Source organism: Mustelus asterias, chromosome 6 (assembly GCF_964213995.1).
Source record: "Mustelus asterias chromosome 6, sMusAst1.hap1.1, whole genome shotgun sequence".
Lineage (NCBI taxonomy): Eukaryota > Metazoa > Chordata > Chondrichthyes > Carcharhiniformes > Triakidae > Mustelus > Mustelus asterias.
Genome location: NC_135806.1, coordinates 119216362 through 119360540, shown reverse-complemented (window position 1 = coordinate 119360540; position 144179 = coordinate 119216362). Strand labels below are relative to the sequence as shown.

Below are 144179 nucleotides of genomic sequence, written 5' to 3'. Positions count from 1 at the left end.
CTGTACTGAAATAGCTTGGCTAGGGCGCAGCAAGTCCTGGAGCTCAAGTCCTCAGCCGTTTCTTGATATTTTGATATGAAATTATTCAAATTACTGGAAGACTGATAACTGTGATGATGGAGATGTCAAGAGGAGGTAGAGATGGATCATCCACTCAGCACTTCTGGCTGCAAATTATTCAGCCTTATCTTTTGCTCTGCTGTCCTGCTGGGCTTTCCTCAACATTGAGGATGGGGATATTTGTGGAGTCTCCTCCTCCAGTCGTCATTCAATTGTCCACCATCATCATGACTGGATGTGGCAGGACTGCAGAGCTTTGTTCTAATCGATTGGTTATAGGATTGTTTAGCTCTGTCGCATGCTTCATCTGCTGTAGCTTCACCAGGTTGACACCTCATTTTTAGGGATGCCTGGTGTTGCTCCTGGCTTGCTCTCCTGTATTCTTCATTGAGCCAGGGATGATCCCTGTCTTGATGGTACTGGTAGAGCGGGGGATATGCCAGGCTGTGAGGTTACAGATTGTGGTTGAGTACAATCCTGCTGACTCTATTGGCTCACAGAGCCTTAGAGATGTGAATTTCTAAAGTTGTTAGATCTGCTCCAAAGCTATCCCATTGAAGATGGTGGTAGAACCACACAACACAATGGAGGGTATCCTCAATGTGAAGACAGGACTTTGTCTCCACAAGCTCTATGCAGAGAACACTTCTACCAATGCTATCATGGACAGATGCATTTGTGACAGCTAGATTGGTGAGGAGGAGGTAAAGTAGGTGTTTCCTTCTTGTTGGTTCTCTCATCAACTGCCAAAGACCCAGTTTAGCAGTTATATCCTTTAGGAATTGGCCAGCTAGATATGAGGTGGTACTACCGAGCCACTCTTGGTGATGGATATTGACATCCCCCACCCAGAGTACATTCTGTGCCATTTCCACCCTCAGTGCTTCCTCAAGTGGTGTTCAACATGAAGGAGCACTGATTCATCAGCTGAGGGGCAACGGTAAGTAGTAACCAACAGGAGGTATCCTTGCCCTATTTGATGTGGTGTCATGAGACTTCATAGAGCCTGGAATCAAAGTTGAGGATTCCCAGGAAACTTCCTCCTGACTGTATACCACTGTGCTGTCCACTTCTGCTGGGTCTGCTCTGCTATTGGGACAGGACGTACCAAGGGATGGCAATGGTGGTGTTTGGGAGATTTTCTGTAAGGTATAAATCTGTGAGTATAATTATATCAGGCTTGACTGGTCAATGGGACAGCTCACCTAATTTTGACGCAAGCTCCAGACATAGGGGTGGCACGGTGCCTCACAGCAGCCAGGACCCTGGTTCAATTCCAGCCTCGGGTGACTGTGTGGAGTTTGCACATTCTCTCTATGTCTGCGTGGGTTTCCTCCGGGTGCTCCAGTTTCCTCCCACGGTCCAAATATGTGCAGGTTTCGTTAATTGGCCATGATAAATTGCCTCTTAGTGTCAGGAGGATTAGGAGGGTAAATATGTGGGGTTACGGGGATAGGATATGACCTGGGTGGGATTGTTGTCGATGCTGGCTTGATGAGCCAAATGGCTTCCTTCTGCACTGCAGATTTTATGATTCTATGATTAGTAAGGAAGACTTGATAGTATTGGGTGTGCCATTGTGATTTCTAGTGCTAGGTTGATGCCATAAGGTCTGTCTGGTTTCATTATCTTTTTAGACTTTGTAGTGGTTTGATATAACTGAGTGGCTTGCTAGACCATTTCAGAGGACAGTTAAGAATCAACCACATTGCTGTTTGGCTGAAGTTATAGGTAGACCAGGCAAGGATGGCAGATTTTGTCCCCTAAAGAATATTAGTGAACCAGATGGGATTTTACCACAATCAACAATGGTGGCATGGTCACCATTACTGAGACTCGCTTTTAGTTCCAGATTTATTATAAATTCCACCAGCTGCCATTATGATATTTGAATCCGTATGCCCATCACATTAGCCTGGGTTTCTATTATTCGTCCTGTGATATTACTACCAGGCTGCCGCTTCCACTGCCTCCCCCTTGATATACAATAGGAGGTAGATGGTGGTCTTTCGGTATTCGAGGAACAATTTCAGTCACATGATCACCGACCATTGATACACTTAACTTGTGGCCAACTCCAGATTTCCTTTGTCATACTGCAAATCTGGAGACAGAGATTAGGATCATTGATATTGTGTTTTCGAAGCGTTGAATAATGGCAGGTATGAGTTCCACAAAGGACTGCAGTTGAGGCACTTCCTCTTAAGGGAGAGATCCCCACTCATTATGATTCAATTCAGAACTTTTTGGAAACTTGATAGTCTGTGTTAAAGTTGCAAAGATCACCCTTGGCAACCATCTTAACAATTCATCAGTGTCAATTTTCAAATAAGTAAAGGCAGTTCCAGAAGCTTCCAAACAAGCACAGTACCTGTTTAAAGTAATGAATATGACATGCCTTTTTCTGGGCATGAATGGTTCCAGGGCTGTGGAATTTTAGCCACAAAGTTAGTTGGAGAAGCTGGGGTTGTATTTCTTGTAGCAAAGGAGAATAAGGGGAAATTTAATTTGTACAAGATAATGACAGGTTTAGATAGAGTAGATGAACGAATGATATCCCCATTCGCTGATTGTAGTTGCACTAGGGAACACAAATTCAAGGTTTTGGGCAAGAGATGCAGGAGGTAATGCGAGGAAGAACAGTTTTGTGCAGTGAGTGACAAAGACCTGGAACTCCCTGGCTACAAGAGTAGTGAATTTCCAAAAAGAAATTGGATGGGCATTTGAGGGAAAGTGTACTAAGTCCTCGGAGGCAGAATTCCCTTCACCAAAATCCCTTCATTTACAAGTCTGACAACAGCATACAGAGTGTTTTCCGTTAACAGTCTACACTAGGAGTTCCAGAGAAACTGACACTCCTGATTAAGTACAAAGCAAGAAGCTCCCTGATTGGCCCCTCAATTTGGCCCTCAGTCAGGGAGTTCATATTCTAACAGGCCCACCTCAATTGCTGACTAAAGTCATTACAGAAAGATACTTGCAGAACTCTGAGGTTAGAGTGGGGAAATGGACCTAACTGGATTGTTCAACAGGGAAGCAGGTGTGGAGATATAGTCATGGAAGTGGGGGAGGTGAGATGGCATAGCTGTTTAGAGGATGAGGAGAAGGGATGAGAGCTTAAAGAAAAATAGGAGTGATCAGCTTCCATCTACTGCTGCAGCCAAGATATCTGGAGCTATTGGATAGTATTTATCCAAACAATGATCCACAGTTATCTGTTAAATGACTGGAAAGATTGTCACCATCACAGGTTCAGTACAGCAATACTTCAAGCTTTCAGGATATTCTATATTGACAGAGGAGAGGAGATGTTGGCCAATAAGAACTAAATGGCAGCTTTGTGACGAGTTCTAGCACCTCCAAGCTTTATCTCCTCCCCTTGAGCATGTTCTGCTAGTCAATCAGATCATGACTAATCTGAACCTCAACTGCATATTGCTGCCTTTGATCCTTTTCCCTTTGTAACTTTACCCAACAGGAATCTAGCAAGTTCAATCTTGACATTTCAATTGGCCCAGTCTTATGGGGGATGAGTGTCTCTGATGTCCGCCACTTTTGTGTGAAAACTGTTTCCTGATTTCACTCCTGAAGGGCCTATCTTTAATTTTAAGATTGTTCTGGATCTGGATTACCCCAGTGGAGGAAATGAACTCTACTCTGGGACACAGATTTAGTTTAGTCATGGAAAAGAACAAAGACCAAGAGTAAATGCTTTAAGTTGAGGTAAAGCCAATTTTACTAAACTGAGATGCGATATGGCAAAAGTGAACTGGAAGCAGTTTCTTGAGGGTTAATCAGTGACCAAGCAGTAGGAGGCATTCAAGGAGGTACTAGAAAAGGTAGCACGGTGGCACAGTGGTTAGCACTGCTACCTCACAGCGCTAGGGGCCTGGGTTCAGTTCCCGGCTTGAGTCACTATATGTGTGGAGTTTGCATGTTCTCCCCGTGTCTGCGTGGGTTTCCTCCGGGTGCTCCAGTTTCCTCCCACGTTCTGAAAGATGTGCTGGTTAGGTGGTATTGACCCGAACAGGCACCAGACTATGGTGACTGTAACTTAATTGCAGTGTTAATGTAAGCCTTACTTGAAATTAATAAAAAAACATTTAACTTTATAAAAGGTCATAACAAAAATTTCCCCAACAAAGAAAAAGGGTGAGGCTCCAAAATCTAGACCCCCTGAATGTTAAAGAGGATAGAGAGTAGAATAAGGCAAACAAAAGGGGAAGCTTGATGCATATACCAAGAGCTTAATACAACAGTGAAATTTAAAATATTATAAAAGCAAAGTGAAGGCTTGAAATAATATTGGCAAGTAACATCAAAGAAAAGCCAAAGATATTTTATAAATACATAAAGCAGCTGGCATCACTGTGATGCGTCGGTGAGGTTGAGAGCTGATTCGATAACATATTTACAGATGTGGTCACACCACAGCATAAACATTTGCAAGGAAAGAGGGAATGGTGATCACCAGACAGTCAAAAAGGAACAAGCAGGTAGTGCAGGAGCTCCCTGTATGCATCCCATTTTCCAAACAGTTGTGGATACTGGCAAGATTGATGGTTCATTTGGGGAGTGTAGCCAGAACCAAGTCCATGGCACAACGGTGCTCAATTGGACAGGAAGGTACAAAGAGGAGTGGAAGAGCAATAGTGATAGATAATTTGATAGTTAGGGGGATAGATAAGCATTTCTGTGGAGGCAGACATGAATTCAGAATGGTCTATTGCCTCCCTAGTATCAGAGTCCAGGATGTCACTGAACAGGGAATAAAAGGGGCCAGCATGGATATGAAATTGATAAAGTAGCAGGAAACAGAGAAATAGTGGTGACCAGATTTATTTTCCATAGGTCCCATCTGGATTGGAAAATAGTAAATTAACTCCATTAGTCAAAAAAGGAGGGAGAAAAAGCCTGATCGATAGGTTCTTGATTAATAAGGGGATCAAGGGTTATGGGGGGAAGGCAGGAGATTGGGGATGAGAATCATATCAGCCATGATTGAATGGTAGAGCAGACTCGATGGGCCAAATGGCCTAATTCTGCTCCTATGTCTTATGGTGTCTTATGGCACAGGCTTGGAGGGCCGAAGGGCCTGTTTCCTGTGCTGTACTGTTCTTTGTTCTTTGTTATGGAAACTAAAGGTCAATTAGCCTAAAATATGTCTGAGGGAAAATGCTAGGATCTATTATTGAGGAAGTTATAGGCAGGGCACTTGGAAAATGTTAATGCAATCAGACAGAATCAACATGATTTTGTGAAAGGAAATTATGTTTGACTAATTTATTGGAATTCTTTGAGAAATTAACAATCAATATGGATAAAGGGGAACCTGTGGATGTGATTTACTTGGATGTACTTGTATTGGTTAGCTAACATGAAACAGAGTAGGGAAAAGGGTCATTTTCATACTGTCCAAATGTAATGAATGAAGTGCCACAGGGGTCAGAGATCGGTCCTCAGCTATTTAAAATCTACATCAATGATTTGGATGAAGGGATGGAATGTACAATTGTTAAATTTGCTGATGACACGAGTAAGTTGTGAGATTTTAAGGCTAAGTTAGATAGATTCTATACTGACAAGGGAGTCAAAGCATATAGGAGATGAAAGTGGTGGCCACAATCAGATCAGCCATGATCTTGTCAAATGGTAGAACAGACTGCAAGGGCTGAATACCTTCTCTTGCTCTTGATTCATATGTTTGTTATGTTCAGAGCGGAGGAGCTGTATATCAGTGTTCCCCAGTTTAGCGTTACCTGCAAATTTTGAAATTGTTCCCTATACACCAAGTCTAGGTTATTAATAGGGATTTAAGATGATTTGCAAAAGAAGTAATGACAGCATGAGGGAGTGGTTAGAATGCGGAATGCTCTTTGTTGGGGAGACTGATTCAATCAAGGCCTTCTAAAGAAAACTGGATAACTATAGAAGCATAGAAAAGTTACGGCACAGGAAGAGGCCATACAGCCCATTTTGGCTGCGCCCACCAAAAGAGAGAGAAAAGAAGCTAGCCATTCATTTTAAACCCCTTTACCAGGGCCTGGTCTAACCTTGCAGTTTACAACACTTCAGATACAGATCCAGGTACCCGATAAATGAGTTTCTGCCTCAACCACCAATTTAAGCAGTGACTTCCAGATGCATGTCACCCTCTGGGTGAAAAAGCTTTTCCTCATGCCCCCTCTAATCATTCTACTAATCACTTTAAATTCAAGCCCCTGGTAATTGATGCCTCTGTTAGCAGAAACAAGTCTTCCCTTCTGGGCTCCTCATAGTTTTGTACACCTCAATTAGGTCATCCCTTAGCCTCCTCTGTTAGGATTTCATAGCATTGCTGCAGTGTGGAAGGAGGCCCTTCGGCCCATTGAGTCCTCGCCAATTCTTTGACAGAGCATCTAACCCAGGCCCTATCCCCGTAACCCCACATATTTATTCCGTTAATTCCCTAATTTACACATGTTGGGACACTAAGGGGAAATTTAGCATGGCCAATCAATTTAACCTGCCCATCTTTGGACTGTGTGAGGAAACCGGAGCACCTGGTGGAATCCCACACAGTCATGGGGAGAACATGCAACGTCTGCACAGACAGTGACCCAAGGCAGGAATTGAACCCAGTTTCCTGGCATTGTGAGACAGCAGTACTAAACACTGTGCCATCAGACCATCCTATGTTGTTCTCAGGAAAAGAAGCCTAAACTGCCCAGTTTCTCTTCAGAGCTATAATTTTCAAGCTCTGGCAACATTCTTGTAAATCTCTTCTGTACTCTCTCCTTCCTGACCAGAACTATACACAACACTCCACCTGTGGCCTAACCAGCATTTTATACAGCTCCAACATTATATTCCTGCTTTTGTATTCAATACTTCATCCAATAAAGGAAAGTGTTCCATGTGCCTTCTTTACCACTTTATCCACTTGCCCTGTTGCCTTCATCCCTAGGTCTCTTACTTCCTTAACTCCTCTCAATAAGCTCCCATTTATTAACTATTCCCTTGCTTTGTTTGCCCTCCCTAAATGCATTACCACTTTTCCAGAATGAATTCCATTTGCTACTTCTCTTCCACTCAACCAAATCATTGATATAATTCTGGAGTTGACAGATATCTTCTTCACTATCAACTACACAGCCAATTTATGTGTCAGGGATATGGGGGTAGGGCCTAGGTGGGATTGCGGTTGGTGCAGACTCGATGGGCTGAATGGCCTCTTTCTGCACTGTAGGGTTCTATGATTCTATGATCTGCAACTTTCCCAATCATGCCTCCCACATTTAAGTCCAAATCATTAATATACACAACAAACAGCACGGGCCTCAACACTGAACTCTGTGAAATGCCGCTGAAAGCTGCCTTCCATTTGCAAAAACATCCATCGGCCATTACCCTTTGCTTCCTGTCACTGAGCCAATTTTGAATCCAACTCGTCACTTTCTCCTGTATCCCATGGCATTTCACTTTTCTGACCAGTCTGTCATGTGGGACCTTACTAAATGCCTTACTAAAATGCATGTAGACAACATCCACTGCACTACCCTCATCAATCCTCCATGTTACTTCCTCAAAGTAATTTTCCTAAACAAAACCATGCTGACTACCCCTGATCAATCCATGCCTATCTAAGTGACAGTTTATCCAGTCTCTCAGAATTGTTTCCAATAATTTGCCCACCACTGAAGCCAGACTGACTGGCCTATAATTTACTGTCCTATCCGTTGCACCCTTTTAAAATAATGATACTACATTTACAGACCTTCAATCCTCTAGTACCTCTCCTGTATCTGAAGAAGAAACATTGGCAGGGCTACAGGGTAAAGGCAGAGGAGTGAAAATAGGTGAGTTGCTCTTGTAGAGAGCTGGCACAGACACAATGGGCTGAATGGCCTCCTTCTGTGCTGCAACTCTTCCTTTGGGCATTTTCAGAAGTTGCAGCTGAATGAATGAATCGGGAGAAAGAATAACATCAAAATGTGGCACTAGCTCAGAGTTTCAGTGGGGGCATAAGCCCCTCCTTCCCCTACTTTCACTATACACCTCATTCTTATGATTTTGAAAGTAGCCTCTACGAACAGAACTCAGGTCTGAAATTGCAGCATCCATCCCAAATATAGCAGTAAAGAAGGCAAATTATATGTTGGCCTTCATAGTGAGAGGATTTGAGTATAGAAATAGGGATGTTTTACTGCAGTTGCACAGGGCATTGATGAGGCCACACCTGGAGTATTGCATGCAGTTTGCATGTCCTTATCTGAGGAAAGACGTCCTTGCCATAGAGGGAGTACAGCAAATGTTTACCAGGCTGATTCCTGGGATGGCAAGACTGTCATCTGAGGAGAGATTAGGCCAGTTAGGATTATATTCATTGGAGTTTAGAAGAGTGAGAGGGGATTTCATAGAACCTTATAAAATTCTAACAGGATTAGACAGGGTAGATTCAGAAAGAATGTTCCTGATGGTGGGGGAGTCCAGAACTCGGGGTCATAGTTTGAGAATAAGGGGTAAACCTTTTAGGACTGAGATGAGGAGAAATTTCTTCACACAGAGAGTGATGAATATATTGAATTCATTACCACAGAATGTTGTTGAGGCCAAAATGTTGTGTGATTTCAAGAAGAAATTAGATGTAGCTCTTGGGACTAAAGGGATCAGGGATATGGTGGGAAGGTGGGATCAGGGTATTGAATTTGATGATTAGCTATGATCAAAATGAATGGCGGAGCAGGCTCAAAGGGCCAAATGGCTTACTCTTCCTTCTATTTTCTGTGTTTCTATGTTTATCCCCAGTGCACTTACTCCTTCATGCTCTGTGACAGCTTCTCCTGACAGCAGTATTTCACTTTTCCTGGCTGCCACGCCATCAAAGCCATTTCCAGGTTTGGGTGAACTTCTGGCAAGCAAAAATAAACTTTACTTTTTACATGGTTACTGAAACCCCTTTAACTGCTGTAGCAGTGCTGGGATTTCCACTCCTAACTGAACAAGCTCCTAGGCCAGACCTGGAGCTTGGTGACAATATATAATTAAGGTTGATCTTAGAAGATTCAGTGGACTGCGTAATGATCGGGTTAGGGACCAGTAACTCTTTGTTTAACGTAGACAAAGTTTGAAATCCTAGTTACTTACGAAGAGAATAAAGACACAAGATTCCATGGTTTTTAAACAAACAAAATAAATTTTACGATACAAAGTCAGAAAAGTAAAACAATTTCCAATATCTATCTTATATTCTGGCAACATTCAGAATTAACATGAGGTACATGTGAACGAACAGGCAACCTGTGATCAAACACACCACACTGCACAATAAACGGCAGATGCAACCAAGACTGATCCCGTGCATTTCTTAGCAACCCATCCAAACATCAGTGTCTTGTGTGAGTTGCACAATCTAGCAAAAACTCTGTCGCCTTCAGGAGGGATTTCAAGTCTTCACTTTCGAAGGTCCTTGAATTACCTCAAACAGCTGCTCTGACTGCCCCAATGACTGTTCACCTCCAGATAGTTCAACCTCATCTTCTGAGCTATGTTCCACTGGCTTTGTGAGGCTAGACTCCAGCACCGACTCACAAGTACAACTCATACGAAGATATGAACTGGGAGCAGGAGTTGGCCACCTGGCCTCTTGAACTTGCTCCGCCATTCAATAAGTTCATGCCGATCTGATCGTAACCTTAACTTCACATTCCTACTTACCCCCAATAACCTTTCACCCCCTTGTTTTGCAAGACCCTATCCACCATGGCCTTAAAATATTTAAGACATTGCTTCCAACACCTTTTGAGGAAGAAAGTTCCAAAGACTCAAAACCCTCAGAGAAAATATTTCTTTTCATCTCTGTCCTAAATGGGCGACCTCTTATTTTCAAACAATTGCTCCTAGTTCTAGATTCTCCTAAAAGAGAAAACATCTGCACACCTCCCCTGTCAACACCCCCCAGAATCTTAGGTATTTCAGTCAAGTCACCTCTTACTCTTCTAAACTCAAGCAGATACAAGCCTAGCCTATTCAACATTTCCTCAGAAGAAAATCCGCCCAATCCAGGTATTAGTTTAGTAAATATTTCCTGAATTGTTTCCAAAGCATTTAAATCTTTTTTCAATAAGGAAACCAACACTGTACACAATACTTCAGATGTGCTCTCACCAATGTCCTGTATAATTGAAATGATGCATCTCTACTTTTGTATTCAACACTCCTCACAATAAATGAGAAACATTCTATTTGCTTTCCTAATTACTTGCTGTACCTGCATATTATTCTTTTGTGATGCATGCTTTAGGACACCAGATCCCTCTGCATCTCAGAGCTCTGCAATCACTCCAGCTCATTAGACACACCGAGCAGGACACCGCAGTACTAATATGGTTCCCTTTGCCCCAGTGACTCACAGCATGGAGTCACCAACCTTTCACTGCCTTTTCAGCTCTCCATTGCATCTCATGAGCCCTCACTATTAGGAGCCTGTCACCTGTAACATTTTCACTGCTTTGAGCCTCTTATTCTGCCTCCTCCCGCAAAGGTTTCTCTTCCTGATGATTCCTACCAGTGTTCTCCTCTTGAAGTCGCCTTCCCGGGTGCTCTCTCTCTCTCTCTCTCTCTCCCTCTCACTCTCAATTCTCACCCTGGGTCCCCACTCTACCCTCGGCTCCCCTTGTTATGGCACCAAACTGGATCCTGTGATTGTTTTCACACCATGCAGGCACATTACTGATATCCCAAATGGAAACCCTTTAACTGCAAAAACAAGCCAGAACAGGGCATGCATGGCGGTTATGCTGTCATGCTCCATACATGTTCTGGAACTCTTGGGCCTGCCAGGAAATGGAATCCTTGACTTCCACCCAGAACAAGGTTCTTAACAGCTGGTTGTGCATTGTTCACATGAGAGAGAGAGAGAGAGAGAGAGCAGGATATCATTCCCACTCAAACATTGCAGGAAATGAAAATCCTGCCTTACACTGAGACAAGCAGATAGTCATCAAATCTAGTGATTAAACTGAGGAACATGCAAGAAAAACGATCTCAAACAATATCAGCAAATCCTAAAAATTCTATATAGAATCATTGAACATAGAACCCTGACAGTGCAGAAGGAGGCCATTCGGCCCATCGAGCCTGCACCAACAACAATCCCAACTGGGTCCTATCCCCTTAACCCCACATATTTACCCTTCCAATCTTCTTACAATCTTGTAGTCCTGTTTGGTAAACAGCAGAGAATCCTATATTTATTGTTGCACTCAGAACAGTCTTCCATTATTCCAGATCAACAAAGATAATGCTGAAGATAATCATCTATATTATAGAATCTACTCTTCAAAATATTGGAGAGATAGGGCTGAGCACTCAGTCCTCCAAAACATTATGACTAAATATTACTGCTGGTGTGTTATTCAGACATTCTGAGCCTCTAGGTTGCTCTGGAGACTTGGACAACATCTCAAGGCATCTCAAAACACTGGAAATACCACCAGCAATGCAGTACAAGATCACCCAAATCCAGTGGCATGGAAGACGATCAAACAGCAGGCCCCTTTTCCAAGCCAACTTGCCCAAACCTAAGGTGCCAATCACTCAAAATCAGCTCCACTGGGCAGAACTTGAATGTTTGATTCCCAAAGAACTGCTTCACTCTGAACTTGGTCAAAATATCCACTGACGTAAGTGATTACGTGGCCTGTGACAAACCAAAATAGAGAAGGTTCACTTGGGAAGGCACCAAATACATTAAGTTTAAAGTTTATTTATTTGTGTCACAAGTAGGCTTACATTAACACTGTAATGAAGTCACTGTGAAACTCCCCTAGTCGCCACATTCCAGCACCTGTTCGGGTACACTGAGGGAGAATTTAGCACGGCCAATGCACCTAACCTGCACATCTTTGGACTGTGGGAGGAAACCGGAGCAACCACCGTGCCATCCATGAACTTCGTCAGGAGAAGTTGAGGTGTCAGAGAGAGCACACAAACCTCCAAATACCTCATCTAGCTGATACCCTATACAACAATACAGCACAAATAAAAGCTATTTGGCCCATTTAACCTGTACTAGCTCTTCACCTGGAGCTGTTTCTTCTTTGCCCATTTCTTTGCCCTTTCCTCATATTATTCTTGGTTTGCAAATGTTTATCTAATTCCCGTTCAACTATGTCATAGTTACTCCCTCGATGGCCTTTGCTTTAAAGCACTCATTACAAATGAACAGCATTGTGGCACAGTGGTTAGCATGCTGCCTCACAGCACCGGGGACCCGTGTTCAATTCCCAGCTTTGTTCTCTGTGTGGAGTTCACACATTTTCCTTATGTCTGCGTGGGATTCCTCCAGGTGCTCTGATTTCCTCCCACAGTCCAAAGATGTGTGGGTTTGGTCAATTGCTCATGCTAAATTGCCCCTTAGCATCTCAAAATGTGTAAGTTAGGGGAATTAGCCATATCAAATTGTGTAGGGTTATAGGGATAGGGCGAGGGGAGAGGGCCTGGATAAGATACTCTGTCGGGGAGTTGATGCAGACTTGATAGGCCAAATTGCCTCTTCTGCACTGCGGGGATTCTATACAAAATGCCCACTTTGTGAAAAAAAATTCTCAAATCCTCCTTTCTTTTGTAAGTGATAACCCTGAGTTTTTGATTCCTTCAATTCATCATCCTACTGGACAAGTTGGTACGAACCTGGCTACATTTATATAGTTACTTTTTCCTCAGTGCAAAGTGGTTTTGTGTGAGCATCCTAACAAAAAAGTCAGTACATGGACAAGACGACTACCAGGGATATTAAAGAAAGAAATTACATTTAGATAAAACTACTCAATGAAGGGTAAGTGATCGGGCCGGGCCATCTCTCCAGCTCTTGTTTTGACAGCACCATCAATGTGAGTATGGTTTCCATATTTCATTCAAAGATGGCATCTTCATCAGTGCAGTAACCCTTCAGAATTGTGCTGACTTTCCAATGTATGTAGTGTACTCGAGAACAGAGTACAAAACCGAGGCACAAAAGGAGATATTAGGGAAGGTAGCTAAGAGAATGGTCAATGTAGTAGATTTCAAGGAGCCTCTGAATAAAGGAGAGTGGTAGCAAGGAGGAGAGGTTTGAGGAGGGAAATCCAGAGCTTAGGGCCTAGAATGCTGAAGATGTGGTCACCAACAGTGGAGCAAAGAGCATCAGGAATGTGCAAAAGGCCAGAATTGGAAGAGTACAGAGATTTCAGATGGTTGTAGGTTGAAGATGACTATAGAGTACATGGCAATGGACAGATTTGAAAATGGATGGGAATTTTAAAATCAAGGTGTTGCCAGACCAGGGGCCAATGTAGTCAGTAAGCACAGGGGGGCATGGGTAAACGGGACTTAATGCAACAGAGTTTTGGATGAGTGCAAATTCACAGAGTGCAAGGTTTGAAGATTGGCCAGAAGAACTTTGGAATAGTTGTATTTGTAGAAAACATCAGCATGGATGAGGGCTTTGGCAGCAAATGAGCTAAGACATAGACAGAGAGACATATATTAGAGAGGAGTAAAGAGGTAATATTGGTGCTGGAATGGTATGGGATTGGAAGCTCAGGATCAAATAGGACAGCAAAGTTGCAAACAACTTAGCTCAGCCTTAGATGGTGAGGGATGGAATCAGTCCCAAGGAATTAAATTCCTGGTGTAGGCCAAAAACAACAGCATTTGTCTTTCCAATAATTAATTGGAGGAAATTTCTACTCATCCAATATCAGATATGGGAGAAGCAATGTGACAAGTTAGAGGCAATGGAAAGGTTGAGAGACGTGGTGGCAAAGTAGAACTGGGTGTGTTTCCAGATGATGTTGCTTAGAGGCAGTGCGCAGACAAATAGGAGAAGCCAGTCAAAGGTAATGGTGTGGGAAATTATCATACAACCATCACCTCCTAGTGGAAAAATCACCTCATCTCCTCTCTAATCCTTCAGCCAATTACTTTAAACCTAGGCTCCCTTATCAGCCTCACTAATAAGGGAAATAGGTCCTTTCAATCCATACTATCTAGTATAACACCCTCACCATTGAATCAAAAGGTTGTATGTTCACACTGCGCTCCTGAGACTTGAGAACATGGTAGGGCTGACATTTCAATGCAGTAGAACATAGAACATAGAACAGTACAGCACAGAACAGGCCCTTCAGCCCACGATGTTGTGCCGAGCTTTATCTGAAACCAAGATCAAGCTATCCCACTCCCTATCATCCTGGTGTGCTCCATGCGCCTATCCAATAACCGCTTAAATGTTCCTAAAGTGTCTGACTCCACTATCACTGCAGGCAGTCCATTTCACACCCCAACCACTCTCTGCGTAAAGAACCTACCTCTGATATCCTTCCTGTATCTCCCACCACGAACCCTATAGTTATGCCCCCTTGTAATAGCTCCATCCACCCGAGGAAATAGTCTTTGAACGTTCACTCTATCTATCCCCTTCATCATTTTATAAACCTCTATTAAGTCTCTATTAAGCAGTGAAGTCGAAGACCTCCTAAAGGAGTTGGTGCAAAATCCTGGACTGAACTTGAAGTTAAAAGTGGAATGGAAGCTTTGCATAAACGTTTCATTTGGAAAACTTGGTTTGGACAGCTTGGGTCACTGGCTGTGCAGAATCTGCACGTTCTCCTCATGTCTGTATGGGTTTCCTCCGGGCGCTCCGGTTTCCCCCCACAGCCCGAAAGACGTGCTGGTTAGGTGCATTGGCCATGCTAAATTCTCCCTCAGTGTACCTGAACAGGTGCCAGAGTGTGGCAATTAAGGGATTTTCACAGTAACTTCATTGCAGTGTTAATGTAAGCCTACTTGTGACACCAATAAATAAACTTTGGAATAACCCAACTTTTCATGTGTAATAAATGTTTTCCCTTGTTGTTAAAACTAATTAACGGTCCTGTGACTCTCTTCCTTCACATTTTGTACAAAAACGGTTACGGTCTTTTGAGCCCGGGTGCCATTCCAGGGTCTTTCCATCCAGTTTTAACATCAACTGGGCATAACATAACTCGCAGCAAAGATTTATCCCAGTGAGAAAGAAAGACTCTTTGAGAAGGACTCACCATCTGTGGGTGGATAGGGAAGTTAAGGATTGTATCAAATGGAAAGAGGTACTGTACAAATCTGCAAAGATTAGTGGTAGGCCAGAAGATTGGCCAGATTCAAAGACTCAGGAAAGAATGACTTAAAAAAAAGAAAGAAGTGTATGAGAGAAAGCTAATTAGTAAAGGAACAAAAAAGATGCTAAGTGTTTCTACAAGTATTTAAATAGGAAAAGAGTAATTAAAACTAGCGTTTGTCCTCTGGAGAGACAGAGCGAGTCTGGGGAATTCAGGGAAAACAAAGAAATGGCAGAGGCATTGAACGGGTATTTTGTGTCTATCTTCACTGTAGAAGACTTAGAAAAATTCCCAAAGATAATTGAAAATCCAGAGGTGAAGAAGAGGGAGGAAGTTAAGAGGGAGGAAGGAAATAAAGGAGAGTATTAAAATAAAATCAGATGCGTACAGAGTGGCCAAAAATAGTGGAGAATTAGTGGATTGGGAAAGCTTTAAAGAAAAACAAAGAACGACTAAGAAAGCGATTAAGAAAGGAAAGATAGATTATGAAACTAAACTAGCTCAAAATATAAAAAATGATAGTAAAAGTTTTTACAAGTATATAAAAAGGAATAGAGTGGCTAGAGTGAATGTTGGACCCTTGGAAGATGAGAGGGGGGATTTAATAGTGGAAAACGAGGAGATGGCTGAGACTTTAAATAAGTTCTTTGTGTCGGTCTTCACGGTGGAAGACACAAATAGTTTGCCGAATATTAGAGATCGAGAGTTGGTGAGAGGGGAGGTCCTTAATACAATTACTGTTACTAAGGAGGTGGTGCTTGGTAGACTAATAGGACTGAAGGTAGACAAGTCCCCGGGCCCGGATGGAATGCATCCCAGGGTACTGAAAGAAATGGCTGAGGTAATAGCAGATGCGTTAGTAGTAATTTATCAAAATTCGCTGGACTCTGGGGTAGTGCCGGCTGACTGTACTGGGGAAGTGCTCATTCTTCTTCATATCTGAGTATATTAGCCAATCAATATCCAACACATTGCCTTAAACCACTAGGTATTTAAAACCCATCAACAGAATCTATTAGATACGAACAGATTCCGCACCCCCCCTTTTTTTATTGGTTTTCTCCTGTGGCCTAGTGGGGTACAGGTCACTGAGCTAATAAGCAATAAACCGAAGGGGTTCCAGGTTCCAATCTCACCACAGTACATATTGGAATTTGAAATTTGAACTAAAACCTCCCCCCACCATTTTCATTAAATTGATGTGCAAACAAAGCCTATTCATAAGAAAAGATACAAAATAATAATGCATGTTCTATACGTTATCTTATTCCATAATCAATCTTTAACATGCTGCACATTGCCATATCTTGAAAGCAAAAAAGTTAAAATTAATAATTCATTATAGCACAAGGTGTCTCGCTTCAAGGACAACCAACAATTTAACTGGAAAAGCAGTTATTTTTGTGAAGCAATCTGAACTGCATTGACCCATTTTATTTTGGACATCTCCTTTCTTTCCAACATCACTCCTATACTTTTGAGATCAAATCTTAACCTCTTTTCCTTAACATTCTTTGTCAAATGGATATTGTTCCAGAGTGAACAATTACCTATGTAGCATTCTATAGGCAAATATTTCCCTGATTGCACCTTATATAGGAGTTCCTTTAACATACTCGATAAGCACAAAGTCATATCTGTCACTTCTATCAGAGCAAGTGTCTCCACGGTTAGGGCGCTTTTAACTATTCTCTTTATTGTTTTTCAATTCCCAGTCTAATGGACAACATTTATCATTTCTTCCTACTAAAAACATAATGAATCCTGCTGTACTCGAATAACCATCAAGAAGGTTAATGTGTGAGAGATCTCTAAAGATGACTAATTTTATCCCTTCTGGATCATCCAGGTCTGGATACCTCAGCGTACATTCTTCTAAACTTAATTTTTACAATTTTTTTTAGCACTCCCCCAACAGTAACATATTTCAGCACAGTGCTCAGTTCTAATACATTGTAGCACATGTCCAGTCTAGTCTGTGTGCATGTCCAGTTTATTTGCCCATTTAAACTTCTTTATTGATCTGCTTCTTACTTGATTGTAGTCTTCCCTTAGTGAAGATCTGGACTAATTTATCAGGATCCTTTTAACAGTCTCTGGGTAAGAGTGTTGATTCAGGATTATTCACAACTTAGTCTGACTAATAGAACAAAGAACAAAGAAAATTACAGCACAGGAACAGACCCTTCGGCCCTCCAAGCCTGCCCCGACCATGCTGCCCGACTTAACTAAAACCCCCTACCCTTCCGGGGACCATTTCCCTCTATTTCCATCCTATTCATGTATTTGTCAAGACGTCCCATAAGTCACTATTGTATCCACTTCCATTATCTTCCCCGGCAACGAGTTCCAAGCACCCACTACTCTCTGTGTAAAAGATCTGCCTCGTATATCTCCTTTAAACCTTGCCCCTCGCACCTTAAACCTGTGCCCTCTAGTAATTGACTCTTCAATCCTGGGAATAAGCTTCTGACTATCCACTCTGTCCATGCCTCTCATAATCTTGTAGACTTCTATCAGGTCGCCCCTCAACCTCCATTGTTCCAGTGAGAACAAACCAAGTTTCTCCAACCTCTCCTCATAACTAATGTCCTCCATACCAGGCAACATCCTGGTAAATCTTTTCTGTATCCTCTCCAAAGCCTCCACATCCTTCTGGTAGTGTGGCAACCAGAATTGAACACGATATTCCAAGTGCGGCCTAACTAAGGTTCTATAAAGCAGCAACATGACTTGCCAATTTTTAAACTCAATGCCTCAGCCAATGAAGGTAAGCATGCCGTATGCCTTCTTGACTACCCTCTCCACCTGCATTGCCACTTTCAGTGACCTGTGTACCTGTATACCCAGATCGCTTTGCCTATCAATACTCTTAAAGATTCTGCCATTTACTGTATATTTCCTATCTGTATTAGACCTTCCAAAATGCATTACCTCACATTTGTCCGGATTAAACTCCATCTGCCATCTCTCTGCCCAAGTCTCCAACCGATCTATATCCTGCTGTATCCTCTGATGGTCCTCATCGCTATCCGCAAATCCACCAACCTTTGTGTCGTCCGCAAACTTATTAATCAAACCAGTTACATTTTCCTCCAAATCATTTATCACTTGTCACAGCCCTCCATTCAGAAACGCACCCTTCCACTGCTATCCTCTGTCTTCTTTGACCGAGCCAGTTTTATATCCACCTTGCCAGCTCACCTCTGATCTCATGCGACTTCACCTTCTGCACCAATCTACCATGAGGGACCTTGTCAAAGGCCTTACTGAAGTCCATGTAGACAACATCCACTGCCCTACCCTCATCAATCATCTTCGTCACTTCCTCGAAAAACTTGATCGAGTTCGTGAGACACGACCACCCCTTCACAAAATCATGTTGCCTCTCACTAATACGTCCACTTATTTCCAAGTGGGAATAAATCCTGTCTCGAAGACTCAATGTCCAACCAACGTACTTAAAGATTCAAGAAGCCTGACTTCCAATTTTGAATTCCGTTATAATTTTATTGATTGCAAATTCCCCAAATGCCACAGATTTCCCACCCCACCCCCCCAATAAGAAATAATCTATGTGCATTAAGAAAGTTCTTGCTCATTTTCCTTCATAGTACCAATATAGCATTGCTAGATTTGCTTTAGCAGAAGGCAACCGGCTTTTGGTCGGATAGATCAGACTGGAAAATACTATGTCGCTACGAGATCTCTTGTCCCTATCTACTACTACTCCTGTGACTAGACTTCCTATCATGATTTCCTGATATTTTTCTTGATCACCACTAGGCCCACTGCCTGAACTTATACTACATTTCCTGGCTTTCCACATTTGTACTTCCTTCTGCCAATCCATAGAGCTGTTAGCCTATCCTGTCCATTCAGCCAGTTTTTGTATTTTCCCCACTGCCTTTCCTGTTCTTCCTATGTGCTGGCTTCCCTCTACTCATTAGCTCCTTCTGGCTCAAATGCTACCTCAGTTCCAACTTTCTGTAGTTGATCTTTGAGATAAATGGCTCTATTCTGATCTTCACTATCACTTGAATACTCTCAGTTAGCCCATTATCTGACACAATCTGCTGTCTGTACAGGTCTGGCATATTATGCGTGTGTTAAGTACATGGTGCATCTTCAGTTTCTGTCATCTGTTCTGGTTCCATCAATTTGCAGTCAGTGCCAGTGAGCCATGTGGGACGTACTCTAACAGGTTGGTTGCCATGTTGCACGGTTATCGCTTTGCCATCAGTGCCTATAGTTTTTCCTGGGCCTCTCCATTCTTTCTGTCCTTCTCTTTTACAATAAACCATCTTCCCAGGCTTAAGTTCATTTTGGACGGCGTGATTCAATTTTTCAAAGCTCTCCCGATTTCATCTGAAACCTTCAGCTTAATAAATGCTCTCCTCCCCTACATGTGTGGCATTAAAATGTTCTGCAAAAATAGTAGTCTCCTCTAAAGCCAGGGAATGGTCGCACATTATTGAAAGTAACTTCAGATTCCTGCCATAAACTAACTGATAGGCTGTAGTCCCCCAACCATCTGAAGCATATTTTTTGCATATGCTGCCCACATTAGATTTACAATTTGGTTGGTCAGCTAAAATTTTTTGCGCATTTTGTCAATCATGGCATGATTTTTCTCACATATGCCACTGCTAAAAGGACTGTCTGCTGCTGTGTGCATTGCTACAATACTCACATTTTCAAACATGCTCCTGAATTCATCACTGGAAAATACTCCTCCATTATCTGTAAAGAGTTTAGCTGGTGCTCCCAGCCTGTTCCTATCCATCTTTCCATCGATAATTACTTCTTTGTTCGTCACTATAAAATGATTGTTACCAAACTAAAGCTAATCGTTACATCCACAAAATGTAGGAGATAATTTTTTAAATCCCACACTTTGAAGTTCATCACTACACTTTTATCAACTTATCTCGCCAATGGAAGACTTACAAAGAACAAAGAACAGTACAGCCCAGGAAACAGGCCCTTCGGCCCTCCAAGCCTGTGCCACTCCTTGGTCCAACTAGACCAATCGTTTGTATCCCTCCATTCCCAGGCTGCTCATGTGACTATCCAGGTAAGTCTTAAATGATGTCAGCGTGCCTGCCTCCACCACCCTACTTGGCAGCGCATTCCAGGCCCCCACCACCCTCTGTGTAAAAAACATCCCTCTGATATCTGAGTTATACTTCGCCCCTCTCAGCTTGAGCCCGTGACCCCTCGTGATCGTCACCTCCGACCTGGGAAAAAGCTTCCCACTGTTCACCCTATCTATCCCCTTCATAATCCTGTACACCTCTATTAGATCTCCCCTCATTCTCCGTCTTTCCAGGGAAGTCCACCAACTTGTTCATGATGGTGTTCTCCTGTACGTTTTACAAATATTACATTTGTCACTAATATCCTTGAAAAGTATAGAGTATTCTTTGCATCCTTTAACAGAATCTTCAAATGTGCAAATTTCAATGTAGTTTAACAATAATTTGCTTCTTCTCCCTTAAGTCCTTGCCAGCAGCTGGCATTAATACCTCTTTAACATTCTGTCTCGAGATGATAGGCATTAAAGTAATACATAGAAAATAGAAGAAGGAGTAGCCCATTCGGCCCTTCAAGCCTCCGCTATTCATTTTGATCATGGCTGATCATCAAATTCAATATCCTGATCCCACCAACCTCCATATCCCTTGATCCCTTTAGCATCAAGAGCTATATCTAATTTCTACTTCATGATAATGTCCCAACTTTGCAAATTACAAATCTACAGATCATAGAAGAAATCATAGAAACCCTACAGTGCAGAAGGAGGCCATTCGGCCCATCGAGTCTGCACCGACCACAATCCCACCCAGGCCCTACCCCCACATATTTACCCACTAATCCCTCTAACCTACGCATCTCAGGACTCTAAGGGGCAATTTTTAACCTGGCCAATCAACCTAACCCGCACATCTTTGGACTGTGGGAGGAAACCGGAGCACCCGGAGGAAACCCACGCAGACACGAGGAGAATGTGCAAACTCCACACAGACAGTGACCCGAGCCGGGAACCGAACCAGGGACCCTGGAGCTGTGAAGCAGCAGTGCTAACCACTGTGCTACCGTGCCGCCCCAAAACATTTGCTTTATCATGTCCAACTTCATTGGAGCCTTTTTCATTGAAAGCCTATTGAAAGATATTTTGCTCGATGCCACATGACATCACTACTAATAAATGGCTTCACCCGATATTTACCCTGGAATTACTATTGCTTTCAGTGATTGTATACACATTAACTAGAACCGCACAATTGAACGAATCAGTGACTAGGATACTCATTACCAGACTGAAGCTTCTGACGACCAATATGATTCCTTCTGATTGGTGAGTTACATCCTCCTTGCCTTCAATGCCATGTGTTGTTTCAAAACCCTGCTTTTCATTTTGGGCAATTCAATGAATGATGATACCTAGAAACGCGCCTGTAGTACCTGCTTATGATCCCTTGGTTATTCCCAGGATTCATTCTCCTTCTATAGTTGCCCAACTCTCACTGCCTGTTTTCGCACCCAAAAGAGTCTCTGTCCTTGTACTTTTTATTTCAAAAAGACGTTTGGTCCCCTATATTCGAACAGTCTTGAAATGTTGCTAGCATTGTATCCTCCATCCTTGGCATCACTGCTGAAGAGCCCATTTGTACCATAAAAGCGACAGGAAATTAATGCTTTCCCAGAATTCTTTTTTCAGCTTCGGAAATTTGATCCAAAAACGTTTCTCTCTCTTTGAATCTAATTCTGGTTAAAATCAAGAGCCTATCCATGTTTGACATCCTAGCACAGTCTAGTAATTTAAAAGCAAGTGTTGGATTAGGAATTTCCAGTAGAATCACAGCAATCTCATATATGGTCTGTTAAACTCCATGATCAATTTTTCTATGGAAGAATCACCATTTTTTGAAATATAGCAAAGTCTGGCCAAGTCGCATAAACATTCAATACCTCATCTTTCAAATGTTGTCCATGAATCTCAAGAGAATGTCCAAATGTTCATCATTGCCTGGTTCGTGAGCACCTAGTCCAAGAATGCTGTGCAGCTGGTCTTGCCCCTGACAAGAAGAAAAAGTACCAGTGCCATCCCTTGCTTTCTTTTGGTAGAAACATAATCCATTGATCATAAGGTTCCATTTCACAAAACAGTGGTGGATCCTACTGACCCTAAAATTTATCTTTCTATGTTTTTATTGCTGTGCCTTAAAAGTACTCCACTGGCTAAAACAAAAGCTCCTTGGGAAGTTGTATGGTCATGAAGAGTGTGACACAATTACAAATCTGTCTCTATTCCCTCACACTTAGTTTGGTTATTTGGAGTTATGGATCTGGGCTGGAATTTTACTGTCCCAACTGCCACAGGAATTGGAGCGGGCAAGGGGCAAACCATGGAAAGGTCCCTTGACCTTGGGTGGGATTTTATGGTTTCGAGATGAGCGAGGCCAGGAAATCCCACCCTCGGTCTTCCCTTGCTTTCCTTTCAGCCTTAACTGCATCAGCAATACTTGAAGAGATGAATTTGCACCCAGTAGTTCTCAGCATGCTGAAGAGATAAGGCCAGTTCCATAATACTCATGTAGAATGATAGATTCATAAATTCCTTACAGTGCAGAAGGAAACGATTTGGCCCATCGAGCCTGCACTGACAACAATCCCACCCAAGTCCTATCCCCATACCCCCACATATTTACACAGCTAACTTCCCTGAAACTAAGGGGCAATTTAGTCAAAGAGTCATAGAAGTTTACAGCATGGAAACAGGCCCTTTGGCCCAACTTGTCCCTGCCGCCCTTTTTTAAAATCCCTAAGCTAGTCCCAGTTGCCCGCATTTGGCCCATATCCCTCTATACCCATCTTACCCATGTAACTGTCTAAACGCTTTTTAAAAGACAAAATTGTACCCACCTCTATTACAACCTCTGGCAACTTGTTCCAGACACTCATCACCCTCTGTGTGAAAACAATTGCCCCTCTGGACCCTTTTGTAAATCTCCCCTCTCACTTTAAACCTATGCCCTCTAGTTTTAGGCTGCCCTACCTTTGGGAAAAGATAATGACTATCTAGCTGATCTATGCCCCTCATTATTTTATAGACCTCTATAAGATCATCCCTCAGCCTTCTACGCCCCAGAGAAAAAAGTCCCAGTCTATCCAGCCTCTCCTTATAACTCAATCCATCAAGTCCCGGTAGCATCCTAGTAAACCCCTGCTGCACTCTTTCTAGTTTAATAATATCCTTTCTATAATAGGGTGACCAGAACTGTACACAGTATTCCAAATGTGACCTTAACAATGTCTTGTACAACTTCAACAATACATCCCAACTCCTGTATTCAATGTTCTAACCAATGAAACCAAGTGTGCTGAATGCCTTCTTCACCACTCTGTCCACCTGTGATTCCAATTTCAAGGAGCTATGAACCTGTACCCCTAGATCTCTTTGTTCTGTAACTCTCCCCAATGCTCTACCATTAACTGAGTAAGTTCTGCCCTGGTTCAATCTACCAAAATGCATCACCTCGCATTTATCTAAATTAAACACCATCTGCCATTCATCAGCCCACTGGCCCAACTGATTAAGATCCCGTTGCAATCCAAGATAACCTTCTTCCCTATGCCACCAATCTTGGTGTCAACTGCAAACTTATTAACCATGCCTCCTATATTCTCATCCAAATCATTAATATAAATGACAAATGACAGTGGACCCAGCACCGATCCCTGAGGCACACAGGTCTCCAGTTTGAAAAACAGCCCTCTACAACCACCCTCTGGCTTCTGTCATCAAACCAATTTTGAATCCATTTAGCTACCTCACCCTGGATCCCGTGAGATTTAACCTTATGCAATAACCTACCATGTGGTACCTTGTCAAAGACCTTGCTAAAGTCCATGTAGACAATATCAACTGCACTGCCTTCTTGGTTACCCCTTCAAAAAACTCAATCAAATTTGTGAGACATGATTTTCCACTCACAAAGCCATGCTGACTGTCCTAATCAGTCCTTGTGTCTCTAAATACCTGTAGATCCTGCCTTTCAAAATGCCTTCCAACAACTTACCAAACAATTGAGCATGGCCAGTCAACATAACTGGTGCATCGTTCTAGTCACCCCAGCTGAGCACCATGATTGTCTTGCATAAGAAAAAATATTTTCTCACAAGAAGGAAGGAAGACTGCAAAGTGAGTACCCTGCATCACTTCATGACACTTATCTATCTGGAAACACACTGAATGGAATGGGGAAAGATGTGGGGAACCTGTGAAGAAAGCGACATCTGTGAATGAAAAACATTAAAATGTTATATTTATTTAGACTAGAATGCTATGTACTACAGGAGTGAATAGGTTAGTCCGTCCACCTTAATTATTAGTATTGTGAGATCTCAGTCGGCTGCAGACAAAAGTAGGCATTCTGCTGCTCCACATTTTGGTTATAATCTGAACATTGCTTTTAGAAATTTGCTCACATAGACACTGGTAAATCTAAACTGCAGTCGCTATTATTCTTCTTCTTCCTCTGCCTGCTGCAGCCAAAATTCATTGGTGCATTCAGTGCCTTCCTGGATAAATCTTCTCCATTTTGGTCAGTCACAAACCAGGGTCTCCCATGAGTTGGCAAGGATATTTGACCTCTTCGCAGATACTTTGAAGTGGAGTTGCCGGCATTGGACTGGGTAGGCACAGTAAGTAGTCTCACAACACCAGGTTAACGTCCAACAGGTTTATTTGGTCGCACGAGCTTTCAGAGCCTTGCCCCTTCATCAGGTGAGTCTCACCTGATGAAGGGGCAAGGCTCTGAAAGCTCGTGCTACCAAATAAACCTGTTGGACGTTAACCTGGTGTTGTGAGACTACTTATTCTACAGATGCTTTGAGGATATCCCTAAAGTGTCTGCACTATCTTGTTGGGAGGTTCCCATTGTGACTGAGTTCTGAGTAGAACAGTTGCATTGTGAATGTGGTGTCAGGCATGGGAATGACATGTCTTTCAATGATTAGCACCTTGATGCTTGCATGTTGGCTTGGTGGACTGACTTTCTCGCTATTGGATTTGAAGGATATTGTCAAAAGACCACTAATGGTGCTTTTCCAGTGATTTGGGCTGTCTTCTGGAGGTCGTCCAAGTCTTGGAAGCATATAAGAGCCCTGGGATCACTGCTGCCCGGTAAATCACGACCTTAGTCGCTAATGGGAGATCTTAAAAGACCATAAGAGGTAGGCCATTTGGCCCATCGAGTCTGAACCACGCCATTCAATAAGATCATGATGATCTGATATGATAATCCTCAACTTCATTTTCCCACCTTATCCCCATAGCCCTTGATTGCTGCTCCTCGAATGCTCTGCACCTTAATTGGCAGGAGGCTGAGCTGGTTCATTGGGGGTGAGAAAATGCAACCATATCTACTGACTCTAAAATGGAATGAACCCAACCGAGTGTGTTTTTTTCCGGAGATGGCGCCCTTTATAACTTCAGTGGGAGCCACTATATTATATCCGAGTGACTTTCTTTCAGCACGCTAACGCAAAGAATCAATTATTACCAAACAAAAATCCAAAAGCACCATTGGGAATGATTGAGGGAGTTATAGGGACACTGGAGAACCAAAGGTTACTAGCCGCCTTCTCCTTGGAGTTTGGAGAGTGAAAAGCAATACAGCGGCGTGCAGCGCACATCAAATCACTTGAAAACTGTATTTCGCTGCAGTTTGGGTATGTCCCACTGCCATACCCCACTCAGATCATGTCTGAAAAAGAAGGAACCGTCTGTGGGGACTTCAAAACATTTTTTTTTTCGCAAATAATCACGGGCACACTTAGACACCCCATAACTAAGATTCTATAAATTTAATTTAGTTGGTGGTGCATTTACATGCGCAAAGATTTTTAAAAAAGGTGGTCTCCAAGTTTATTTTCATTAATGTTGGCTGTAACAAGTAAAATCAAAATCTGGAAATTGTACCTCGCAAAACAAGGAGCTACGAGTAAAACAAAGATTTCAAAAGATGTGAAATGCTCGGGGTAGCGATTTAGGGCAGTGTTTTTTTTTGCTAACCCCCCAACCCCTTCTGCTCGCCTTTGGGTTTAGTAGACAATATGTATTAATGTAGAAGTGAAATGTAAACGCTATATTTCTAGAAGCCATTGCATTAAATATGCTTTCCACATAATTGTAAAGACGGAGTTGCTTGAGTGACCTTCGTCTTTTTTCACTTGAAGATTAATTCAAACAGAACAATTTCCCATTGAGAGCTCATCGCCAAGGCCACTACTCTCAGCTAAACCGATTTGTCTGACAAACTGATACTAGCCACATTGTGGCAAGTCAAAAGGTCGTGGGCATCACTCTCTGCAAATAACAACTTACAATTGTACAGAATTTTTCCACAGGCATTTCGATTCATGTGACACTTCTGTAGATCTTAATTTTAAACCTTGAGAGAAGCATTTAAAAACACTTATAAAAAGACTTTGCACTATTTCAGATATTCGATCACATATATATATATATATATATTTAAAGTGTACAGTATATGAAAATAGATTTATGCTTTCCTGCCCGCTATATTGCCTTACACTCTGTATCCCTCCATAGTTTTATTTATGTATTGCTTATTTTGCTAATTCTGAAATAAACCAAAATGTTCGTCACCCCCAGAAGTGACTTTATGTACAGAAGTTTGTAGATATTCATCTCCTGACATTTATTTTTTTCAAAAAACCGTCCTTAAACTCGGGTGACACGGTACAATGCTCCCTTCACCTTTTACAGATCATGTGTTTATTATTTACAAAAATGCGAAAACATATTTTTATTATTTAATTTTTAAAAACCCCTGCGCAAAGATGTCACGGTGTGGCGGGGAGGGGAGTCTGCTAAACTGTCGCCACCAGACTAAACAATCGCCAAGTAAACTTTGCTTAAAAGGCCGCTGGTGGAAGAGGAAAAATAAAGCAGCTTTGTTTCCATTTTACTTAGTCGCATGTTAAAATATTTTTGTTATGATAATATTGCAAAAGCGGGATGCAAAGTAGCCTATCATATCAAAGCGCTGTCTTTAGAATATTAGCGCCCTGGCTTCTCCACTTGGCGCATTTAAAGGAACCATTTTAAAGGCGATTGTCTCTTTCTCTCTAATGACATTTACCGGATCAGAACATGCTGCTAATTCGATCATCAAGCTTTGCCCTCTTGAACAATGCCAGAGTAATTTTTCCCAAAGTTTGTTAAATTGATCAAAATTAGGCAAATGAATAGGGATCTCCAGGCTCTCTCGCTTGCAGGTGACAGCGAATAATACACTTTTAGACTAGACCAGCTGCATTTTCCCTTTGATTTTTTTCCCTCTATTCTCTCTCTTCCCCCCACAATGCTTAAAGATCTCCCATTATTAAAATTTAGGCCAACGAAACTATTCACTGGTTTCAATAGACATTTTCTTATAGGATAATAGGCTACAAATTGAGCCCACCAAATCGAATCCAGTGGTGGGTAGCCTCGTGTGCCAAAGTCTGCTGGGGCTGGTTTTTGAAGCAAGCAATGTTCGTGTGCCAGCCCCGGTCCCACACCTGCCGAGGTCTCCAATAAATAATGAGTGGAAACAAAAGCTTGCCATCTCCCATAAAATGGATGTGTCACCAAGTCGTGTGAGAACAAACGGGAGCCTTCCCCTTCCCTTGAACTCGCGGAACAGCCTATTAAAGGCTTACTTAATTACTTTAATGACTCCGGACATGCTTGAGGGCTGGGATCGCTCGCTGGAGTTTTGTTAAAACAGGCGAAATGGAAAGGGAGAGGGAGGGGGGTGGTGGAAGAGGGGGAAAAAAAGAAACTTTTTTGTGTGTGCCTCTCCTTTCTTCTTTTCTTGTGCGCACTGCGCCCTGATGGATCAGGACAGACACCAGCCTTAGTTCACATTTCCCGCCTTTTTATTACTATGCAAATGATATTCGGGAGGCGATCACGTGTCTTTTGAAGAGCCACGTGGATTAACAAAGCTGGACTGCCCCCTGCTAACCCCTGTCTATAGTACCTCAGCCCCAGATTCCTGCCACCTCTTTAACCACATATTCCCCAATGCCCCGCTCTCTAATCCCGGCGAATAATTTAGGCAATGAATGCCCCTGGCCCCCTTAATGATCGCTTTATAAGGAGCCACTTACAGTCCTGGAGGAGCACAGTCGCGTTTTATTTCACTGCAGAAAGCACTCGGAGGAAAAGTTTGGCTGCTAATTGCTCACTTTATCCTCTTTGTCTGAATTTAAGATGTCATCCAAAGCGAAAGAGCGCAAGGTAAGAACACCTTCATTTAAATTCGTCTCTCTCCTTTGCAGTATTTCTTTTGGCAATGAAAGTTATAATCCAGTTTTTTTCCCCTTATATATAGTACATTTTAAAACAATACTCTTTTATTGAAAGCCAGTCACAAGTGCAATGGCAATCCATCTACTTTCTCACAAAGAGGGGTGTGCCCCCATTAAAACGGCGTTCGTCCACGGGACGTCCCGTTGCCAAATTCTCATTTATCTTTCTGTAACCATTTTTTTATTGTTGTTGAAACATTTCTTCAGACCGCTCCAGTGTCCCACAAGGTGATTGAGAAAAGACGCAGAGATCGGATCAATCGCTGCCTGAACGAACTTGGCAAAACTGTCCCGATGGCACTGGCGAAACAGGTATTTGCTGATACTTTTTAATACATGTATAAAGTGCAAAGTAACCAACACTACCGCCTCCACGGCGCACAGCGGGCTGGACTGCTGCTGCTGCTTTCTCTTACCTGCACCTATTGTATTGTGCTCTCTCTCTCTCTCGCATTTCAGGGCACCGGGAAGCTGGAGAAAGCTGAGATCTTGGAAATGACAGTTCAGTACTTGAGGGCTCTCCACTCGGCTGACTTCGCCAGAGGGAGAGAGAAAGGTAAAGTGTCACCACCATCTCCGCTTTGAATATATATTTTAAAAATACATCAGAAAGTAACTGAGCTTCATTCAGAACTTTGCAACACTTTGAGCTTTGGTAAACCTGGGGGGGCGGGGGGGTTAAGTATAAATATCCTTGAGCGCAAATCTCGGGTGTAGAAACCTAATTTCTTAGCACTGCTGTTCCTTTTTTTAAAAAACAAAAACCTGTTGTGATTTCACATCAAAACCAAAACACACTTCTATCCGAAGGTGGAAACTTACATTGAATAAACTGGATTTCCTGAACCAAACTTCAGTCTTGCACCTAGTTTGAGGACGGGTGGTGTTCTGGAGCCGTTGCGCATAGACTAATCGGGGGATTCCTGTTGTGTTTTGGCTCGCTGGAAAATGTTAAAGGAAAATAATCTCGAGAGGTCGGCGAGCGAACTCTCGCCGGCATTTGGGAGGAAATTTCCAACCTGGTAAAAGCGCGCCAGAGTCGCTCCTTCCTTTAGCCACCCTTCTGGAGTCCACAGGGAGGGAGAGGGGCAGTAAAGGTGCAGCTGGATGGCGCAGATTGGTTCAATTCTGCACTTTTACAAGAAAGATATTTACAAATTGTGTATGAGACCAGGCGCTCTGGGAAAATTCGATTGGAAATATCAATCTCGCGGCTGGGCCAAGAAATGACTGGTATTTCACTCTGCTTTCCAAATCACCGTGTACCCCACAGCCCCAAACTGGAATATTTTAGCACCCAGTGCTTTAACAGACATGCAGTTCTACAATTGGAGTGGTTAGAATTTGGGTGTCCAAAGATTTCGATCTTTAGGGTAGGAAGGTCGTTGTTAACGCGAGACCCGAACAAATGTGTGTCTTTTGTGTGATCTTGTTTTACCCCAGGCGAGTTATTAACAGAGTTCGCCAACTATTTCCACGCTGGCTACCACGAGTGCATGAAGAACCTGGTCCATTATTTGACCACGGTGGAGCGTATGGAGACCAAGGACACCAAATACGCCCGAATCCTCGCTTTCCTGCAGTCCAAAGCTCGCCGCTGCGCCGACCCCATCTTCGGGCCGATCTCCAGCCACGACGCGGAATATTCGTACCAGCTCCACCCCGTGCCAGAGTTCACAAACCCGCGGCTGAACGAATCGTTGCTGCAACAGGGGGGCGGGGTGGCGAGGACGCAGCCACTGCACTGGCACGGCTCGGCCCGGAGTCCCGGCCTCTCCTTCATCCCCAGTCCGACCATGCCCATCGCAAACCCGGGCCAGCAGCACAACTTCCTGCACTCTGTCCAAAGCCTCGATCGCCATTACATTAACTTGATTGGACATTCTCACACAAATACCTTCAGCCTTCACAACCCCCAGCACGCAAACCTATAAGTTGCAAAACGAAAAGACATTTTGGGGTTGGAGTGAATGGCGCTATGAATCAATGTAAAACGGCTCCTCTGCTAGAACCCATTCTGCCCTGCCCACCACAAACCAAACTCTCAGCAACTGGTGTCCAGTCAGTGTGAATCGCCCATTTACCAATTGGCCCGTTAGAGTCGAGGCAATTTAATTAGGAACTCCCTGAAATCTATCGGCAGAAGCAGTGTCCTGTTTTTTATGTACAGGTTATACTGTATGTTCTCTGGCCTGACATCTACTTCCATGACGAAAATCACTTGGGGAATGTTGGCGACAAGTTTAAACGTCAACCTTATTTCATTTAAATGTGTATAATTGTATCACAGGAGCTATAACCTGAAATATATATTTTAATGCAGTTGCTTTAAATTGGAGGGTGATAAAGCCGCGACTTATATATGTATATATTAAAAAAACAGGATTCACAAAATATAGCAAAATAATTAAAGAGTGCAGTTTTATTCTTCCTATTGCGTCCCTGTCTCATTTGATTTGTTTGGGGCGTCGTTGTCGGCTTTATTTACTAACATGTGTTCCAATGCAACAACAGTAGTCTGGCCTCGTTTGTATGATATTTTAAAATACTGATTGTCTCTCTCCATGTAGCTGCTTTCGTGTATTTTCCCCCTCCCCTCCCCCCCCATTCCACACAGCTCTCCCAATCTGAGGGGAAATTGGATCTTTGCGTAAATCCAACACGCGCTTTATAAATAAATAGGGCGTTTTCTTCCGACTGTGATCCGAATTACTAAACCGAAAGTCAATCGATTTAGTCTTCCAAGTATTCTGGAATTTAAATGTTATACGGAAAAAAAAAACACCCCAATGTGGTTTACGGTCTATGCGTGTATGGTGTGGAATACAGGGCATTGCTATATCCTGGTGCGTCTTAATCCAAAGAGGAAACAGCTCTGTTTTTAAGGAAAGTGCTAAGAACATGGTTTGCTCCATAAACCAGTAGAATTAACAGTACCGGCTGTGGAAATGGACAGGACAAAGACACAAAACATTCTCCTTAACATTTGGAGCCATTAACCATTTCTTTCACTGACATCCCAGAACGCAAATATAGCCCAAAACTAAATTAATAATTGGGAACTAATTTCGGCAGGCGAATAAAACGACTGGTTTTCATTCTATTTGCCCAGCACATCGCCCTCTTTGAAATACATTAATATTTTCTCCCATTAGTTAATTGCAGTGTTAATGTAAGCCTACTTGTTGACAATAGCAAATAAACTTAAACATTAATAATGTCTCGCCCGATGTAGACTTGGGTTCCTTCGCTAACCAAAAGGCGCACAAGGGTCTTTCTGCGTTCTGCATACTTTGCATGTGTTGGTTGAGGTTTGGACAGCGCATTGTAAAGGAAAAATCCAACTTTGCAAATCTGCTTCAGTCACGGGGTGGGGGTAAAGAGTAATTTCTTCTTGCGCTGTGCTCTTACTCAGCGTCCGTTGAGAGGTGGGTGGCTTCCTTTACGATCTGAAAACTGAGCCTTCTCGTTCCCTGTCCAGGAAGAGTGTGTGGACCTGGATGAGATGATTAACAATGATAGGGTTTAACCAGCCGGACGCTGCCCTCACTATATACTGATGGGCAACATTACACATGAACCAGCGTTTATACACACCGTCCCGATGATCAAAATATGGCAAAATACCAATGGGATTCATAACATATAGTCAGTCCATTGAGCCTTTCTCATCTGCGTTAAGATAGAATTCAAATATTTGGGTAGAAGTTTGGGGACGTATAGCGTTCATCTCTATTTGGCTAAATGGCAAGAACCCTGACTCTGGGTGCCAGAATTTTGGACCGAGTTTTGCCATTCACGTGCAGAATCTCGTGTAAAGAGTGAGTTAAACACTTCTTTATCCGCAGCAACCTTTGGAGACCTCCGTAATCTACAGATATAAAGCGAATTTGTTCGTTTCTTCGCACTGAAGGTGGGAAGCAGACTTTTCTGAAACCATTACAGAGTAAAGAAAAATGAAATTTAAAAACAGTATGGTAACATCAGGGCAGTACGTTGTCAGTTTGACACACTTGGTGAGCCAGTTCAACACGCAACCCAAACAGAACAAGAGATATTCCATCCAGTCTGATGTCGCTGTTACTGAAATTCTCCACATCACTGAAATTCATAACAAGGCTTCCCTGTTTCGGCGCTGAATGGCTGCTGGAGCCTGATTTACTGACATATTCTGATAAGATCTAAAACCAGTTACACCTGGAAAGTACAAAACCTGGCATTTACACTAACACCAAATTAGCTTCCCAAGAATAAAAATCCATATTAAGCAATAAATTAACAAAATATAGTTCTTAAGCATCAAACACAGCAGCATAATCATGGAATCCCTACAGTGCAGAAGGAGGCCATTGGGCCCATTGAGTCTGCACCGACCACAATCCCACCCAGGCCCTATTCCCACAACCCCATGCATTTACCCTAGCTAGTCCCTTTGATACTAAGGGACAATTTAGCATGGCCAATTCACCTAACCCGCACATCTTTGGATATAAGGATTGGCAACATTTGCATTGACTAATTTTAGAATATTTTAAGATTATTTAAAAAATCGTGGGCGGCATGGTAGCACAGTGGTTAGCACTGATGCTTCACAGCTCCAGGGACCTGGGTTCGATTCCCGGCTTGGGTCACTGTCTGTGTGGAGTTTGCACATTCTCCTCCTGCCTGCGTGGGTTTCCTCCGGGTGCTCCGGTTTCCTCCCACAGTCCAAAGATGTGCGGGTTAGGTTGATTGGACATGCTAAAATTGCCCCTTAGTGTCCTGGGATGCGTAGATTAGAGGGATTAGCGGGTAAAATATGTAGGGATATGGGGGTAGGGCCTGGGTGGGATTGTGGTCGGTGCAGACTCGATGGGCCAAATGGCCTCTTTCTGTACTGTAGGGATTCTATGATTTCTTCTATGAAATCAGCCTATCCCCACATTCACTTTTTTTTAGCATTGTTAATGGTCAAGGATTTATGAAATATTGAAACTGTAATATTTTTCTCCATATATGAATGACAGGTCGCAGAACAAGTTAAACACTGTGGTACAATCAAGAAAACTTGGGGTAGAGAGAGAAATTCTGAAAAGCTAATAAGCTAAGGCCACAGACAACCTGCAAATTGTATAATAAGCAAAGGCCAAGATTATACTCCAATATAAGATTAAAATAAGGTCCCCATGAACTTTAGCCATTCTCCAGGCTCAGGAGAAATGCTATGGAGACAGGGACACAGGCCCACTTCAACTGAGTGATTCCCTGTGCTGTCCCATATTTTACCTCCTACAACTTGCCACAATGTCATTGTGCTCCATGAGGTGGAAAAAAATCATGAGCAACACCAACCTTTCCACTCACGGAAGCTCACCAATAAAGCATTTAGAATCACTGGGGTAGCACAGTGGTTAGCACTGTTGTCTCACAGCTCCAGGGACTTGGGTTCGATTCCGGCCTCAGATGACTGTCTGTTTGGAATTTGCACATTCTCCCCGTGTCTGCATGGGTTTTCTCTGCATGCTCCTATTTTCTCCCATGGTCCAAAGATGCACAGGATAGGTTAATTGGCCATGCTAATTTGCCCCTCAGTGTCCCAAGATGTATAAATTAGGGGGATTAGGGATTAGCTATGGCAAATGTGTGGGGTTGTAGGGATGGGGGATCGATGCAGATATGAGTGGCTGAATGACCTGTTCTGCACTGTAGGGATTCTATGATTCTGGGAAGTAGTAGCTAATATTCATGTAACTGATATCAACTCATGGTCCAAATAGACAGAATTGTTTAATGCTGTTTAATGAACCAAGGCTTACTCAGTAACCCAACAGAAGAGCCTTTGACTTCCCTTGAAGACAGTGGACAGTGGTCAACTGAACCTGCACAGGACATGGACAATGCACCCACCTGTTCCATAAGTGGAAGTCAGAGGTCAGGGATGACCTCAAGTGTGACTGTGACCATGGGTCCCAGACCATGGAACACATCACATCCACCTACCTATGAAAATCAGTTAGATGAGGTACCTCTTTTCTCCATTTGGCATCTGAAGAGGCAATCTAATGTCAAACTACATATCCCATTATAAGCTTTTCCCCTCATGCAAAAGCAATAGTAATGTAGGTGTGTAGAGGCTATGGAAGTAGTCATTCCAGGACTTGTCTTGTTCTTTGGAATCAGAGAATGGCCTCAGATGTAATCAAAGCCCGTGAACAAGATTTGCATTATTTGCAATAAAAACAGAAACTGCTGGAAACACTCAGCAAATCTGTCAGCATCTGCGATGAAAGAAACAGTTAATGTTTCAAGTCTAATATGACTTCTTCAGAACTGAAAGGAGGTAGGGATGTGATGTTGTTGAAAAAGGGGGGGAAGGGCAGGTGGAATAAGGTGCAAAAGACATCTCATTGAAGAGAAGAGCAGAATTTCTTCTAGTTAGGCATTAAGTGAATGTCATTTATTGTAAATGGAAGACTAAATCAGTCATTCTAATAAAGCTTATTATTATAAACACCACTTCTGCATGGATCATATGCTGACTTATTAGACAGATTAACAAACCTTTGTTATGCTAATAACTGCAAAAAAATCTATTAACAACAAATGAATCCAATGACTAATAAATCTCATGGCGAATGTAGATGTGCAAACCAGCAGGACAACTTTTCAATTGCAGTGCCCAGATATTAATGGTATTTAGAGGTAACTGTTGGTTCCATTCTTCATTGATTAGTTTACAGTTCCAGTTACTGTATAGAATCATAGAATTCCTACAGTGCAGAAAGAGGCCATTTAGCCCAACGACTCTGCACCAACTCTTTGACAGAGCATCCTACTCAGGCTAATCTCATCCCCGTAACCCTACGCATTTACCCCATTCATCCCCATAACCTACACATCTTTGGACACTAAGGGGCAATTTAGCATGGCTAATCCACCTAACCTGCACATCTTGGGGCTGTGGGAGGAAACCAAAGCACCCAGAAGAAACCCACGCAGACAAAGGGAGAATATGCAAACTCCAGACTTACAGTTACCCAAGGCTGGAATCAAACCCGGGTCCCTGGAGTTGTGAGGCAGCAGTGTTAACCATTGTGCCACCATGCCACTTATAGTTTAGTTTAAACATAAGCATGGAGTGAGCACATGACCCCATAGCATCGCTATTATGTTTCCATTGCCAATGTCCCTGAATAAGAAATAGCAAAGAAATAAGACATATATCTCATGGATTAACTTTACTGGTGTCTTTTATAGCCTTTTATAGCCTTTTCTTTCTCAGTTGTGCCTTCTCACATTCTGAAAAGATTGGTTTCTAAATATTCTTTACACTGGGGGGTCCTTGTGCATGAGACGCAAAAACCCAATCTGCAGGTGCAACAGGTGATCAAGAAGGCAAATGGGATGTTGGCCTATATCGCAAGGGGGATAGAATATAAAAGCAGAGATGTCTTGCTGCATCTGTACAGGGCATTGGTGAGGCCGCAGCTGGAATACTGTGTGCAGTTTTGGTCCCCTTATTTGCAGAAGGATATATTGGCCTTGGAGGGAGTGCAGAGAAGGTTCACCAGGTTGATACCAGAGATGAGGGGTGTTGATTATGAGGAGAGACTGAGCAGATTGGGTTTGTACTCGTTGGAATTTAGAAGGCTGAGGGGGTTCTTATAGAGACCTATAAGATAATGAAGGGGCTGGATAGGGTAGAGGTGGAGAGATTCTTTCCACTGAGAAAGGAAGCTAGAACTAGAGGGCACAGCCTCAAAATAAAGGGGGGTCAGTTTAGGACAGAGTTGAGGAGGAACTTCTTCTTTCAGAGGGTGGTGAATCTCTGGAATTCTCTGCCCACTGAAGTGGTGGAGGCTACCTCGTTGAATATGTTTAAATCACGGATAGATGGATTCCTGATCGGTAAGGGAATTAGGGGTTATAGGGATCAGGCGGGTAAGTGGAACTGATCCACTTCAGATCAGCCATGATCTTATTGAATGGCGGGGCAGGCTCGAGGGGCTAGATGGCCTACTCCTGCTCCTATTTCTTATGTTCTTATGCAGTCTATGTTTCACAATTCATTAAGAACCAGATAGCCAATTCCATTAGAAAAAGAATCCTGACACAATATATTTCTGAAACAGATATACTTAGCGATGATTTATTTTAATAATTTAATATCAACATTCTATGCAACATATACAGATTAGTGCTATATGATATATCAAACATGGAATACTAACATTGGACATTATAGAAGTTCCTGCTTTCTTGTAAGTTTTTTTTCCTTTTATCTGTCTTTCCCATGGTGGTTCTATGGTGATTTCTCTTGTTCCATCGTTCTTTGCAGCATTTTGGTACATCACACGAGTGACCATTATATGTAGGTCTAGGCAGTGGGTTCTTTCAACATAAGGTTGAGAAGGGGAAATTATATATGCAGGGTTACTGTACATAGTGGTATTACACCAGTATGATGAGCACTTGAAACGCTATGGCAAGCAAGGCTACAGATCAAGTGCTGGAAAATGGGATTAGAAAAGACAGGTGCTTGATGTTTGGCACAGAAATGATGGGCCGAAGGGCTTCTTTCTGTGCTGTATGATTCTATTGACCTATCTGTATGACTCTGTCTGTATGATTCTCTGATTGAGAAGGTTGAAACACATGAATTCAAGGAAATTTGGTGAATTGGATTCGAAACTGGCTTAATAATAGGATACTATAGGTGGTGGTAGAAGGCTGTTTGAGTGACCGGAGGCAGGTGACATACCACAAGTATCAGTACTAGGCCCCTTATTGTTTGCTATACAAATAAATTATATAGATGAGAATGTGTGGGGAATGATAAGCAGATTTGCAGATGACATCAAGGTTTGTAGGGTGATTAATAGTGAAGAAGAAGGTTGTAGTTTACAAGAAGATCTATATCTGGATGGTCAGATGAGTTGGTCAGATGGGCAGATGGGCAGTGGCAGATGACATTTAACCCTTATAAATGCGAGGTGATGCACTTTGGAAGAAGTAACAAATCAAGGCAGTATTTAATGAATGGCAGGACACAAGGAAGCTCAGAGGAACAGATGAATCTTGGGGTACGTATTCACAGATCCTTGAAGGTGGTAGAGCAGATGAATAGGATACTTAAGAAGCCATATGGGACACTTGCTTTTAGAAGTTGTGGGATAGATTGTAAATGTAAAGTTTATTTATTAGTCACAAGTAGGTTTACATTCACACTGTAATGAAGTTACTGTGAAAATCCCCTAGTTGCCACGCTTCAGCACCTCTTCAGGTACACTGAGGGAGAATTTAACATGGCCAATGCACCTAACCTGCACATCTTTGGACAGTGGGAGGAACCCGGAGGACCCAGAGGAAACTCATGCAGACATGGGGAGAATGTGCAAACTCAACTCAGATAGTGACCCAAGCCGGGATTCGAACCCAGGTCCCTGGTGCTGTGAGGCAGCAATGCTAACCACTGTGCCACCGTGCCACCCCCATTGTAAGAGCAGGAAGGTTATGTTAGAGCTGTACAGAACATTGGTTAGGCCAAAGCTGGAATACTGTGTGCATATCTGGCCATCTCACTATAGGAAGTATGTGATTGCACTAGAGGGGGTACAGAGAAGATTCACCAGGATGTTACCTGGAATGGAGCATTTGAGCTATAAGGAAAGACTGGATAGGTTTGGATTGTTTTCTTTAGAACAAAGAAGGCTGATGGGGGATTGATTGAGGTGTCTAAAATGACGAGGGGTCTGGACAGGATGAATAGGAAGCAGCTATTCCCCTTAGTTGAGTCAATCATGAGGGGCCATAGTTGTAGGGTGAAGGGCAGGAGAGTCAGAGGGAGTTTGTGAAAAAAGATTTCAGAGGATGGTGAGAATCTGGAATGCGCTGTCTGGAAAGGTCGTGGAAGTTGGAAACCTTACAATCTTTAAAAAGTATTTAGATTAGCACTTGAAATATCATAACATTCCACGATATGGGACAGGTGTTGGAAAATGGGATTAGTGTGACTTTAGTGATTGTTATTATCAGTGCAGACTCGATTTTGGAGTTTTTCTGGGTGTGGGACTTTTTAATCACTTTTAAACATCAGTGAGAAATAACCTGTAAGAGGAGGTTGTGGTGCTTGTTGCTGCAAATAAAGCAAGAAAAGCCATCAGCCCAGCAGTGAATTTGGATGTTTTAAAACGCCTTGAGGCTGGAGAAGGAGCAGTCCATATTACTAGAGTGCTTGGGCTATCCCCAACATCAGCAGGAACAATCCATTATAACACTGACAAAATCAAAGTGTGCACAGTGTCACACCTTTAAGTGTTGGCAGGGTGAGTCAGACAAGAAGCACCACAATGGAGAACCTGGAAAGACTCTTGGCAATCTGGAACGAAGATCTAAGCCAGCGCCAGGTGCCCCTTAGCTTGGTGGCCATCCAAGAGAAAGTCAGAAGCCTGTATTGATAAGAACATAAGAACATAAGAAATAGGAGCAGGAGTAGGCCATCTAGCCCCTCGAGCCTGCCCCGTCATTCAATAAGATCATGGCTGATCTGAAGTGAATCAGTTCCACTTACCCGCCTGCTCCCCATAACCCTTAATTCCCCTACCGATCAGAAATCCATCTATCCGTGACTTAAACATATTCAACGAGGTAGCCTCCACCACTTCAGTGGGCAGAGAATTCCAGAGATTCACCACCCTCTGAGAGAAGAAGTTCCTCCTCAACACTGTCCTAAACTGACCCCCCTTTATTTTGAGGTTGTGCCCTCTAGTTCTGGTTTCCTTTCTCAGTGGAAAGAATCTCTCCACCTCTACCCTATCCAGCCCCTTCATTATCTTATATGTCTCTATAAGATCACCCCTCAGCCTTCTAAACTCCAACGAGTACAAACCTAATCTGCTCAATCTCTCCTCATAATCTACACCCCTCATCTCCGGTATCAACCTGGTGAACCTACTCTGCACTCCCTCCAAGGCTAATATATCCTTTCGCAAGTGAGGGGACCAAAACTGCACACAGTATTCCAGCTGCGGCCTCACCAATGCCTTGTACAGATGCAGCAAGACTTCTCTGCTTTTATATTCTATCCCCCTCGTGATAAATGCCAACATCCCATTTGCCTTCTTGATCACCTGTTATACTTGCAGACTGAGTTTTTGCGACTCATGCACAAGGACCCCCAGGTCCCTTTGCACAGTAGCATGTTGTAATTTTTTTCCATTTAAATAATAATCCAATTTACTATTATTTCTTCCAAAGTGAATAACCTCGCATTTGCCAACGTTATACTCCATCTGCCAGATCCTCGCCCACTCACTCAGCCTATTCAAATCTCTCTGCAGACCTTCCGCTTCCTCCACGCAATTCACTTTCCCACTTATCCTCGTGTCGTCAGCAAACTTTGTTACCCTACACTCAGTCCCCTCCTCCAGATCATCTATGTAAATAGTAAACAGTTACTATTCAGATAGTTACTGAATGAGTAGGGTGAGAGTTCTCAGTCAGTAAATTTCAATGCTAGTCATGGATAGTTCAAGTGTTTAAATGTCTAAAAGTGCTGATACAGAAGTGGCTAATGAATACACTGCCTTCTTGAAGAGAGTCATTAAAGGAAACGACTACTCTTCAAAACACCTTTTTAATGAGACTTTTTTGGAAACGTATGCCACAAAGAACATACATTTAGAAAGAGAAGAAGATACTGCCAGGATTTAAAGCTGCCAAAGGTCACCTGACTGTTCTGCTTGCATCCCACAGACAGGAATTTTATATATATAGATATATATTCACTTTTATATATATATTCATTCATGGGACATGGGCGTCGATGGCTGGCCAGCATCTAATGCCCATCCCTAGTTGCCCTTGAGAAGGTCCGATGAAGATTTAGTGCAGTGAAAGTCAATGAGCTGAAGAGAAAGACTGGGCTGAAATACCACTCCCTCGGATTTTGTCAACAAAATTAATATCAAGAGCTTTCCAACTCATAGAAGATGCAATGGAAATCATCACGGAGGATGATCCGAACAGAGAGTACAGTGCCAAAGTGAACAGGGGAATTAATCATTTAATTAATTGCTACATAATTATCTACTGGGAGAAGCAAAGGAAAACTGTCCAACAGCCCTTGGATAATTTTTTAAAGGTTGCTAATGATCTTGGCCTTTCATCCCATTCATTCCAGCAGGACCTGGCCTGGCAGTTGCACGCCACCTTTAATTCAAATCCAAAATCACTCCAACTTCAGTCATTGAGCTTTTCAGAAGAAGAGGACCTGGATCTCATAGCACCATGCAGACAGCTCAAAGCACCACCAGCAGTGTCTTCAGAATGTCCTCCAAATCCAGTGGTAAGAGAGGCGGTGCAACAGCTAGGTCTTCCCCAAGTCAACATGCCAACATCAAGGATCAAAATCACTTAAAGCCATCTCCATTGCAACGCTTTAGGACTGTCCTCCCTGAAGAGGTCAAACATCTCTCCAATCCATTGAGCTGAGGAGTAAATAATTCAGCCCGAAGTGCTGAATTAGAGAGAGAGAGAGAGAGAGACTACTGAGTGTCATCAATTTGAGTTTTTACAGGATTTATTTTACATCTAGTGGTCTATTTCATTTTGCAAGTTATGTCAGCTAGGAATGCATAGTGCTGCACAGATATGGTACAGTATTTAGCTTTTACATTTCTTTTCAGGTGAGAAATGTCCAACAGAATCTAACTCCAGCTCATTGATTCCTGTGAGAAACAAAAATTCAAATAAGTTGATGTGCTTAAAATAGCGATTTTCAGGAATGCAATGACAACATGTAGTGAAGAGTTGCTGTATGTACAAAAAAGCTAATCATTACATTTCTCATCGACTCCTTCCATATACCTTTCCTAAAAGAATGATTGTGAAGCATTACCATTCTTTATATAAGTGTCTTCTGGACAGTCATGTTAGCAAGTATTGGCCAGAAACTGGACTGGGCCAGCCACATAAATACTGTGGCTACAACAGAACAGAGGCTGGGAATTTTGCAGCAGGTAGTTCACCTCCTTCTCCAGAGTCTGTTCACATTTACAAGGCACAAGTGAAGAGGATGATGGAATACTCCCCAACTGCATGGATGAGTGCAGATCTAACAGCACTGAAGAATCTCGACACCATTCAAGACAAAGCAACCTGCTTGATTGGCACCCATCCACCACCTCCAACATCCACAACCTCCACCACTGATGGACAGTGGCAGCAGTATGTACCATCTACAAGATGCATTGCAGAACTCACCAAGGCTCCATTTACAGCACCTTCCAAACCCGTGACCTCTACTAGCTGAAAGGTCAAATGCATGGGAACACCACCACCTGCAAGTTTCCCTTCAAGCCACACACCATCCTGACTCGGAATTATATTGCTGCTCCTTCAATGTTATGGACTGCAGTGGTTCAGGAAGGCAGCTCACCACCACCTTCTCAAGGAACATTAGGGATGGGTGATAAACATCCTGGTCTAGCCAGTGACACCAACATCTTGTGAAAGAACAAAAAAACCTATTCATCAAAAAATAGTCAGTTGCCGAAGTGTTTTAACCTCCTAAAACCATAGCCCAAAAGAATCAATATGTTCATGGAAGAAAGTTGGGAGGACTGAGTGAGACTCCAGAATGGGACTCCATTGTACATACTTGGCTCAAAAATGCCCTTATCCAATCTACATGTGCACTTTCCAGGAAAGGACATTAAACAGTAATCGAGGATGGGAGTCTTGGCTAACTTTTATCCCCCGAGTTGTAGTAAAAACACAACATGGTTCTTTGTGGTGCAGTTTGTAACAAAGTCCCACCCTTTTCAGCTATAGTTGAAATGAAGCAGAGTACCAATCAGTCAAAACTACCGACTTTACATCGGTGATTATGTGCAGTTAGGGGAACACCAAACCCATACACATTCAATAGAAGTGTGTTTTCATTATCCTACATGGTATAATATGAAAGGTTGATCCACATCAATGCGCATTTATACACTAGCCTTCATCAAGACCACATGACTTAGTGATGCAACATCACCTGGCTCTTTTCCTGCACAGGCCTAAGCATTGCTGAAACTTATATTAAGGCAAATATAATCAGCCTTCTAATTTCCACCCTACAAAAACTGGAACTCATCTATTTTACACAGCCTACTCTCTACCCTTTACCAGGTCCTGATTATTTACTGTACTAACCTCACTTATTCCACATCGCCCAGCTTCTCAGTTTCATCAGTTTTACCCTTTCCCCCAAGACCACACCCTATTTCTGTAATCTGCTACAACTCAGTATTGATTTACTATGTCTCCCTGTCCCTCCACATCACCATCACTAACAGGATTTTCAGTTACCATGCCATATGTATCATGCCAGTTAGCATTCTCTTCCTTGTACATTTCTCCCCTTCTTCAGAAACATCCTCAAAATACATCTCTTCAACTGCTGCATCTGTCACTTCCACGAACCCATCTGATAACACCTGCTTCTTGCTTACTCTCTTCCACCTTCCATCGGGAAAAATATACAAAAGAGTGAGGTCACGTACCAACCGATTCAAGAACAGCTTCTTCCCTGCTGCCATCAGACATTTGAATGGACTTACCTTGCATTAAGTTAATCTACACCCTCGCTATGACTGTTAACACTACATTCTGCACTCTCTCCTTTCCTTCTCTTTAAATGGTATGCTTTGTCTGTATAGTGTGCAAGAAACAATACTTTTCACTGTATACTAATACATGTGACAACAATAAATCAATTCAAATCAAATCAAAACATTTTAGGATATGTTGGCACAATAAATATTCCATGTGGATGTGAGTTGTGGGGTGACAATGATAGCCTAACAAAGTAATCCACATATTCACAGATGGCATTTTCATCAGGGCTCAGTAGATAAAATGCAAAAGCAGAAAACATAATTTATTTCCCAGACTTTATTCTGAAAACACCGAGGCCAAGTCTGCTCCAATCAAATTAAGAATGGATGGAATTGTCCTGGCCTAAATGACTCTACCAGGTTACAGAATTTATTAACTCATTGTATCACAGGGATAATAATTAGACAAATTGCACTTATATTTTTATATCTGGCATGTGGAAATGTCTACAACGAATGAGGAAAGGAAAAACATTATCATCGAATCATAGATTGCTTACAGCACAGAAAGAGGCCATTCAACCCTTTATGTCTGTGTCAGCTCTCTGCAAAAGCAACCCATCTAGTCCCACTCCTCCATCCTTATCCCATAGCCTTGCAATTTTTTTCTTCAGGTAACTATCCAATTCCCTTTAGAAAGTCACCATAGAATCTGCCTCCACCACACCCCTGGGCATTTAATTACAGATCCTGACCACATGAGGGTAAAAATATTTTTCCTCATTATCCTCCTTGATGATCTTCCACAGGAAGATCACTAAGTCCAAGCAGTACTTTAATAATAGAATCATACAACACAGAAGGGTACCATTCAGCCCATCTTTCTTCTGCTGGTTTCTTCAGCTAGCTATCCAATTAGTTCCACTCCCCTGCCTATACCATGTAAAGTTTTATTTTTTAAGTATATGTTTTTTGGAAGATACTTTTAAATTTCTTCTATTACCCTTTCAGGAATTCATTGTGTGAACAAAAGTCTCCTTATCTCCTATCCCCCTTTGCCAATTATCTTAAATCCATGCCCTTTGGTTACAGAGTCTCCTTGCCAATAGAAAGTTTTTTTCCCCTACTCACTCTATCAAAGCCCCTTGTAATTTTGAACACCTCTGCTTAATCTTCCCTTAAACTTCTCTGATCTGAGAAAAGAAAGCAAAAAAAAACTTGTACTTATAGAACCACAGAATCCCGACAGTGCAGAAGAAGGCCATTCAGCCCATAGAGTCTGCACCGACTCTCCAAAAGAGCATCAGACCCTTCGCTGCTGTCAGATGATTCCGGGGCAAGGAGCATCCAGGCCATCTGGGTAGTTTGGCCACCGCAGTGGGTGACTGGGTGTTCCTCTGCTTTCGGCCCTTGTTGAAGTCCATCAATAGGGTTGTTAATCATGGCTTATGCCATGATATCACTCACAATGGAGCAAGATGAGGAAGCAAGCCTTAAGGTGGTGTGGAGGCCATACTCAGATCAGCCATGATCTTATCAAACGGTGGAGCAAGCTCAAAGGGCCAAAAGACCTCCTCCTACTTCTAATTTGTATGTTCCTATGTAACTACCCCAACTGTGCTATGGGCGTTATTCTATGCCACACTCTTAATCAATTGAGCTAACTGATCCCAACTTTGGAGCGTGTAATATAGACACTGCAGGAGGTGAACAATCCCAGCTCCAATAATCTCTCTATATCTTAAAAAAAATGAATATTTAGTAGCATCCCGAATGTAACTATTAGCAATCAGAATGTCTGGGTTAATTCTTGCTTTTACTGCCTTAGCTGATTTTAGCCTTGGCAATAGCTGGAACCACCTCCCCCAAAATACAAATTTAGCTTCAGCACCGCTTGTAAGGAATGGCCAGATCCAATAGGATGAGTATTCAGTCACACTATTCAGCTGAGAATGGGATCAGCTTGGCTCTGATGCCTTTCAGAGTTGAGCAGTCTGGGGACATACACAGGCCTTGGCCATACAGCATGGTGAAGAAACAGACAGAGCACATGCCAGGCCCCACTGGAACCCCAAACCAAAAGGGAAAGCATTTCCCAAGGATGGTGCTTTCTCCACAGGTGTTAACTATTTTCAGTGGCGGTTTTCAGCCCAAGTTGGCATGGTGGTACAGTGGTTAGCACTGCTACCTCACAGTGCCAGGGACCTGGGTTCAATTCCAGCCTCGGTTGATTGTCTGTGTGGAGTTTGCCTGTTCTCCCGTGTCTGCGTGGGTTTCCTCCGGGTGCTCCGGTTTCCTCCCACACTCCAAAGAAGTGCGAGTTAGGTTGATTGGTCATGCTAAATTGCCCCCTGGTGTCTGGGGGGGGGGGGGCGGCTAGCTAGGGGTTATGGGGATAGGGTCTGGATGGGATTGTGGTCGGTGCAGACTCAATGGGCCAAATGGCCTCCTTCTGCACTGTAGGGATTCTATGATTATTTACAGAGATCGCCGCTCTCAGACTATTTCCCAGTCGAACGTGCTATGTTCCTTGAGCATTAATGTTGCTCTGATGAAAGTTTGTACAAAGTTCCTCTTTCGACAGGGGATTGATTGCCCGCTCTTGTAGCACAAGCGTTACAAAAACTACCGGGCTGGGGATAAAAGTCTTCAACATAAAATGACCCAATTTGCCAAATCTGGGCAAAAGTCGAGGTAGCAGATAAATTGTGTCTTTCCAAACAGATTACAAACGTCAGTCAGCTGAACCCACGAGGGGATTGACTCAGACCAGATTGTGACTAAATGTGTTTTCTTTCCCCCCCCCCTCCTCTCTCACACAAAGAAAGAATTAATTCCTTCCTTTTCACACTTAAAAAAAAAGTAACTTGTATAGGGATGGTTTCCAAGAGAGCCGCACCAGAACACAGAACTTTTCGCTGCTTTTTTTCCCCTCCCTCTCTCTCTCTGTATCTCTGTTTTATTTTGACTGGGAGGTGCTCCATTGTAAAAGCTGTGAAAAGGGACATTCCCCGCTTCCTTGCGCTTCACCCTTGAGTGGGCGAGAATAAAAATAATCGTCTCCATTAAATCAAAGGCTCCCTCTGTGTCCTGGAGAAACAAAAAAAAAGAAACAAGAGAGAGAAGACAGAGACAGAGAGAGAGAGAGAGGGAAAGCTGGGCTTGGCTGCTTGGGCGCCCCGAGTCCCCCGGGCTGTGTTGGCCGAGGCGATGAGCTCTCAATCCCGGATCGCTGTCCCACTAACTCCCTTAATACAGAGCTCAGTTGCGCGCCCAGGCGTACACTGAACAAACACATCGCGTGTTGCAGCCACACACAAACACTTTCTTTTTTTATAAAAAAAACACACACACTGACAGAAACCCATTCTAAACAGCTATTGTAATCTGCTATGCAGGTGTCAGCTGCATACTACTGGCTGGACACGTTAATCTGCTGGGCAGCACCAATCCTCCATAGAAAAGGGGGCCGAGTCCTTGCAGATTGTGGAGGTTTGTTTTGATTTATTTGGCGATGTTCTGCAAACAGGGCTTTTCAGAAAAAAATAAAGACAGCAGCAAGCCTCCCCCTCCCCTCCCCTCCCTCTCTATTTGTTTTCTTCCAGTCACAAGAAACCCTCTGACCTTCATGTCACTCAATATGTATTAGGATTTAAAAAAAAGAGGGGGGGGGGAATGACATCGCTGTGGTTTACACAAAGTTCTCTCGTCCATTCCACCCCCCCCCCCCTTCTCCACCCCGGGGGGTTGGCCTTACTTAAAATACAATCAAATAATAAAAAAGGATGAGGCACAGTGGTTAGCACTGCTGCTTCACAGCGCCAGGGACCCGGGTTCGATTCCTGGCTTGGGTCACTGTCTGTGTGGACGTTCTCCTCGTGTCTGCGTGGGTTTCCTCCGGGAGAACCGGTTTCCTCCCACAGTCTGAAAGACGTGTTGGTTAGATGCCGGACTGTGGCCTGTCCCGAACAGGCGCCCTGTCCCGAACAGGCGCCGGACTGTGGCGACTCGGGGAATTTCACAATAACTTCATTGCAGTGTTAATGTAAGCCTTACTTGTGACTAATAAATAAACTTTACCTGAACATTTTTTCTTCCATTGGGTCAAGAATGAGGTGGATTGAGAGGAAGGAGGGAGGGAGGGAGGGAGGAACACGCTTGGAAAACTTCTCTATCCCTTCAAAAAATAATCAAACTGATTTTTGTGTGTGTTTGCGGCTGACACATGTGATGTTCCACACTCGCCCCTAATGCTTTAGATCAGAATGAACCGAGGATGGATCAGTTCCACCGGGATTATTCAGGGAGCTGCAAATTCCCAGAAAGTCTCCCACCCTCCCCAAGCAAAAATAAATCCGCCCTTGGGTAAAAGTAAGTGACAACCCAGGTTGGTGCTGTAATCACTGCACGCACTTGTAAGGATTAACAGGGGAGGGGTTGCATGATTCAGACCCACCTATTCCTGTGACGGCCCCTTTTCAAAGGTGACTTCTCCCATATTAACCCGGCCTTCAGTTTGGTGCGAGGGGAGGGGGCAGAAACTGCTAACAGTTCAACTCTTGCGCTACGCAAACCACCTAAGAGCATCAAGCGCGGAAATGCATTGGTATTTTGAGTAATCTCCATAAAAAGATCACTGACACACAGACTGTGCGCTGCTTTGTCAATGCACGACTATCCCTTTAAAGTGAATAACATTGATGGCGCTTCCTCCGCAACACTGCCTTGCTTCTCTACCGTGAATGAGCCATTTAAAGGCTGCCCCCAGTACTCCTTCCGTTACCCTAGGGTTGAATAAAAGGAAAATGTGCCCCCAGACCCGCTACCCCCCCCCCCCCACCTTTTACTTCCCGCAGTACCCGTGATAATAAAACAGAAATGCAAACTAATGGTAAACCCAGCGAAAAAAAAGACAGGGAGAAGTAACTTCTCCATATTTCGATGAATAGCCACAGAGCAGAAATAGGAGACAGTGCAAGACCAGACACCTCAAATTGCATTGGCTCTGCACCTCATTTTAAAACAAGGGCTGCTTTTCACCAGCCAGGCGGGCCCCAAATCTTTATGGCAAGTGATGAGAGATGAGTGGACCACATTTTTACCCCCCAAAAAAACACATTTCAAACTCAACGTGGCAAAACCTTAGATAAATCGGCAGGATTTAACACAAGAATGTGTCAAGGGGCGTTTCGTAATCAGAACCTGTGCTAACTTCACACAATCACACTCACTACCGCCAACCAGAAGTAAAATATATTGTCCATGTCATTCAATTTGGCAGATGTAATGGGGAAAAAAACTATTAGAAACGGAAAAATAAAAGTTTCATTAGTCCCAGACAGGGACAGGACCAGGGCAGCCTGGTGTAGAAAGAGAAAGACACAGATGAAGAGAGAGAGACACACAGATAAAGAGAGAGAGAGAATCTGGAGTCCCACCTAAAGCAGGTGTAATGAAAAGGCTGCAGTGCTCACGACCATCTCTTGTGGGATGGGGCGGTTACTGTGCGAAATTCAGCACTCGAAATCGATTTAATTATTGCCACTGAAACTGCTGTGATGGGGGGTGTGGGGCGGGTGGGGGGCGGGGGGGAGGTGCACGCTCCACTGGTCGGGCGAGGGAAACACAATAATTTGCTTTGAGGTTTGATGAAGGTTGCGATTTTTTTGCTGCCACAGATTGAGAATTCTTATTTATCACAAAAGTTATTTTCACCCCATTTCATGTAAAGCCGAACGTAACAGATGGAAATTGGATTTAGCAACTTTTACAAGTGCGGAATATTATTGAGATGAATATCACAGATCTGTGATATTATGGTGTCAAATATCACACTGCCAAAAATCTAAATGATGGATATTATAATGTTGGACATTAGAGTTCTGGATACACAGTGCCGAACATCACAATAGTGGATATTATAACGCTGAGTATCAGAGCACCAGATCTTGCACCGCTGGGTATCAGTGTAGTATATCCCAGTGCTGAGTAAAGTAGCCATAGTCCCAGATGATAGTAGGCTGACTATGGGGAGAGCTGACTGGTGGTGATTTAACCTGAGGATCACCACACCCTCAGGCAAGAGGCAAGATTGAGTACAGTACACTACAGGATATACTGGATATTACAATGTTGGGTACCACAGTACAGTATAGAATATTACAATGCAGATTATTATGATGCTGGAAATTATAGTGCTGTATATCATGATGCTGGAAATGATTTAGTGTTGTATATTACAGTGCTAGATTTTACAGTGCTGTATATCATTGTGCTGGATGTTACAGTGTTGTATATTGTACTGCTGGATATTAAGGTGCTGTATATCATGATGCTGCATAACAGTGTTAGATATTACAATGCTGGATATTACAGTGTTGTATATTATTGTGCTGGATGTTACAGTGTTGTATATCATAATGCTGGATATTACAGTGCTGTACATTATAGGGCTGGATATTACAGCATTGTATATCAGCCTGCTGGATATTACAGTGCTGTATATCATCACTCTGGATATTTCAGTGCTATGTATCATCATGATGGATATTACAGTGCTGTATATCATTGTGCTGAATATTACAGTGTTGTATATCATGATGCTGGATATTACAATGCTGGATATCATAGTGCTATGCACCATAATGTTGGATATTACAGTGCTGGATATCATCGTGCTATGCACCATAATACTGGATATTACAGTGCTGGCTATCATAATGCTGGATATTACAATGTTGTATATTATAGTGCTGGATATTACAGTGCCATATATCAGCCTGCTGGATATTACAGTGCTATATTTCACAATGCTGTATATTAGAGCGTTGTACATTGTAAGGCTGAAAATTACCACGCTGTATATCATTGCACTGGATATTATAGTGCTGGTTATCATATTGCTGGATGTTACAGTGATGTATATCATAATGCAAGATATTTCCATGCAGTATGTTTTAGTGCAGTATATCATTGTGCTGTATATCATTGGGCGGCACGGTGGTGCAGTGGTTAACACTGCTGCCTCATAGCACCATGGACCCAGGTTCAATTTCTTTGTTCTCCCTGTGTCTGCATGTACTTCCGCCAGGTGCTCCGGTTTCCTCCCACAATCCAGAGATGAGCAGGTTCGGTTGATTGGCCATGCTAAATTGCCCCTTACTTGGGGTCATAAGGATAGGGTCTGAATTGTTGTTGGTGCAGGCTCGATGCGCTAAATGGCCTCCTTCTGCACTCTCGGGATTCAATGAACTGACAATATCATAATGCTGGATATCACAGTGCTTTTCATCATTGTGTTGGATATTACAGTGTCCTATATTCACATGTGGGATATCACTGTGATTTATTTCATAGTGCTGGCTATTGCAGTGCCAAATATTATTGTGTAGGGCATCAGAGTGCTGGATATTGGACTGATAGAATCCTACAGTGCAAAAGGAGGCCATTCGTCCTATCGAGTATGCACCAACCACATAACCCCATGCATTTACTCTAGTTAGTCCCCCTGACATGAAGGGGCAATTTTAGCATGGCCAATCCACCTAACCCGCACATCTTTGGACTGTGGGAGGAAACCCACACAGACACGGGGAGAATGTGCAAACTCCATACAGACAGTGACCCAAGCTGGGAATTGAACCCGAGTCCCTATAATTGTGAGGCAGCAGTGCTAGCCACCGTGCTGCCCCCGATAGATATTACAATGCTGGAAATTGTATTCTGGTCATTACAATACTAAATATTATGGTGCAGGATATTTTAATATCGAACATTAAGGTGCTAGATGTTATAGTACTTGTTATTGTGGTGCTAGATATTTCAGTAGTGGAATTTATTGATCTGAGCATGATAGTACTGAATATTATAGCATTGGATATGGTAATACTGGATATATGTCACCGTGATGGACATCACGGTGTGAGTTTTATGCACTGCCGCACATTCATTGTGCTGATTTTTATAATAACATCACAAAATCATAGAATCATTGAAACCCTACAGTACAGAAGGAGGCCATTTGGCCCATCGAGTCTGTACTGACCACAATCCCACCCTGTCCCCGTAACTCTACACATTTACCCTGCTAATCCCTCTGACACTAGGGTCAATTTAGCATGGCCAATCAACCTAACCTGCACATCTTTAGATTATGGGAGGAAACCCATGCAGACACGGGGAGAATGTGCAAACTCCACACAGACAGTGACTGGGGCTGGAATTGAACCCAGATCCCTGGCGCTGTGAGGCAGCAATGCTAACCACTGTGCCACATGCTGCCCAGAAAAGATGTTGGGGTGGTACTGGGATGCTGGAAATGCACAGCAAGCCAGGCTGCACTGGCAGAGAGAGGAACAGGATTAACATAGAAACATAGAAACCCTATAGTGCAGAAGGAGGCCATTCGGCCCATGGAGTCTGCACTGACAATAATCCCACCCAGGCTCTATCCCCGTAACCCCACATATTGGGTGGCACGGTGGTTAGCACTGCTGCCTCACAGCTCCAGGGACCTGGGTTCGATTCCCGGCTTGAACCACTGTCTGTGTGGAGTTTGCTGATCCTCCCCATATCTGCGTGGGTTTCCTGCGGGTGCTCTGGCTTCCTTCCACAATCCAAAGATGTGTGGGTTAGGCTGATTGGCTATGCTAAATTGGCCTTTAGTGCACTGGGATGCATAGGTTAGAGGGATTAGTGGGGTAAATATGTAGGTTTATGGGGATAGGGCCTGGGTGGGATTGCTTGTCGGTGCAGACTCGATGGGCCGAATGGCCTCCTTCTGCGCTGTAGGGATTCGACATTACCCTGCTAATCCCTCTAACCTATGCATCCTGGGACACTTCGGGGCAATTTAACATGGACAATCAACCTTAACCTAAGGAGCAGAACTTTCTAAACTTGGAAAATTGTCGAGCATTCTAAAAATGTCCAGGTCGCAAACCCATCCATGCGGCAGTGCACTCCCGGCAAATCGCCTGGGATGGGTCCAATGAAATAGGCCACTTCCGATTTCGGCATCCAATGAAGAATGAAGGGCGGGTAAGAGAGGCAGGAGTGATAGCTGACCCAGGACAGCAGGAACAGCAGAGTGTGGAGAGCGCTGCTGAGATCCAAGCAGCGCGAACTCCATGGAACTGTCATCTTTACCAGGGCTGAGGCTGTCACTATATCAGTTCCAGAGACATCACTGACCAGGAAATCCTGGCGAGTGGCAATCCTTTAACCATAAAAGCAGCAGCCTTGCCATTTCTTTTCTTTTGCAGGTGCATATTAAAATCTTTCAAATCAATTGCATCTCGGACCCTCTCTGTGCAGTCGCCTCCTCTGAGTTATTGGGGGTGCTGACACACCAAGGGCCGGTGCTCAGAGGAGTGCATTGCGGTGGTAAAATGGACTCATTGAACATCCTAATTGGATTCTCGCCGCTGACGTGTCACTGCTGGGGAAAGTGCAAGGGGGCGGGAACACATTGGTGAGCTGGTTCAGCACACTTGAATCTGATTTTCCAACCCTCTTCGTTAACAGGCACGATCACACAGCTGGAAACGTCCTACCTAATATCTCAGATTCGTGACATTTTGTCAGAACGTCAGTTACAATGCTGTGTATCACAGTGCCAAACAGCGGTTATAATTAGAGTCATAGATCTGGATATTACCGTGGCGAATGTCACAGTGCTAAGCGTATAGCGCTCGGACATTACGGTGCTGAATATTACAGTGCTATATAAAGCGCTGGGGCATTACAGTGCTGAATGTCACATTGCTGGGCATCGCACTGCTGGGACATTACAGTGCTGAATATTACAGTGCCAGGCATATAGCGCTGGGACATTACAATGCTGAATATTACAGTGCCAGGCATATAGCGCTGGGACATTACAGTGCTGAATATTACAGTGCCAGGCATATAGCGCTGGGACATTACAGTGCTGAATATTACAGTGCTAGGCATATAGCGCTGGGACATTACAGTGCTGAATATTACAGTTCCAAGCATATCGCGCTGGGACATTACAGTGCTGAATAGTACAGTGCCAGGCATATAGCGCTGGGACATTACAGTGCTGAATAGTACAGTGCCAGGCATATAGCGCTGGGACATTACAGTGCTGAATATTACAGTGCCAGGCATATAGCGCTGGGACGTTACAGTGCTGCGTTTCACATTGCAGGGCATTGCACTGCTAGGACATTGCTGAATTTCACATTGCTGGGCATTACACGCTGGGACATTACAGAGCTGAATATGACACTATTGGCTATTACAATGCTGACCATTACACTGCTGGATGTTACAGTGCTGGATATTATAGTGTTGAATATCAGACTCTGGATAAAGCAGTGCAGTAGCAAGCCCCTTTTAGGGGTGAGGTTTCAGGAGCCATGTGACTCGATTGGCCAGTCGGGTTGAAGCATGCGATTCCTGAGACTGAGCGCGTGTTTCTCCAGTCAGTCCGAGACTGGAGCCGAAGTAGTTGGTAGAACATTTCTTACACCCATCATCAAATAGACTCGCTGAGAGGACTGTACAAATCTTCAAGACAGCCAAGAAAAAGAAACCACCAGCGTCCCTATGGACAAAATTAGCACATTTTCTCATTAACTGTAGGACAACGCTACACATGACCGCTGGATCATGGAGTAACTCCTGCCAGGTTGCTGATGGGTAGGACCAGGTTGGACCTGGTGTTTCCCAATTTGGCGGGGAGGGTGGAGGCAAAGCAAAGTGTTCAAAAGAATCACGATTCAACAAGGATTGTGATGGCATTCAAAGTGGATGATCTATTATATGTCAAAAACCTTGGGACTGGTCAGAGTTGGGATCCAGGTATTGTCATGGCCAGAACGGGCCCGGTATCATCTGAGGAGGAAGCTCAAGATAAAAGCTTGACAAAGTATTCAGTATTGAGAAGAAGGGAGTCACATAAAGAACCAGTGAGGCAGTGTGCTCCGATTATACCTGCCAGGAATGTTGCTGTGAGTGAAGGAAGTGGAGAATCAAAGAATCCTACAGTGCAGAAAGAGGCCATTCGGCCCATCGAGTCTGCACCGATCACAACCCCATCAAGGCCTTATCCCCATAACCCCACTTATTTACCCTGCTATTCCTCCTGACACTTAGGGGCAATTTAGCATGGCCAATCAACCTAACCCGCATATCTTTGGACTGTGGTAGGAAACTGGAGCACCCGGAGGAAACCCACGCAGACACAGGGAGAATGTGCAAACTCCACAGAGTCACCCAAGCCGGGAATTGAACCCAGGTCCCCTGCGCTGTGAGGCAGCAGTGCTAACCACTGTGCCGCCCATCCAATCTGAGGAAGGGCCAAGTAATGTTCCTGTGGGAACTGAGGAAATAATAAGCACAGATGTACTTTTACAAATTGAGAATCCAATTTCTGAAAGTCAAAACAAAGCTGCTTCAGCTGTGGATACGCCACCTGCTGAACTACATCACTCCCAGAGGAAGAGAAAGTCTCCTGATGTACTGAGCTTACGATGGACCATGTTTATTGTTGTTTTATTGTAAATTGTTTAACTTTTGTTCGTATATGGTAATAAGGGACTTACAGGGGCAGGGATGTAGTAGCGAGCCCCTTTCAGGGTTGAGGCTTTGGAGGGGCCATGTGACCCGATCAACCAATTGGGCCGAAGTGGTGGCGCTGAGCATGGGCTTTCACAGTCAGCCTGAGACAGGGATCGAAGTAGTCGGTAGCACATTTCTTGCACTCTGTACATAGTTTATTCATTACAATAAATAGTTAATTGAGTTAATAAACTTGGAGGTTGCCAATCCTTTGAGAAATCACAATAAGGTTCGATATTACTCTGAAGGATCTCTGACACCAGTCTCCAGCCAACTGAGTTCACTTCACATGATATGAGGAAAGGGTTGGAGGCACAGCAAAGGCTATGGACAACATCCCTATTTTTGTGCTGAAGACTTCTGCTCCAGAGCTAGCTGCGCCTATAGAAAAGCTGTTTCCGTACAACACCAATGCTGGCATCTACCTGACAATGAGGAAAATTGTCAGATATCTCCTGTCCATAAAAAGCAGGACAATTAAATTCTGCCAATCACCACCCCATCATTTACCCTTAATCATCAAAAAAGTGAGGGAAGATGTGGTCAACAGTGCTATCAAGCAGCACTTACTCAGCATGAACCTTCTCATTGATGTTCAGTTTAGGTGCCGCCAGGATTGCTCAAGTCCAGACCTCATTACAGACTTGGTCCAAAAATGGACAAAAGAGCTGAATTCAAGAGGTGAGATGAGAGTGGGACTGCACTTGACATCAAAGCAGCATTTAACCAAGTCTTTTGATTTGATTTGATTTGATTTATTATTGTCACATGTATTAGTACACAGTGAAAGTATTGTTTCTTGCGCGCTATACAGACAAAGCATACTGTTCATATAGAAGGAAACGAGAGAGTGCAGAATGTAGTGTTACAGACGAAAGAAAATGGAAGAGAGAATGTCCGGGGTGCGTGGGGTCCTTAATTATGCTGGCTGTTTTTCTGAGGCAGTGGGAAGTGTAGACAGAGTCAATGGATGGGAGGCTGGTTTGCATGATGGATTGGGCTACATTCACAACCTTTTGTAGTTTCTTGCAGTCTTGGGCAGAGCAGGAGCCATACCAAGCTGTGATACAACCAGAAAGAATGGCAAGGATCCCAAACAAGATTGAAGCCAATGAAAATCCAGGGAAAACTCTCCATTGGTTGGAGGAGTCATACCTAGCACAAAGGAAGACGGTTCTGATTGTAGGAGGCCAATCTTCTCAGCTCCAGGTTATTGTGTTTCTCACAGTAATGCCCTAGATACAACCGTCTTCAGATGCTTCATCAATGACTTTCCCTTCAACATAAGACTCGATGTAGACTCGATGGGCTAAATGGCCTCCTTCTGCACTGTAGGATTCTATGAAATTATGATAAGGTCCGAAGTGGGGATGTTTGCTAATGATTGTAGTGTTCAGTTGCATTCTTTACTCATCAGATACTGAACAGTTTGGGACCACATGCAATAAAGTTGGCATAACACTCAGGGTTGGGCTTATAAGCAACAAGTAACATTTGTGCCACACACAAACAACAAAGAACAAAGAACAATACAGCACAGGAACAGGCCCTTCGGCCCTCCAAGCCCGCGCCGCTTCCCGGTCCAGGATTGAATCCTGAATCCAGGATCCCCGCCCAATTTTCCAGCCTATCTACATACTAATATCCTATCCCCGAGCTGTCCCTCACAGCTATGATGCTTTGTTCATCACAACCTATTAACTTACCCCTACCCCCCCATTCCAGACCATGTGATCTCCAGGGAGAGGCGAAAACCCAGAGTGAAAACCCCAGGGCCAATGTGGGGAAAATAAAATCTGGGAAATTCCTCTCCGACCCCCTGAGGCGATCGAAACGAGTCCAGGAGATCACACTGGCCCTGATCGGAAAATGCTTCCCAACCCTATTCATTTCCACTTCCACGAACACCATATGAATTCCCTGCCCCCGAGACAGGTTCCCAACTATCCGCAGTCTCGCTCTGTACTGGCACCAGCAAGATGATCATAGAATGAAGCCTTGAAACGAGAAACAAAGAACAATTAGCCCGCGCCGCTCCCTGGTCCAAACTAGACCACTCTTTTGTATCCCTCCATTCCCACTCCATTCATATAGCTGGCCACGTGCCAGGCAATGACCATTTCCAACAGTGAGAATATAACTATCTTCCTTTGACATTCAATGGCATTACCATTGCTTAATTCCCCACTATCTGCACCTTGGGGGTTGCCATTGACAAGTAATTTAAGTGGACTAGCCATATAAATACCATGGCTACCAGAGCAGGTTAGAGACTGCGTATCCGTCTTTGGGTAACTCACCTTCTGATTCCCCAAGCCTGTCCACCAACTACAGGAGCGTGATAGAATACTCCCCACTTGTATGGATGAGTCAAGTTCGAACAATACAAGAAGTTCAACACCATCCAGGTCAAAGCAGCCCACTTGATCAGCACCCCATCCACCTCTTTAACCATGAACTCCCTCCACCACAGATGCACAATGGCAGCAGTATGTATCACCTCCAAGATGCATTGCAGCAACTCAGCAAGGCTCCTTCAACAGCACCAAACCTATGACTTTTGCTATCTAGAAAGACAAGAGCAACAGATGAATGGAAACCACAGCTTGCAGGTTCACTTCCAAGTCACACACCAGACTGTACTGGAAATTTATCTTTCCTTCACTGTCTCTGGCTCAAAATCTTGGAACTCCCTACCTAACAGCATTATGGGTGTACTTGCACCAAATGAACTGCAGTGATTCAAGAAGGCAGCTCACCACAACTTCTCAAGGACAATTCAGGATTAGTAACATATGCTGGCCTTGCCAATGACACTCAAATCTCATAAACAAACACAATGCAGGATCTTACATTGCTGGATACTATGGTGTTAGCAATCATAGTGTCACAAATCACAATACTAGATATTATCAATTGAATATTAAAATATTGATTATCACAGTGTGGGATATCATAATGCTGAATATTACAGTGTAAAAATAACAGTGCTTGATATTACAGTGCTGGGTATTTCTGTGCTGGATATTACAGCAACGGATATTTTGTGCTATATATCATAGTGCCAAATTTCATATTGCTGGATAACACAGTGCTGAATATCACAGTACTGAATATCACAGCACAGTACAGGATAGTATGGTGCTATCACAGTCCTGGATGTTACAATGCTGGAAGTCACCCTGCTAGATGTCACACTGCTGGATGTTCTAGTGCAAGATAATATAAGGCCGAATACCAGAGTGTTGTATATTGTTGTGTTGGATATACCATGCTGTATATTACATCCCAAATACTGATACAAGTACAAATTAGAGTGGCACGGTGGAGGGTGGCATGGTGGCACAGTGGTTAGCACTGCTGCCTCACAGTGCCAGGGACCCAGGTTCAATTCCGGCCTCAGGTGACTGTCTGTGCACATTCTCCCCTTGTCTGCGTGGGTTTTCTCCGGGTGCTCCGGTTTCCCCCCACAGTCAAAGATGTGCGGGTTAGGTTGATTGGTCATGCTAAATTAACCCTAGTGTCAGGGGGATTAGCAGGATAAATATCTGGGGTTATGGGAATAGGGCCCGAGTGGGGTTGTGGTTGGTGCAGGCTCGATGGTTGGAATGGCTTCCTTCTGTACTGTCAAGATTCTGTGATGATCACATAAGAGTTGATTTACCAAAAACACCAAGGACTGTTTCAGTTGGATGTAGTGGAAGAGGCTTTTTGGGTGGCACGGTGGCACAGTGGCTAGCATTGCTGCCTCACAGCATCAGGAACCCGGGTTTAATTCCGCCTCGGGTGACTGACTGTCTGGAGTTTGCACATTCTCCCCGTGTTTGCGTGGGTTTCCTCCGGGTGCTCCGATTCCCTCCTACAGTCCAAAGATGTGCGAGTTAGGTTGATTGGCCATGCTAAATTGATCTTAGTGTCGGGGGATTAGCAGAGTAAATATGTGAGGTTACAGAAATAGGGCCTGGGTGGGATTGTGGTCAGTGTAGACTTGAAGGGCCAAATGGCCTCTTTCTGCACTGTAGGGATTCAATGATTTAGTATTGGATATGGCAGTGTTGGATGTTATAGCAGTGGGCCATTGTCTTGGATGTTACATGTTTGACTTTACTTTGTTGTATATCACAATGCTAGCTGTCATATTGCTCTAAATCACAGCACTGGATATTATCATACCGCCTATCACATTTCTGGATGTTGCAATGGTGGATATCACAATGCTGGGTATTACTGTGTTGGATATTACAATGCTAGCTATTACAGGGTGAGATATTGTGACACTGAATAACATGGTGCTGGGTATCACATTTTTGAATATTGCAGAGTCTGCTATTATAGTATTGGACATTCCAGTGTGGGGTATTATACAGTGCCAACTATTACAATGCTGAGTATTACAGTACTGTATCTTACAGTCTGCACCCACACTGCAGTAACTGAAGTGCAGTATCAGGTCCCAAATGATATTCCTCAGTGAGGTTAGGTTGTGGGAGGTCAAAGCATTTAATTATTAAGCCAAAGTACACAGTTTTTGCAAACACATTTTCTGGAAACATGATCATTCTAGGCATGTGCCTGAGAATAGGCAACAATGTGTGGTGAGGAAACTGCGGATTTACAGCTCAGCAAAGAATAACCAAGTTATTGACAAAGAAAACAATGAATATGAGATTAATGTAGCAAAAGACATAACAATAGAGTGTAAAAGCTTCTATGGGTGTGTAAAAAGGAAGAGATATGCAAAATAGACTTGAATCCCTTTGAGGTAGAGAGAGGAGGAATTATTATATAGGAAATAGCAAAGACATTAAGCAAATACTCATATAGTCTTCACGATAGAAGACACACAAAACATTTGGAAATACTAGGGAAGCAAGAGTTTAATGAGAATAAGGAACCAAAAGAAATAGTACTGGAATAATCAATGGGACTTTTAAACATCAACAAGTTCCCTGGACCTGGCGGTTTGCATCCTGGGGTATTAAAACAGGTAGTTACAGAGAATAGTGGACAGTGGTTTTTATCTTCTAGAATTCTCGAGACACTAGAACAATTCGCATGGATTGGCAAATAACAAGCACAAGACAGAAAGAGAAAAATTAGGAAATATAGACTAGTTAGCTTGACATCAATAGCAGGGAAAGTATTCAAATCTATTATTGGGGACATGCTAACAGGACACTTAACAAATCATAATATAATGAAGCAAAATCGACTTGGATTTATGAAAGGGAAACTGTGTATGACAAGCTTTATGAGGTTGTAATTGCAGGGTAGGAAATGGGAAAATTGATGGATGGTCGTTTATTTAGATGTTCAAAACGTGTTTGATAAGGTGCCACATAAGAGGCTATTTCTCAAAGTTAGAGCTCATGGGTTTGGGGGATTGAGGGTCTGGTCACAGATAGAAAACTAAGTGTAGGAATAAATGGGTCATTTCTGAGTTGTCAGGCTCTAACTAGTGGGGTATTGTAAGAATCAGTTCTTGAACATCAGCTATTTATAATCGATATAAATCACTTAGATGGGAGAGTAAAGTATAATGTATCCTTGCTGATGGTACAATGTGAGGTAGAAAAGTAAGCTGTTAGGAGGGAGTAAACACTGCAAAGGGGTATAGACAGATTAACTAAGTGGGCAAGAGCAGGACAGGTGGACTATAATGTGGGGAAGTGTGAAGATATCCACTTTGGAAGGAAAATGGAAAGGTCGAATTTTGTTTAATTGGTGAGAGTCAGGGAAATGTTGATACTCAGAGGGACCTGTGTGTTCTTATACATAAATCACAAAGCGTTACATATAGATTAATTACATACAGGTGTAGCAAGCAATTAAGAAAGGAAATGGAATGTTATTACAAAGGGATCATAGAATAAAAGTAAGATGTTTTAGTACAATTATAAAGGACCTTCCTGAGATCACATCTGGAGTATTGTAGAGTTTTAATCTAGTTATCTAAGTATGAATGTACTTGCCTTAGGGAGAGTGGCGGCACGGTAGCACAGTGGTTAGCACTGATGCTTCACAGCTCCAGGGACCTGGGTTCGATTCCTGGCTTGGGTCACTGTCTGTGTGGAGTTTGCACATTCTCCTCGTGTCTGCGTGGGTTTCCTCCGGGTGCTCCGGTTTCCTCCCACAGTCCAAAGATGTGCGGGTTAGGTTGATTGGCCATGCTAAAATTGCCCCTTAGTGTCCTGAGATGTGTAGGTTAGAGGGATTAGTGGGTAAATGTGTAGGGATATGGGGGTAGGGCCTGGGTGGGATTGTGGTCGGTGCAGACTCAATGGGCCGAATGGCCTGTTTCTGCACTGTAGGGTTTCTATGATTTCTTTCTAGTGCAGTGAATGTTCACTGCACTGATCCCAGGGATGTGGCCATTGCCCAATGAAGAAAGATTAAATAGACAATACCCATATTTCTTAGTCTTTAGAAGAATGAGAAGTGGTTTCACTCAAACGTTTAAAATTCTTAAGGGGCCTGACAGAATTGATGCTTGGAGGATATTTCACCTCGCCGGGGACTCCAGAATGAGGGGGCGGGGCGGGGGGGTGGGGGGGGGGGGTAGTCAGAGGCTCAGAATAAATGGTTAACTATTTAGGGCTGAGATGGGAAGAAGTTTTTCACACATAGAGTCGTGTGTCATTGAAATTCTTTACCCCAGAGAGCTGTGGATTCTCAGTCATTGGCTATGTTCAAAACAGAGATAAATAAGACTTTTGCATACTAAGAGAATGAAGGAACATGGGCATCGTGCAGGAAGAAGAAGTTGAGGCAGGAGATCAGGCCTGATCTTATTGAATGGCAGAATAGCTTCAAAGGGGCAAATAGCTGGGATAGACGGAGGGAAGAAATAAAAAACATCAACGGCCAGAAAGCATTGCAAAGAGATTGAGTATAATTCCCTTGGTCAGTGGGGATTTCAAACCTGTGCATTACCATTTGAGGACTATGTTGACTAAAGTATTTTCTCGCAACCTAAATGTACCATGTGTTCATTTCCGTGGGTGACTTCAGCATTCTGTAATGAACATAACATGGGGTTACTGTTACTGAGAATACTTTGCTGAACAGAACTTGGGTTTAGTGTTGTTATAGAAGAAAACACAGAAAAGTATATAAATGTTTATTTAAAATCTAACACATTGTATACCCAACTAGCAAAGATACTGAAAAGGAATCGCCGTGACAATGTATATCAATGGCTGTCCAGACTTTTGTGAGTCATATAAATGATTGGTACACGTGATCCATCAGTTTGGAGCAGGGGATGGATTTATCCTCTGTGTAGTTCTAGCTCTCCATTCAATATTAAAATGCAAACTATCCTAGTTTTGGAAACCCATTCTCTCATCATAAACACTTACACTACGCTCTAAAGATTAAAGCTATGATGTAAATTAACTTTCTTCATTTGGGAAAAATGGAAGCAATGTTTTGTGAAAATGGCACTTGTGACTCAAGGAGATCTCAACAAATGTCTTTAAAACAGGTTACCTGGTCACAGGCATTTAGTGGATCTTGCTTGGTGCAGATCCACTGGGTTATTCCTATATTATCACAATGACTAAACATCTGAAGTACTTCATTATCTGTGAAGAGCTGTGAGAGATCTTGAGGTCATGAAACTTGCTGTATAACTGCAATTTCTTTCTTTCCTTTTATCATCTTAAGTCACTGAGGCTAGTGACCTGAGCTTTAATTTTCCCAGATCAACATCTTGCCCCAAAGCAAGATAATCCGAATTAGGTTAAAGTTATGATTGAAAAACAGAGAGACTTGGGCAACTTCTGAAAGGTTGAGCTATTTATCATTTTAAGGGTTGAACAGCTGTGAAGGGGAAACAGTGATACTGCAGTCTGACAGGGACAGCACCAGAGACAGAAGCCACTCTGCAGTGGTGTGTGCATTCACTGCAGTATGGGCCGAATTTATCCTTCCTGCCATCTCTCAGCTGAAGTATCTACGTTTACTCTTTGCTGACAGAGGTTTTGTTTTCCATACGGCTTCTCTCCTTTTTGTAGGTCTCTTCCAGGAACTTTCTATAGTTGATCTTTCCTTCCATGTTTTCGTCAAATTTCGACATGATATGGTAGACTTCATCTTCATTCAGGAGCAGATCGCAGAGCTTGAGGACAGCACGAAACTCTGGCAGAGACAGGTAACCACTGCTGCTGTTGTCTAACTTCTTAAAGGCTCTGCGTAAGGATTTCCACTCTCCTTGGAGCTATGGGGCATAAGGGAAGATAAGAGCTTAAGTTTAGTTCACATCTTTAATGTCTATGGTGCTATATTTGTCATTTCTAACCCAATGCGACCACATCCTTGGTTCCAAATCTCAAGGGCAATTAGGGATGGGCAATAAATGCTGACCTAGCCAGCAATGCTCACATCCCTTAAACAAATAAAAAGGAAGGTGTTAAAGAGAATCTTAAAGGAGAAAAGACAGGAAGAGTCATAATGGTTTAGGGAAAGGATTTGAGTGTTTAGGGCCTGATAGCTGAAGGAACAGTTGTCAATGTAGGGGTAACTGGGGATGCTCAGGAGACCAGGATTAGATGGGCCCTGATATCGCGGAGAGTTGTCAGACTGGAGGAGATGGAAGGGATCAGGAGGGGTAAGGCCATGGGGACTTGAAAACAAGAATGAGAATCTTAAGATGACAACCGACCTCGGCTTGTGTAGAATACCTTTCGCCGGAGCCTTGTTGTGACGGTGTCCAGCCCTGTGCTCTGGCTTTCAGTAAAATTAGTGTTTGGATGATGCAGCACTGCCACCATGTTGCTTCCCTCTCGCCATTGTTGCCTACGCATTGCAAATGGTTTCAAGAAGTCTAGGTAGGAAACCCTGGTGGCCAAGTTAAGAGGAGAAATGCAAGTTCAGAGGCATTCCACATTTACAGCAAAGTTAATTTCACATTTTAAAACTCCAAAAAAAAAACTGTTCTCCTTTACTCGATTTCAAAATGTTGCAAGTAGAAGGACAAGGGCAGCAGATACATGGGAACACCACCCAAGTTCCCCTCCAAGCCACTCACCATCCTGACAGCAGTCGCTGGGTCAAAATCCTGGAATTCCCTCCTTAACGGCACTGTGGGTCAACCCGCAGCACATGGACTGCAGTGATTCAAGAAGGCAGCTCACCACCACCTTCTCAAGGGCAACTAGGAATGGGCAATAAATGCTGGCCAGCCAGCGATGCCCATGTCCCATGAATGAATTTAAAAAAAGTAAAAACCAAAGTGTGACTGGATTTATAGAGCACTGTTCTTCATCGCTATTCGCTACTTTATTATTGGTGCAGCTGAATCTACAGTACTGAGGTCTGGAGTCACATATAGGACTGGAGTCACATATAGACCAAACAAGGCAAGAGCAACAGGTTCCTTAACTGAAGGACATTAGTGAATCAATCTGTAACAAGACTACTTTATATTAGCCCACAACAGACCAGATGCATTGAATTCATTGTGACTGCGAGTCCAGTACTCTGTTACACTGTCCAATCCTCTCTGAGGAACAGTCATTCAGAAATTAGTAAGGTAACTACAACATCAGGTGCAAAGTCAAGTTTAGAAAGGTCTCGAGTGGTCCTTTGCACTTTAGAATTCTAGTTTCTTCTTCAACATTAACAAGAAGTTGATGGTCGCTCTTTGTTAAATTGAAAATTGAGTTGGCATGAATCTACAGTTGAGCACAGCAACAGCATTTGAGCAGATGCATTGAGTAATTCTTTTCCAAACTAAGCGCAGTCAATAGTATAACTTGTATCCACCTGTCTCACTGAGTAGTTACTTGTCTCACGTGGCAGTTTTAGTGTCATAGTGCCATTAAGCCAGTCAGATACAGTTCACATTAGTACTCATCCCAATTAAGAGATTTAAAAAGAATGGACACAAGAACCATTTATGAATGTCACCACAGCTGTTGGGTTAAACTTACTGTGTTTGCTGATATAAACTTGTCTTCATAAAAGACTTCAAACATAATTGATTAGCCATAAAGCAGTTTGGGACATTATAAAAAGTACAATTGTTTACTGAAGTGCTTGTGAAGCACTTGGGACTTGATGAGAATATGAAGGGTACTACATGAGTATACATCCTTGCTTCCTTTGCCGTTTCCTGACTGAAATATAAAGGCAAACTTCAGCAGGTCAAGTCTCACTGTCATCCTTTTAATCAGGCGCAACCTTTTAAATGTTATCCCATCCTGGTAACCTTTGTAATAAGATCTCCCACTAAATGATTATTTCTGTATCATTCCCTACAGTGCCACAATGGCTCCATTTCTTTCTTCACTACATGAGGTTTTTCATCAAATAACATGTATTCCAATGCATCCCAATACTTGGCTCAATCACCAAAGGTTTCTCAAAGTTGAACTGTGAGCTGCGTGAACTTGAGTGTTATCCATTCTTTGTTTATTTGTGACTGGAGATTTTCCTATTCAACTTTAAAATAATATCAAATTTAGTAAAATGCCAATTATGGGAAAGATTAAAGAAGCAATAAGATAATACAAAGGACAAAGAAAAGTACAGCACAGGAACAGGCCCTTCAGATCTCCAAGTCTGTGCCAACTATGATGCCATAACTAAATTTAAAAAAACCTTTTGTCCTTACTCAGTCCATATCCCTCTATTTTCTCCCTATTCATGTACCCTTCCAGATGCTTCTTAAATGTTGCCAATGTGCTGCTTCCATCACCTCCTCTGGCAGCTAGTCATACAACCTAAAACTTTGCAGTGTCGTTATATACTTAAAAGTGAATATAAACATTAGATAACTAGGGCTAAAAAGGCAAATCAGTTCAAACTTTTTCGACCAAAGGGCAGCAGAGCAGTTTGATAGGTTTCCAGGATTGAAGTGGATTATATGAAAATATGGCCAAGTAACAACTGGATGCAGTTCTGGTGAGGAATAAGTTGAGAAATATGATGAGAAGGCTGAAAGGTGTGTACACAATTGGACAATCAAAATCTGTAACAAGATAGGTTTGTGAATGTTTTAGAACGTACACATTTCATTCTGAGACGTACTCCTGTAACTGTTAAGTCCTGTAGCTGCATTTTTGCATGCTATAGCTCTACAGTGTGCTACTTGCTACCACACAGGAGTGATTGAAGCGGATAGCACAGATACATTAAAGGGGAGGCTATTAGTACATGAGGGAGAGAGGAATATGTGGAGAGGGACAGGTGAAGTAAAGAGAGGGGGAGAAAGTTTGTGTGGAGCGTAAACACATTGGGCCCAGCGACCTGTTTCTCTGCTGTAAATTCTGCGCAGTTCTATTATTTTGGACTTATTGGTTTGTTTGCTCCATTTCCACTCTTGAAAACAGGCTGTCAGTCTGCAGTGTCCCCTGCTTCCACTCTCTAAGTTTAAGCTTAAATTTATTTATTAGTGTCACAAGTAGGCTTACATTAACACTGCAATGAAGTTATTGTGAAAATCCCTTAGTCGCCAGCGCCTGTTTGGTTACACTGAGGGTGAATTTAGCATGGCCAATGCACCTAACCAGCATGTCTTTTGGACTGGAGGAAACCGGAGCACCCAGAGGAAACCCATGGAGACATGAGGTGAACGTGCAGATTCCGCACAAACAGTGACCCAAGCCGGGAATCAAATCCGGTTCCCTGGCGCTGTGGGGCAGCAGTGCTAACCACTGTGCCACCGTGCTGCCCTAAAGCCAACCTTGCCAGCTTTTTCAAAGTTACATTTAATTTCCTGGACAATTAACAAACCATTCTAAGACCTGAGTGTCTCAGCTCCAACACATGCTAAAGGGTATTTTAATGTTTCCCCTCTCTCTGAGCTGAGTCCTAATTCAGAGGGCGAACACAGCTGAACTTACCGACCATCCCCATTGACTTCGAACTTCTTTGCCAGCACCTCGCACTCGTACTCATTCAGATTCATACACAGCTCAGTTAGGATATCTTTAAACTCTTCTTTGCTCACGAAGCCAGTGCAGTAAGGGTCAAGCTCCTGAAATTCTTTTCTAAGGTCATCCCACAAGTAGTCCACCTGCAAGTTGCAGAAGTTAAATCAGCAATGTCAACTTGGCTTAACAACATTGAATTATACAGAGGGTATTTATAAAACGCAATGCAAATTTAAACTTGGTTAACAAAAAACAAACTGTAAGCGGCATGCAAAAGCACAATTCATCAGTTACATTGAAACATAGAAATTAGGAGCAGGAGTCGGCCATTTGGCCCTTTGAGCCTGCTCTGTGATTCAATATGATCCTGGCTGATCCTCAATCTCAATGCCATATTTTAACATAATACAGTTCAAATTACAAGGCTGCAACATAACCGTCATGTTTAGTGGTACAACGTGCAGCATTACCACCAATTCCCCTACTCTCGTCATTTTCAACCAGTTTTAACATCATTAGCAACATCAGCATTAAAATTCCTTGATGCATTCTGCTTTCATATGACATTTATAGTTTATTTCCATTATGGGCCACATCCAAACTTAATAAAGTTAGAAGTTGCACAAGGGCTTTATTAACACCCTATTTATCTGGATATTAAAAAGGGATGAGCATGCAGTTGAACTGAATGCATTTTCGAAGGTCTAATACAGATGGGAAATAGCAGAACCCTTAAGAGCATTGATAGGCAGAGAGATATGGGTGTACAGGTACACAGGTCACTGAAAGTGGCAACGCAGGTGGAGAAGGTAGTCACGAAGGCATATGGCATGCTTGCCGAGGCACTGAGTTTAAAAATTGGCAAGTCATGTTGCAGCTTTATAGAACCTTAGTTAGGTCACACTTGGAATATAGTGTTTAATTCTGGTCGCCACATTACCAGAAAGATGTGGAGGCTTTGGAGAGGGTACAGAAAAGATTAACCAGGATGTTGCCTGGTATGGAGGGCATTAACTATGAGGAGAGGTTGGAGAAACTTGGTTTGTTCTCAATGGAAAGAGGGAAGTTGAGGGGCGACCTGATAGAAGTCTATAAGATTATGAAGGACATGGACAGAGTGGATAGTCAGAAGCTTTTTCCCAGGGTGGAAGAGTCAATTACTAGGGGGCACAGGTTTAAGGTGCGAGGGGCAAGATTTAAAGGAGATGTACGAGGCAAGCTTTTTTTCACAGAGGGTGGTGGGTGCCTGGAACTTGCTGCCGGGGAAAGTAGTGGAAGCAGATACTATGGTGACTTTTAAGAGGTGTCTGGACAAATACATGAATCGGATGGAATAGAGGGATATGGTCCCCGGAAGGGTAGGGGGTTTTGGTTCAGTCGGGCAGCATGGTCGGTGCAGGCTTGGAGGGCCGAAGGGCTTTGTTCCTGTGCTGTAATTTTCTTTGTTCTTGAAGGCTGAGATCCTCACCTTGGCTCGAACGCTGTCCACCAGGATGTCAGACGCACAGTTGAGGTTTTTCGAACGCATTCGGAAGTCACAGTCTCCCTTCTTCGGTGGGCTGATTTTGGCATTGGGGAAACAGGCGGATTTCGGGGAGTGGCCAAAATGTCTGACAAACTCCAGGAAATCCAACGTCTTATCCTGGTTGGTGATCAGCGTTTGCCAAAGCCTGCGAATCTCACCGTGCGTTACTTCAGGGCAAATGTCAAACCTGGTAGGGCAGAGGAGAAGAAACGAGAGTCAGTCAGCTTGACCCCCTTCAGAGTAAAAGTAGTCGCATTATATAGAATGGAGCCAAGTGATCAGAAGAGAGTTCTAAAATACTCTGCATGGCTTTTGAATGTCACCCAATTATCATTGGAGGGATTAATACCTCCTTCTCGCCAGCTCTATTCCCTCCTCAGGTGCACCATTAAGTAAAAGCAAAATACTGCGGATGTTGGAAATTTGAAATAAAAACAGAAAGTACCGGATAAACTCAGTAGGTCTGGCAGCATCTGTGGAGAGAGAAAGAGGTGGCGATTCTCCCAAGAAAATTCGAAGTGTCGAACTCGTGGGAAAACTGGAGAAATTCATACAGTTTCTTTCAGTGGGCGTTCACACTAGAATCTCCCACACTCTGTGCAATGCAAAGGCCACCAGTGTGAATGTCATTAGATTTCAGGGGTGGGGTTTATTCACGTTGGAGAGGCTGAAATCAGCAGACTTGGCGCCAAAGTGTCAGCCTTTGGTTTGCTGGCCACCTCGATCACCCGGGACCCCTGCACTGGACCCCCAACCCCCCCACATCAATCACAGCCCCCCCGAATATTCCTGGGCCAGCTTCAACCCCAACCCCATCCCACCTTGATCTCCACCGCCCCCCCAGCAGTAACTATCCTCCCACCCCACCGCAGGCAGATCCTCCCCCCCCCCAAGCAGACCCCCTCCGTGCAGTCACCCCCAATCGCTGGCCTGACTCCAGCCCTCATCGATCCCAATGCAGAGTGGCAGTGGGCCCCCCACCCCCATGATCGTGCCCTAGCCCCCGCCCCCAATAGGTCCCACCACTTGGCACTGCCCCAGGCCCAGTGGATAGTGCAAAGGTGCCCCCTGAGCATGGACACTTTGCCCCTTTGCCAGTGCCAGGGGGCACAGGCTGGCACTGTCTGGGTGTCCATTTCCAGGGGGCAGCCCCCCACCGCCTGATCTCCTGGCGGGACCCGATTGCCCCCCCTTCACCCCAGCAGGATCAGGCTGCTAGCTCCCCAAAAGTGGGGAGCCACTCTAAACCCCGCTGGAGTGAAACACTCTGGCAGGGTGGGAGATGTTAGCGGGCCGGGAGAATTCAGTCCTGGGCCAGCTAATAACATTTAAATAGTATGTAAAATACTAGCCCTGCCTCCCAGCCGATTTCTGGCAGCGCGCAGACGCCACCAGAAATCCAGGCCTGGGAGACGCAAGCGCGGCGCGACACTTGCGGGAATCCCGAAAATGGGCCGACATGTGATTTCCCCAGCCCGCTGTGCAGCGAGATGGGAGAATCGTGGCCAGAGTTAACGTTTCGAGTTCCTATGACTTCTTCAGAACTCAAGAGTCACAGGGACTTGAAACATGGGCCGGAAGTTTACTGGCACGCCCGTCCCGATTCCGGGGCCAGGCTCGGCTCGGAGAACGGCATTCTCCGTTGGCCACGGTCAGGATCGTACGAGCCAGTAAAATTCCACCCATTAACTCTGCCTCTCTGTCCACAGATGCTGCCAGGCCTGCTGAGTTTGACCAGCATTTCCTGTTTTCATTGCACCATCAAGTTACCGTTTCAGAAGTCGGTACATAGTCTCGTGGTTCAGCCGCCTCGAATTGATTTCATCCAGCTCTTCAAATTCTTTCTCAACATCTTGATACTGGTTGTATAACAGGGTTTTAATAATCTGGAAGAGCTGTGCGTGGGGGGGAAAAGATCAGAGAGGTAAGCTATCGGGTTTTGTGTAAAATATCCGCCTGGAGAATGTTCCTGAGTACACACCAGGCTAGTATTGCATCAGTAACAGTAAAGGGATACAGGTAAGGTTTTATCTTCATAGTTGAGGTTTTATTATCAAATGCAAGGCACATTTTGAACCTGTCAGCATTCAGGAGCAGGAGTAGGCCTCTCGAGCCTGCTCTGCCATTCAATAAAATCATGGTTGATCTGATTGTAACATCAACTCCACGTTCTTGTCTACTGCCAATAACATTTCATCCCCATGTGAATCAAGAATCTGTCTAGCTCTGTCTTACAAATATTCACTCAGGCGAGGCTCGTAAAATCCTGCCCGGGCCAACAGAGAATTCTGTTCTGCGAGCCTCACCCGCCCCAATTCCGAGGCGGGCGTGCCGGTAACATTCCGGCCTCTACTTCCGCTGCCTTTTAAGGAAGAGAGTTCCAAAAACTCACAGCCTCCTGAGAGAAAACAAATTCCCTCCTCTGGCTTAAATGAGTGATGATGTGGAGATGCCGGCGTTGGACTGGGGTAAACACAGTAAGAAGTTTAACAACACCAGGTTAAAGTCCAACAGGTTTATTTGGTAGCAAAAGCCACACAAGCTTTCGAGGCTCTAAGCCCCTTCTTCAGGTGAGTGGGAATTCTGTTCACAAACAGAGCTTGTAAAGACACAGACTCAATTTACATGAATAATGGTTGGAATGCGAATACTTACAACTAATCCAGTCTTTAAGAAACAAAACAATGGGAGTGGAGAGAGCATCAAGACAGGCTAAAAAGATGTGTATTGTCTCCAGACAAGACAGCCAGTGAAACTCTGCAGGTCCACGCAACTGTGGGGGTTACAGATAGTGTGACATGAACCCAATATCCCGGTTGAGGCCGTCCTTGTGTGTGCGGAACTTGGCTATCAGTTTCTGCTCAGCGACTCTGCGCTGTCGTGTGTCGCGAAGGCCGCCTTGGAGAACGCTTACCCGAATATCAGAGGCCGAATGCCCGTGACCGCTGAAGTGTTCCCCAACAGGAAGAGAACAGTCTTGCCTGGTGATTGTCGAGCGGTGTTCATTCATCCGTTGTCGCAGTGTCTGCATAGTTTCCCCAATGTACCATGCCTCGGGACATCCTTTCTTGCAGCGTATCAGGTAGACAACGTTGGCCGAGTTGCAAGAGTATGTACCGTGTACCTGGTGGATGGTGTTCTCACGTGAGATGATGGCATCTGTGTCGATGATCCGGCACGTCTTGCAGAGGTTGCTGTGGCAGGGTTGTGTGGTGTCTTGGTCACTGTTCTCCTGAAGGCTGGGTAGTTTGCTGCGGACAATGGTCTGTTTGAGGTTGTGGGGTTGTTTGAAGGCAAGAAGTGGGGGTGTGGGGATGGCCTTGGCGAGATGTTCGTCTTCATCAATGACATGTTGAAGGCTCCGGAGGAGATGCCATAGCTTCTCCGCTCCGGGGAAGTACTGGACAACGAAGGGTACTCTGTCCACTGTGTCCCGTGTTTGTCTTCTGAGGAGGTCGGTGCGGTTTTTCGCTGTGGCGCGTTGGAACTGTTGATCAATGAGTCTAGCGCCATATCCTGTTCTTATGAGGGCATCTTTCAGCGTCTGGAGGTGTCTGTTGCGATCCTCCTCATCCGAGCAGATCCTGTGTATACGGAGGGCTTGTCCGTAGGGAATGGCTTCTTTAACGTGTTTAGGGTGGAAGCTGGAGAAGTGGAGCATCGTGAGGTTATCCGTGGGCTTGCGGTACAGTGAGGTGCTGAGGTGACCGTCCTTAATGGAGATGCGCATGTCCAAGAATGCAACCGATTCCGGAGAGTAGTCTATGGTGAGCCTGATGGTGGGATGGAACTTGTTGATGTCATCATAGAGTTGTTTCAGTGATTGTTCACCATGAGTCCAAAGGAAGAAAATGTCATCGATGTATCTAGTGTATAGCATCGGTTGAAGGTCCCGTGCGGTGAAGAAGTCTTCTTCGAACCTGTGCATGAAGATGTTGGCATATTGAGGTGCGAATTTGGTCCCCATGGCTGTTCCGTGTGTCTGGATGAAGAACTGGTTGTTGAAGGTGAAGACATTGTGGTCCAGGATGAAGCAGATGAGTTGTAAAATTGCATCTGGAAACTGGCAGTTGTTGGCGCTGAGCACTGAGGCCGTTGCAGCAATGCCATCATCGTGGGGGATGCTGGTGTAGAGTGCCGAGACATCCATTGTGACGAGGAGCGCTCCTGGTTCAACTGCTCCATGTGTGCCGAGTTTCTGTAGGAAGTCCGTCGTGTCGCGACAAAAGCTGGGGGTTCTTTGTACAATGGGTTTCAGGATGCCCTCGACATAGCCGGAGAGGTTCTCGCACAGGGTCCCATTGCCCGATACGATGGGACGGCCGGGTGTGTTTGCCTTGTGTATCTTCGGGAGGCAGTAGAGATCTCCAACGCGGGGAGTACGTGGGATGAGAGCACGGAGGGTGTTCTGAAGGTCCGGACCATTGTCCGCAGCAAACTACCCAGCCTTCAGGAGAACAGTGACCAAGACACCACACAACCCTGCCACAGCAACCTCTGCAAGACGTGCCGGATCATCGACACAGATGCCATCATCTCACGTGAGAACACCATCCACCAGGTACATGGTACACACTCTTGCAACTCGGCCAACGTTGTCTACCTGATACGCTGCAAGAAAGGATGTCCCGAGGCATGGTACATTGGGGAAACTATGCAGACGCTGCGACAACGGATGAATGAACACCGCTCGACAATCACCAGGCAAGACTGTTCTCTTCCTGTTGGGGAACACTTCAGCGGTCACGGGCATTCGGCCTCTGATATTCGGGTAAGCGTTCTCCAAGGCGGCCTTCGCGACACACGACAGCGCAGAGTCGCTGAGCAGAAACTGATAGCCAAGTTCCGCACACACAAGGACGGCCTCAACCGGGATATTGGGTTCATGTCACACTATCTGTAACCCCCACAGTTGCGTGGACCTGCAGAGTTTCACTGGCTGTCTTGTCTGGAGACAATACACATCTTTTTAGCCTGTCTTGATGCTCTCTCCACTCCCATTGTTTTGTTTCTTAAAGACTGGATTAGTTGTAAGTATTCGCATTCCAACCATTATTCATGTAAATTGAGTCTGTGTCTTTACAAGCTCTGTTTGTGAACAGAATTCCCACTCACCTGAAGAAGGGGCTTAGAGCCTCGAAAGCTTGTGTGGCTTTTGCTACCAAATAAACCTGTTGGACTTTAACCTGGTGTTGTTAAACTTCTTAAATGAGTGACCCCTTATTCTTTAACAGTGACCCCGAGTTCTAAATTCTCCCACAAGAGGAAACATCTCCACATCCACCCTGTCACGATCCCTCTGGATCTTCTATGTTTCAATCAAGTCAGCTCTTACTTTTCAAAATTCCAGTGGACTGAAGGCTGGACTGTCCAATCTTTCCTCATGAGATAACCCGTCCAGTCCTGGTATTAGTCCAGGAAACTGTCTCTGAACTGCTTCAACTGAGTTTACATCTTTCCTTAAATAAGGTGACCAATGCCACACACAGTACTCCAGATGTGGTCTCACCAATGTCTTGTGCAACTGAAACATAACCCCCCTACTTTTGTAATCAATTCCCTTCACAATAAATGATAACATTCTATTAGCTTTCCCCAATTACCTGCATACTAGCCTTTTAAGATTCATGCACAAGGGCACCCAGATCCATCCGAACCTCAAATCTCAGCAATCTTCCACCATTTAGATAATGAATGCCTTTTCTATCCTTCCTGCCAAAATGGAGAATTTCACATTTTCCCCATGGTATACTCCATTTTCCAGATCTTTAACCACTCACTTAACCTATCTATGTCCCCTTTATCACTTAACTGTCAGGTAATAACCTAACAATAACTTTGAGACATTAGGTGTCCTATTCACTGTACTAATGAATGCAGCACGGTGGCATGGTGGCACAGTGGTTAGCACTGCTGCCTCACAGCGCCAGGGTCCCAAGTTCAATTCTGGCTTCACTGTCTGTGTGGAGTTTGCACTTTCTCCCGGTGTCTGCGTGGGTTTCCTCTGGGTGCTCCGGTTTCCTCCCGATTGGCCATGCTAAATTGACCCGAGTGTCAGGAGGATTAGCAGGATAAATGTGTGGGGTTTCGGGAATATGGTCTGGGTGGGATTATGGTCAGTACAGGCTCGATGGGCTTCCTTCTGTACTGTACAGATTCTATGAAATTATCTACTAATGTTTGAACAGGGACTTTATTACAAATCAACGTTAATTAAACACTCTCAATTCACATCTTATTTGCTTCTCAAACCGATGAGGAAGTCTTAATGAGGGTTGATATGTAAATAATAGCTGGACACATTGGGCAGAATCTTATTGCCGTGACCATTTCTGAGTCCCAGCACCATGATTTCTGACGGCCATCTGTCTGTGTGCTCCTGTGGAACAGCCAATTAACAGGCTCCCTCTGGGACCCCTGTCCAATTCAGGGTGGCAGGCAGGATTCCCAATGACAACACCCCAGGCTCTGGGAGGCTGCCTGCTCCACCAGGGCAGCGGGGTGCTGCGGCTGTGGGTGGTGGGTAACTGTGAGGGCATCTCAAGGTGGAGATGCTTTCACTATGCTACTGATTTTTTAAAAACTGAAGTGTGGCCGGAGCTGCCAGCTCTGGGATGGAGGGAATTAAAAGGGGGCCTTCTTTGACCCCTGGCCTGCTACCGAGGCCACTCCAGTCACCCGCTGGGCTTTGGCTTCACCAGGAATCCCCTCCACCATTGGTAAGATCCCAGGTCTGCTGAATCACCAAATTGAACGATGTAAGCATTTAATTCATGAAAATTATCTACCTGCAAATGCTGGGCAGGTGGCCGGTACCAGTATAACTCCGCATCCGACAAGATTGTGTTATGTAGACAACCCAGCAGCACTAAAACTACCCCCTCCCCATGCGCCCCCTCCACCATCACCCCCATCATCCCCACACCCCACCCCCATCAACCCCCCTTGCCCCCCCACCCCCCCCATCACCCCCCATCACCCCCCTCCCCCCCCCCCCCCACCCCCATCACCCCATCATCCTCCAAAGCCGCCTGCATGCAACTGGAAAGATTCACTCTTTGGTTTCATCTTCTAAATGAGGTGATATCAAACAGCACCTGCTCTGGAGTTCTACCACATCTCCTGCCTTCATCTGGCTGGTTGGAGAACTGTTTCTCGTGAAGTCCTTTACGCCTCGATATCTTCTCATCAAAAAGGCTAGAAACTCCTTTCCTGTCGAAAGTGGATGCATTAATTATTATTACAAACACACACATTAGAGCAGGAGTAGGCCACTCGGCCCCTCGAACCTGCTTCACCATTCAATAAGGTCCTGGCTGATCTGACTGTAACCTCAATCCCACACATTCCTGCTTAACTTCCAGATAACCTTTCACCCCCTTATTAAATCAAGAATCTACCTCATTCTGCCTTCAAAATATTCGAACATTCTGCTTCCACTGCCTTTTGAGGAAGAGAGTTCCAGAATCACAACCCTCTGAGAGAAAAAAATTCTCCTCATCTCCATCTTAAACGACTGACCCCTTGTTTTTAAACAGTAACCTCTAGTTCTAGATTCTCCAACAAGAGGAAACATCCTCTCCACATCCATCCTGTCATTACCCAGAGGATCTTAAAGGTTTCAAACAAGTCACCACAAAGATGTGCAGGTTAGGAAGATTGGCCATGCTAAATTGCCCCTTAGTGTCAGGGGGAACTACCAGGATAAATCTGTGGGGTTACAGGGATAGGCCTGGGTGGGATTGTTGTCAGCGCAGACTCGATGTGTGAATGGCCTCCTTCTGCACTGTAGGGATTCTATTCTATGATTCTTACTCTTCTAATCTCCACAGGATAGAAACCTAACCTGTCCAACCTTGCCTCATAAGACAACCTGCCCATCCTTGCTATTAGTCTAGTAAACCTTCTCTGAACTGCTTCTAACACACTTACAAATTTCCTTAGATAAAGAGACTAGTACTGGGCACAACGTTCCAGTTGTGGTCTCTTCTGTGCCCTGTACAACTGAAGCATAACCTCGCTACTTTTGTAATCAATTCCCTTCACAATGAACGATAACATTATATCGGCTTTCCTAATTACTTGCTGGACCACTGCTTTTTGAGGAATTATTACTCAGCTGCAACAAAACAGGCAGAGTACAGCCTTCCATTGTCTTCTGCCAATGGTATCCAAGGACTTGGATGGGGAACTTCATTATTCATAAATGTAACCTGATGTATGACTGACTATAGATCACTACTGGGTTTGCTATGACACCGGGAGCTAAAACTAAGTAGACTCCACAGTTCAAATGGGTTAGAAGAATGCGGATAACTGGACCCGAGCTGAGGGAGGACTGCTGTTCTGAGAGCATGAAGCTTAAAGAGTGAAATTATAACAGCATAGTGATGGACAGTAGAATGGAGTAGAGATAAGGTAGAGAACATAGAACATAGAAAGCCACAGCACAAACAGGCCCTTCGGCCCACAAGTTGCGCCGATCACATCCCCACCTCTAGGCCTATCTATAGCCCTCAATCCCATTAAATCCCATGTACTCATCCAGAAGTCTCTTAAAAGACCCCAACGAGTTTGCCTCCACCACCACCGACGTCAGCCGATTCCACTCACCCACCACCCTCTGAGTGAAAAACTTACCCCTGACATCCCCCCTGTACCTACCCCCCAGCACCTTAAACCTGTGTCCTCTCGTAGCAACCATTTCAGCCCTTGGAAATAGCCTCTGAGAGTCCACCCTATCCAGACCCCTCAACATCTTGTAAACCTCTATCAGGTCACCTCTCATCCTTCGTCTCTCCAGGGAGAAGAGACCAAGCTCCCTCAACCTATCCTCATAAGGCATGCCCCCCAATCCAGGCAACATCCTTGTAAATCTCCTCTGCACCCTTTCAATGGCTTCAACATCTTTCCTGTAATGAGGTGACCAGAACTGCGCGCAGTACTCCAAGTGGGGTCTAACCAGGGTCCTATAAAGCTGCAGCATTATCTCCCGACTCCTAAACTCAATCCCTCGATTAATGAAGGCTAGTACGCCATACGCCTTCTTGACCGCATCCTCCACCTGCGAGGCCGATTTAAGAGTCCTATGGACCCGGACCCCAAGGTCCTTCTGATCCTCTACACTGCTAAGAATGGTACCCTTCATTTTATACTGCTGCTCCATCCCATTGGATCTGCCAAAATGGATCACTACACACTTATCCGGGTTGAAGTCCATCTGCCACTTCTCCGCCCAGTCTTGCATTCTATCTATGTCTCGCTGCAACTTCTGACATCCCTCCAAACTATCCACAACACCACCTACCTTGGTGTCGTCAGCAAACTTACCAACCCATCCCTCCACTTCCTCATCCAGGTCATTTATGAAAATGACAAACAGCAAGGGTCCCAGAACAGATCCCTGGGGCACTCCACTGGTCACTGACCTCCATGCAGAGAAAGACCCCTCCACAGCCACTCTCTGCCTTCTGCAGGCAAGCCAGTTCTGGATCCACAAGGCAACAGCCCCTTGGATCCCATGCCCTCTCACTTTCTCAAGAAGTCTTGCATGGGGGACCTTATCGAACGCTTTGCTGAAGTCCATATAGACCACATCCACCGCTCTTCCTTCGTCAATGTGCTTGGTCACATTTTCAAAGAACTCAACCAGGCTCGTAAGGCACGACCTGCCCCTGACAAAGCCGTGCTGACTACTTTTGATCATACTAAACTTCTCTAGATGATCATAAATCCTGTCTCTCAGGATCCTCTCCATCAACTTACCAACCACTGAGGTTAGACTCACCGGTCGGTAATTTCCCGGGCTGTCCCTGTTCCCTTTCTTGAATATAGGGACCACATCCGCAATCCTCCAATCCTCCGGAACCTCTCCCGTCTCCATCGACGATGCAAAGATCATCGCCAAAGGCTCCGCAATCTCCTCCCTCGCCTCCCACAGTAACCTGGGGTACATCCCATCCGGTCCCGGCGACTTACCAACCTTGATGCCATTCAATAGTTCCAACACATCCTCTTTCTTTATGTCCACATGCTCGATCCTTTCTGTCCTCCGCAATCCAGCAGTACAACCACCCAGATCCCTTTCCACCGTGAATACCGAGGTAAAGTATTCATTAAGCAGCTCCGCCATTTCTAACGGTTCCGCACAAACTTTTCCCCCTTCACCTTTTAAGGGTCCTATGCCTTCACATCTCATCCTTTTACTCTTGACATATTTGTAGAAAGCCTTGGGATTCTCCTTAATCTTACCCGCCAAGGTCTTCTCATGACCCCTTCTCGCTCTCCTAATTTCCTTCTTAAGCTCCTTCCTACATCGCGTATACTCCTCTAAATCCTTAACACCTCCTAGCTCTCTGAACCTTCTGTACGCCTCTCTTTTCTTATTCACCAGGTTCATCACAACCTTCGTGCACCACGGTTCCCGTACCCTACCAACACCCCCCTGTCTCATCGGAACGTTGTCATGCAGAGCTCCAGACAAACATTCCTTGAAAATCCTCCACTTTCCTTCGGTACTTTTCCCCAAGAATGCCTCCTTCCAATTTACCCGTCTAATTTCCTCCCTGATGACACTGTATTTCCCTTTACTCCAGAGAAACACTTTCCTAGCCTGCCTGACCCTATCTCTTTCCAATGCTATCGTGAAGGAGATAGAATTATGATCGCTATCCCCAAGATGCTCACCCACCGAGAGATCCTCCACCTGTCCAGGTTCATTAGCCAGCACCAGATCAAGAACAGCCTCTCCTCTAGTAGGCTTATCCACATACTGTGTCAGGAAACTCTCCTGGACACACCTAACAAACTCCTCTCCATCCAAACCCCTAGCCCTAGGGATATTCCAATCTATGTTTGGGAAATTAAAATCTCCCATCACGACAACTCTGTTATTCCTACATCTCTCCAGGATCTGTTTCCCCATCTGCTCCTCAACATCTCTGTTACTATTGGGCGGCCTATAGAAAACACCCAGCAAAGTTACCGACCCCTTCCTGTTCCTAACCTCCACCCACAGAGATTCCGTAGTCAGTCCCTCCACGGCGTCCACCTTCTCTACAGCCGTGACACTATCCCTGATCAACAGTGCCACTCCCCCCCCTCTCTTGCCTCCCTCCCTGTCCTTCCTGAAACATCTAAAACCCGGCACCTGAAGCACCCAGTCCTGTCCCTGAGACATCCAAGTCTCCGTAATGGCCACCACATCACAATTCGAAGCAGCAATCCACGCTCCAAGCTCATCCACTTTATTCACTACACTCCTGGCATTAAAATAGACACATCTCAGACCTTCAGCCTGAGCACTTCCCTTCTCCCTCACTCGTCTAACCTCCCTCTTACCCTGTCTACATTCCTTATCTATTTGCGAGCTAACCTCCTCGCTCTCAGTCCCCTCATTTCGATTCCCTCCCCCCAACCTTTCTAGTTTAAAGTCTCACCAGTAGCCTTAGCCAACCTTCCCGCCAGGATATTGGTCCCCCTGGGATTCAAGTGCCACCCGTCTTTTTTAAACAGGTCACACCTGCCCCTAAAGAGGTCCCAATGATCCAAGTACCCAAATCCTTGTCCCTTGCTCCAGTCCCTCAGCCACGCATTAATTCTCCACCGATTCCTGTTCTCACTCTCCCGCGGCACAGGCAGCAATCCCGAGATTACTACCTTTGCATTCCTCTTTCTCAGCTGTCTACCCAACTCCCTATATTCTCTTTTCATGACCCCTTCCCTCTTCCTACCTATGTCAGCAGTACCTATATGCATCACGACCTTGGGCTCCTCTCCCTCCCCCTTCAGGATTTCTGGGACTCGACCAGAGACATCCCGGACCCCTGCACCAGGGAGGCAAACCACCATCCGAGAGTCCCGTCTGTGTCCGCAAAAACGCCTATCTGACCCTCTCACCGTAGAGTCCCCAATTAGCACTACCCTCCTTTCCTTACCCCTTTGCACTACTGGGCCAGGCTCAGCTCCAGAGACACTGCCACCGCTGCTTCCCCCAGGTGGGCTGTCCACCCCAGTAGTACTCAGACAGGAGTACTTATTATTAAGGGGCACATCCACCGGGGTGCTCACCATCACCCGAGCTTTCTCCTTCCTCACTGTTACCCAGTTACCCTCCTCCCGTGGTCCCGGTGTGACCACCTGCCGATAGCTCCTGTCAATGACCTCCTCACTATCCCTAACCCGGCGAAGGTCCTCGAGCTGCAATTCCAGTTCCCTAACATGGTCCCTTAGGAACCGCAGCTCAACACACCCAGCACAGATATGGTCGTCTGGGAGGCTAGGAGCCTCCAGGACCTCCCACATCCTACATTGGGAACAACATACTGGCCTGACAGTCATACTTGCCCTTTTAAACACAGGGAAAAAAGTGAATGAAGATTATTCCTCTCTGTTCCAAATTATTTCTACCAAGGTACCCGGAGAAAAGTAACTTATAAATAAAATTTTTTAAAAATAAGAAACTCACCCCTGCTCGCCCTTTCTGCCTAAGCCCGATGAGCCAAAGCCCCTCAGTTCTCACTCAGCTCCGTCTCACTCCGCTGCCCGCTCCCAACGCTGCCCGCTAGATAGTGGGACCTGCCTTTTAAACCTCCTGTGCACTAAAAAAAAAACTCAAGAGACCCTATAGAGAAGAGAGAGCAAGCTTAAAGATTAAGGGTAAGGAGGAAAGCAGAGGAACTTAGATCAGAGTTCAAAGTTACATCCAAAGAAGAAGATACAATAGTAGATGAGGATAAAGTTTAGGGGAGGTCACATCCTGAGGAAGGTGAGAGGAAAAAGCCATTGTAGTTAGAGGAGAATTATAGCCAAGCAGGAGTGGAGAAGGCAACTGAACTGCTTTAATCAAACATAACCATAAACAAAAGAGAAATTGTATCCGAGTAGAAGGAAGGGACAGATAGAGTTGAAGTGGAGGGGGCAAGCAATAGGAGGGAGCAGAAAAGAGGTGAAAGATAGGATTAAAGAGGGAGAGAGGGAAGGAGGAGGGAAGGAGGATGAGGGGGAGGAAAAGGGAAAGGGCAGGATGGGAGGAGATAAACAGGACAGGGAATGAGGTATGGGGAGGGGCATGGAAGGCGGTGAGGGGAGTAGGATTGCCAACTCTGGTTGTATACTTTCTATCTCCAACAACACAACACACTCAAGCCATTGGTCAACCATTCAGCAGAACAGTCTTTCAACACCAATTGGAGATTAAACATTCTCTGTTATCCAACCGGATGATTCTTGTCTGTAAGTTAAACAGCATAGTTTTCCACATTATATATTTTCAATCCACCCCCCCCCCCCCCCCCCCCACCACCCCACCGTATGATTTTGTTTTCTCTGGTTACTCCTAGCAGTGTCTAGGAGATGATCGCTAATTCCTTGAAACTTCAGGAGAATCTAATTGGATTGCCAATCCTTCAGGGGAAGAGCAGGTGGCTGGGCAAGAGAAGCTGAGTGTCAACAAGGAGGCAGCAGCAAGCCCAGAAAATTATAATAAATAAAAGTATAACCTCAAAAATGAAATGGATCGCAAGGAACTGTCAAGGTTTTTTTTAGAAAACATTTATCAGTTGGACCAAATAGTCTATTTCCATATTGTAATTTTTATGTTGTTTAATTTAATATGTAATAGTACGAAGACCATTTAATAAGAATGTTCACTCCTTAAGGATTTAGTTACAGTTGATGCTGATCATTGACTAAAATAATTAACAGATTAAAATATTGCTTCCTGAAATGAGTTATTTGAAAAGCTACAAATTAACCATTAAAAGAGGTAAGCTTAATGATTGGATATTACTTTCATCACTTCCAAAGAAGAGCTCAAGGACTCAAAACCAATGAATCCCCATGGGTGGAAGCTACATATCCGAAAATATTAAATGGGACTGAATGGGAGAGCTCTGTGCATCTGTGCTTTTTAAAACATTTGTTCACTAGTCTTGGATCTGGGTGTCCATGTGCATAGATCCCTGAAAGTTGGCACCCAGGTTGATAGGGTTGTTAAGAAGGCGTACGGTGTGTTAGCTTTTATTGGTAGAGGGATTGAGTTTCGGAGCTAGGAGGTCATGCTGCAACTGTACAAAACTCTGGTGCGGTCGCATTTGGAGTATTGCGTACAGTTCTGGTCGCCGTATTATAGGAACGATGTGGAAGTGTTGGAAAGGGTGCAGAGGAGATTTACCAGGATGTTGCCTGGTATGGTGGGAAAATCATGAGGAAAGGCTGAGGGGCTTGAGGTTGTTTTCGTTAGAGAGATGAAGGTTAAGAGGTGACTTAATAGAGGCATACAAGATGATCAGAGGATTAGATAGGGTGGATAGTGAGAGCCTTTTTCCTCGGATGGTGATGGCTAGCACGAGGGGACATAGCTTTAAATTGAGGGGTGATAGATATAGGACAGATGTTAGAGGTAGGTTCTTTACTCAGAGAGTAGTAAGGGCGTGGAATGCCCTGCCTGCAGCAGTAGTGGACTCGTCAACATTAAGAGCATTCAAATGGTTATTGGATAAACATATGGATGATATTGGAATAGTGTAGATTAGAGGGGCTTTAGATTGGTTCCACTGGTCGGCGCAACATCGAGGGCCGAAGGGCCTGTACTGCGCTGTAATGTTCTATGTTCTATGACACTGTCAAACACCGAAGTACCTTAAAAGGTGTTAGTGAGTCTTTTCCCAGAATTATTACAGGCTTTGCGACTACAAAAAACATTGGCCAGCAGGATTAAGGAAAATCCCAAGGCTTTTTACACATATATAAAGAGCAAGAGGGTAGCCAGGGAGAGAGTTGGCCCACTCAAGGACAAGGGAGAAAATCTATGCGTGGAACCAGAGAAAATGGGCGAGGTATTAAATGAGTACTTTGCGTCACTATTCACCAAAGAGAAGGACTTAGAACATAGAACATAGAACATAGAACATTACAGCGCAGAACAGGCCCTTCGGCCCACGATGTTGCACCGACCAGTTAAAAAAAAAACTGTGACCCTCCAACCTAAACCAATTTCTTTTCGTCCATGAACCTATCTACGGATCTCTTAAACGCCCCCAAACTAGGCGCATTTACAACTGATGCTGGCAGGGCATTCCAATCCCTCACCACCCTCTGGGTAAAGAACCTACCCCTGACATCGGTTCTATAACTACCCCCCCTCAATTTAAAGCCATGCCCCCTCGTGCTGGATTTCTCCATCAGAGGAAAAAGGCTATCACTATCCACCCTATCTAAACCTCTAATCATCTTATATGTTTCAATAAGATCCCCTCTTAGCCGCCGCCTTTCCAGCGAAAACAATCCCAAATCCCTCAGCCTCTCCTCATAGGATCTCCCCTCCATACCAGGCAACATCCTGGTAAACCTCCTCTGCACCCTCTCCAAAGCCTCCACATCCTTCCTGTAATGTGGGGACCAGAACTGCACACAGTACTCCAAGTGCGGCCGCACCAGAGTTGTGTACAGTTGCAACATAACGCTACGACTCCTAAATTCAATCCCCCTACCAATAAACGCCAAGACACCATATGCCTTCTTAACAACCTTATCTACTTGATTCCCAACTTTCAGGGATCTATGCACACATACACCTAGATCCCTCTGCTCCTCCACACTATTCAAAGTCCTCCCGTTAGCCCTATACTCAACACATCTGTTATTCCTACCAAAGTGAATTACCTCACACTTCTCCGCATTAAACTCCATCCGCCACCTCTCGGCCCAACTTTGCAACCTGTCTAAGTCTTCCTGCAAACTACGACACCCTTCCTCACTGTCTACCACACCACCGACTTTGGTGTCATCAGCAAATTTGCTAATCCACCCAACTATACCCTCATCCAGATCATTAATAAATATTACAAACAGCAGTGGCCCCAAAACAGATCCCTGAGGTACACCACTTGTAACCGCACTCCATGATGAATATTTACTATCAACCACCACCCTCTGTTTCCTATCCGCTAGCCAATTCCTGATCCAATTTCCTAGATCACCCCCAATCCCATACATCTGCATTTTCTGCAGAAGCCTACCATGGTGAACCTTATCAAACGCCTTACTAAAATCCATATATACCACGTCCACTGCCTTGCCCCCATCCACCTCCTTGGTCACTTTCTCAAAAAACTCAATAAGGTTAGTAAGGCACGACCTACCTGCCACAAAACCATGCTGACTATCACCTATCAATTCATTACTCTCCAAATAACTATAAATCCTATCCCTTATAATTTTTTCCAACATCTTGCCGACAACAGAAGTGAGACTCACCGGTCTATAATTCCCGGGGAAGTCTCTGTTCCCCTTCTTAAACAATGGGACAACATTCGCTAACCTCCAATCTTCTGGTACTATACCAGAGGCCAACGACGACCTGAAGATCAGAGCCAGAGGCTCTGCAATCACTTCTCTTGCCTCCCAGAGAATCCTTGGATAAATCCCATCCGGACCAGGGGATTTATCTATTTTCAGACCCTCCAGAATATCCTGCACATCCTCCTTATCAACTGTAATACTGTCTATTCTACTCCCCTGCAACCCAGTGTCCTCCTCAGCTATATTCATGTCCCCTTGCGTGAACACCGAAGAGAAATATTGGTTCAATGCTTCACCAATCTCCTCCGGTTCCACACATAACTTCCCTCTGCCATCTATAACTGGCCCTAAACTTGCCCTAACCAACCTTCTGTTCTTGACATACCTATAGAACGCCTTAGGATTCTCTTTAACCCTATCCGCCAAAGTCTTCTCATGTCCCCTTTTAGCCCTTCTAAGCTCGCTCTTCAACTCCCTCTTAGCCAATCTAAAGCTTTCTAGTGCACTACCCGAGTGCTCACGTCTCATCCGAACATAAGCCTCCTTTTTCTTTTTAACCAACAAAGAAACTTTTTTGGTGCACCACGGTTCCCTAGCCCTACCAATTCCTCCTTGCCTGACAGGGACATACCTATCACAGACTCGCAGTAGCTGCTCCTTGAAAAAACTCCACATGTCGGACGTTCCCAGTCCCTGTAAACTCCTAGTCCAACCTATGTTTCCTAATTCTCTCCTAATAGCCTCATAATTACCCTTCCCCCAGCTAAAACCACTGGCCCGAGGTTCATGCCTATCCCTTTCCATCACTAAGGTGAACGTAACCGAATTGTGGTCACTATCACCAAAATGCACACCAACTTCCAAGTCTAGCACCTGGTCTGGCTCATTTCCCAGCACCAGATCCAATATAGCCTCACCTCTAGTTGGCCTGTCTACATACTGAGTCAAAAAACCTTCCTGCACGCTTTGAACAAAAACTGACCCCTCTAACGAGCTAGAGCTATAACAATTCCAGTCAATATTAGTCAAGTTAAAATCCCCCATAACAATTGCCCTATTACTTTCACTCCTAAGCAGGATTGACTCCGCAATCCTTTCCTCAACCTCTCTAGAACTTTTAGGAGGTCTATAAAAGACTCCCAACAGGGTGACCTCTCCTCTCCTATTTCTAATCTCCGCCCATACTACCTCAACAGATAAGTCCTCATCAAACCTCCTCTCTGACACTGTGATACAATCTCTGACCAATAATGCTACCCCTCCCCCTCTTCTACCTCCTTCCCTACTTCGACTAAAACATTTGAACCCCGGGACCTGCAGCATCCATTCCTGCCCCTGCTCTATCCATGTCTCTGAAATAGCCACAACATCGAAGTCCCAGGTACTGATCCACGCTGCAAGTTCACCCACTTTATTGCGAATACTCCTGGCATTGAAGTATACACATTTCAAACCCTGCTCCACCCCACCTCTGCAATGCCGTGCATTGCAGTCCCCATCCATGCATCCCTCACTTTCAGCCCCACTACTCAGGATCCCTCCCCCCCCCCGAATCAGTTTAAACCTCCCTGCATGGCCTTAGCAAATTTACCCCCCAGGATATTGGTCCCCTTCTGATTAAGGTGTAGACCATCCTTCTCATAGAGGTCACACCTTCCCCAGTACGAGCCCCAATTGCTTAAGTACCTGAACCCCTCCCTCCTGCACCATCCCCTCAGCCATGAATTCAAACCTTCCCTCTCCCTATTCCTCTCTAAACTATCCCGTGGTACAGGCAAGAGTCCAGAGATAACCACTCTGTCAGTCTTGGCCTTTAGTTTCCACCCCAACTCCATAAATCCCTGCCTAATATCCCCTTCCCCTATCCTCCCTATGTCGTGTGTCCCCACATGTACAATAACTTGTGGTTTATCTCCCTCCCCCCTAAGAGTCCTGAATACCCTGTCAGACACATCCCGGACCCCAGCCCCTGGTAGGCAACACACCAACCCTGAGTCCCTACCTTTAGTTCCGACCCTCCTATCTGTCCCCTTAATTGTGGAGTCCCCAATCACAAGGCCCAGTCTTTTACAGCCCCTAACCACCTGAGCTTTCTCTTGGTGGATGATGAGTCTGGGAAAGGATGTGTAGATAGTTTGAGTCATGTTGAGATCAAAAAGGAGGAGGTATTGGGGTTCTTGAGAAACATCAAGGTAGACAATACTCCAGGGCCTGATGGGATATACCCCAGAATACTGAGAAAGGCAAGAGGGGAAATTGCTGGGGCCTTGAGAGAAATCTTTGTGTCCTCACTGGCTACAGGGGAGGTCATGATGTGGAGATGCCGGCGTTGGACTGGGGTAAATACAGTAACAGTTTTAACAACACCAGGTTAAAGTCCAACAGGTTTATTTGGTAGCAAATACCATTAGCTTTCGGAGCGCTGCTCCTTCGTCAGATGGAGTGGAAATCTGCTCTCAAACAGGGCACAGAGACACAAAATCAAGTTACAGAATACTGATTAGAATGCATTCTAATCAGTATTCTGTAACTTGATTTTGTTGTTCTTTGTTTAAGAAGGGTAGCAAGAATAATCCAGGTAATTACAGGCCGGTGAGCCTTACATCAGTGGTAGGGAAATTATTGGAGAGGATTCTTCGAGACAGGATTTATCCCCACTTGGAAATAAGTGGACGTATTAGTGATACACAACATGGTTTTGTGAAGGGGAGGTCGTGTCTCACGAACTTGATCAAGTTTTTCGAGGAAGTGACGAAGATGATTGATGAGGGTAGGGCAGTGGATGTTGTCTACATGGACTTTAGTAAGGCCTTTGACAAGGTCCCTCATGGCAGACTGGTGCAGAAGGTGAAGTTGCATGGGATCAGAGGTGAGCTGGCAAGGTGGATACAAAATTGGCTCGGTCAAAGAAGACAGAGGGTAGCAGTGGAAGGGTGCATTTCTGAATAGAGGGCTGTGACAAGTGGTGTTCCTCAGGGATCAGTGCTGGGACCTTTGCTGTTTGTAATATATATATAAATGATTTGGAGGAAAATGTAACTGGATTGATTAGTAAGTTTGCGGGCGACACAAAGGTTGGTGGATTTGCGGATAGCGATGAGGACCATCAGAGGATACAGCAGGATATAGATCAGTTGGAGACTTGGGCGGAGAGATGGTAGATGGAGTTTAATCCAGACAAATGTGAGGTAATGCATTTTGGAAGGTCTAATACAGATAGGAAATATATAGTAAATGGCAGAACCCTTAGGAGTATTGATAGGCAAAGGGATCTGGGAGTACAGGTACACAGGTCACTGAAAGTGGCAATGCAGGTGGAGAAGGTAGTCAAGAAGGCATACAGCATGCTTGCCTTCATTGGTCGGGGTATTAAGTTCAATAATGGGCAAGTCATGTTGCCGCTTTATAGAACCTTAGTTAGACCATACTTGGAATATAGTGTTCAATTCTGGTCGCCACACTACCAGAAGGATGTGGATGCTTTGGAGAGGGTACAGAAAAGATTTACCAGGATGTTGCCTGGTATGGAGGGCGTTAGCTATGAGGAGAGGTTGGAGAAACTTGGTTTGTTCTCACTGGAGCGACGGAGGTTGAGGGGAGACCTGATAGAAGTCTACAAGATTATGAGAGGCATGGACAGAGTGGATAGTCAGAAGCTTTTTCCCAGGGTGGAAGAGTCAATTACTAGGGGGCATAGGTTTAAGGTGCGAGGGGCAAGTCTTAAAAGAGATGTACGAGGCAGATTTTTTACACAGAGAGTGGTGGGTGCCTGGAACTCGTTGCCGGGGGAGGTAGTGGAAGCGGATGCGGTAGTGACTTTTAAGGGGTGTCTTGACAAGTACATGAATGAGATCGGAATAGAGGGATACGGTCCCCGGAAGGGTAGGGGGTTTTGGTTGAGTCGGGCAGCATTGTCGGTGCAGACTTGAAGGGCCGAAGAAGGGCCTGTTCCTGTGCTGTAACTTTCTTTGTTCTTTGTTCTTACAATGCTTCTGGTGATGGCAGATTTTCACCCAACAACAATGAAGGAATGATGACACATGTCAAGTCAGGATGGTACATGGAGGGGGATTATGTGGTGGTGGACTTGCCTTGATAATGCTGTTCCTGCATGACTTAGCAGTCGTAACCCCCACAAACATCATCCAAAATTCTGTTGCCTTTATCCTAAACTTGCTCCAAATCCTGTTTACTCAGTATTCCTGTGCCTACAATGCCTCAATCTTAAAATCCTCAAACTTGTTTCCAAATCCCATCATGACTTCACCCTTTCTTATCACTGCAACCTCCTCCAGCCTTGCATCCTTCCGCGACACCAGCAATTCTTGACTCTTGTGTGGCACCGATTTTAATTGCAGCTGTACCATCAGCTGGTAAAGGCCTAAACTCTGGAATGCCCTACCTGAGACATTCCACCTCTCTTGTATCCTTTAAGCTGCTCCTAAAATCTACCTCTCTGACCTTTTGCTTTTGATCATCTGCCCTCATATTCCCTTTTGTGGCTCAATATCAAATTTTGTTTGATAACACTCCCATGAAGCAGCTTTGGATGTTTGACTCCCTAAAAGGTGCTATATAAATGCAAGTTGTTGTCACAGGGCTGGATGGAACGACTGAAGCAAGCTCATATAGACGAGCAGATATAAAATTTAAACGTTCGGAGAGACTGAGTACAAGTAGCTGCTCTTTCCATATTAAAATAACTTGGTGTAAGTTTACAAAGTACAGCAGGAGGACCAGGGAACCCTGCCCCACTGATCACATGTTAAACCAGGTTTATACAGTGCACTGGATTGATACTAAATTTAGCATTAAGCAAAAGTGATATGAAACAACCTGCCACCAAGATCCTAAGACCACTGAAGTTCTGAGTCAGATTATAGCCTGACTCTGGGTTGTATTGGCAATTGGCACATTAGTAGCAATATACCCACACCATCAATATATTATCCTTCTCTTTAAATAGCATAAACCATTGCTGAAATGCCATCCTGTCACCCACTGGCACAGAACTAACGACCATTTATCATTTGCCTTGAGTTTCATAAACCTTTTTCACCTCACAACAGATAAGAAGGGAAATTGTGGCATCTGTTACAGATGGGAAGTAGCTAAAATACTAATAAAAGTAACAGTCGCACTAAAAAGCACAAGAGATGATGGAGTAAGTTAATTTTTGAACGGATTTCATCCTCAGTCTTTCACCCTGAACCAAACTTTTGACCATCACCTATTTTGTAATCATCAAGTTCAGTGTTTCTCAATTAATTATCATCCAGTTCAGTAAAATCCTCAAGAAACTTTCTCCAACAAACGCTGTTCTGTTCTTCCATCATTGTCTGTCACTAAGAAGTCTCCATTGAATTGGAATGGGCAGTACCTACAATACTGTCCCTTATCCATTCATCTCTCAGGTTCAACTAATGACAATGTTGATGCTAAGAGGAAAGTGACCTTAGGAGCCGTGTGCATTAAAAGTAGTCTGGTCCATGGTAACAGGGGAATTTACTCATTAACATGGCGTTGAAAGGGTCTGCACATAAAGGTTATCAGAGAGGCGAGAGGCAGGAGACAGAGGGAAGCCTGGCTGCTGATAGAGTCGCCATATCCATGTGTGAAAAAAAAGTAGCAATTCCACACATCCAACACCTGACAAACTTGACACCAGTCAACCCTACAAGTTCCCGTGAATGGGAAAAACAAAAGACATCACTAAATGAGTTTTTTTTGCGCTTGGGTGAACGGTGTGGCTGCTTTTTTTGGGGAGGCTGTTAGCTGCAAACGTGAAGGCTTTTGTCCACGAGTAATGACAGACACTTTCCATCTCTGTGAACAGGAGGAGCACTCGGAGTCTCCACGAGAGACACGGTTAGTGGGGGCGACCTGGGGTCAGACAGAATTAACCAAGCGAAAACAATAGGGAAAATTAGCCTGACACTTAGCAAGTAACTGAGGACTTTATCGAAATAATTACCAATTGGCAAAATTGCTTCGGAACACCAGATCACAATTGGAAGGGCACAGGGGCGGTCAGGATTAAATGATTTGTTCATTGTTAATTTATTAATATATGTATTTGCGATTGCCACCTCGCTCTAGATGCAAAGTGGGTGCAAAGATGCAGGTGTTGGGGGCTGTCAGAGAGAGGGGAAAAAAGGACATAAAGCTGGAATTTTGTGTCCCATTAGCTCCATTCTCTGCGGGCTAGGCGATCAAGTTTAGAGCCCTGTACAAGGAGAGAAGCTGTAATAAGAGGGAATGTGTGCTGTGTGATAAACCACCGCACAGATCTGGCCAGAATAATGTTAGAGACGTTTTAGCATTCAGCGAGGGGATGGAGGAGACTCTATGAGATGTGACAAGTTAGCAAATGAGTAACAATATGTGAGCAACCCGCGATATGTTGAAATAAAGTCCTTCTTGGAAGCCGCAGTGCAAAGCATTGAGCTTCTTAAAGTCACTTTCCATTTGAACCGGTTCGCCCTTTTCTTATTTAGAAGGAGCCGCAGCCACACACAAAACCCTTGGAGACAAATTTGTTGACAGTGTGTTTTCTGCGGGGGTTTGTTTCGAGACACAATATACATGCGCTGTTTGGAAAATCAGGCTGAAGAACTAAATACAAATTGTTCACACGAGGGCTATTAGCATTCATTCGAGACCCTATCTGTCTACTTCTGCTGCAGGGGGGCTCATTTGACATGAGGTGTGTGTGCGTTGATCGGGTTAGAAAGTGGAGAGATGTTAAAGTACAAGAGATTCCCCTCCCCTCCCAGTGAGGGGTCGGTAGTGAAGAAATAATAAGAGGTGGAAAATAGTCAGTCCCTACTGCTGCCTTGGCGACTGCTGACCCTAGGCTACTAGCCGCAGTGGGGGCTCCTTGTAAGACACGACCCCCGGGGGTGCTGCTGCTACTGGTGGTGGGATGGGGGGTTTAAGAATGGAATAAAACAGCTCAATTGTGATTCGGGGCGGCTAATAGTTGAAAAAATCTGTCACACAAATTTGAAGAGAGAGATGGGGAGCGGTGAAGAAATATATATATATGTGTAGAGAGAGGGAGAAAATCTTTGGACAGAGCTCTAAGCTGGCCACCATCTGAGCAGCGATGGGGATGTTGGAGATGGGATGAATGGAAAACATTGGCAGGGATCGGGGTTTGTGGATGAATGTGGAAATGTAGAATGGATGTTTCTGTTTGAGTTGATTGTTGTTTCTGTCTGTTTTTTTTTCTCTCTCTCCTTGAATCGATTTATGGGGACAGGGAAGTCAGTGTGGGCGACTGTGAAGAAGCCCCTCTCTACAGCTGCGGCTTGCAAGGATTAAGCAGCTTCATCCACAAGGCAACATCACACAAGTAGCCTTTGAACAAAAGTCATGGATACTATTAATGATATGGTAATCCTTAATCGAGCTACCTCCCAGTAGTGGTTATACTGACATGGGAAGAATATCAAGGTCCTGGAAGCAGCCCGCGACAACACTGTGCTATTGTTTCTCCCAAGCCTGACCAGTACTAACTTTTTTTCTAGCATTTCTAACAGTCACTTTTTCCCCTTTTTAATAAAAAAAATGGAAAACCAGTGCACTGAATCTAAATCGGTTTGGATTTTCTGCCCGCAGTTCCCACACACGTTTAATATCTACTTAGTGTTCACTGCAACAGCTGTTTACTGGATGCTTTTACATATTAAGAAAATAAGACCACACAAAGGCAAAGTCTAAGGCCTCTGGGAAGATAATTTACCGGTGGAAGAAGGTTTTAGCATTTATGGATCTCCCCTGTTTTATAAAAGTCATTACCAATTGAATTTAAATTAAATTCTCCTCCCCCACTCAATGAGAATTAAGAAGCAGCAGTAATGGTTAGAAGGCTTCACAAGTTGATATTTTTTGATATTATGAATGTTATTTCTGAAGAGATGCATATATCTTGTTAATAAAAAATGTATTTCACATTTACTGGCAAGTAAATTCAATTCAAATGTGGCTCATTTGTGAGGGCAAATGTACTGAAACATTCAGAGCCCATGTGGGTCACTTTCTCGTCAAGAGCTGGTATGTTATTTTAAAGTCTCTATCAAACACAAGGGACATTGGCTTATTTTAGTTAAAAGAGCTGTTCTTTAATAACTGCTGACTCACCTGTGTTTTTTCCTGATACACTTGTGTTAAGAATAATGGGGAAATACTATTCTTTGACCCATAATAATATAATGTTTAAGGCCATCCACTATGAGCAAAGTGAAAAAAAATAGGCAAGGAACTGTGGATATAATTGTTATTCCTTAAATAAATCCAACTTAATTTTCAAATGAATACAAACAAATCGATTTTCATTGCTTTAAGATTCACAATGCGAAGAGACAAAAAGGAATTGGAAGCACTATGTACAGTATTGTAATAATTAAGACAGAAGTCCATTGATCCCTTAGATAAATGTTGAACAGATTTCCGGCATGTAAAGCTGTCAAAGCAGCATTTGAGATAAATATGTTGTGTCAATTTAAAGCGCATTTTGTTGTTGGCTTAGAGTTGAAAAGAGGTTTCCAAATCTGCCCCGAAAAAGGAACCAAAAATAAAGCCATACCTCGAGTCAAACATGGCCATGAATTGTGGGTATCGGACATTTCCGTCTTCATCAAGGGAGATTCTGTCAATGAGCAGCTCAAACTCTTCATCAGTAATCTCCACACCAAACCTGCAAGGAAAAAAAGAGAAGAAAACAGCAGTCAAAGAGCAAGTTCACTTTCAGGTCAGCACTACCCACAAAACACTCGGCATATGGCAGCCGTTAACTTTTTGTTACAGAATCTGTCTTCAAGATCAAGAGCACCACATGAATATCAGAGGTTAATCAGGGTTTTGATGGCTCCAGATCTCAAAAAGAAAGAAATTCTACTAGGCAATCCATCCGTAAGTATAACCCATCTGATGGCTGGAGATCCATACTATACAGCCAAACAAATCAGATGGGCTTGTAGCTTATGAAGTTATTCATTGCAGTTAACCACTCATACTAACTTAAACAAGTGAACTATGAAAAGGCTTCCAAAAGGATTTTGTCAGCATGTTAAAACTTGGGAAAGTAGCAGGAGCTTTTGAGCACCCAACACACTTATCCCCATTTACATTTGGGGATAACTTCATAAAGGTTTGAACAAAATGTTCTTATTATAATCAAATCAAAGAAGAAAATGGAATAAAGCTTTGATATTCTACAATTGTTGAACATCCTAACTCAGAGTACATTGTAATAGAGGTTTAACAAACCCACATTAAGACTACACATTACAGCGTGAATATCTTATTGTCCAATTAACTGGAAGGCCATAGGTTCAAAAACCAAGCAATTTCAGCAAAACCTGAAATTTCATATTTTTACGTACATTCATAATCTGTATAAAACACCAGATACCTTATTATAGATATGAATGGGATAAACCTAAATTGGGGGAGCTCCCTCAGTAGTGGAAAAAAAAATCCATACACTGATATCCACTTAAGTATAGACTATCTAAATAGCTAAGAGCACAGTTTTACAAAAGATCTTTTCCCTCCCAATGTTCCTATGGAACCTTATTCCCAGAGGCACTGAGACCATTTCAATTGGTAATCTCCAGAAAGTGTGCAACGGAGAAACTATAGCTCCAGCCTACTGTGACTGCATTTTAAAAAGTGTCCAACAGCACACAAGTCTCCCAAGGACTTTGTAAACTTATTTTTCAATTGTTTAAAAAACATTCTGAGGAAATAGATGTACCCACTTGCACTGAAACTGGGCTGGTGAGAGCTGCCCCAATTTTACCCTATAACTTAAATTTTATTTACTGTCATCACTAGAAAAGGAAACAATGTTAGAATTTTGGAGAGTTAAGCTAATTCAAAATAGGAAAAGCTAACAAAAAATAACTAAGATAACAGTATTTAGAATAAGGGAAAGTTAAACTTGTCCAAGTTACATATGTTACTGTTAGTTCCACATTGGAGCTATGTAGTCAAATTCCACTTTTCCTTTTTAATAATTTTCTTCAGCTGTTTAATTCCATTTTCTAATGTTGCGATTGAATCAGTGGTAATACATTTCACATTCTATTGTTTTCTTCTAATCTCCTTAATGCTTCTAATATCAATGCAACATTTTTAACTCTCTTTGCAATTCACTGACTAGTGGAAATAATCTTTTGCTAATTACCCTCTCAAAATCTTTTGTGATCTTAAATTCTTCTGTTAGACCTTTCCTTAACTTTCTCAGTGAAGACAGGCTGAGTTGGCTGAACTCACTTCCCAGTGAATCCATGTTGTATTTTTTCCATGACTCCAATGTTCTTTCTATAATGGGGTGTAGAAAGTTTCACACAGTACTCCAACTATGTCCAAATCAATTCAGCCTATGAATTCATGATCACTTCCTTATTTTTATCCAATGGTCTGATATACAAAGCCCGGAATGCTATTTGGCCTGATGATAGCTTGACCCACTGAAATCTGACTTAAATATCCGTGTATCTGCAGACCTGTGTTTCTCCATTCCATTGAAAATTTTCCCATTTACGTTATATTTCCATTTTCTGTTAATTTCCTTGAAAGGTAAGTGGACACATCCTTGTTAAATTGCATTTACCATATATCCGTTTACCACTCTGGTCTCTTGTAGTCTTCCTAATAGTTAGCCTCCTCAATTTGGCAGCTTTAGCAAATTTCAATGTTAGTCCTTGTAACGTTTTCCAAATTACATATACGTTCAACATAAAAACCCACAAAACAATGGCATGCCAATGATTACATCATGGTGGTGAATCAATAGAAGTTCAAACACTGCTGCCTGTAAGATTCCATTCAACTCTCCCTCCATCATTAGAGAGAATTTCACCCTGCACGAAGCTGTACTATGCCTGAACTGCAATGTTTGATATTGGCATGGGGTTACTCTGGTTTCAGTTGGTATTCATCTGAAAAGGAGCCCCATACAAAATAATGGGTTAGTTTTTTTTCTGTCAAAATATTGGTGAGGCTAATAAAGCTCTTCATTATTTAAGAATAAAGGATACAGTAACTTCAGGGGGAAAGCATATATCCAGTGAAACAACAAATCCAAACATCGCTGTTGCAGTTTTGCAAAAACGAGTAATTGCTGCCTGTCTTACCATTGAAATGCATTGAATATTGTGAAGTTTTAGCATTTTGTGAGGTAATTATAAATTAAACTTCACACGGAAAGTCTTGTCATGTCGAGTATATAAGAACATAAGAAATAGGAGCAGGAGTAGGCCATCTAGCCCCTTGAGCCTGCCCCGCCATTCAATAAGATCATGGCTGATCTGACGTGGATCAGTACCACTTACCCGCCTGATCCCCATAACCCTTAATTCCCTTAGCGATCAGGAATCCATCCATCCGCGCTTTAAACATATTCAGCGAGGTAGCCTCCACCACCTCAGTGGGCAGAGAATTCCAGAGATTCACCACCCTCTGGGAGAAGAAGTTCCTCCTCAACTCTGTCTTAAACCGACCCCCCTTTATTTTGAGGCTGTGTCCTCTAGTTTTAACTTCCTTACTAAGTGGAAAGAATCTCTCCGCCTCCACCCTATCCAGCCCCCGCATTATCTTATAAGTCTCCATAAGATCCCCCCTCATCCTTCTAAACTCCAACGAGTACAAACCCAATCTCCTCAGCCTCTCCTCATAATCCAAACCCCTCATCTCCGGTATCAACCTGGTGAATCTTCTCTGCACTCCCTCCAATGCCAATATATCCTTCCTCATATAAGGGGACCAATACTGCACACAGTATTCCAGCTGCGGCCTCACCAATGCCCTGTACAGGTGCATCAAGACATCCCCGCTTTTATATTCTATCCCCTTCGCAATATAGGCCAACATCCCATTTGCCTTCTTGATCACCTGTTGTACCTGCAGACTGGGCTTTTGCGTCTCATGCACAAGGACCCCCAGGTCCCTTTGCACGGTAGCATGTTTTAATTTGTACCCATTTAATGTGACGATTGTCTATTACTGCCAATGAATCTCTGTGGCACTGAAAATCAATTATTACAAGCACGGTTGTTCATTCCTTCAGATTTATTGTTTTGTTGGAGACGTCAAAAATGCGAAATGCAAATGAATATATTCTTAACTTTTTCTTTCTCTTTTTCTAATTCTCTCCAATTCTTTATTTCTCTTCTTCTACCTGATTTAGTATTCGCCCACTCTCATTTAGGTGGCATTGGTGGTACAGTGGTTAACACTCCTGCCTCATAGTGCCAGGGATCTGGGTTTGATTCCCGACTTAGGTCCCTGTCTGTGCGGAGTCTGCACATTCTCCCCCGCGTCTGTGTGGGTTCCCTCAGGTGCTCTGGTTTCCTCCCACAGTCTGAAAGGTGTGCTAGTTAGGTGCATTGGCTATGCTAAATTCTCCCTCAGTGTACCCAAACAGGCACCGGAGTGTAGCGACTAGGGGATTTTCACAGTAACATCAATGCAGTGTTAATGTAAGCCTACTCGTGACACTAATAAATTAACTTCAACTATTTACATTTCCTGCACAATCTTTAAATCTGATTGGTTAAGAGGATGCACAGTTGCTTGCCCTGCTCATTTTGGTTCCAAATGCTCAGTTTCGCCATCACTGTGCCATTCATTATAAGCTTCCCACAACTTAGTGCAAAAAAATATTTTGCGATGATGGGTACAGAGCAAAGTTTAGCTAAAGGCCGATGCAGTTAAATGCTCTGCTACAGAGAAATCTGGTCCATTAATCTCACTTTGTCTTTCAGATGCTGTTTGAACTTCATTCCAGAGTTCTATTTTATTTCTCATCAAAAGGCAATGAACATGATATTCATAATCCTCTGGGGCTGGACAGCTATGTGTATTTTCAATAATTGGACAAACTCATCAATATTTATGGTTCAAGTGTACAGCTGTTAAGGAAACTAAAGTGGCTTTGAAACAATGTTCCAAAGGGGAGCTGGTGGCGTATTGTCACTGGACTAGTATTCCAGAGACCCAGATTCAAATCCCACCATGACAGACTGCAGAGGAGGTTTACAAGAATTGCCAGGGCTAGAAGAGTGTTGCTGTGAGGAAAAATTGAATAGGTTGGGGTTATTTGAGGCAGCACGGAGGCACAGTGGTGATCACTGCTGCCTCACAGCGCCAGGGACCCGAGTTCAATTCCCAGCTTGGGTGATTGTGTGGAGTTTGGCATGCAGATACAGCAAGTAATTAGGAAAGTTAATAGAATGTTATTCTCCTGGTGTCTGCGTGGGTTTCCTCTGGGTGCTCCGGTTTCCTCCCTGTCCAAAAATGTGTGGGTTAGGATGATTGGCCATGCTAAATTGTTTAGTGTCAGGGGGATTAATAGGGTAAATATGTGGGGTTATGGGGATAGGGCCTGGGTGGGATTGTTGTTGGTGCTGGCTCAATGGGCCAAATGGCCTCCTTCTGCACTGTAGGTATTCTATGATTTATGGTTGTCGGCAAGAATCTCAAAAATTGCAGCAATATCTAAAATGGTAACTTGCATAAATGTTGTCCCCATAAATCCGTGGAAGTGCAATCCCAGCACATATGCAAGAATTATACCTGCTACTGGCACCCAAGTGACCAGTCCCATCCGCCAACTTAAATATTCACTCCCTTCACTTTGATACACAATGCCTGCAGTGTGTACCAATTCAAAATACGTTGCATCAATCTGCCTAACCTCTTTCAAAAGCATCTTCCAAACCTGCATACTGGGGAATTGATAATGGAAAGTAAGGAGATGGCAGGTGAATTGAACAGGTATTTTGCAACGGTTTTCACTTTAGAGGATACAAGTAACGTCCCAGAAATAGCTGTAAATCAGGAAATGGAAGGGAGAGAGGAACTCAGAAATATTACAACCACCAGGGAAGTGGCACTCGGCAAACTTTTGGAGCTGCAGAATCCCTATTGCAGAAAATAAAAGCTCATGATGTACAGGGTAACATATTGGTATGGATGAAAGATTGGCCAGCTAACAGGAAACAGAGTTAGCATAAATGGGCCTCTTTCTGGTTGGCAGGATATAATAAGCCAAAGGGATCAGTGCTGGGGACTCAACTTTTTGCAATTTATATAAATGACTAGGATGAAGGAACCAAAGGCTTGGTTGGAATATTTGCTGATGACACAAAGATAGGTAGAAGAATAAATTGTAAAGAGGACAAAAGGAGGCTACAAAAGGATATATATATAGATAGTTAGGTGAGTGGGAAAAGATCTGGCAAATGGAGTGTGGGAAAATGTGAAAGGGTCCATTTTGGCAGGAGGAATAAAAAATAAACATACTATCTAAATGGTGAGAGATTGCAGAGCTCTGAGGCGTAGAGGAATCTCGGTGTCCTAATGCATGAATCATAAAAGCCTGGCATGCAGATACAGCAAGTAATTAGGAAAGTTAATAGAATGTTATTGTTTATTGTGAGGGGAATTGGTTACAAGAGTACAGAGATTATGGGGCAATCTTATCAGCTCGTCCCGTCAGTCAATCGGCATGGTGAACAGATAAGATCGGGAGAGAGGTGAAAAGTAGGGTTCGCACTCGGATTTTCACCTCTCTCAATGCTCCCAGCATTGTTTTGCCGGCCAAATTTCAATATGCAAAACTTCATTGAAATCTAATTATGAGTCCCGGATGCTATCATCTGGGATCACTCGTCCTTACCTGCTCACCGGTTGAGAATATCACCAGCGAGGATCATGTATGGTCCCCACCAATGGAGACCAGATGTGATGGCCTTGCCAGTGAGAACAGAGTCCATTGAAGCCCCCGGGTGGTCGGGGGCAGGGCAGGGCCGGGCAGAATGCTTTGACAGTTCTTTGAGCCTCTTCGAGCCTGAAGAAGCAGCAGTTGCCAGTGTTGCTCACCTCTGCTACGGTCTTGATCCCAAACCATTCATCATCAGTGACCCTTGTTTGGGGTGAGGGAGGATCTTCCCCCAGTTAAGGCCGCTGGAAAGTCCAGTGTCAGGCTTGAACCTGCCATCTCAAAATGCTGGCAGAGTTTTAGGATGCTATAGCACTTGCTATAACAGAACAATTTGACAGTGCTATTTCAGGAATTCAGTCTTTGTTATATTTGGAAACATTTCTATTGCTAAGTTTGATCATGCCAAGTATTTGGCAAGCTGATCAAACTACTTTAGGGGAGTTTTGTTTCCCTGAAGTTTTACTTCTAAATTGTACAATTCATCAAAGTCGGATGTCAGCTCCTTGGGGCATCTTCTGTACAAGCAGCAGTGATAACTTTGAGGCAGCTACTGGTTTAAAAATATATTCTGACAGTTTGATACAGTATTGTTTTCAAACACTCTCACTCTACTTGTTAATTGGGGAGTTTTGATAACTTTATCCTGTTGGCAGTGATCTTTAGCCACTTATGTATATAAGGCCAAAAGACTGAGATCAGATTTTAAAATGTTGACCATCAAGATATTGTCACAAATCTGCCATTGGACTTTCATCAGCATCATCTGAAAAAATGCCCTGTCCCCCATAATGGACTCTTCCCCAAGATGGCGCCGGCGTGAGGCGACTTCTTGCAAACTGTGCCTAACATACCTTCTAATTCTATCTTTTACTCTCGTTCTATGCTTCTAAAACTTCATTCTAACTCTTTTACATTCTGCACTCTCTTTCCTTCTCTATGAATGGTATGCTTTGTCAGTATAGCACGCAAGAAACAATATTTTTCACTGTATGCCAATATATGTGACAATAATAAATCAAATCAAATCAAGACACGCAGCTCTTCCTCACCATCATCTCTCGTGACCCATCCACTCCCTCCAATTTGTCACACTGCTTGCCCAATATCCAGTACTGGCTGAGCAGTTAGATCCACTGCCTTAGCCCATCTGCTATTGTAGCACTCATCCATGCCTTTGTTACCTCCAGAGTAGTGTACTCCAATGCTCTCTTGGCCCATTTCCACCCTTCATAAACTTGAGCTCATCCCAAATTCTGCTGCCAGTATCCTAACTCGCACCACCCTAGTTCATCCATTTACCCACTGACTGACTTTGGCTCCCAGTTAAACAACATGAAGATTTAAAAATTCTCATTCTAGCTCCGTGGCCTATCTCTGTAATCCTCTCCAGCCTCGGAGATATCTGCATTCCTCTAATTCTTGTTTCTAATTCTGGTCCCTCGATTGTGCATCTCCACTTTTAATTTCTTCACCATTAGTCACCGTGCTGGGCACTGAGTAGCTCTGGGATTCCTTCCCTTCACCCCCTGTCTTCTCTACCTCACTTTACACCTTAAGACTTTTTAAAATCTCCCTTTTTGACAAGGCTTTTGATCTCCAACCTAATGGCTAGAATTTTCCAGCCGTTCACATTGGCGGGATTCTCTGGTCCCGCTGCAGTGAATGAGGTTTAGCTGAGCGCCAGATTCTCCATCCTCACTTGTAGCAGTGGCGGGGTGTGATTTACAAATATCAAAGTTAATTAATTTAGGTAATTAGCATATTGTTACAAGATGCCATCCTCATTAGAACATGGAAATTGTCTTTGGGAATAGGTGATAAACATTGTAGATTTCAGATGGGTGAGCAAGACAAGCCCTGCAACACAAACCGACCTGTGTATCTGTCCTCAGCCCCCTACTATACTCCTTATACACCTATGACTGTGTGGCCAAATTCCCCTCCAACTCGATTTTCAGGTTTGCTGATGATACCACCGTAGTGGGTCGGATCTCAAACAATGACGAGACAGAGTACAGGAATGAGATAGAGAACCTGGTGAACTGGTGCGGCAACAATAATCTCTCCCTCAATGTCAACAAAATGAAGGAGATAGTCATTGACTTCAGGAAGCGTAGTGGAGGACATGCCACTGTCTACATAAATGGGGACGAAGTAGAAATGGTCGAGAGCTTCAAGCTTTTAGGTGTCCAGATCACCAACGACCTGTCCTGGTCCCTCCATCCCGATACTACAGTTAGGAAAACCCACCAACGTTTCTACCTTCTCAAAAAACTAAGGAAATTTGGCATGTCCGCTACGACTTTCATCAACTTTTACAGATGTATCATCAAAGCATTCTTTCTGGTTGTATCCCAGCTAGGTATGGCTTCTGTTCTGACAAAACTACAAAAGGTCGTGAGTGAAGCCTAGTCCATCACTCAAACCAACCTCCCACCCATTAACTCCGTCTACACTTCCTGCTGCCTTGGAAAAGCAGCCAGCATAATTAAGTACCCCATGCACCATGGACATACTGGCCGGAATTTTACCGGCACACCCGCCCTGATCCCGGGGGCGGGCAAGGCTCGGAGAACAACATTCTCCGTTGGCCTCGGGCGGGATCGTACAAATCTCGGGCGGACATGCCGGTAAAATTCCGCTCACTCTCTTCCACCTTCCCCCGTCAGGAAAAAGATACAAAAGTCTGGGGACACGTATCGAACGACTCAAGAACAGCTTCCTCCCTGCTGCCATCAGACTTTAGAATGGACCTACCTCGCATTAAGTTGATCTTTCTCTACATCTCAGCTATGGGTGTAACACTACATTTTGCACTCTCTCCTTTCCTTCTCTATGAACGGTATGCTTTGTCTGTATAGTGTACAAGAAACAATACTTTTCACTGTATACTAATCCATGTGACAATAATAAATCAAATCACCTTGGTGAGACCACATTTGGAATATTGTGTGCAGTTCTGGTCACCTCACTATAAGAAGGATGTGGAAGCGCTGGAAAGAGTGCAGAGGAGATTTACCAGGATGCTGCCTGGTTTGGAGGGTAGGTCTTATGAGGAAAGGTTGAGGGAGCTAGGGCTGTTCTCTCTGGAGCGGAGGAGGCTGAGGGGAGACTTAATAGAGGTTCATAAAATGGTGAAGGGGATAGATAGAGTGAACGTTCAGAGACTATTTCCTCCGTTGGATGGAGCTATTACAAGGGGGCATAACTATAGGGTTCATGGTGGGAGATATAGGAAGGATATCAGAGGTAGGTTCTTTACGCAGAGAGTGGTTGGGGTGTGGAATGGACTGCCTGCAGTGATAGTGGAGTCAGACACTTTAGGAACATTTAAGCGGTTATTGGATAGGCACATGGAGCATACCAGGATGATAGGGAGTGGGATAGCTTGATCTTGGTTTCAGATAAAGCTCGGCACAACATCGTGGGCCGAAGGGCCTGTTCTGTGCTGTACTGTTCTATGTTCTATGTTCTAAATAGTATATCTAACAAGTATTCATTAAGCACTCTAATTGAACTGTTTATGAGATCCAGAAAATTCCAGCCAATATCTCCTTGTGGCTTAGTGTCATATTTGGTTTTTTAATGCCCCTGTGATGTGCCTGATTAAAGACACTATTTAAATATAAGTTGGATATCCAAATTTACACAACATATAACTCACTGCATAATAAAAACACAGTAAACTGAAATCTCACCTCTTAAATGCAACTGATTATCTTTCATTTTGTTTTCAGCACCTGTAATCGATACTCTACATTGATTATCATGTTTAGGATATTGCAATGGAGATATTGCTGCTTTATAATATACTACAGTTTGCACCACTTACTTTATAGTCTCCATGCACTATCAGAATAAAGAACAACAAATGTTTAATTTAACAGGATCCAACTTTGAAATTATGCCTCCTCATGCGAGACACCCCAAAGGATAGGAACAGTTTTATTTCTCTCTTTTCAGGCTATCTTTGATTTGATTTGATTTATTATTGTCACATGTATTAACATATAGTGAAAAGTATTGTTTCTTGTGTGCTACACAGACAAAACATACCGTTCATAGAGAAGGGGAAACGAGAGAGTGCAGAATGTAGTGTTACAGTTATAGCTAGGGTGTAGAGAACGATGCAAGGTAAGTCCATTCAGAAGTCTGACAGCAGCAGGGAAGAAGCTGTTCTTGAGTCAGTTGGTACGTGACCTCAGACTTTTGTATCTTTTTCCCGAAGGAAGAAGGTAGAAGAGAGAATGTCCGGGGTGTGTGGGGTCCTTAATTATGCTGGCTGCTTTGCTGAGGCAGCGGGATGTGTAGACAGAGTCAATGGATGGGAGGCTAGTTTGCGTGATGGATTGGGCTACATTCACGACCTTTTGTAATTCCTTGCGGTTCCCCTGTTCCCCTTAATATTGTTAAAACTTAGATCAATTCAATAGTTCCCCATTGAAAAGTCAGCCTAAAATCTCTGGATGTAGCTAGTTAATTATCCCTGTTTTCTCAAATCCTTCTTTATCAGACATGGTGCTATCAGGTGGGTTTTCAGCTTCACAAAAGTTTGAACATTTAAGAATAGCATTATGGTTCCAGCGAAGTTTAACCTGCGCCTAGCTGACATTCCTTGGTCAGGAAATCGATTGCACCAGGCAGTGAAACATTTCAGATCCTGAGGGGTCTTGACGGGGTGGATGTGGAGAGGATGGGTGGGATCATGAGCCTGCACTCTCCATCCACGGGATAGCCAGCAGGGGCTCAAGATCTGATGAAACCCAGAAATCACAAATCTCACAAGCGAGATCGCAATTACTGATTATTGCCGCCCCCTCGCTGGCAATGTAATCAAGTTTACACCCATAATGGACGAGAACCTGATTTGCATTCATTTAAATAAATTTTAGTATAATGAAACACGCCCTTACAAGATCTTTCCCCATTACTATATTTTCGTACCTCAGAGGCAATAGATACCTCAGGAGCCATGTTGAGATGAAATAAAATAAAAGTTCTAAGTGTCTATTGCAGACTTTATTTAAAAAAACATTCATTCATAAAAACCCATTCAATACATTTATATTCCTTAAATTACTTATATTTCATTCAAGTCCTTAATTCCAGATGAAAACACACATTTGCAATCATAGCCCCACATCAAAGACTTTATAACCATTTGGAGTTGTCAAACTGTGAACTGACAAGCAGCCCACTGTGATAATGATAGGTTGTGGAATCAATCATGCAACACTAATTCTATAACGATAACTTTCAGGTTTATGTGAACAGACATAGTGAAGTTGCAAGAACTGATTTTTCTTATACATTTCACTGGTTTTTTTAAAAAGTAGAGTGAATGAGATTTCAATGCCTGGAAAGTTTGTCAGTACCACAAACGCATATCCACTTTTGGCGCACATTCATGTCTTCTCTTACTAATCCATAAGGCCTCTCAAAGGATGCCTTATCATTCTCAAAGGGCGCCTGAGTTCACTAAAAGGGTTACCTGAACCCTTTCAAAAGGGGTCCCATGACCTTGGGTTTGAGAGTTTAGCAGTCACAAAGTTAAGGTAGAAGTTTACAGTATGGGGTACTTTGAAGATACAGCAATGAGTGCACACCCACCTCTGAATCAGAAGATTTTGGGTTCAAGACCCACTCCAAAGATCAATGCTGACAGTCCAGTGCAATACTGAGGGAGTGCAGCATTGTCAGTGGTGCCTTCATTCAAATGAATTGGCAAGATATTGAAGAAGAGTAGCAATGGTATTTTGGCCAGTATTTATTCCTCAAACCACAATCAATAAGAGCAAATGATCTGGTCTTTCTCACCTTGTTGCTTGTTGGGAGCTTGCTGTGCACAAATTGATTGCTACATTTCCCACATTGCAGGTTACTACACTTCAACACTACTTCATGGGCTGGAAAGCACTTTGAGCTGTGCAGTGGTGGTGAAAAGTGCAATATAAATGCAAGTCTTTGTTTTCTTTGTGTTCTGGTTAAGTCATTAACCCTTTGGTGTGAAAATCAGTCACTTAGGGGCAGGCGCATCTGCAGCCCTCTGCAGGCACTGCAAAAGAATGCACTGAGCTAAGATTAGCCACGAGCGTCATCAGTTGCTTTCCCAACACTGATCCTTAAAGAAGAAAGCACGCATTCTGAGAAGCGCCCACTGTATCAGAGAAAGCACTAACCTGCCACCTAGTGGGAGCCTTGAGATGACAAAGTTGAACGATTGGGTGGACAGCGAGTGTGAAGCATTGTGACGCTGCATGTCACTGATACTCGATAGCAGCGGCACGGAGGACTAGTCAATGTGATTGAGTGTCACTGTTTTATTGGAGTAATTAAAGAATAATTTTCTCACAATGTTTATATGGTGCTTTTGATGGAGATAAACCTCCCAAAGCACTTCAGGGAATTGTAACTTTAAAAAAAGGCACAGAACGAAAGGATGTTAGAAGGGGCGATTAGCAACTTAGCCAAAGAGGTGGATTTTAAGGTGTTTGATGAAGGAGGAGTGGGAGAGAGAGAGATTTAGGGAAGGAATTTCAGAAAGTGGAGCCTAGGCCAACGAAGGCACAACCATCAATAACAGTGACAGTTGGAGGGCTAAAGAGTTTTTTGAGTGAATAGTTGTAGGACTGGAGATAAAGAGGATTTGATTTGATTTGATTTGATTTATTATTGTCACATGTATTAGTATACAGTGAAAAGTATTGGCCACAATTCTCCCATCCCACTGTGCTAATATTTTAGTGCAGCGGGCCGGGAGATTCATGCATTGGCCGATTCACGGAGTTCATGCTCGTGTTCGCGCCCCCCAAGCATCTCCCAGTGCTGGATTTCCAGCGGCGTCAGATCTGTGCCAGAAATTGGCGGGGAGGCGCAAAGACAATTTAAATGATCATTTTCATTACATTTAAATGTGATTAGCGGGCCCGGGACTGAAGTGGTTCACTCCAGTGGGGCTTACTATAGTTCCCCACTAATGGAGAACGACCCCGCTGGAGTGAAGGGGGAGCAATTGGGTCCCCTAGAGGGTCAGGTGGCAGGGGGGTGGTACCCTGGCAGTGCCAGCCTGTGGCCCCTGGCACTGCTCCTGGAAATCCCACCAAGAGTTTTATGTTGGGAGGGAGTGGGTCCCAATATAAAATCCACCCACACATTTGAGTCTAGTCAGTGAATCTGTGCAGTCTAATTGAGTTAAAAGCTAAACATCATCCTGCCTTACTTAGCATCTTCACACTGTGGCTGATTTCTCTTTCCAACTAGGCTTTTGCTGAAACCCTAACCACGGATCAACTTATGTACACAGGATCGGTGCCTCTTCAATGTTCAACTGCTACTGACAATGCCGTGCGTCTATAAACTAGGCTGGCATTGCATCTGTTGCTGCATGCCTAAGATACCCTGAAGCAGCAGAAATATCCTTTGGCTTTGGAGCCTTCAGGCTGCTGCTCAGAAAGAAGCAGTCAGCAGGTTCCCAGGCCCCAAGGTTTCTTGTTTCTAGTTTCAAGTGCACCTGGAGAGAAAACAATCAGTGGCAAGTCTAGTTCGGCCTCTCCACCTCATTTCCATTGCTGCCCCGAGGTTGCTCCTGCTCCATGGTAAGCACTTGGGTCTTTTCCCCCATTTCTTCCACTGATTTTACACTTGGAAACATAACTGCGGAAAATCAGTCCCATCAATCTTCTGACAGGGAAACTGGGTAACAATCAGGGGCAGGAAGCCAACAGAGTATTCCCTACTCAACATGTTAGGATCAATGAAAAGACCTTTTCCCCACCATGGCTCAGAAGTGCTAATTTAGTCCACACCAGGGGTCTTGCTACTTCTATTGCTTTCCCTCTGAAATGGCTTGACAAGCTACTCAGTTCAAGGGCAATTAGGGATGGGCAAAAGATGTTGACCTTGCCAGTGACTCCCACATCACGTGAAAGGATAAAAATAGTTAAATCAGCTCAAATCCATAAAGGTTCTTCACGGACATGTCTAACAGTAACACATGTGATTCATGTATACTCTGCCCAAAGGCAGGTCCTTGTCTGTTAATGGTTCATCCTGAGCCACTTTCTTGGTTGGCGGTGGCTTACCATTGCCTTCCACTCCCTAGGGACAGAGCAAGGAGACAGGCCCCTAGCAAACCATAGACTCACAGAACTGTTACGGTTCTGAGGCCTGAGGCCATTTGGCCCATTGTGTCTGCACCGGCTCTCCAAATGAGCATTATGACTTAGTGCCGTTCTTCTGCCCTTTCCCCTATACACTTGTACATCGTTTCTATTCAAGTAATCATCTAATGCCCTCTTGAATGTCTTGATTGAACCTACCCACACCACACTTCCAAGCAGTGTATTCCAATCCACTCGCTGTGTGAAAAAGCTCTTTTCCTCACATCACATTTGCTTCTTTCGCAGATAACTTTTAAATCTGTGCCCTCTCGTTCTTGATCCTGTTACGAGTGAGAAAGGTTTCTCCCTATCTACTGTGTCCAACCCCCTCATGATTTTGAACACCTCTATCGAACCTCAGCTAGAACTGGAATCGAACCTGCGCTGTTGATGGTTTTCCTCATCCATACAGCAGCCATCTGAGCTAACAAGTCCCCAGTGTTTGCAAAAACTCATGGGGATTAATTCCCAAAATCATACGGCAGAAATGCTCAGCATTTTTCTTGAAACAATTACTTACACCATTTTAATGAACAATGCAAATGAGTAACATCAAAAACTCATCTTGAAATGTTCTGGTGGGGCTGGAGGGTTTGGTTAGGATTCTGAAGGAATGCTGCCAAAGATTGGCATTAAAGGAATTCACTAAATAACCTCCCATAGCAATAAATCCATTCAGAGAGAGACCTGAACTTAGAATCTAGGCTGACATTCCAAGGCAGGGCTGAGGGAGTCTTAGATGAGATATTAAAATGAGGACCTAGCTGCCCACTCAGGTGGATATAAAAGATCCCATGGCAGGGCAGTTATCCCTGGTGTCTTGGCCACTATTTATCCCTCAACTAACATCCTTAAAACAGAGTATTTGGTCATTATCACAGTGTGGGAGCTTGCTGTGTACAGACTGATCCTAAGTTAAAAACAAAATACCGCGGATGCTGGAAATCTGAAATGAAAACAGGAAATGCTAAAAAAAAACTCAGCAGCTCCGGTAGCATCAGTGGAGAGAGACAGAGAGCTAATGTTCTGAATGCAATATGACTCTTCCTTGGAACTGGAGCAAGGTAGAAATGTGAGAAAAAGTGGTGCAGGGAGCAGTGGGTGGAACAAACTAGAAGGTCAGGGATAGGTTGGAGGGCAGGAGACATTTAAATGAACAAAGGTCATGGAAAACAAGACAAAGGGAGTGATAGTATGAAGACAAACGCTTTGGCACGAAGTAGATGTCAATAGCAGAATAACGGTCAGCACTGTCCGAAAGCAAAGTAGCAGAATGTGTTAACAGCAGAGTAAGACATCAGCGCTGGCACTGTCTGGAAGCAAAAACATGAGAATACAGAAACAGACTATGGAGGTGGGGGGTGGGGGTGGGGGTACAGTCAAAATGGAGGACGGAGTTCATGGTCTGATGCTGTTGAACTCAATGTTGCTCAGAAGGCTGTAATGTGCCTAATCGGGAGATGCTCCTCCAGCTTGTGCTCGGCTTCACTGGAACATTATAGCAGGATGAGGCCAGAAATGTGAGCATTTTCTCCACAAACAGCAGAGCAGGGGAATAACAGCTGTGGGGAAATACATGGATTGACTTCTCCCTATTCAGCTTTTGCCAGCCCAATGGTAATTATCACACAGGTTCAGACCAGTACTACAAGTATGTATATATGTTGCTGTTGGGTTAGGGATGGGTTGTTCTACTTGTTGCTGTTGGGGTTAGGGTGGGGTTGTTACACCTTTGTATTGTAGTATTGTGGTACATCCCAGTCGGGCTCCGCCTCCTGGGAGAGGTATAAAGGTCCCTGCTCTGGCTGGGACCCCTCAGTCTGGGATCGTGTATATAATTGGTAGCTGCCTTGTTACAGCAAATAAAAGCCTTTATTTACTGAGCATCAAGCCTCGTGTATGATAACGCGCATCACAGGTACAAATGGCAAATGTTACTGTCACCCACTGAAATAGTATCATTCCTCCCATGTACTTCCAAAACTATTGAATATGCTTCATTTATTAGTGCACCACGATGATCAGAATGTACCTGCTCTCAATGGCAGCTCGGAATTCCTGTTGGCTGATGACATTCCTCCCAAGTTTGTCAATTTTGCTGTAATTTACAAAGAATATATTCAGTGAGATTGTCAAAGTTTTAAAAAAATTATCTTTTAAAACTGTCACCACTCTTAACTATATCAAAGAATTATTTCCAGTGCAAAAAAATTATATTCTAACAGACTTACTGATCTGTGGAATTCACTACCACAGAAAATATTGAGGCCAAAACATTGTGTGATTTCAGGAAGAAATTCGTAAGAAGTCTCACAACACCAGGTTGAAGTCCAACAGGTCTATTTGGAATCACGAGCTTTCGGAGCACTGCTCCTTCATCAGCTGGTGTTGTGAGACTTCTTACTGTGCCCACCCCAGTCCAATGCCGGCATCTCCACATCAGGAAGAAATTAGATATAGCTCTTGGGGCTAAAGGGATCAAGGGATGTGGGGGAAAGGCAGGATCAGGATATTGAATTTGATAATCACTCATGATCAAAATGAATGGTGGAGCAGGCTCGAAGGGCCGAAAGGCCTACTCCTGCTCTAGTTTCTATGTTTCTAAAGGAGCTGAGCAAAGTGAGGTGCTGTGAGAAAAAAGGAGTTAATTGAGCCATCCTACTAGCGAAGAAATATCAGTTTAGGACTGGGACCAGGCCTTCACACCTGGCTCACACAAGGATGTGAAACAAAGGGCGGGTGGTAAACTTAAAGGAAATTCTTACTGAAAAATAGGTAGCCTAAATAAAGGACCATGTCAGTGACACCATTGACCGGGAAGATTCTTGACTGATATGATCGAGGCAGTCCTTTACTTTGACAGATTGGTGGCAAATTAGCTTTCTCCTGTTAGAAAGACCACTACTGATAGGAAAATGAGATTGGGAATACATTAGAAATGTCTGGTAGAGTGGTGTGGCCAAATTCCACTCCAACTCGATTTTCACGTTTGCTGATGACACCACCATAGTGGGTCGGATCTCAAACAATGATGAGACGGAGTACAGGAATGAGATAGAGAATCTGGTGAACTGGTGCGGCGACAATAATCTCTCCCTCAATGTCAACAAAACGAAGGAGATTGTCATTGACTTCAGGAAGCGTAAAGGAGAACATGCCCCTGTCTACATCAACAGGGACAAAGTAGAAAGGGTCGTGAGCTTCAAGCTTTTAGGTGTCCAGATCACCAACAACCTGTCCTGTCCCTCCATGCCGACACTATAATTAAGAAGGCCCACCAATGCCTCTACTTTCTCAGAAGACTAAAGGAAATTTGGCATGTCAGCTACAACTCTCACCACATTTTACAGAAAGCATTCTTTCTGGTTGTATCACAGCTTGGTATGGTTCCTGCTCTGCCCAAGACCGCAAGAAACTACAAAAGGTCATGAATGTAGCCCAGTCCATCACGCAAACCAGCCTCCCATTCATTGACTCTGTCTCCACTTCCCACTGCCTCGGCAAAGCAACCTGCATAAGTACGAACATCACGCACCCCGGACATTCTCTCTTCCACCTTCTTCCGTTGGGAGAAAGATACAAAAGTCTGAGATCACATACCAACCGACACAAGAACAGCTTCTTCCCTGCTGCCATCAGACTTTTGAATGGACCTCCCTCGCATTAAGTTGATCTTTCTCTACACCCTAGCTATGACTGTAACACTACATTCTGCACTCTCTCGTTATCTTCTCTATGAATGGTATGCTCTGTCTGTATGGCGCAAGAAACAATACTTTTCACTGTATACTAATATATGTGACAATAATAAATCAAATCAAAATCACTGCTCCCTGCCTACAATCAAATATCTGTCCGTGACTAAGCTAAGTTCTGCCAGCTTTGGCCGATTTACCCTGTCAGGCAGGATCAGGATTTGATGATCAGCCATGATCATAATGAATGGTAGAGCAGCTTGAAGGGCTGAATGGCCTACTCCTGCTTCTATTTTCGATGTTTTGATGTTTCTAAATCCTCTAATCATCTTAAGCACATCAATTAGACGATCCTTTAATCTTCTATATTCCAGGAAGTAGAATGCAGCCTTGTTTCATAATGTAATCCTTTTAGACTCGGTGTCACTCTGAGTGCTGAATCTTCATAGAGCTCCATCTAAGGCCAATATATATTTTTCCTGAGGCGCAGTGTCCAGAACTGAGCACAGTACTCCAGATAGGGTGAAACCAGGGTTTTCGCTAACTATGCTCCTTCCCACCGCTATGCCTAGAATGTGGTTAAGCAACAAGCAGATTAGAAGTAAGTGATGTGAAAGCTCTTTGTTTCCAATCACGTCATGGTTTAGCATACTGATTAGTAAAAAAAAGCAAAAGAAAATGTAATCTGCAGCTGTCAAAATAACCAGGATTTCTTTTTCTACTAAGGGGCACAGTGGTTAACATTGCTGCCTCACAGTGCCAGGGGCCCAGGCTCCACTATATCCCTCTGTTGGGTTTACTTGACTATAATCACAATGTGGCTGCTGTAATCCACTAGCGTGAGACAAAGCACATTCCTAGAACATGTTCCAGTGGCTGATGGGTTGAAGGTGTGAATAATGGATGAAAATTCAGGAAGGCAGCAAAATAATGCTCCAAATACTGAATTTGAGGCAGAATAAGGGGAGTTTCACAGTAATTTCACCACAGTGCTAATGTAAGCCTACTTGTGACATTAATTAAAAGATATATTTCATCAGCTGCAAAGCGGTGCAGTGAAAATGATGTGGAGTTGGTGATACGTTGCCTAGAAATGGTAAGAAATGTATCATCTTAAGTCTTACTTTGTAAAACGTTTAATTTGGGAGGCGGCAGTGACATAGTGGTAATCTCACTGGATTAGTAATCCAGAGGCCCAGCCTGATGCTCTTGGTGCGTGGGTTCAAATCCCACCACTGCAGCTGATGAAATTTAAATTCTATGAATGAATCTGGAATTGAAAGCTAATAAAGACCCATCTGGTTCACTAGTGTCTTTTAGTGAGTATGATGAGAAGGAAATCTCCCATCCTTACTGTAATTACTTTAATGAGGCCCTCGATGTGGACCTCTTAGAGTACGAGCTCCCAGATTAAGGCAGTAATCAGGGAGCTCTGCCTGTGCATATAATGTGGAGTGTCAGGGTTACTGGCATTATGGGTTTATACTCTGTACGAGGAAGTACCTGTCTGAGTGTTGCTGATCAGGCAAATAAATCTAAGTTTGGTGAAGGGACACCGACCTTGAAGGAGTTATTTCCCTTACCTGGCCTACATGTGACTCCAGACCCACAGCAATGTGGTTGACTCTTAACTGCCCTGAGTTTGATGGCAATTCAGGATGGGTAACAAATGTTGGCCTTCCCAGCAACAATCATATCTCATGAAAGAAGAATAAAAATGTCTCGAATGTGTTGACGCACTGATCTACACCCTGTGTCCAGAAGCAAAGCTCCTTGAAAGTCCACCTACTGCTTTCATTCCCTACTCATACACCACCATCCCCCAGTCAATAGTTGGGCAAAGTTGTTCCGTGAACATTATCCAGTAAGTCCAAAACCTCCACTTCCCCTGGTTAAAAAGCTCAAATGGTTTTCAATGGAATGTAGATAATTAGTTACTTACTGAAAGGTAGCTAAAAGTGCCAGAAAGTCTGACTGAAAGAGACTTGTTAGTTTTGCTTCAATTGCAGTTACTGAGGAGCCCAGGCTGATACTCCCTTCACAGTTGAATCTAGAAACAGAGCATATAATTTTAAAATCAAACAGTTACAGCGATGAAGTAGTAAAACTGTTTATTCATCCCATTAAAAATATGTTACTCACATGTATGTGTGTGTATGTGGACGTGTGTGCACGTGTGTGTGTGTGTATGTGCGCATGTGTGTACATGCATGTGTGTGCACATGGGCACATACTGTGTGTGCATGGATTTGTGTGTATGTGCGTATGTGTGCACATGTGCCTGTGTACATGTGTTTGTGCATGTGTGTGCAGGTTTACCATTGAATAATGGAGATTCACCAATCACCAAATGGCCAATGGAATTTTCATTATAGTAGCCAGTCTGCTCTGTATTCCTGATCCAGACACATCTGAGTATTTTCTAGGTAGCATGTGCTACAAATATGAATGTTTTTCCACATTTGGAAGAAAAACCAATGTTTCCATTTTCCACTGGGGCCAGTTTCTGAAATGCTTTGTGCTGGGATATTATAGTCCTGTTTGGGAAGTATCGATGTTCCTAGATTTGGTACAGCTCATTGGCAGTGACACCAATGAACATGATGAGAGTGATCTGCAGCAGAACCAAAGCTCACTGTCCATAATATCCTGGAGTAGGTCTGTCAGCCCAATACTAGATTATTATTGAGCAAGAGAATCACAATTTTAAAAAATGTCTGTCACTGACTGTACCGTGCTTTGGGGTGTCCTGGGGTTATTTAAATGTACATTCTCTCTTTCTGACAGATAAATTTTATTATCAACAATGTACATTTGTGAATGTAGTTACTGTTGTAATATAGAAACAGGGCAGTCCCACTGTGCACAAGCGGCAATGAGGTAATGATCAGTCAATCTGTGATGTTGATTAGGAGTTAAACATTGGCCAGAACATTGGGGAAAGCTTCCTGTTCTTCTTCAAATAATGCCATGGTATCTTTTACATGCACCCGAGGATGAAAATGGGGCCTTGGTTTAATATCTCACCTGAACAATGACACCACTGAAACTGCAGCCACCCCTCAGTAATGAGGTGTAAAGCAAAACCTGCATATTTGTGCAGAAACACACCACAGCTGCACCTGGCAGAACCACCATGAGATGCATTTGGATGCCAGCCAATGTTTGTGGGGATCTGATGGAGAACAGGTAGTGCTGGGAACTGGAAAAGGGGCTCTTACCTCCATCCTGAGATGGTTGATTTAATGTTGTGGTTTCAAAAACATCACGAATTTGCACGTTCTCCCCGTGTCTGTGTGGGTTTCCTCCCAGTGCTCCGGTTTCCTCCCACAGTCCAAAAGACATGCTGGTTAGGTGCATTGGCCATGCTGAATTCTCCCTCAGTGTTACCTGAACAGGTGCCGGAGTGTGGCGACTAGGGGATTTTCACAGTAACTTCATTGCAGTGTGAATGTAAGCCTATTTGTGACACTAATAAATAAACTTGAAACTTTAAACTTAAACAGGGGTGTGCCACCACCTACTCATGTCAGAGTGTATGATCTAAATGGACACTTTGCATTACTAAAAGGCACTTGTAGTGTTGGGAATATCAGGGGTGATTTTACCGGCTCGACACGCTGGTCGATCGGCGTGGCGAGCCAGTAAGATTGCGAGAGGAGCGAAACTGGCTGGGGAAGTTATCAGAATAGATCTGTGATCTAGTAAAGCCGAACATGCATTGCCAAGACAGGGAGCCTACTAACTTGTGCTTCGGGTTGTTCAAAATTTTATGCGGAATTCCCTTCTCACTCCTGTCCTGGAAGTTTTGAAGGAAGTCAAGGTATTTGATCCCAGATTTGCTGTTTTCAAGATTGCACCGTGCCAAAAACAGGTTAAAATGTTCATCCTTCAGGTGTAGGCCAAAGATTGCCAGGACAGACAGAAAGTTTCTGTGTAATACCTGGTGAGTTAAATAGAGGAAAAGACATTGTCAATTTATAAAAATGATAGGGCTTAAAATAATTTTTAAACCACTGAATTGTTAACATGGCAGATCTCATACTCAAGACAAATGATAGAAGGTGATAAGAAGACCTGCCCGGGTACACTGAGGGAGAATTCAGCATGGCCAATGCACCTAACCAGCATGTCTTTCGGACTGTGGGAGGAAACCGGAGCACTGGGAGGAAACCCACGCAGACACGATGAGAACGTGCAAATTCCTGATGTGTTTGAAACCACAACATTAAATCAACCATCTCAGGATGGAGGTAAGAGCCCCTTTTCCAGTTCCCAAATCGCAACCTATACCACCAGGACAGACAAGGGCAGCAGATACATAGCATGGTGGCACAGTGGTTAGCACTGCTGCCTCACAGCGCCAGGGACCCGGGTTCGATTCCCAGCTTGGGTCACTGGCTGTGTGGAGTTTGCACATTCTCCCCGTGTCTGTGTGGGTTTCCTCCGGGTGCTCCGGTTTCCTCCCACTGTCTGCTGGTTAGGTACATTGGCTATGCTAAATTCTCCCTCAGTGTACCCGAACAGGTGCTGGAGTGTGGCGACTAAAGGATTTTCACAGTAACTTCATTGCAGTGTTAATGTAAGCCTACTTATGACGCTAATAAATAAACCTTAAACTTAAACATGGGAATGCCACCACCTACAAATTCCCCTCCAAGTCACACACCATCCTGACTTGGAACTATGGCTGGAATTTTCCAGCTGTTCGTGCCCTGCTGTCACTGCAAGCGAGGACAGAGAGTTGACACTCCCTCAAAACTCCATTCACTGCAGCTGGACTAGTGAATCCCACCTGAGTGAATGGCCGGAAAATTCTAGCTGTTATCACCGTTCAGTCACTGTCACTGGATAAAAATCCTGGAACCCCCTTTCTAACAGCACTGTGGGTGTGCCTGCACCATAAGGACTGCAGCCAGTGCCGGATTTAGACTTGGTGAGGCCCTAAGCTATATAAAGCTTGGAGGCCCCTTGTTAAAAAGTTACACCAAAAGGTCTCACAAAGGTGCGTACCAAAACAGGACCTTGGGTCACCACAAAAAAATTGAAAACATAATTATGCCTTTTAATGATTTAATAGCAAGGTATTTAAAATGAAAAATACAAATTATTTTCAAATGAATGCATTTACTGATTACATATTTATCATTTGGCTGGTTTGATCTCTCTCATAGATTTTGGTAATTTTGGTAATTTTTTGAGTTGCTCTTCAAGCTGGTGCTTTCTTTTTCTTTTCTGGTATCCGCTCTTAAATGTTCTCCTCATTGTAAACCTTCTGAAATTTTGTGAGGCCCCTGCGGATTGTGAGGCTCTAAGCTGTAGCTTGTTTAGCTTATGCCTAAATCCAGCACTGACTACAGCGGTTCAAGACAGTGGCTCACCACCATCTTCTCAAGGGCAATTAGAATGGGCAATAAATGATGGCCTTGCCAGCGATGCCCACATCCCATGAAAGGAGAAAAAAATGTATGCATGAATTTTGATTGATTATATTGTACCTAATAGTTTGGCAATAGTACTCACTTCTAATGTAGTGTTACCCTGCCCTTTAAGAAAGTAAAGCAAGTTCAGCCTATGGATTCTTAAAGGTTCTACATTTGTGACAGTTACGGAGCTGTCCACAGAGTTCATTTACAACACAATTGTCAGCCTGAGGCAGTAGATTCAACTCAGGTTTCAGCCAGACGAGTTTACACTATCTGTAATCAAATTACACTACATGTCTCCTACCCAGAAAAAGTGCGAAGGAATATAGACATGACTAGACGACTTATAGATAATTAGGTAGAATTTAGATTGGCTGTAAAAGCCACTCTAATTTACCTTGCCTGTTCCCTCTGGGTCATACTTTTCAAATTCTTCTTTCATCAGGTTATAACCTTCCCTGAACTTGTCTTTTAGCCACTTCTCAATGTGAAGAGAAGCTTTCCTCTCATGTTCTGCTTTGGTCAAGGTCCTAGTCAGTCCTGGAAAGAACAACAATGAACAGTTCAGAATAACTGCATCGCTCTCTCTAACTGTGTTTGGTGGGGAAATTTGGTTGATTTTCTGGGTTTTGTTTTTTATCGCTCAGGCTATTTTGCCGTCTCGAGAATCATGACGTTTCCTTTTAGGAAATTCTGGAGAAAAATGTCAAGTTCTGGGCTTCCTGCGTGCGACTGTTGTCATGTGAGTCCTTTCCACCATTCAGCTGTGTTCGTCAAGGGTGAAAATTACACCAGAACGAGTAATAAACCTTTCCAATAATTGGTTTAATCTGTTTTGATCATCTGAGCTCCCATCTCATTCAGTGGTTTCTGGATTTCCAAATGCACCGTGAAGGCAGATGGTGTAGTGCTCGGGAGGTCAATCTTCCTGGTCACATGCCATTTCCTGCCTGCAGTTATATATGAACACGTGTCCTTTGCAAATGTTATAACAGCAACTTACATTTATATTGGAAAAAAACACAGGAATGAGAGCATTTCTGCAAAAGGCCAGATTTTACACAGATAGTCAACATTACTCTTCCATCTCCTGGAGAGGTCATCGTTCTCTCCTTAGTGGGGAATGAACTGAGCTGCCCTGCACTCTACCACCAAACCATTCATATCAGCAATAGAGCCATGGAATTATTATGGTGCAGAAAGAGGACATTTAGCCCATCCAATCCATTCTTCTGCTCTATCCCTGTAACCTGGCAACTTTATTTCCCTCAAGTAACCACTCAATTTCCTTTTGGAATCACTCATTGTCTTCACCTCCCCCACCTCATAAGCAGCGGGTTGCAGGTCGTTTGCACTTGCTGCATAAAAAATGTTTGTCCTCACACTCCCCTTGCATCTCTTGAGCAAAACATCAAATCAGTGTCCCCTGGCATTTGTACGATCAGTTAATGGGGCCAGCTTCTCTTTGCCTACTTTACCTAAACCTGTCATAACCGTGGACACTCCTGTAAGATCTCCCCTCAATCTCCTTTGCTCCAAAAGAGAACAACCCCAACTTCTCCAATCCTAACCTTGTGGCTAAAACCCCTCATGCCTGGAACTATGTGGGTAAATCACTCCTGCACCCTCTCAGTGGACCCTCACACCCTTCCTAAAGTGTACTGACCAGAATTGGACTCAATACCCTACTTATAGTCTAATCAGAGGTTTGTACAGTTTCAGCATAGGTCTTTTCATAATCAATAATGCACTCTGTAAGGGTGTCAAATTCAGGACACTAGGTTTATTGCAGGTTCCTTTTGACATGCACCATATCCCGCAAATCCAACTGAGAGAGTGGCAAACAAGCACAAGGCACACTCTGCCATCCTATGACACCCTATGGGGGGTCATTTTAACCTGGTCCACGTGGCAAAAAACTGATGGAGCAGATCGGACACCATCTTTAACAACTGAAGACAGAGGTGGGATGGACAATGGGTGTCTGACCCCCAACCCATTAGTTTTCACCCGGGCAGTTTAGACTAAATCAATAACATGACTGTCAAAGAACAAAGAACAAAGAACAATACAGCACAGGAACAGGCCCTTCGGCCCCCCAAGCCCGCGCCGCTCCCCGGTCCAGGATTGAATCCTGAATCCAGGATCCCCGCCCATTTTTCCAGCCTATCTACATACCAATATCCTATCCACCGAGCTGTCCCTCACAGCTACGATGCTTTGTTCATTACAACCTATTAACTTACCCCCACCCCCCCATTCCAGACCATGTGATCTCCAGGGAGAGTCGTGAAGTTCCAATGTGCTTCACCACTAGGCAACTGCCATCCCATCACATAAACATTGTGAGTAGACCAGGAACTGTACAGGACCACAGAATTGCCACAGTGCAGGAGGAGACCATTCAGCCCATTGTCTGCAACAGCTCTCCAAATGAGCACTGCCATTCTCCCACCTTCCCCCTGTAACCCTGTACATTCTTCCTTTTCAGATAACAGTCGAATTCCCTTTTGAATGCCTCCACCATACACTCAGGCAGTGCAATCCAGACCTTAATCATGTGCTGTATGAAAATGTCCACGTGACTAATCATGTTGTCCCAAATTATTGTTTCTGGATTTTTCCCTGCCACTAATATTAAACTGACTGGCCTGCCGTTGCTGGTCTTATCTCTACCCCTTTTTTGCAACAAGGATGTAATGTTTGCAGTTCTCCGGTCCTCACGTACTTGCTGAACTTTCTGAACTCATTTGATCAGCTGCTCTTTGAACAGACCCAGCACTGCTCTGTGCCATTCCGTTCCTGAATCCGTTTCCAAGTTTCCTCATTAGCACATCTCCTTTGATTACACCAAGACCATCGGTATCATATCTGTAAGAATGGAAAGTGACAATATGAAGGAATGAATTAATCATCCATAGTAAAATCATTGATTTAGTTCATAGGGTAGAAAGAAATAGGAGCAGGAGTAGGCCATTCGGCCCATTGAGCCTATTCTGCCATTGAATAAAATCATGGCTGATCTGATTGTGGCCTGAACTTCACTTTCCTGCTTGCCCCACATAACCCTCTACCCCCTTGTCGATCAAAAATCCATCTAACCTAGCCTTAAAAATATTCAATGACCCAGCCTCCACTACTCACTGGAGAAGTGAATTCCAAATACTAACGACTCTGAGAGAAGAAATTCCCCCTCATCCTCATCTTAAATGGCCCTTTATTTTTAAATTGTTTCAAGATTCCACCCCCCCATCACACTCCCCCTCTAAGAGGAAACATCCTCTCAGCACCTACTCTGTGAGACCACCTGAGAATCTTGTGTTTGAATAAGATCACTTCTCATTCTTCTAAATGCCAATGAGAATAGCCCCAACCTGCTTAAACGTTTCTCGTAAAATAATTCCGCCAACTCAGGGATCTTCCCTGAACTGCTTCCAATACAAGTATCTCTTTCCTTGACTGAGACCAAAACAAAACACGATATTCTAGGCGAGATCTCACCATTGTGGTGGTGGTGGGCAGGGGTGGGGATGGGGGGTGGGGGGGTGGGGGCGGGGTTGCAGTCAGTTGAGTTATTTCTGCCTACCTTCTCCACAGTTTTTCGAACTCTTCATCGTCCATGTAATACCCCAGTTGCTTCAGTATGTCCCTGAACTCAGGAACAAGGATCCTAACTGGTCCTTCAATGTTCTTCTGAGGCATAATTTCAGTCAGGTCTAAAAGCCTAATGTTAAATAGGGCAATGCAGATAGAATCATAGAAAAATAGTCTTTATAACAAAACCTATATACATATGGGTATCATATAATACCTGCACAGTAAGATATTCACACTTAATCAGGTTAAAAAATAAATCTTTCTGTTACAGCTTTTCAAACTGCAACATACATGATGGCAGGAGCCAGACAATCTTCATTCTTTACAACGTCATCACAACTTTAGCTACACCACACTTGGAATATTGTGCACAGTTTTGATTTCCATCGTATAAAAAGGTGGCACTGGAGAAGGTGTAAAGAAAGGAGATTTGCTAGAATGGTACCGACACTAAGTGGTTACACCCTATTGGAAAAAACTGAACAGGTTCCGCTATACATTTGTACAGGCAGCTAATATAGATTTGCACTCAAGTACGTGAATTAAAATGTATTCCTTTCCAGAAACAGATCACAGCAACTGTGCTTAACAAAAGGGATGAAAATTTGCAGGTGCCTTCTTCAGCAAGTGCCTGGAGTAGCTATCATGTTACAACTACTATGTACTGAGATAACTGATCTATTTGAATAATTAATATGCGGTTGACTGATGTTGTAGTGTTACTATCATTATTTGTGTCTTTGTTTAATTTATAAGGTATTGTTCCCAGTGGCCTGGCCAACATTTAATCCTCAAACAATATAAGAACATAAGAACATAAGAAATAGGAGCAGGAGTAGGCCATCTAGCCCCTCGAGCCTGCCCCGTCATTCAATAAGATCATGGCTGATCTGAGGCGAATCAGTTCCACTTACCCGCCTGCTCCCCATATCCCTTAATTCCCTTATCGATCAGAAATCTATCTACCCGTGATTTAAACATATTCAACGAGGAAGCCTCCACCACTTCAATGGGCAGAGAATTCCAGAGATTCACTACCCTCTGAGAGACGAAGTTCCCCCTCAACTCTGTTCTGAACCGGCCCCCACTTATTTTGAGGCTGTGCCCTCTAGTTCTGGTTTCCCTTCTAAGTGGAAAGAATCTCTCTACCTCTACCCTATCCAGCCCCTTCATTATCTTATATGTCTCTATAAGATCACCCCTCAGCCTTCTAAACTCCAACGAGTTCAGACCCAATCTGTTCAATCTCTCCTCATAAGCTACACCCCTCATCTCCGGTATCAACCTGGTGAACCTTCTCTGCACTCCCTCCAAGGCCAATATATCCTTTCGCAAATAAGGGGACCAAAACTGCACACAGTACTCCAGTTGCGGCCTCACCAGTGCCTTATATAGTTGCAGCAAGACCTCCCTGCTTTTATATTCTATCCCCCTCGCGATAAAGGCCAACATTCCATTCGCCTTCTTGATCACCTGCTGCACCTGCAGACTGAGTTTTTGCGATTCGTGCACAAGGATCCCCAAGTCCCTCTGCACAGTAGCATGATGTAATTTTTCTCCATTTAAATAATATTCCAATTTACTATTATTTCTTCCGAAGTGGATAACCTCACATTTGCCAATGTTATATTCCATCTGCCAGATCCTCGCCCACTCGCTCAGCCTATCCAAATCTCTCTGCAGACTTTCCGCATCCTCCACGCAATTCGCTTTCCCACTCATCTTCGTGTCATCAGCAAACTTTGATACCCTACACTCGGTCCCCTCCTCCAGATCATCTATGTAAATGGTAAAGAGTTGAGGCCCCAGCACCGATCCCTGCGGCACGCCACCGGTCACCAACTGCCAACCAGAAAAGCACCCATTTATTCCAACTCTCTGCTTCCTGTTAGATAGCCAATCCCCAATCCACGCCAACACCTTACCCCCCAACTCCGTGTACCCCAATCTTCTGCAGCAACCTTTTGTGAGGCACCTTATCGAATGTCTTCTGGAAATCTAAAAACACCACATCCACCGGTTCCCCTCTGTCAACCGCACTAGTCACATCTTCATAAAAATCCAGTAAATTCGTCAAACATGACTTTCCCTTCATGAATCCATGCTGCGTCTGCTTGATCGAATCATTCTTATCCAGGTGCTCTGCTATTTCCTCTTTAATGATGGACTCCAGCATCTTCCCAACTACGGACGTTAAGCTAACCGGCCTGTAGTTATCCGCCTTTTGTCTACTTCCTTTTTTAAACAGCAGCGTAACAGTAGCTGTTTTCCAATCAGCTGGCACTACCCCAGAGTCCAGCGAATTTTGATAAATAACTACTAACGCATCTGCTATTTCCTCAGCCATTTCTTTCAGTACCCTGGGATGCATTCCATCCGGGCCCAGGGACTTGTCTACCTTCAGTCCCATTAGTCTACCAAGCACTACCTCTTTAGTAACAGTAATTGTATTAAGGACCTCACCTCCCACCAACTCTCGATCTCTAATATTCGGAAAACTATTTGTGTCTTCCACCGTGAAGACCGACACAAAGAACTTATTTAAAGTCTCAGCCATTTCCTCGTTTCCCACTATTAAATCTCCCCTCTCGTCCTCCAAGGGTCCAACATTCACTCTAGCCACTCTATTCCTTTTTATATATTTGTAAAATCTTTTACTATCATTTTTTATATTTTGAGCTAGTTTAGTTTCATAATCTATCTTTCCTTTCTTAATCGCTTTCTTAGTCGTTCTTTGTTGTTTTTTAAAGCTTCCCAAATCCACTAATTCTCCACTCTTTTTGGCCACTCTGTACGCATCGGTCTTTACATAGAACATAGAACAGTACAGCACAGAACAGGCCCTTCGGCCCACGATGTTGTGCCGAGCTTTATCTGAAACCAAGATCAAGCTATCCCACTCCCTATCATACTGGTGTGCTCCATGTGCCTATCCAATAACCGCTTAAATGTTCCTAAAGTGTCTGACTCCACTATCACTGCAGGTCTTTAATTTAATACTCTCCTTTATTTCCTTCGTTATCCACGCCTGGTTATCCTTTTTCTTACAGTCCTTCATTATCGCCAGAATATATTTTTGCTGAGTACTTAAAAAAATCTCCTTAAAAATCCTCCACTGTTCCTCAGCTGTCCTACCTACCAGTCTGCTCGCCCAGTCTACATTAGCCAATTCCGCCCTCATCCTATCGTACTCCCCTCTGTTCAAGCAGAGGACACTGGTTTGGGACCCTACTTTCCCACCCTCCATCTTCAATAATTCAACCATATTATGATCACTCAACCCAAGAGGATCCCTCACAAGAAGATCCTTAATTCTACCTGTCTCATTACACAGTACCAGATCTAAGATAACTCGCTCTCTCGTGGGTTCTGTAACATACTGTTCAATGAAACTATCCCGACAGCATTCTAAGAACTCTTCCTCAAGCCCTCCATGTCCAATTTGAGTCGACCAATCAATATGCAGGTTAAAATCCCCCATGATTATTGCCGTTCCGTTTTTGCACGCATCCATTATTTGCTTGTTTATAGCCCTCCCCACCTCTAAGTTATTATTTGGGGGCCCATAGACCATGCCTACCAATGTCTTTTTCCCCTTACTATTCCTTATCTCTACCCACAACGATTCCACGTTTTGCTCCTTAGAGCCTATGTTGTCTCTCACTACCATCCTGATATTATCCTTTATTAACAGAGCTACCCCACCTCCTTTTTCTACCTGTCTATCCTTCCTAAATGTCTGATACCCCTGGATATTCAGTTCCCAGTCCCGGTCACCCTGCAACCACGTTTCTGTGATGGCCACTAGATCATACTCGTTTGTATGGATTTGTGCCATCAACTCATTTACTTTGTTTCGAATGCTTCGTGCATTCAGGCAAAGTGTCTTTATGCCAGCCTTTATCTGGACCCAGTTTGTTGAAACGCTGTTAACATCTCCCGAGCCCTCTACTCCTTTAACTAGTTGAATGTCCTCAACATTAACCTGCACTTGTACTCTCTCCTTTACCTTCGATTTTGTAATTCCCCATACCCCTGAACCCTCCCCTCCATTTAATAGTTTAAAGTCCTATCAACGACCCTAGTTATCTGACTTGCCAGGACTCTGGTCCCAGCACGATTCAGACGGAGACCATCCCATCCGAACAGGTCCCATCTGCCCCAATATTGGTGCCAATGTCCCATGAATTCGAACCCATTCCTCCCACACCAATCCTTGAGCCACGCATTCGTCTCCTTAATCCTATTGACCCTGTGCCAATTCACGTGTGGTTCAGGTAGTAATTCAGATATTACCACCTTGTTGGTTCTGCTTTTTAATTTGGTTCCTAGCTTTTCATACTCCCTCTGCACATCCTTTGTTCCTGTTATGCCTATGTCATTGGCAGCTACATGGGCCACGACAACTGGATTCTTACCCTCCCACTTCAAGTTCCTATGCAGCCCAGATGATACATCTTGGACCCGAGCACCAGGCAGGCAACACAACCTACGGCATTCTCTATCCTGGTCACAAAGAACAGTGTCTATGCCCTTAACTGCACTGTCCCCAATTACCACTACATTTCTCTTTACTTCCTCTGCCTCAACGGCTCCCTGCACCATGGTACCGTGGGCAGTTTGCTCGTCCTCCTTGCAGTCCCCGTTCCCGTCCCTACTGGTAGCAAGAATCTCAAACCTGTTGTACAGATTCAGGGGCTGAGGCCCTTGGGCCTCTACCTCCCGTATCCCATTCCCTGCCTTCTTCCCCCCACTGAAACAAATCATTTGGTCATCATTGTTGTTTGCTGGACTTTGCTGCCCACAAATTGACTGAGGCGTTTTTGACATCAGAGCAGTGACTGCGCTTCAAAACATCTCCCGAGCCCTCTACTCCTTTAACTAGTTGAATGTCCTCAACATCTACCTGCACCTGCCAGGACTCTGGTCCCAGCACGATTCAGATGGAGACCGTCCCATGCAAAAAGCACACTAGAGAAATGCAAGTTCTTCCTTTCCTTCTTTTTGATACATAAATAAATAAAAACGCGTTTGAAAATGTTGTCTCATTTTCCCAGAGCTGCCCTTGAATCCGCTGAGTGGATGACCCCGTCTCTGTCGTGGTTCCTACCTCTGCCTTACTTTCTCCTTCAGCTGCGAGTGCACCTGGGAAGCGGTCAACTGAACCTTGTCGCTGTGTCGGTTCACGGGATCCAGCCACGAGGCTTCTCCTGTGGGGATAGGCTCTCTAACAGCTGCGTAAAAGTCTTCACATTTAATGGTCGCCCGTTCATTCAGTTTGAACCTGAGTACAGCAATTGTTAAAAAAATATAAATGAACAATAGCATTGTTTTGTGCAACTCAGGAATATTGTTTCATGTCATAGAATCGTAGAATCCCTACAGTGCAGAAGGAGGCCATTCAGCCCATTAGGTCTGAACTGACTCTCTTACCAAGGCCCCATCCCCACAACCTCATATATTTACCCTGCTAATTCCCCATATCTTTGGACACCAAACGGCAATTTAGCATGGCCAATCCAGCTAACCAGCACATCTTTGGAGTGCAGGAGGAAACCAGAGCACCCAGAGGAAACCCATGCAGACACAGGGAGAATGTGCAGACTGCACCCACTCACCCAAGGCCAGAATTGAACCAGGGTCCCTCGCACTGTGATGCAGTAGTGCTAACCACTGTACCACCTCATCTGTTTGCTGTCAAACAGGTATTGTGGCTGGTGGGGTTCCAAGGTATTTACTGCCTTTGACCTTTTAGATGGCAGTGGTCGTGAGTTTGGAAGGTGCTGCCTAAGGAGCCTCAGTGAGTCCCTGCAGTGCATCTTGTAGATGATACTCACGGCTGCTACTATTCGTCAGTGGTGGAGGAATTGTATGTTTGGGGAAGGGTAGCAATTAGGTGGGCTGCTTTATCCCAGATGGTGTCAAGCTTCTTGACTGTTGTTGGAACTGCACTCATCCAGGCAAGTGGGGAGTATTCCATCACACTCCTCACTTGTGCCTTGTACATGGTGGACAGGCTTTGGGGAGTCAGGTGGTGAGTTAGTCTCCACAGGATTCCTAGCCTTTGACCTGCTCTGGTAGCCACAGGATTTATTTGGCTAGTCCAGTTCAGTTTCTGGTCAACGGTAGCCCCCAGAAATCTAACCCCCATCTTTCTTCCTCGGTGAATTTTCTGTTTTTGAACACTGGCACCCGGACACAGACCAACATTGGAAAAAAAATTGAATAGCCAAAAAAATATCCTTATGGACTGCTTAGAGTTGAGTAGTCGCTCATCACATTCCTGTTTTTCTTTCCTTAAAATAAACCCCCCTCCTTATTACCCACCTCAAAAGAAGTTGCTGGAATTGTCTTGGAGTGACAAATCGTCCCAGAAATTTTGTCAGCACCATAAGCAGAACATCCCTAGGAGAATGGAGAATCTGTTAATCAAAGGCTCTGCACCTTTATGTTGGGGACATGCTTGTGTCCACAGCTTGTTTTCACTGTGTGTTAGCACAGTGACCACTTTACCTGTTAAGCTGCCCTCTCCCTTCAGGATCATTAGCTTTAAAGAGTTGTTTTACAGCCAAGTAGCCGCTGGATATTATTTTCTCACGCAGCTGATGTTCCAGCTGAAAAATAGAAGAAGAATTGAGCTAACGGCCGTGAACAGATTCCGCAGAGCGTGACTAAACTGTCTGGTTTCTATTATTTATTCACCTTTGTTGCCATACAGCGCAAAGCACATTGGCACAGTTATTAAAAACAGGAACAGCAACAACAACGTCAGACAATACATAGAAATCAGACTGACAAGTCTTCTGAAAGTCGCTACATTTTCAGCATTGATAACAAAATCAGGCAAAATCATTCCAAGTATCAACAATTCCATTTGAAAAGATATTTGCGAATAGCAAGATGTGAACCAAATTTCTGTAGATTATACTGATGACCACGCAACATACTGTAGTAAAGATCTTTTCAGGCTTAGAGGTAATGAGGCCATGTATCAAATTATAAACTTCAACTAAATTAAAAATCAGCCTTCTCTTCTCTAAAGATTGTAATCCAAGAATTCTTAAACGCTTCACATAAAGTATTCCCCTCATGCCCTCCATTTGCCCGGCAATGCATCTTTGCACTCTCTCTATAAGCTGTATACCTCCCTGAAAGTGTGTATTCCAAACTGTGGATGCATACTCTAGGTGTGGACGTACCAGCTGCTTACAGAGTTTAAGATAAACATTGACATCCTGACTTAAAAAGGATGCATTCAGCTCTCGTAAAACATTTTCCCGCACTGTACTGCCTGAACCACATGATTCGTAAATTTCAGGTTACTTGTAACAGTCGCACCCAATCCTTTTCAATGGTTGAATGTATAAGGGCTGGGCCATCGATATTGGACTGTGAATTCGGATTATTGTGGCCGAAATGGAGAACTGGACACATTGCCACATTAAAGGTAGCTTACCACTCCTTGGAGCACTGAACCATAGCAGAGAGTTCACTCTGGAGAAGTACATTCAAGTGCCCTGGATTATTTTTCCTAACTTCCAAATAAATTTTAATGTCACCCGCATATTTCAAAACTGTATCATGGTAAGTCGGGCCATCAATGTCGTTAATATAAACCACAAACAAAAGGAGCCCGACAACATTTCCTTGAGGGACTCCAGAAATCATAGGCGGGATTTTACAGCCTCGCTCAAGTGTGACCGGAAATTCCCATTCGAGGTCAACAGACATTTCCGTTGTCTGCCCCTCGCTCGCTCCAATTCCATGGTAGGTGGGGTGGTAGAATTCCAGCGCATATGTTGGATTTGATAACTTCCCATTAACAGTGACTACTTCCACACAGTCCAACCAAAATGATTTTATCCACTGGCAAAGTTCGCTTTGAATCCCCAATGCGGATAACTTGTTCAATAACTGCATAATTAAAGACTTTTGAAAAATCTAAATAAATTGCATTCACACCATGGGCCTCTGTCAACTATAGCAGTCCCATCTTCTAAAGACTCAAGTTACTGTGAGGTGCACAAACCCCCAGGGATGAAGCCAAACTGGTTGCCCCAATAAGACTCCTTCCAATAAGACTCCTTCCAAAAAGTCCAGATGGTCTCTACAGCACAAGATTCCATTAATTTTCCAATGTGGTAAGACAAGCTCATTAGCTGATAATTCTCAGTGTCCTTTCTGCTCCATTTGAAAAAAAAAGAAACAACAGCAGTTTTCCATTCTTTAAGGCCAGAATTCTTCAAACGCTCACCACTGCCAGCGAGAACCGAGAATTTGGCACTCAGCCAAATCTCCGTTCACTGCAGCGGGACTGGAGAATCCTAGCTGCAGGCAAGGTCGGAGAATTCCGGCCTAGATGTTTCTTCATCTTCCCAACAGCTTGTAAAGCGCAGACAAAGCGGGTGTAATAAAAGAAATCCCTCTCTTTTCTGAACATAATAAAGTAGTATCTTATCTAGTCCAGGAGATTCTTGCATCTGACTAGCCTTTGGTGAAGACCATTAGGAGTGAAATTTATGGTCTCCAATCAGTCAGCTGTACATTGACAGACAACCGAGACTTGATCTAAATCTTCAACAGTGCAGACCAATGAATAAAAGTCACTAAATATCTGAGCACATTGTTGGGGATTATCAATGAGTCTCCCAGTTATGTATCAAGGGATATGGAGCTAAGATGTGTAAAAGGAATTTAGGTACAGATGAGGTTTGAAAAGCTGAACAGCCTACTCCTGCCCTACCTTCCTATATATTAACAATGGATTTCAGACAAAAGTGTGCTTGCTTGAAACACATTGGGCAAAAGTAATGGGGTTTCCTGCCTAATCACCAGAAGAGTCAAGAGGGAACTCATCCCTGCTGATGTCGGCTGCCATGCAGCCATTGTCCAAAGGAAAAAAAAACAGCTCCTTGATCGGTTAGCAACTGTGTATTGGGACAGTTGAACCCCTGGTTGTTCCCGGTTAATGGGCAGTAGTAATTGGCTGTTTGAAACCATTAGGGATGGGCAATAAATGCTGGCACAGCCAGAGATATTCACATTCCTCAAATAAATAAAAATATCACAATTGGACATAACCAAAATTTAGCTGAAAGCATCAGGGACAAATGCTTTCTGGCTGGTTGTTGGTTGTTCTGTTTGACCTTAGGAAAATGTTGTCATTCCAGTTAGGATCTGACCCAGTTAGAACTGCTTTTTCTTTCTGGGTGGCTGGAGATGGGACATCCACCCCTCACTGAGAGGAAAGGTCATCTCCAATATGCTAATATGACTGGTCGGCAGCTCCTTAGTCCCCGCAGTGCCCATGGGAGCGGTGACTACTGTTTGGACTACAGGCAGTCCCACTAGTCTAAGTGCCAGAGCTCAAAGGACTAAGTAAGTTGAGGTTTCAGAGTGTGGAATGGATGTGGGGATGGGGTGGATGAAGGGAGGAAAGACAAGAGGGTAGGAAAATGGGTAGGGGAGAGAGAGAGAGGAGGGGGCAGAGGTGTGGGAATCCTGGTAGCAATCCGGAATGGGAAGCAGCGATGGAGTCGTAACAATCACCTTCCGTCTGCAGGCCTTCCCCCTGCACTCCGCAACTCCTCCTGCCAGCTTCAAAATTGTGACCACATGGGTGTGGCAGGAGGACACTGGCTCACTGCTGACTACAGTTTCTGCAGAACATGCAAAGATGATGGCCGTAGTGAATGTGTCATGGTAAATTCCCAAACAATACCATTTACCAGGTAGGATTCCATGCCATGAATTAGTGCCTGACAACCAATTCCACATTTACTGCCCACTCATGCCAAATCAAAAATTAGACACAGGTATTGAAGGAAATGGAATCAAGGCGGAGTTAAGATGCAAATTGGCTGTGATACAATTGAACAGGTTTGAGGGGCTGAATGGCCTACTGCACATAATATTATAGCGTGTCACTGTATTACACACCCTTATCTCACCAAGATCGTCAAATGTATTGTAGATGTGAAAAGCTTGACATACACACATCATCCAACGTTTTCAAAAATCGTGCCAAATGATTGTAATGCAAGCCAGCTGTCTGGTGCATGGCCATTTGTTGATACTACACACCTTAGCTTTCAAGTGTGGTACAAACTTCGAAGATGACTTGTTGTGGCTTTAAGTTATAAAGGGTTTATTACCAATGATAAATAGATATATACAAACAAGGATCTGATAGAATTGAATACACTTCTACTCTCCACTCCTCCCTGGCTCTAAATGAGGTTCCTCCGCAACCCAGAAAGCAGGCCCTTGCACCCGATTGGCTGGGCTTTCCGCGCTGCCTCTCCATAGGGTTTGGCCGATCACATGGCCCTCAGGGATCGCCTCCTTAAAGGGGCCACGCTACCATACACATGTCTGTCACTGCGTTTGTGCCTCTACAACTTTCTTTCTCCTAAGATCACTTACACCACTTAACCACAAGATGGCACAAGGTTCAAGGGGACACATCCCAGCTGAAGAAAACCTCTGGCTTGTTTGGAGGAGACCATCCTGGACAAACTGATGTATCAGGACGTGGAGTGAGTACAGAATGGGAAAACAGTTTTCCTGCCACCAACCGAGTACCATCTTATTCCTTTTGTCTGTTCCCCACCCCTCACCCCTGCCACCATCGCTCATCCATTCACAACATTATAACTACATCAATTGTGAACGCAAATGCTGTTTAAAAAGTGTGTCTGGGAGCCAGTATCCTGATGTTTGTCGTGTCTATTTATGATGGCTATGGAAAGCCTGTGAGCTTGACCTGTCCAGGAGATTCTCCTGATTGCCTGGCATATTTTCAGAGTAAGATTGGTCAAAACGGCAGATGCATGTGTAATTGGAGTTTGTAAAATGAAAATGGAATGGTATTTTTCAATTAGAGAAAGTTATGGGACCCAAAACATAAACCATTGCGCCCTGCCCGAGTGCCAGCAAGAAGGGGGAATTTGGTGCTCAGCCAAATCCCCGTTCAGTGCAGCAGAACGGGAGAACCCCAGCTGCAGGCAAGGTCGGAGAATCTGACCCACATCCCCAATTAATTATCATTGTGAAAAACATTCTTTTTTATGCCAGCCTATTAAGAAACTCAGTAAGAAGTCTCACAACACCAGGCTAAAGTCCAACAGGTTTATTTGGAATCACATGCTTTCAGAGGATTGCTTCTCCTTCATAAGAACAGGATATCGCACACGACTCATCGATCGACAGTTCCGACGTGCCACAGCGAAAAACCGCAACGACCTCCTCAGAAGACAAACACGGGACACGACAGACAAAGTACCCTTCGTAGCCCAGTACTTCCCCGGAGCAGAGAAGCTACGACATCTCCTCCAGGGTCTTCAATATGTCATCGATGAAGATGAACATCTCACCAAGGCCATCCCCACACCCCCACTTCTTGCCTTCAAACAACCGCACAACCTCGAACAGACAATTGTCCACAGCAAACTACCCAGCCTTTAGGAGAACAGTGACCACGACACCACACAACCCTGCCACAGCAACCACTGCAAGACGTGCTGGATCATCGACACGGATGCCATCATCTCATGTGAGAACACCATCCACCAGGTACACGGTACATACTCTTGTGACTCAGCCAACGTTGTCTACCTGATACACTGCAGGAAAGGATGTCCCGAGGCATGGTGCATTGGGGAGACCATGCAGACACTACGACAACGGATGAATGAACACCAGTCGACAATCACCAGGCCAGAGTGTTCTCTTCCTGTTGGGGAACACTTCAGCAGTCACGGGCATTCAGCCTCTGATCTTTGGGTAAGCATTCTCCAAGGCGGCCTTCACGACACACAACAACGCAGAATCGCTGAGCAGAAACTGATCGCCAAGTTCCGCACGCATGAGGATGGCCTCAACCAGGATCTTGGGTTCATGTCACACAATTTGTAACCCCCATGACTTGCCTGGGCTTGCAAATTCTCACTAACTGTCCTGGTTGGAGACAATACACACCACTTTAACCTGTGCTTAACCCTCTCTCCACTCATATTCATAGAAATCATATAAATCGTAGAATTATAGAATCATATTGTCTGTACCTTTCAGACTTGATTACCTGTAAAGACTCATTTATCTTGTAAATTGAGATTTACATTATCTTGTAAATTGAGTTTGTGTCTATATATGCCCTATTTGTGAATACAACTCCCACTCACCTGATGAAGGGGCAGTGCTCCGAAAGTTTGTGCTATCAAATTTTTAAAAGCGGCATCTCGGCCTTTTGGCTAAGATGCAAATGAGATCAAGCCTTGAAGGAGGAAGACCTGCGCCTCCTCCAATCAGCTTGGCTCATGCAGATCAGGCCCAGGACAGGGTAGAGGATTGCTCGCCCTGTCTTGTCAGCCTGGATCGGAAATGTCTCAACTTGTTGAGACTATGATTCGGACTTGATTTGATTGAATTGGAAAAGTATAAAAAATAAATAAACCTGTTGGACTTTAACCTGTTGTGAGACTTCTTACTGTGCTTACCACCCAGTCTAATGCCAGCATCTCCACATCAAGGCTACAAATGGACAGAAAACAAGAAGGGCGACGCCACAATCATCCTTACCAGGGAACACATCTCCAAAATCCTGGATGTGGAACCATAATATTTATGGGCTGAAATAATGGGCTGTTTGCCCAGTATTGCCTGTGCTTTATAAAGGGGCTAATTCTTTTTTAAACTATGAAAGGTTCAGGTCATGATCCAGGCCTGGCCTTCCAAGTGTGTTTCAATTGTGCCAGCCAATAAATAGGCTGCTTTGCCTCTTCCATTCAGCGTACAAGCCCGCCTGTGATTTCCCGCGCAATGAAATTCAGTGACTGATAATCTCCTCCCACTGATTTCAGAGTCCTTCTGGATAAACAAAGGCTGTCCTAAATAGAATCCTTGGAACTGGCAGTGAAGGCTGGGATCCAGTGTATCCGAGCACCAGACAAATTCCAGCTTTTCCGTGCATCTCGGCAAGGCTTATATCAGGGGAGGGTCATCCGGAAGAAACCCCCGCAGACATGGGGGGAATGTTTAAACTTCACACAGTCACCCAAGGCCAGAATTGAACTCGGGTCCCTGGCGCTGTGAGGCAGCAGTGCTAACCACTGTGCCGCTGTTAAAAGGGACCTACTGGTGGATGTCCACCTATTTCAGATAGCAGACCTATGCAACATGGAAATTGCAGTCCTGTGATGTCAATAAGGCTTTGATTGCCATCTTACATTGGTACTGGTTGGAAATGCCACATAATAGGCTCAATAATTCTATGGGTGATGGCAGAGAAACAGCCTACCACAAGAAGGAAGCACTCAATTATTTTTGTGGAACCCAAGGGCGCAGGATATATCACCTGGGCTGCTGGCAGTTCAGGACACCCAAACATCTACGATCGAGAACACCCTCCCCGTCTCCTAACACCATAACTTACCTTGTTGGTAGGAGCTCTGGCCCAATTTTCAATCTTGAATCTGGCTAGCTGTGTTGGGACGCCCTGTAGCTTACCTGCAGAATGTAAAGGAGGCCAGAGCCTCAAAAATGACAGAGGCGCCAGAGTGGGTGGGCGACCAACTTGCTCAGTTACCCAAAAGTCAACATACCTCATCGATCTCAATCCTGAGCTGGGTCCCGGGGCGGGATCTATTGCTTATCCTGCTGCTCTGGCTCATTCTGCTATCACTACGGCCTTCCAGATCTGCTCGCTGACCTGTAATAATAAGTTATAGGTACATTTATAAGTGTGGTCATATTGTAGGAATTACATCAAATGTTGAGATAGCAAGATGATGAATTGAAATGGCAAACGACAGGGAGGTCTCTTGCTCTCATGCCCACACTTCACCCCTTGGTCTGCCATCATGTTCCAGTGAAGCCCGACACAAACTGGCGGGAAAAATAGCAAATGCACGTGTGGTAATTTACCAAAATTCGCTGGACTCTGGGGTGGTTCCCGCAGATTGGAAAACAGCAAATGTGACGCCACTGTTTAAAAAAGGAGGTAATCAAAAGGCAGGTAACTATAGGCCAGTAAGCTTAACTTCTGTAGTAGGGAAAATGCTTGAATCTATCATCGAGGAAGAAATAGCGAGACATCTGGATATAAATTGTCCCATTGGTAAGACGCAGCATGGGTTCATGAAGGGCAGGTCATGTTTGACTAATTTGGTGGAATTCTTTGAGAACATTACATGTGCAGTGGACAATGGGGAACCTGTGGATGTGGTGTATCTGGATTTCCAGAAGGCATTTGACAAGGTGCCGCACCAAAAGCTGCTACATAAGATAAAGGTGCACAGTGTTACGGGTAATGTATTAGCATGGTTAAAGGATTGGTTACCTAACAGAAAGCAAAGAGTGGGAGTAAATGGATGTTTTTCTGGTTAGCGATCAGTGACAAGTGGTGTGCCTCAGGGATCAATGTTGGGACCGCAATTGTTTACGATTTACATAGATGATTTGGAGTTGGGGACCAAGTGTAGTGTGTCAAAATTCACAGATGACACTAAGATGGATGGAAGAGCAAAGCGTGCAGAGGACACTGAAAGTCTGCAAAGGGATATAGATAATCTAAGTGAGTGGGCGAGGATCTGGCAGATGGAGTACAATGTTGGTAAATGTGAGGTCATCCATTTTGGTAGGAATAACAGCAAAATGGACTATTATTTAAATGGTAAAAAATTGCAGCATGCTGATGTGCAGAGGGACCTGGGTGTCCTTGTGCAGGAATCTCAAAGAGTTGGTTTGCAGGTGCAGCAGGTAATTAAGAAGGCAAATGGAATTTTGTCCTTTATTGCTAGGGAGATGGAGTTTAAAAACAGGGAGGTTATGTTGCAGCTGTATAAGGTGCTGGTGAGGCCAAACCTGGAGTACTGTGTACAGTTTTGGTCTCCTTACTTGAGAAAGGATATACTGGCACTGGAGCGGGTGCAGAGGAGATTCACCAGGTTGATTCCGGAGTTGAGAGGGTTGGCTTATGAGGAGAGACTGAGTAGACTGGGGCTATACAAAGAACAAAGAACAATACAGCACAGGAACAGGCCCTTCGGCCCTCCAAGCTCGCGCCGCTCCCCTGAATCCAGGATCCCCGCCCAATTTTCCAGCCTATCTACATACTAATATCCTATCCACCGAGCTGTCCCTCACAGCTATGATGCTTTGTTCATCACAACCTATTAACTCACCCCCACCCCCCCCATTCCAGACCATGTGATCTCCAGGGAGAGGCGAAAACCCAGAGTGAAAACCCCATATGGGGAAAGAAAATCTGGGAAATTCCTCTCCGACCCCCTGAGGCGATCGAAACGAGTCCAGGAGATCACACTGGCCCTGATCGGAAAATGCTTCCCAACCCTATTCATTTCCACTTCCACGAACACCATATGAATTCCCTGCCCCCGAGACAGGTTCCCAACTATCCGCAGTCTCGCTCTGTACTGGCACCAGCAAGATGATCATAGAATGAAGCCTTGAAACGAGAAACAAAGAACAATTAGCCCGCGCCGCTCCCTGGTCCAAACTAGACCACTCTTTTGTATCCCTCCATTCCCACTCCGTTCATATAGCTGTCTAGATAAGTCTTAAACGTTCCCAGTGTGTCTGCCTCCACCACCTTGCCCGGCAACCCATTCCAGGCCCCCACGACCCTCTGTGTAAAATATGTCCTTCTGATATCTGTGTTAAAACTCCCCCCCTTCACCTTGAACCTATGACCCCTCGTGAACGTCACCACCGACCCGGGGAAAAGCTTCCCACCGTTCACCCTATCTATGCCTTTCATAATTTTATACACCTCTATGAAGTCTCCCCTCATCCTCCGTCTTTCCAAGGAGAACAACCCCAGTTTCCCCAATCTCTCCTCATAACCAAGCCCCTCCATACCAGGCAACATCCTGGTAAACCTCCTCTGTACTCTCTCCAAAGCCTCCACGTCCTTCTGGTAGTGTGGCGACCAGAACTGGACGCAGTATTCCAAATGCGGCCGAACCAACGTTCTATACATCTGCAACATCAGACCCCAACTTTTATACTCTATGCCCCGTCCTATAAAGGCAAGCATGCCATATGCCTTCTTCACCACCTTCTCCACCTGTGACGTCACCTTCAAAGATCTGTGGACTTGCACACCCAGGTCCCTCTGCGTCTCTACACCCTTTATGGTTCTTCCATTTATCGTGTAGCTCCTCCCTACATTATTCCCACCAAAATGCATCACTTCGCATTTATCAGGATTGAACTCCATCTGCCATTTCTTTGCCCAAATTTCCAGCCTATCTATATCCATCTGTAGTCTCTGACAATGTTCCTCACTATCTGCAAGTCCTGCCAGTTTTGTGTCGTCCGCAAACTTACTGATCACCCCAGTTACTCCTTCTTCCAGATCATTTATATAAATCACAAAAAGCAGAGGTCCCAATACAGAGCCCTGCGGTACACCACTAGTCACAGGCCTCCAGCCGGAAAAAGACCCTTCCACTACCACCCTCTGTCTTCTATGACCAAGCCAGTTCTCCACCCATCTAGCCACCTCCCCCTTTATCCCATGAGATCCAACCTTTTTCACTAGCCTACCATGAGGGACTTTGTCAAACGCTTTACTAAAGTCCATATAGACAACATCCACGGCCCTTCCTTCGTCAACCATTTTGGTCACTTCTTCAAAAAACACCACCAGGTTAGTGAGGCATGACCTCCCTCTCACAAAACCTGACCTCCCTCTCACAATACTCATTGAAACACAGAAGAATGAGGGGAGATCTTATAGAAACATATAAGATTATGAAGGGAATAGATAAGATAGAAGCAGGGAAGTTGTTTCCACTGGCGGGTGAAACTAGAACTAGGGGGCATAGCCTCAAAATAAGGGGGAGCAGATTTAGGACTGGATTGAGGAGGAACTTCTTCACACAAAGGGTTGTAAATCTGTGGAATTCCCTGCCCAGTGAAGCAGTTGAGGCTACCTCACTGAATGTTTTTAAGGCAAGGATAGATAAATTTTTGAACAATAAAGGAATTAAGGGTTATGGTGAGCGGGCGGGTAAGTGGAACTGAGCCCACAAAAAGATCAGCCATGGTCTTATTGAATGGCAGAGCAGGTTCAAGGGGGCAGATGGCCTACTCCTGCTCCCAGTTCTTATGTTCTTATAAACTGGTGGAGCTGTAGCTCATCTTCCGATAAGGCACTTTGCAGCCTTCTGGACTTAACCATAGAACCATAGAACCATAGAAAATTACAGCTCAGAAACAGGCCTTTTGGCCCTCCTTGTCTGTGCCGAACCATTTTATGCCTAGTCCCACTGACCTGCACTTGGACCATATCCCTCCACACCCCTCTCATCCATGAACCCGTCCAAGTTTTTCTTAAATGTTAAAAGTGACCCCGCATTTACCACTTTATCCGGCAGCTCATTCCACACTCCCACCACTCTCTGCGTGAAGAAGCCCCCCCTAATATTCCCTTTAAACTTTTCTCCTTTCACCCTTAACCCATGCCCTCTGGTTTTTTTCTCCCCTAGCCTCAGCGGAAAAAGCCTGCTTGCATTCACTCTATCTATACCCATCAAAATCTTATACACCTCTATCAAATCTCCCCTCAATCTTCTACGCTCCAGGGAATAAAGTCCCGACCTATTCAATCTCTCTCTGTAACTCAGCTTCTCAAGTCCCGGCAACATCCTTGTGAACCTTCTCTGCACTCTTTCAATCTTATTTACATCCTTCCTGTAACTAGGTGACCAAAACTGTACACAATACTCCAAATTCGGCCTCACCAATGCCTTATATAACCTTACCTTAACGTTCACGAGGGGTCATAGGTTCAAGGTGAAGGGGGGGAGTTTTAACACAGATATCAGAAGGACATATTTTACACAGAGGGTCGTGGGGGCCTGGAATGGGTTGCCGGGCAAGGTGGTGGAGGCGGACACACTGGGAACGTTTAAGACTTATCTAGACAGCTATATGAACGGAGTGGGAATGGAGGGATACAAAAGAGTGGTCTAGTTTGGACCAGGGAGTGGCGCGGGCTAATTGTTCTTTGTTTCTCGTTTCAAGGCTTCATTCTATGATCATCTTGCTGGTGCCAGTACAGAGCGAGACTGCGGATAGTTGGGAACCTGTCTCGGGGGCAGGGAATTCATATGGTGTTCGTGGAAGTGGAAATGACTAGAGTTGGGAAGCATTTTCCGATCAGGGCCAGTGTGATCTCCTGGACTCGTTTCGATCGCCTCAGGGGGTCGGAGAGGAATTTCCCAGATTTCTTTTCCCCATATTGGCCCTGGGGTTTTCACTCTGGGTTTTCACCTCTCCCTGGAGATCACATGGTCTGGAATGGGGGGGTGGGGGTGAGTTACTAGGTTGTGATGAACAAAGCATCGTAGCTGTGAGGGACAGCTCGGTGGATAGGATATTAGTATGTAGATAGGCTGGAAAATTGGGCGGGGATCCTGGATTCAGGATTCAATCTTGGACCGGGGAGCGGCGCGGGCTTGGAGGGCCGAAGGGCCTGTTCCTGTGCTGTATTGTTCTTTGTTCTTTGTTCTTTGTTCTTACCATAACACTCCAACTTTTATACTCGATACTCCGATTTATAAAGGCCAATATACCAAAGGCACTCTTTACGACCCTATCCACCTGTGACGTCACTTTTAGGGAACATTGAGTTCAGACCACGAACTCTCTTCTCTATTTGTATATACTGTTTTCCCAACTCCTTCTCCAACCAACCCCACCACCCCCACAAGGCCATTCTGTAACTTGTCCTTATGTTTTGCTTTCACCGAGAGCTCTTGTTGTGTTATTAACACATTCTGCTATCTGACCTTTATGACTAGTTGCACCTGCTTTAGTCTTTAACATTACCATTAACACTCCCTTTGTCTTGTGTCCACAACACCTTTATCAAATCTCTCCTGATCTACCATCTGTCCCTGACCTTCTATTTTGCTCCACCCTGTCACCCTCTCTTCACAGTTCTACCTCCCTTCAGCTCCGAAGAAGAATCATGTTGGACTCATGGAAACTAGGAGGAGTAGGCCATTCGGCCCTTCAAGCCTGCTCCACCATCCATTTTGATCATGGCTGATCATCGAATTCAATATCCTGATCCCCCCCCTTCTCCCCATATCCCCGATCACTTTAGCCCCAAGAGCTACATCTAATTTCTTCTTGAAATCAGACAAAGTTTTAACCTCAATGACATTTGGTGGTAGTGAATTCCACACATTCACCACCCTCTGGGTAAAGAAATTTCTCCTCACCTCAGTTCTAAAAGATTTACCCCTTATCCTCAAACTATGACCCCTAGTTCTGAACTCCCCCACCATTGGCAACATTCTTTCTGAATCTACCCCGTCTAATCCTGTTAGAATTTTATAACTTTCTATGAGATCCCCTCTCACTCTACCAAACTCCAGTGAATATAATCCAATGAATATAATTCTGACTTGAAACACTAATTGTGTTTCTCTCTCCACAGGTGCTGCCAGACCTGCTGAGTTTTTGCAGCATTTTCTGCTTTTCTTTCAGATTTCCAGCATCTTCTGTATTTTGATTTTATTAGCATTGTTGTTGTTGTTTGCTAGCCATTTAACCAATGAACTCCCTCCCTCCTGTGACAGGATTTTGCATCCTCCCCTCTTTTATTTTCAGCTGTATTAAGATATATCTTTTAGTGTCCAGTTCTGATGAAGGGTACATGCCCCCCTCCCCACCCCGCCCCAAAAAAATATTGATTTGGGCTTTCTACATATTCTGTATTTCCAAAATATTCAGTTTTGCTTCAGATTTCTGACTTTTGCCATTTTCCTAGCTGCCCATTACATTCTGATTGGCTGCCAATTTTTCACATCGACTTTTTGCAGTTCAGGATTTCCCTCAAAGCTTCTGGTAACCAAAGGTTGGTTTCAATAAGTAGATTGTCTCGGTCAGTTAAAACCTGCACTCTTATCCAGGCTACATGAGAGAGAAGGTTCCCCAGTTTAACAATTACCGGCCAACTGTACTTTTAACCATTTGCGATCAAATTGGATCCCCACCTTCAATAGTCAGAAATTGCTACAACATTATACCAATGTGTACAGGCCAAAATTAACAGTCAAATTTCATGGAACCCCTACAGTGCAGAAAGAGGCCATTTGGCCCATCGAGTCTGCACCAACTCTCTGACTGAGTATCTTACCCAGGCCCTCCACTCTGTCCTATCCCTGTAACCTTGCATATTTACCATGACTAATCCACCTAACCTACACATTTTGGGACACTAAGGGGCAATTTAGCATGGCCAATCCACCTAAGCTGCATGTCTTTCGGACTGTGGGAGGAAACGGAGCACCTGGAGGTAACCCATATGGGAAGAACGTGCAGACTCCACACTAACAGTTAGGTGAGGCTGGAATTGAACCGGGTCCCTGGCACTATGAGGCAGCAGTGCTAACCACTGTGCCACCCTGCCACAAGTTAAGTAATATATAGACATAAAAATAATCAGGAAGATACTGAAAAAACAATCAAAACAGAAATTATTCTGCAATAAGTGACAATGCCCTTTTAGGACATGTTCCTTACAAAGATGGATTAAATGATAAGACTATTAGATGGATCAGTCTTTCATAGGCTGCCTGGTGCAATATTATGCAAGGATTTTACAAATTTCCAATGCAGAATTCATATCTAACCTGAACTAGCCAGAGGTAACATCCACATTTTCAAAAGATGAGCTAATCGAGTTCGAAACAGTATAAAAATAGAAACATCCCAACTGAAAATTCAGAGATATTGAAATCCTCATCAAGGCTTCTCAAGGTAAAAGTGCCAAATGCATAGTCAGTTACTTCAACTCTTAACTGAGGAGAAATATCTTGCTAAACATCTGGCAGCTACTTGGGAAATTGAAAGCAACCCTATTTTGATGGATGTTCTAAAATATCTTGCTGTAATATTGTAGAAGTTGAACCTTTGGATTGTATATTAGGAATAAAATCATATTTTCCATCTTTCTTCACCTTTAATGTTCCAATGTATTCAGCAACTTAAAATGTATTACATGTTTGGTTCTTTAATATATATTTTTAAGAAGTTAGTAAAAATATAACCCCATGTAGTATTCTGCATACCACTCCAAGGGCCCCTCTCTGTACGCTCCTAAATGGGGAGATACAATATTGAAGAGAGACCTCTGGACTCTTACAGTATCCAGGATACTTATAGCCTAGCTGATCCTTATTAAATATAGCTATCTGGAAAAAGCTAATATTCTTTGCTGATTTATTTCCTTGAGCAAGAGATAGCTCAGTTTTTCAGACCCAAAAAAGTTATTGTGAGAGCTAGCTACTTTAAACTTGAATAACTGTAATGATCAGAGAAGTGCTTCTGATCTGAAATAGCCCCAATAAGTGGTTAAGATTATAATCCACTTCAATTTGTTCTTAGTTATTACAGAATCCTATACTTCCATTTGTGTCTAAAAGGCGTATTTTAGATTTTTAAGTTTAGAAGGAGTTTTGTTACTGGCAGTGGTACTAAGACCCAGATTTAATAGTGGGGTTCAGAAATTTCCTTTAAAGCTTATTTTAAATCCTAGCCAAGGTTTAGGTCCTGATATAATGGCAGCCCATGTTGAAGTTGACTTTGTCTTCCCCTTGGGGGAACTTGTTTCACAGAGTAAATAATGCTATCCAGATACTTGCTTGAGATCAGGATAATTGGCTTTGAGATAGAAGGTTTTTTTGGGGAATTCATTCGTGGGACATGGGCATTGCTGGCTGGGTCAGCATTTATTGTCCATCCATAGTTGCCTGAAGACAGTTGAGAGTCAATCACATTTCTGTGGCTCTGGAGTCACATGTAAGGATGGCAGCTTTCCTTCCCTAAAGGCCATTAGTGAACCAGATGGGTTTTTCCGTCAATCAGCAATGGTTTCATGGTCATCAGCAGATTCTTAATTCCAGATATATTTTATTGAATTCAAATTCCACCATCTGCTGAGGTGGGATTCGAACTCGGGTCCCCAGAACATTAGCTGCGTTTCTGGATTAATAATCTAGCCATAATACCACAGGGCCACTGCCTCCCCTTGATGTGTGCTGTAATGGATCCTGCAGTTATAAAAAATAAATGAACTGATTTTGGGAACCTGACTTATCAATTATCATTGGGGGAGTTACACAATGTCACATAGAATTGATTGACTTTTATCAGATTCCAACACCGCCTATGGTATTACAACCACCCCAGAAGTGGGACTGGTACCTTTGCCCTCTTATTATAGGACAACCTGGTATAAAATGTTTTTTTAAGATCTCACCCTGGCCTGTGAAGGCATCCACTGATATATTCAGGTGCAGTTAGACCGAACCTGCCTAAAGAGATGAGATAGAAGTCTCCGAGGGTAGCTCCTTCATAAATACTACCGTTATCTATGGCATCATCCAAATCAATGTGGCATGATGGATATGGAGCCTCACTGTCTTGATACAGGCTGGCACAATCCCAGCAAACAATGGCCTATTTAGTATCACAAAGAGAAGTTGGATCTTCTCAATATGATTAGAGATTCAGAGAAACACGGTGTCCTAATAAAAATGCCTCTAGAACTATTTCACCTTTGTTTTGCATTCCTAAACCTGATGGTAGATGGAGGTTGATGGTTAATTATACGTCAATGAAATAGGTTTCAGAGCCACATACTGCTCAACAGCTAAATTCCACTGCCTTTCTCTCTGGTATAAAAAGGGAAAAATATAAATCTTGTATTGATTTAGCAAATGGCTTTGACAAATTAAAGAAACTAATTGGCAAAAAACAGCAATGACTACACCTGACGGAGTTCAGTATTGCTAGACTAGATTGCCCCAAGGAGAACAAATTAGTCCTGTTCTTTTTTCTGCTCATGTTATAAGACTTTTAAAAGATTTGCCAAATGTTAACTCTCATGTAAACAACGTTTTTATTTCACACAAAGAAGTGGCACAGTGGTTAGCCAGGGACCAAGGTTCAATTCCCGGCTCAGGTCACTGTCTGTGCAAAGCACATTCTCCCCATGTTTGCGTGGGTTTCCTCCAGGTGTTCTGGTTTCCTCCCACAGTCCGAAAGACGTGTTGGTTAGGTGCATTGGCCATGCTAAATTCTCCCTCAGTCTACCCAAACACCCAGAGTGTACCCAGAGTGTGGCGACTAGGGGATTTTCACAGTAACTTCATTGCAGTGTTAATGTAAGCCTACTTGTGACACTGATAAATAAACTTATACTTAAGTTTAATAAACTTAAACTTAAAGATCTCCATAACCATCTGAATGTTGTTGACATGGTTTAACCTGGCACATTGCTGTTGGACATCTGATGGATGTTATAAAGTGCCAGTTGGTTAGGGAGAAAGTAGATTTTCTGGGCTTCCGTATTATCGGGAACGGTAGGGCAGTACCTCATTCCTATAAAAAGAACCTGGTCACAGTTCAACACTCTAACACTCTGCAAATTCTGCAGGCAAGTTTAGGACTCCTGAACTTTGCCAAATCCTTCACACCGACCTTTGCTGAGCTCTCAGCCTCTGTACACTCGAGTGGGCAGGACAACTAAAGACCAATTCATTTCTTTCCCCAGATCATTGCCCAGAGTTACAGCCACTGTGTCATGATCTATAGAAGGCTGTAGACATGGAACAAAGGGACCTGCAGGTTTCACTCAATAATCATGTTAGGCCCTACCTTAAACTAACAGTTGCTGTTTTTTAACAATGAGGATCACACTCTTCCTGTTCAGTTTCATTCTGCTAATTTTTCCAATGTTGAAAGATGGTACAATAAAAAAGAGTCATGACTATGATTGCCCAGTGCCTCATTAAGGCACCAAACCTTCAAGTGGTGCATCCCATTACCATCAGCACTGATAAGATCCGTTTTGTGGATAGTCTCTGATGAGAAGAGAGCTGCTCAAATCCAATACAATAAATGGACTCCATTTCTGTATGACCCTCCACTCATTACCAAATATCTATCCTCAGTCATGTACTTAGAACACTTTGCTGTTATGAAGGGTGATAATAGAGGAGGGATTTAAACAAGTGCCTCTGAGAGCATTTGTAGAATATCAACAAGTTATTTACACTGATGAGTCATCAATAG

The 144179-nt window shown here is 44.0% G+C and overlaps 2 protein-coding genes across 2 annotated transcripts; one reads left to right on the top strand and one right to left on the bottom strand.

Annotated features, from left to right (window-relative positions):
• The first annotated feature begins 28473 nt into the window (after positions 1-28473).
• Positions 28474-30505, top strand: helt (helt bHLH transcription factor). Its single transcript, XM_078215447.1, has 4 exons — positions 28474-28500; positions 28779-28883; positions 29031-29127; positions 30015-30505. Exons 1-4 carry the CDS (start codon positions 28474-28476, stop codon positions 30503-30505), a joined length of 720 nt encoding a protein of 239 aa, XP_078071573.1.
• A 31343-nt stretch (positions 30506-61848) lies between these two features.
• Positions 61849-126776, bottom strand: LOC144495225 (EF-hand calcium-binding domain-containing protein 6). Its single transcript, XM_078215293.1, has 17 exons — positions 126765-126776; positions 126576-126676; positions 126390-126467; positions 125173-125346; positions 120052-120189; positions 119194-119336; positions 116863-117005; positions 114786-114982; positions 112982-113089; positions 109377-109442; positions 93039-93149; positions 75244-75358; positions 69917-70041; positions 68090-68333; positions 66592-66764; positions 63427-63583; positions 61849-62963 (listed from the first exon to the last, which is right to left on the bottom strand). Exons 1-17 carry the CDS (start codon positions 126774-126776, stop codon positions 62706-62708), a joined length of 2343 nt encoding a protein of 780 aa, XP_078071419.1. The 3' UTR covers positions 61849-62705.
• Between the last annotated feature and the right edge of the window lie 17403 nt (positions 126777-144179).

Bases quoted from the DNA above. Each gene is read 5' to 3' on its own strand.
- LOC144495225 (XM_078215293.1), bottom strand. The intron at 120,190-125,172 runs GTAGGAACCACG...ATTTAACATTAG, and splicing joins AAGGAGAAAGTAAGGCAGAG to GCTTTTAGACCTGACTGAAA. The intron at 70,042-75,243 runs GTGCTGTTTGAT...CCCCACGCACAG, and splicing joins GTGGTAGAACTCCAGAGCAG to CTCTTCCAGATTATTAAAAC.
- helt (XM_078215447.1), top strand. From the start codon at position 28,474: ATGTCATCCAAAGCGAAAGAGCGCAAG. The intron at 28,501-28,778 runs GTAAGAACACCT...ACATTTCTTCAG, and splicing joins CCAAAGCGAAAGAGCGCAAG to ACCGCTCCAGTGTCCCACAA. The intron at 28,884-29,030 runs GTATTTGCTGAT...CTCGCATTTCAG, and splicing joins CGATGGCACTGGCGAAACAG to GGCACCGGGAAGCTGGAGAA.